We start from the raw sequence: 109,127 nt of genomic DNA, 5'->3' as shown, positions 1-109,127 counted from the left end.
AGTGGGGTATCAAACCTTGCTCTCCAGATTAGAGTCCTGTCATTTTTAACCACTACACCAAACTGGCTAGTGTGTGTACAAATTAGAAAGCCATTGCAGGGGGCCCAAAGCAAAGTATTGCAGAAACCATGTAATACTTCTTATTAGGACCAGCCAAAATAATCCAAAAGTGCAATAGATACGAAATTAGAAATGCTATTGATGTCAAGTTGCTCCCTTGGCCTTCTGGGGAAAAGAAGCAAAACAGACAAAAACAGGGTATGTACCAGATGAAATTGGCTAGAAAGTAGATGATAAAGATGATGTGAGACTATGGAGCTTTCAGATGACTTGTCCAAAATGAGGACAAAGAGAACGAAGTCTAACTTTCAACCAGTTTTCTGTCTGTTGCCACCAGCCATGTGGCAAGCCCATTGTTCCCACACCATTTCCGAACATTTTTGTGTCCTATGCTTATTGAATCAATTATTCTCTTTGTGTTTGCTGCTGGCACAAGATTCACTTAAGGGCCTTTTTTTCATTCCTAGTCAATTGTGTCCATCCTGAGTTGGTTCCTGTGATTAAAAGCACTAGCTGTGTAATGCATTAGGATGTAGACTTGGGCTTGGATTCTATGAACAAGTTCTGCGGATGCTAGTCAGCCTCTGCTGAAAAGCTCCGTTCCTCTTGTGCTAGCACTTCTCTTTGCACAAGATCAATAGTTTTCAATGAGCCCTTGCATAAATCTTACTACTGCAACAGGAAGCATACTTAGCAGCACAGGATTTCTAGCATGCATAGAACTTGTTCAGATAATCCAAAGCAGTGTAATGAGGGTAAATGCAAAACACCGATAGGTTAATTGTCGTAGTTTCATATTCTTACTGTATGCTTGGGAAGCCATGACAAGATCAGACATGAACAGACTTCTGCAATTTTAAAATTTCAGTCTTTAAGCTGCAGCAAGACTCCTGTTAATTAATTAAAGGACCCTTACCCAGAATTTTAATGGAGCTTCTGCTACTCTATTCTGAGTCCCAGAATCCCCAAGACCTGCTGCCCTAGTTCACGTGCTTTTGAGTGTGTATGAGTTGGTCGTGTAGGGATGCCATTTTCCAGGGGCCCTGGAGATCTGGGATTTCAGGTGATCTCCAGACTACAAACATCAGCTCAAAAGGAGTGGAATCTATCGAATCATCCTCCCTCCTTCCCAAGCTTCACCCTCCAAATCTCCAGGAATTTCCCAAGCCGGAGTTGATAAACCTAGAGGAGCCATCTGATATTTGAGTATAGAGTTCCTCCTCCTACTAACATGTAAGTTAACAAAACAAAACATGAAGCTCGTTGACGACAGCCGCGGGGTGTGTGTGTCTGCGCCTTTAAAAAGCGACTCGCTTCATTTAAAGCCCTTCCACGCTTGAGTTCCCCGCTGTTGTGGCGTCACGGCATAAAGACGACACTTTCCGAGCTCGGCTCTGATTGGGCGCTGCAGTTTCAGACCGGAAGTGGGGTGACAGGAAAGCGGCAAGCTTTTTTCGGTCGCTTCCGAAAGAAGGTTGCGGTCGGTATCATTCAGCTTGCTGGGAGGGAGATATTCTAGCCACTGAGCGGGTAGTGGGACGGCTTACTGCGGCTTCATTAAAATCTCTGTCCACGAAACTTCGGGGTGGGGACGGAAGTGTGAGGTCAAATCTACTGTCCTCCTGTATACACTCAGTGTTGCTTTCGGTATCAGCAGCCTTATTGTTTGTCTGTTTGAGGCAGCATTTTTCTCCCATCCTTTCTCCAAGGAGTTCGGGACAGGGAATGTGGTTCCCTCTTCCTCATTTTATCTTCACAACAAGAAGGCTAGGCAAAACGAGAGAGTGACTGGCCCAAGGTCCACCCAGCAGGCCGTGGCAAGTGAGGGTTTAAACCTGGCTTTCTCCATGCTGGCTCTCTTTGCTAAAACCAATGTGTTGTCTTGGTGACAAACTATCAGCAGCTGGGATCTGAATAAGTCCATGTGCACATAGGCGATTCTCCCCCTCTTTTTAAAAGTTAGGATTTTTCTGAGTAAATGGCAATAAACCAGACAAGAGGCTCTGTCTTTGGAGTTATGCCTGAGGCTTGACTCATGGCTGAAAACCCTCCCCCCCCCCACACACACACTTTTTGTGCTGTGCTGCTGACCGGCTGTGGACATGACAAACAACAGGAAGAAGACTATTTTGCAGAAGAGAGGACAGAAAAAAAGTCACCTTCCTTGTTGTGGGTGAGGAAGATGGAGTCCATTTGCTGAGGTCCTTCTTTGTGTATGTACATACGTATGTGCCATCAAGTCCCAGACAACTTATGGTGACCCCAGCAATGGGCTTTCAGGGCAAGTGAGAAGCAGACATGATTTGCCTTTGCCTTCCTTTGCAGCCTTCCTTGGTGGTCCCCCACCTAAGTGCTGACCCTGCTTAGCTTCCAAGATTTGATGAGATCCAGCTATAAGGTGGCACCTTCCCTTCTTGGTGTGGCCATGCAAAATTAGTTCTCACAAAGTCTGTCCTTTAATAACCATGCAGAATGTGTAACTTACATCTTTTATGGTATACACTTAGCAATTGTAAGGATTTGACTGCAAGTACAAAGAAGGGGGGGCATTTATTCCTAACTACTTAAGAGAAAGCGGCTCATTTAGAGAGGGAATGCACAGGAATACAGTTCCAGCAGTTCTCCAAAGAGGTCACATGTCAGGTGGCCCCGCCCACCTGACTCAGCCATTTTGGGCCCATTTCAGCCTGGATTGGGGCTGAAACAGCCCAGATTGGCCCTCTGACAGGTGGTGGATCACTCTCCCACTCAGCAGCGGCCCAATCCTGACCATTCTGGGCCCCTTTTTGGCCATTTTCAGTCCCTTTTTGCCATTTTGGGCCCAATTTCGGCCCTGAATGGCCAGGATTGGGTCCAAAACGGCCAGGATAGGTGATGTCAGGGGTGTGGTATATGCAAATCAGTTATGCTAATGACACACTTCTGGTGATGTCAAGGGGCATGGTATATGCTAATGAGTTCCTCAAGCTCTTTTTCTACAAAATGACCCCTGTGAGAAAGTAAAAGGATATCATGGGAGAAGGAAATAAATCTTGAGATAGGGTAACTAAACAACATTGAGTTTTTCTGGGCCGTTTAATCACTAAAAAAGGATGTTATTCCTCTTTGTTGAGGTCTTCGGCGAGGTGCAACTGATGTAGTCCAGCATTCAAACTCCTAATTCTCACTATACAGAGGGGCCTCCATTTGGTAGTTGTGTTAAATAATATTAGGTTCCTGCAGAATAAATGTGTCTCTCTGGGAGACTGAGGGTATACAACTAGGCAGAGGCAGACTGGCCATTTAACTTACAGGGAAATTTCCTGGTGGGCCACTACCCTAGAGAACCACTGGAGGCCAGGAGAAAGCAGAGCCAAGCTCCCAAGGAAGTATCATTGCCCATGCTTTAGGGGCCACTTAGCTATGACCCTTCATCAGCAATTACAATTGGTGTCAGCACCACCTACACTACTGCCAGTTAGGGTGAGAATGCAATAGGTGAGCTAATGCCTACTGTTAACCCCACTAAGTGGCTCTGCAATGCCGGCTTATAGTGTCACATGGGGCCACTCAAATAACCTTGCTTAAAGGCCATTGTCACTTCCAAGTCTACTCCGGCAACAAGGGATTGAATTTATTATTTATTTATGTAATTTATAGTCTGCCTTTCTCATTGAGACTCAAGGTGGATTGCATAGAGTGTGATTAGTACAGTCAATATCAAGGACATTTCAATAAAAAAACGCCATAGGGTATATAAATGCAATTTTAGAGAGATATAACATCAAAAAAATCCAATACAGAGTTGAAGAAATGCTGAATCAGAGCACTAGCAATTCTAAGACTGACATTAAACAACACAAAACTACCCAGTAGGATCATACTTAAAGCAGCAGATAGTACATAGTAGCACATACTGGAAGCATCTGATAAGACATAAGGCAACAGATAGTACATAATGGTGAAGTCTACGGTACATATCTCTTTAGTAAAGCATCTCTTTGAGACCACCTCCCTACAGTGTAACCCTCCTATCTGAGTAAAAAAGCAGCTGAAGTGGAGGAGGATAAAGATCTTGGATGTGTGAGTCTGCACTTAAGGAAGCTCTACATTCTTATGGTGGTTGGTCTTCTAAAGAACAGCAGCAAATTCTAAGGTTTAGTGAAATTGGTTTTCTTCATAGACTACTCACACTTAGCTTCTTGTGCAGATCTATTCTACTCCCAACCATCTTCTATTCATTGATTTTTTTGAAACTTAGCACTCAAGAGGTAAGGGGTTGGTTCTGTGTCCAAAGCTTTGCAAAGGAACAATGGGATTAAGGTCTTTTTCTCAACTGTGAATGTTTATTTTATAACCTTTTTGCTGTGAAGAAGAGATGTGATCTCTGCAGACACAAGTTCACAGTTTTGAGAACTGTAAAACCAAGCATCTGTGATAATATCTTTTAGATAGAAAAACTGCCCAATAATCTTACAGAAACCTCTGGAAGAGCATGACATTGTGAATGGATTAATGGAATTCCTTCACCAAAAAATTTAAACATTGCATGAACATACAGCCTTATGCTACATAATTAAAAACTAATCCTTATTTCATGATGATAACCTTTGGACTATAATCCAGAGGAGTTAGCCGTGTTAGTCTGTAGTAGCAAAATCAAAAAGAGTCCAGTAGCACCTTTAAGACTAACCAATTTTATTGTAGCATAAGCTTTCGAGAATCAAGTTCTCTTGAACTTGGTTAGTCTTAAAGGTGCTACTGGACTCTTTTTGACTTTGGACTATAATGTATCTTAAATAGAAAACTATCTTTAGATAGATTTTTTCCTCAAAAAACATTTTATTTAAAAAATCTGATTTTTTTAAAAAAAACATTTTTATCCACCCTGATCCTCAGTGAATTCCATATTTTAATTACTCATGTCCATTCTGAATCTATTGCCCATTAACTTAATTGAGTGCCTCTGAGCTTTACTATTATGGGAGAAGGAGAAAAAGTTCTCTCTGTTCCATTTTTCCACCACATGCATAATTTTATAAACTTTTGTCATGTGCCCTTAAGTTGTCTTTTTTCTAAAACAAAAAGTTCGAACAGTGATTATCGAATTTTAGACTGAGTTTAATGGGATCCTGCTGAGCTTGTTATGGGCCCCCCCCAGAACCCCTCCCTCCATAGGTGTTCACTTATCAGAGAGTAAAAATCAAAGCTGCCATCCTGTACACTTCAGTAAGCCCTGCTCTCTGTGCCCCTGCCTTCAGAGGTAGGAAGGGGGTGACTAGATACAGGACATTTTCTGTGGTGGCACCTAGCCCCTGGAATGCCCTTTCCCGTGACGCTCACCTGGTGCCTTCTTTACTTTTAAGTCAATTTGGATTAGGTTCATGCCTCCCAACCACGGCTTATGATGAGGAAGGGAAAAGCAATACGTGGCAGAGTTATATATTGGAATTGGTAGCTAAACTCAGATTCTCAGAAGATTATTTTAGAGGGCTTAATATTTTTTTTGTGGCAAAGCAGTTAATAAAACAAAGGCTGCTAGATATAAGAGCTCAAATAGACGCTGCATTGTACTCTGAGAATAGCTCCCCTTTACAAGCAGTTTGCATCTCCTCCTTTGACTCTTCCATCTTATCTTACTGATCTATTTAATCCTGAGTATAGGAAAGCATTTACCAAAGTATTGTTGGATAACTTACTACTGCCGATGGGAAGAAGCTGTTATAATGTGATCCCATATAAAGAATGTATCTGTATTTGTGATCAGAATGCTATCAAAGACTGAGGCCATGTGGTCTTCTGTTGCCCAAGATTTGCATTGGTACATGAAAGATACCTTGGGATATTTTAATTACAATATCCTGGGAGAACGATAATGATCGATTAACTATACTACTTGCTGACAAAAGTTAATGGATAGCAATGCAAACGGCAAAGTAAATTGCAAGGGTCATAAAGGCCTTATCAAAATCATCTACTGCTGTTGTGGCAGATGAATAAACGTATGTATTTTGCTGACTGTCTGACTGAATTGCTCGAATTGATGCTGGTTTTAGTTTAAACTTGTGATTTAAATGATTTTTATAAAATTGTAAGGTATATTAGAGTTTTTACTGTTGCTCTGATTGTTGTATTATAAGCCTGATGTTGATGTCAGTTGCTAAGGCTGCTGCAATAAAACTTATGATGATGACTTTCTTTTAGGCACTAGGTCAAAAAGACATCTTTTTAAAATTAACAGTTTTATCTTAACAGCTTTTTAATGGTCTGGTTGTTTTATGGATAGTTTTTCATGCTGCTTATGTTCAATGGCTTATTTAATTGCTTTTTAAAATAATTGTGTTTTTTTATTGTAAACCAACTTGAGCAGGACCCTGAAGCAGCAGCATAGAAATATCTTAAATAAATAAATAACCTTCTGAATACAAGTGGAAGGGAGGCAGCATCAGAGGAAGGCCTTAGCTGCTATGCCCACTCTGTTGGTTCTCCAGAGCAACTGGTTGGCTGGCCACTGTGTGAAACAAAATGCTAGGACCGCTGGTGTGATCCAGCAGAGCACCAATTTAACACATGAAGCAGCCTTGTGCTGATTTAGACCACTGATCATTCAAAGTCAGTATTGTCTACTAAAGATGACATGGATTGAAGCTGGGACCTTATGCTCAGATGTTCTATCCCTAAAGCCATTACTTCTCTTATTTTTAAAATTTCATTTATACCCTGCCTTTCCTGAAGTGGCTTACCTCATTTTCCTCTCCTTCATTTTACCCTCACAAGAACCCTGTGAGGTAGACTAGGCTGAGAGTGCACAACTCTCTGCTGTTATGACTTTGGATAAGGATTGCGGCTGCAGCATTGTAACTGTGTATGACGGGGTGGGGGTGAAGCTGTTGCAGCTGCTGAAACCACAGGATGCAGAAACAAAAACTTTCACAAGAATGTTTTTCTTCCCCACACCACCCCAGCCCAACCTGATGAAGAATTCTGGAGGTCTGGGAAGCTGACACATTGTGTTGTAGGATTTGAGTCCACCAGCATTTTAAAGACCAACAAGATTTTTAGCATAAACGCTTTCGAGAGTTAAGCGCTCTCCTTCACATACAATGTGTTGTCTAATTCTGGCTGGCCTTCCTAAAAGGTATTTTACACAAAAAAGAAAACCACCCTGAATATAAAACAGCCCCCCCTCCGCAATTATACACAAAATATGTTTTATTATAGCTTGACATCACTGTAACTTGTATATAAATATAGTTTCAGGTGGGTAGCTGGGTTGGCCTATAGTAGAAGAGCAAGATTCGGGTCCAGGAGCACCTTAAAAACCAACTAGATTGCCAGCGTATGAGCTTTCGAGAGCTCTCTCCCTCCTTCTCATGCCCTGGAAATCTAGTTGGTTTTCAAGGTGCTCCTGGACCCGAATCTTGCTCTTGTGTACGAATGTAAGGCGACACTCCTCCCCCCGCCCCTTTATGGCATACCTGGGAGGGCAGTCCGGCATTTGCTTATATACTGTATTTAGGCATGTTGTGAATCTGCAGCCTGGTCGCCCAAAGGAGAGCCGATGCGGCTAGCTCCACTTAGCAACCGCTTACCCCCGTCCAGACACCTGAGGTGCGCGCGCATCCCTCTCGCCTCTCCGAGGGGCGCGTGCGCCGCTCCTGTTCTCTCCCCCTCCCCCTCCGGTCTGCTACTGGCTCGTCCAATGAGCGGCGCTGTTGCTGGCAGGTGCCGAGTGTTTTTGTTTTGGGTTGAAGAAGAAGAAGTAGTTGTAGTTGAGGCAGGCCGGCCTCTCGGTGGCTGCTGAAGGCTTATTACCGCTTTCCGTCTTTTTCTCTCGCCCCCTTCCCTTCCTGAGGCGATAGGCCTACCTCAGGTGTCCCTTCGCCTCGGCAGTGCCTGGGGAAGCAGAGAAGGGAGGCGACGGACGAGCTCTTTCCTCGTCTGTTTTCTCATCTCCTCCTAGCCTCCACCTTTCTTCCTTCCCCGCAAAGCCAAGGAAACCGTGAGGCCGGGCCCGGAGCAGGCCACCCTCTACCTCTTCAACCGCTGCTGACGCCGCCAAGGAGGAGGGGGGGCCAGGCCTGGCCCGGCTTGGCCTGGCCCGGCCTCACCCGAGCCGACCCCCGCAGGGCATCCATCATGAGGAGGGAAATGAACGGCGTGACCAAGAGCCGGTTTGAGGTGAGCCGGGGTTTTTTTCTGAGGTTACCAACCTCCAGGTGGGTCCTGGAGTTCTCCCGATCACAGACAATTTCCCTGGAAGAAATGGCAGCTTTGGGAAGGGGGGGGGGGCTGGATCTTCATCATATCCGCGCTGAGCTCCTTCCCCTCCCCAAGCAACTACCCAAATTTCCAATAATTTTCCAAGATAGAATTGGCAACACTATTGAGAACTTTCGGGGGGTGGGGGGAGATTCCGCTTCTCTTGTAAAATAGAGGTAGTGACTGGGTGTGTCAGGAATTGTTGTGGGGGCAGATTAGGTTACGTTCGAGGGGGGGTGAGACGTTTCGTTCGTTATCTCCTTTTAAAAACTGGAAGGGAGGGAGCACATAATGTAGGGGTTGGGATTTTCCTAGGGGTTCTTTGAGTGGCTCACAGATTCGGGTTGGTGGTGGAATAATGGCTCGTCTTTTGTTTGGTTTTGTTTATAGGCCTCCTTTCGCACAGACAGACTCTCCTTCCCCTCCCCTATGTACAAAAGGAAACAAGTGATCAGGGAGGGGTGCTGATAGCAGAAGGGGAGGGGAAACAGTTTCCCTGAGTGTTTGTGTGGGGGCAGGGAGGCGAAAGGGCTGAGCCCTGTGTGTGTGTGTGAGAGAGAGAGAGAGAGAGAGAGAGAGAGAGAGAGAGAGAGAGTTTGTATGTGGAGGGAGGGGTCAAATTAGAAAGTCTGAGAAGAGGAAAAACATTTTCCTCTGTGTGTTCCTGGATCTTTGGGGGGGGCGTATGGGCAACAGGAGGTGTTGAGAATTATAATGGTGCAATCCTGTGCTTACTGCAGTCTGAGCCTGTTGAAATCAATTTGCTTAGACTGGAGTAACTCTGCTGCACAGATGTTACGAATGGATTACATTGCAATGGGGAATTTTTTTTACCACCCCACTATTAAAGTGAAATACTGTGGGCCATGAACTAAGAGAGGTTGGATGTTTTGTGGTGTATGGGCTGATGTGTTTATGTGTATGTGGAGGGGATGTGATTTTGAGTTTTGTATAGATGAATTTTAAGAGAGAGGGAACATTAAGAAGGGTACTCCAAAAGGAAGTATTCAGTGCATACTTTGGACAAGAAGGGGCAAATTGCATTGCGCTGAGGGAACATAATGAATTATTGGAGAAAGGTAGAGTTACATTTGATGGGAGGAACAGATTGCATAGAGGAGAGGTACCTGTTGTTCATGAAGTGTTAGTTGTTTATGACATGTTAGGATGGTGGGAGATTAAATATATGCCTGTGTATGATGTTAGAATTATGACAAATTTGAGGGGTAGAAATGATGAAAGATGGTGATTGCTATGGAAGTATGCTGGGATTTCACATGAAAGAATATAAATTGAAGGAATGTACTTCTATGTGAAGAGCTGTGGGGGGTATGTTTTTCTCATTGGCAGGACTTTATGTGGGAGTATTGGGAGAGAGGGAGAGGCCTAGCAGATTGCAGAGTGGGATTGGATGCGAAGTGATACATTGGATATGTGAGGGTGGGATGGAGGGAGTCCTGGTCTTGAAAAACAGAATGGGAAGGGGGCACAGTGATGACTAATATTAATGATGTTGGGGGGCAGATCATGCCTTCTGCTATCTATGGAAGTATTGGTCCTTCCTGCCTGGGGAGATGAGGTAGGTGGCAAGGACACAAATACACAGAGCAGTGTTCTATGTAGCATGTTTAGATTGGTGAAGAACAGTGTTGTTGCATTGAGCGGGGGTGGGGCGGGTTGTTCCAGGAAAAAGACAAACACTGAGGACTATAAAATCATCACATGAAGATACGTGAAAGTGTATGGTTATCTCTGTGTATAAGGATAGAAATTCATGGATATTTGGTTGTGAATTGTTTCCTTTTTAAAAAGAGTACCAATAGGCACACGCGAACTAATTGAAACTTATGTCTGTTCAGTGGTGTGTATGTGTGTGTGCTCATTGATAAGAGTTTACAAAGTACATCTGGCTCTCCTGTGTATTGATTCCAGAGTAAGGAAGGTTTTACTGCTTTGCCAAGGCTTGTGTAGCATCGTTTATCTGAAAGTAACAAATATGAGTGTGGTTTAAGAGCTCTGTAGGATAGGCTGGACATCTGTTTTTAGTAAATGGTGCTGTGTGTGCTTGTAGGCATTATACAGAATGGATACTAAAGATCTTTTAGAAAGAAAGGGAAATCTGACAGTGTATGTGTTTAACTTCAGAAAGCCTGAAAGATACAGTCCAGTACATTTGCTTTATTCTAATATGGGGAAGGGAATTTGAATGCTGAGGAGCCCAAGGGATGCTGGAAGGAGTGCAAGCAAAGGGTAAACAATGAGAGCTATTCAGGAAAACATGGTACGTAACCAGCATGATCTGGGACCACACAAAAGCACCCTATCAAGCAACAGTGCCGTCCAATTCTTTGTTGTAACAGCTGTCTTTTTTTCTTTACTAAGTTAAAGGGAAAGGGGGAGGCAAAATGGGTGACACAAATAAGAGCAATAGGATGTTTCTTCCCTCTTCATTTTGTGCAGATTTAACAAAGGAGGAAAATAAACTGCCCGAGGGTAGTCTCTCAGCTGTGTGACTTGAAAATAGTTTAAATAAGGGGTACAGATCTGGACACCATTGTTTTGCTATCCTCTGATCCGGAAAGGGAAGGAAAACGTGGCTGAGTGGAAACTTGCTTTGACTTGGATACAGTCTGGCAGATGGTAATATTTCTGCAGAATGAAGAAGAGCAATGTCTTCATCCAGAAATTGGCCGGAGGATTGAGACAGGTTGAAACTATATTTTGCCTTTACTCTTCAATTTCTTATCAGTAGTACCAATAGCTATTTAGAGCAAGAATCAAACTAATGAGACTGCGAGAGGGGGGGTATGTGTATGGATTAAACAGCTATGGATTAAATAGCACAGTAACATGTAAATTTGATGTGGAGACTGTAGTTCAGAAAAAGTGACAGTTGGCCCACTAGCTGGCAGCATAGTAGATGGGGAGGCACACTAAAATATTATGTTGCAATTCAAAGGAAAGGTGGTGAAAATTGAATGATTTAAAGTGAGGAGTCTTCAGGTATTGGAAAGGGTACTTGTCATTATTCTCCACTTACTTGTTTGTTTTTAACCTGTGAATGAATTTTACAGCTGTATATTGGCAGACCTTTTTTCTCTTTGTGGAACGTGTGTGCTGGCACTGAATTAGCACTTTTTGGGAGGCAGCGATAAGCTTTTTTCCCGAAACAGCAGCAGCTGTGGGATGTACAGTTTTGAAGGTATCATAGTAAAAAAAAAAAAATCATGTGTTTTTTGTTTGTTGAGAATAATTATGGGTAAATACATGGTATCTTAGTGAGGATGAAGAGAATATATACCAGTTGGGGAAATGAGCCTATGATATACATTTATTTTTATTTAAAATATATAAAAAAGATAAATAAAAGGATAGAAGCTGAAAATTGACTGTAAAATGACTATTGTAGTCTGAGTTACACAAACCTCATCTCACACAATCAAAAGTTAGTTAATTTCCAGCATATACAGGGAGAGGCTATTTAAATGCAAATAGCTGCAGTTAACGTATGTAGTGGTCTAGTCACAAAATGCTCAGCTCTTCAGCCACATGCACACAGTCCATATTGAGTAGAAAGTTGCGGTGAGCCCAGATTTCTACTTTAGTAAAAGATGCTCAGTTTGGCATACTGCTTTCTGAACACTAAGCATAATTGGCTGTCATTAATGTGTACTCTTACTCACTGTTAGCAATAGTCAGATGATGCCAAACCATGGCTTAGGGATATGTGAGGGTCTGAGTTTGAGAGGGAGTGTTTCATTTTGTCTCGACTGATACAACATGGTTAGCATTTGGAATATGATACATCTATGACAAAGAGAAGAATGTTGCAGAGTAATATCTTTTTTATTTTAGCAGCTAACTTTCAAAATACATGAGGTAAGCTTTTTAGTCAAACAGTAGATAGGTTTAACTGATGAAAGAAAATAGTGGGGCAGGGGCAACAGTATTATATAGACTGGATAATGATACTGAAGCAGTGCGGCATTGGCCTTTGAACAGTAACTGTAGCTAACTTGCCTTGATTGAAGGTGTGGGTTGGTTATGCTTACTAGCATACACACAAGAGATATAGAGAAAACTAGACTGCAAATTATCTTACCATCTCATGTATCTATTTTGCTTTTCTGTGGTTCACAAAATACAGGAAATATATTATACACAATTATTAATTTGAAGACTCGGGATTATTTTTGTAGGCAAAATGAGCAGTTTGAGAGGAATAGTGTTTAATTTCTGAACCAAGAAATGCTGCTGTTAAGATTTTTCTTCTTATCAGTTTAACTTTAAAGCAGTGCAGAGTGAATGTTTGGGAATGTAATACAGAATGGGTTGAACAACGATTTAAGAACATTAGTGTCTATAAACGAACACATTAAAGATCTCCTTCATAGTGATTGCAAAATTCCTTTTGACTTTAGTAGAAGTTCTGTGTCTCAGGAGTGTTGAATAGATCTCTTTGCGGGCATGACTGTTTTCCTGATCAATGGAGTGTTACAAAACTGTGAATAAAGCTGCTTAATGTTATAAATCCTTTCACTCTTTAAAAAAATAATAACAGGAGCTCTAGAGGGCTTGTCTGCCTGATTAATAGACATTCTCTATTCTTCCATACTTAAAAAAAGACAGTAAAAAACTTTTTTTGTGCCTGAAGTATTTGTTGGGGGCAAACCAGTGGGAAGCTTCAGTTGCTAAATATTGGTAGATGCCACTAAATTCACAGTTGGAATGAAATTAACAGAGTTTTAAGAATATTCTAATACTGTCTGTGTGAGGTCAGGGCTTCTCCAGCTTGTCCTATTGAACTTTCCAAAATCAAGAAAATTGAAATAATACAAGCCTCCCCCTGATGTGAAGTTAAAACAGTCAAAGGTTGGTAATTGTCAGAGGCAAGTAGCAGACTTCTTGAACCTGACTGCACATATGTTCAATGCCAACACTTCTCCACCTCACCCAAGAGAGTAGCTTGCTGTAGGTTTACCTTGCTTCAAGCAGCGTATGGCTTTGCTTTGCAGAAGCAATGTTTGCTTGCCCTACCCCTACTGAAAGCAAGGTGCACTCTTCAAGCCCATGACTCATTAGGGTGCATTGTCTAGTTGTGCACTGACCATATTTAAACTCCATGTTTGAACCTTGTCTCCTGTGTCATGTTCCTGCATGGAGGCTTGTGACTTGATTTATGTTTTGAATGCTGAGAAGCTAGATACACAAATCCCTTTCTCATCTAATGAGATTTATATTCCTAAACAATTGTTAATGCAATAAATAATCTTTTAAAATGTGGATGGTTTTTCAAAATGCTTTTTGTGTATGCTGGGCAATTGCTTGCTTTTGTTTGACAACACACGTGATAACATATGGACTGTGCATTAAACATCACTTTCATTCTGTTACTTAACATGTCACAATCAGCTCATTTCACTGAAAATGGAAGCCCTTTTCTGTGGCAGTGTGAGCTGACTGATTTCTGTACCACAGTGAGAGCATATGTTAAGAATGTCTGTCCTGAAGGTGTGGCTCCTATGGAGAAAATAGTCACTTTGGCTGCAGCGAAGCAAACAAGACAGAGGGAATTTCTCACTATGACTGCCTCTTTACCCTTTTTGACTGATTGGCAACTGAAGTTTATAACTAGTAGAAACCTAATGTTTTGCACATTATTTCTGTTCCCTTGTAATAATGGAAAAGGCCATGCTTACATTGTTAGCCTACCTGAACAAATATATGTTAAACGTCCTTAATGTTTTAGCTTCTGTACAGGCTGTGTTGAGAGAGAGTTTATAGTATTGAAGAATAAAATTACAGATTTCTATAAAACAGTGGGTGGCCTTGGTCATTGCAGTTAGGCTGTCTGGCTAAACTAGATATAAATGATGCAGCAGTGTGAAACCAGTGGGGACCACAGCAGCTTACATCATTTGCCTCTCTTCCATTTTATTCTCACAATAATCATATGAGGTAGGTTAGGCTGAATGTGTGTGACTAGGCTCAGGTCACCCAGCAAGCTTCCAAGGCAGAGTGAAGGTTTGAATCTGGGTCTCCCAGATCCTAGGCTGACACTCTAACCACTACACAGCACACATTATTGTTTGTGAAATAAGTGATTACGTTAGGTGGTGTGGTGAATTAGAAGGTGGGGGCGGGGAAAGGAATAGTGCAATGAGAGCCTTGGGAGCCACATGTGTCTCTTTGGAGCCCTCTTCCCCAATGTGAAACCTGCCCCATATTCCAGGAAACCAAGCAAGGTCATTTCCAAGTAGGGCTTGTGGTTGGCGGGTGGTTCTCAACATGAAAGATGTGAACTGTAGGACAAGTAAGCTGTGATCCTCCATGAGCTGTGGGCCTCATACTTGTGGTAACAGTCAGGGACTCATACTCTCACACATGCACCCTACTTCACTGCAGCCTCTGTGCTCTCATGCCAGCATATGGTTGTCTGTTGCAAAGAGACCAAGCAGGCTGCAAGGAAGAGAGAATAAAATCACCATCCTGGCAGACACCCAGAAAAAGAGTGAGCTAGCCCTGGTAGGGTGGTGCTGATTTTACTCCCCTTTCTTCACAGTCAACTTGCACTTCTCCAGGCACCTTGGCAATCTCACATTACCTCAGCTGCTGTGCCTCAGGCTAGGGAGAGAGTGAGAAGGCAGACCTTCCCCTCACTCCAGGTTCATAAGTGCTGGCTGAAGTTCAGGAGTCATGAGGAGACACAACATTGTATGCTCAAGGTTATTTAGTAATTGGTGGCGCTATAAAGCTCAATTCATAGCTTTATAGCAAACCCTGGTGTGATTTGCATGGCAAGAGAGGTGGTTTGCTATTGCCTGCCTCTGCACCCCTGGTCTTCATTGGAGGTCTCCCATCCAATTACTAACTAAGGCTGACCCTGCTTAGCTTCTGACAAGATCAGGCTCACCTGAGCTATCCAGGTTAGGGCATTTAGTAATTAGTTATATGTTTATGAATAGTTATATCTCATATTATGGTATATGTTTGAGTTTAATAGTATTTTCAAATGTGGGTCTCCATGAACCACTGCTGAGTACCATTAGGATAGAGCAATATCCAGTGAGTTTGGCCAGTGCAGCATGTTTCTATGGAGGAAGAGTTTTTCTGTATGTATTTACACAACTTGGAGACCTTGTCAATGGAGGCCCAGGTCGCAACAATTGCCAAGCCTGCATTTTTCTATTTCTGTCAGATCAGGCAGCTTGTCCTTTACCTTTCAGCCCCTAACCTAGCTGACCTAGGTGATCTGTGCAACGGTCATCTCCAGATTGGACTACTGCAACTCACTGTATGCTGGACTGCCTTTGGGCCTGCTCCAGAAGCTGCAACTGGTCCAGTAGGCAGTGGTGCATGTCTTGACTGGGACTCCATTCCGGTCACACATAACATCAATATTGTACCAGCTGCACTGGTTCACAGTGGAATTCCAGATTAGATTCAGGGTTTTGTTTTTGACCTTTAAAGCCCTTAGCGGACTGGGACCAGCATATCTGTGGGACTGCCTCTCACCATATGTTCCCTGAAGGCCCATTGTTCAGCAGACCAACATCTGCTGGTGGTTTCCAACCTCAGGGAGGTTCGCCTCGCCGCAGCCAGGGCCTTTTCAGCCCTGGGACCAACCTTGTGGAAATCTCTATGTGGTAACATGGGCCCGGCACGATCTGCTGTTCTTTTGTTGGGCCTGTAAGACAGAGATGTTCCACCAGGCATATGGTGGTTGAGGTGAGCAGCCCCCCCCCCCCCGCCCCTGATCGGCTTCCTGCCAGGTCTACATAGGTCTACATTGTCTCCCTGGTCTACATAGCATTTAACAGCTTGCCATCTACCCCATGGGTTTTGGATGTTGAGGGATTGTGCAATGTGAATACCGCTGGGTTTTATTAGCTGGAATTGCTTTTTTTATTATGCTGCCTATTTTATACTTTTGATGTGATTGGCTCTGAACCTGTTTTACAGGGAGAGCAGAATATAAGTGCAATAAAATAAAAATAAACAAATGTACTGGGCTTTAGTACTGAATGTGTTGCACATGTACTGATTGTTGCTTAGCCTCCAAGTGTTGTAACCTTGCAAATACCAGCTGAGACATTTACACTACTGTGCCTTTCTCCTCCAAATGTCAGTAGTATTTATTCAAGTTTTTTGAAGAATACTGATGTGATAAAATAAATTATTTAGTTTTTAAGAATCCATGCTCTTGGTTTAAAACATCATCTAGCATTCACTTTTGGTTCTGGGTTATACAACTTTTCAGAACTGTAGATTGTAGTTTAAAGCCTTTCATTCTAGTTCTTTTTGGTCCTGTTGGGCCTTCATTTAGACCAGTAGCTTGGGAGCCGGATTTGGCTCTTCTGAGCACCTTTCTCCAGTGTAGTAGCTGCCCAATGTGGCAGGAGAAGGAGTAAGGCCCTTACCTGGTGGGGCTTGTGCTTGGTAGTTGGTTCCCACCTTGAATCAGCCTCCACTAGAGGAGTTCATAAACTGCAAGCCTCCTTGAGGTGCAGGCCTCCTGTCAGGGATGGAATTAAAAGTGGCTCTTTTTACTGAGGTAAATTGTGAATGTGGCTGTCCTTGTGCCATGGAGTGAGTCCTACTGACTTCATTTTTTAATCAAACTTGAGTGCTATGGGGTTTCCCTTTGCTGTACCTTGTTACTAAAGCCTTTTTTCTGCTTCTGGATGACAGAGCAGAGTACTGCTGCTTCAGATATTAAAAATTAATTCCATTTAATTGCCTGACATTTTTTGCCTCTTCTTAAAGGCTGTAAATCTCCCCAATGCAAACTCTTATGACAAAAAAGAGCCTTCTACTCCTAGGAGGTGTGGAGCTAATGAGATACAAATCATTCTCCCAAACATCATATAAAAATATCTCTGCAGCATAAAGACTAACCCATTGTGTCATGTTTCTGAAATGGTTTATGTTGATTTGAACTTACTTGTTTAAGTACTATTATCCTGTCCTTGCCCTAGAACTAAATAAATAATATATTAATTACAACATAATATTAAGCTGTAGTATTTTTATGGATTGCACTGCACTACCCCAAATTTTGGAAGTCTTACAGCTTCTCTGGGGAAATGTCAGTTCAACCTAGCCTGAGATTCTGTACCTGAAAAGGCCAGCTATTTTCTAGAAGCCCTTCTTTTTAACACCTGAAGTTATGGGCAATGATTAGCGAGAATGACAATGTGGCAGATGGAAGAAGCAAGTCTGAGCCAGCACGACAGAGCCCACTTAATGGTCTGCTCCTTCGCAATGCTGGTAGTGAAGAGATCTTTTTTTCTCTGGCTTGATTGCAGCTGGACAGTTTCAAGTAGTAAAAGAGCTTTTGCAGTCCTTCTCTGGGAGGTTTAAAATCATCAGTGCCCCATTGTGAAACTTCTGCAGAATTCTTTGTTAGAGTACTTGCATTTTCTGACTTGATTCTGCTGTTATTCCAGGGACAGTAGTGGAGATCTTCCTCTGTTCAGGTTATATTGTATGAGTTTCAGGGTAGGCTTACATACATTTGTTTCTTACTTTATTAAAATATTTATACTCTGCTTTCCCAACCATCAACACTGGTTTGTAACATGGCTAACCAAGCAAAACAATCTCAGGCAGGTAGCCTTGTTGGTTTTGCAATTGAAGAGCAAGATCCGGGTCCAATAGCTCCTTAAAGACCAAGTAGATTTCCAAAGTATGAGCTTGCAAGGAGAGTCAAAGTTCCCTTTGTCAGATACTCTCTAAAGCTCATATCTTGGAAATCTAGTTGATCTTTAAAGTGTTATTGGACCTGGATCTTACTCTTCAAGCAAAACAATTAAGACATAGTCATAAACATTCAAATGCAAACAAACCTACCCATCCTTAAAATGCTGCAAACAGCAGGAGGGAAAATCAGCCTGCATTAAATGCCCAGTTAAAGGATTTACAATGGCTCCAAAACCAGGCCAGTGTAGAAGCCGTCCTAACTGTCTTGGGGAGTCTGTTCTAGGAGGGCTGGCGCTGTAGCCAAAAAAGACTACTTTTGAGGCACAGCAGTCTAATACTGTAGATTGAAAGGAGGATACAATAAGAAGAGACCTCTGCAGGATCTGACATGACACAAAGGTGTATATTCCTGCTATGTGTAAAATTAAATCTAGAACATGACCTTTTCAATGTGTTAGGCCCAGAGATGTGAACCAGGAAATTTTTTCCAGTGCTTTATTTTTCCATGGAAAGTTTCCCATTTCTGAAAAGACATTGCTTCATAAAATTAACAACACTGATACCATTGCCAGTGCAGTATTAGGCAAGCCTGGCAATTTCAGTGTTGTTCCCCCCTGCCCAGGTGATTATCCCTAGGAATTCTGTGAGAGAGTACCTAGTTGGTTTGATTTGTAAATGTGGGTATAATGTTTTACCACGTCAATAGTTTTTTGTTTCTGCTAATTAATGTTGGGTTTTGGAATGTATGATGCTATGGTTTAAAATGCAGGCCTCTAAGAAGAGAAGGGGGTGGATGAATGGAGTATGCTCTGATTGGACAGTAGCTGTACCCTAATGGGTGGAGTGAACTGCAGTTTCTAGTCAGAGTGCAGAGGGACAGTAGTCAGTCAAAAAGTCAGTGTAGAAATCTGTGTGAGTGAGTAGAGATATTCTGTGAGGGAAGTGCTGACAGAAGAAGTCTGTGTGTTTTCTTTTGTGGATGAAATCAGCCTGTGTGGCAAAACTCAGAGAATTCCATGTTTTTCTCTTTTGGGGATATTTTTAGCATAAGTGTCAGCAGTGTGGAATATTTGTCTTTGTGACTGGATCTGTGGAGAAACATTTAAAGATCAGTGCCTGTTTTGAAATCACTACACTTATGATTTATTCTGAAACCAGTACACTTACAAATTACTCTGAAACCATGATACATATGTACTTATAAATGCAATTTTTGGTTAAGCAAAACAGCTGTTTCATCTAGAATAAAGGATCCCTTTTTTTTGTTCCACAGTCACCTCCATGTGCTGACCATTCTGTCATACTACATTCTATATTTAAGACTTCCTATACAATAAGTCAACTGAGACAGAACTAAAACAAGAGTCTTTGGTGGCAGCCAAAATCTTAGGCAACGCACAAACAGACAAATATTTGCTCTGAAAAGAAACATTTTCCCAAGAGAATCACAGCAGCCCCACCTCATCCCCTCAATTCAGAATCAATGAAGAACTGTATACCTTGCTGCAGTTTGTAACAGAATTATATGATAAGCTTCATCCAGCCTGGATTTCATCTATCAAGCCAGATCTATCTCTTCCTGTCCACTGTAATGTCCTAGTAATTTCTAACTGACCTGGCATTGTACAATATCGAGTTGAAAGTGGGGAAGCATGAGAGCCCTTTACCTAAATTTCTTAGACTGGGACAGAGATTGGACAATTGGTGAGTCCCATCTCATCTCCCCAGTTGTATCTTGTCTAGTGCATTTTTATCCTACCCTTCCTTCAAGGAGTTCAGGGCAGTGTACTGAGTTCTTCTTCCCCCATTGTCATCCAGTACTTACACCATCATACCTCTCAAACCTGTGTACCGCTTTGAGGACCAACCCAGATGTGGTCCAAGGGCACATAACAACCAGACCCACACATTTCCGTAACAAGAGACCACATAACAAAAGAATGGCACAAGCAGGCAAGGATGAAGCTGCATTCAGGAGAGAGGCAAACCATGCTTAAAGGATATCCCCCTCTGGTATAAAAAGGTAGCCTGAACCAGGAAGGATGATTCTTGGACTAGTCTTAGCTGCCAGATGGAACTACAGCTGGATTTGGGGGCAGGACAGACCTTCTCTTTCTGCCTATTAATTGTAAACAACTGAGTCAAATCAAACCTCACCATGGCATATCAAGTCCTGGTGAGTGATGAAGAACCAGAAGAAGCTGATGGCTTTTGTCCTAGAGTATGGTTGGAAGGCACATGATACAGCCACTTTGCTGAAGCTAAGCTGGTTTGGGTCTGGATGGGAAACTGTGTGGAACACCTGCGTACACTGCCTTTTCTTCCATAATAGAGAAAGGCAAGATAGGAACAAAAGAAATTACTTGGTTTGATGATTCTTAGTTTGTTATAGTTTAACCTAAAGCTGTACTTACAAGATCATTACTAATGAAGCCCTCCTTGTACCTCCTATAGATACCAGTTCATAAATGTCAGTCCTGGCTAGGGGATTCTCTCAGACTCTCCACTTCATCCAACACGGTTGTATGAGTTAAAGGTCTTTATTTAGAGAAAATTCCCTAGAAGCGCACTGATACGTAGTAATTGCCTGGAATGCTGAAGCAAAGTCTTCCCCGAGAGGTTATACCCCCTGTTACCTCCCCCCAGTTTAAACAAGTCAGTTGAAGCCAGTGAAAGTCCTGAAAAAAATGCAAAGCTGAATTTCCCCAAGGTTGGTTACCAGCTGATAACACCTCTCAGCAAAACGTAGCCAAGATACAGTGAAGAAAGCTACACTACAGGAAGAAAGCCCATCTCCCCCCCTCCCCCCCGTAAATATGCATTCACAGTTATCGCAGGCAGGCTGGCTTGCCTACCTACCCAACAATAAGAGTCAGTCTGTCCTTTCCCTGCTAAGGTGGTAAAAGTTGGATGTAGCAAAGCAACTCCAAGTACTCTTGAATATGACATGACTTTTTAGTCTTATTTCTGTTGATGTTCCCAGCTACATTTGTGGACTAAGACTCCTCCTTTGGTTAATCCCAGTTGGCCATCTGATGCCATCTCTTCCCCGCCCCCCCCCCCTTACTTACTATTTGTTGCTGCTAATTGATGGATTATTCTATGTTTGTTCTGTTTTGAGGGTTTATTTAAACATCAATTTAATACTAAGTTTAAAAAATGCTCTAGCTTTTACTCCACAGATACAGAACTATAACCAGGGCTTTGTGTAATGAACTTTACAAACCTTGCTCTGCCTCCATTTCATCTAAATTTTGTTTTGAAGCAAGTTGAATTCTGCTACCTATATATTATGTGAGCTGAACAAATGTACCACATTTCTTATGCAGAATTCTATATTTAGTCCTAGTTTGCACATATTTTTGCTCCTCAGATTGAGTGGCATAGACAGGATGCTAAAGCCTGCTCCAGCCACTAAGGACCATGTTCATCTGATGGCTGAGAGTTCAGCAGGCAACGTTCTTTGAAGTATATCTTCATAAATGCGAAAGTTAGAAGCTTTTTTTAAAAAAGAATCCTGAGATTGTTGGGAATCTGAATTCCGTGTTTCCTCATACCCCCAGAGGTATCGTATATACACAACCTTAATCATTAAAAGAAGTGTGTTTAAATATAAAGTTTCTTTGACATTTTTAAAAACACATAATAGAACAAGGGTTTGAAACTGCAGTTTAAGCTTGTATGTTCTTATTCTCCATATTAGCTTAACCCTAGTCACAAAACAGTAGCTTGTAAAGGAAAGTCCTCAAATACTTCTGGAAGATGTTCAAGGTCTGATTTTGGCACTCCTCCAAGAAGAGTTACGGAGCAGTCATCAACTTCTCTATGCCCTTTTAACACTGCCTTGGGTCAGTGGTACAGCTGAGAGAACTCCCTCAAAATGTGTATTATGAAGATTTTTATTTGAATCTATAGTATTAGATGCTTTCCCCTGTGTATTAGACATATGCAACATATTTTCAAGAATGTTTATTGTTTAAATATGACTGTTTTTGTCTACAAGTAATTTGCTGTAATATGTATGACGATACAGTGTTGAATAATACAACATTTTCAGCGTTGTCGCCAAATCCACTGCTGATACTGTTGTCTAGCCAAATAATGCACTTCCATTTGTTTACTACTACATTTGCGTTTTCTATTTTCAGGGTTTTTTTCTACTACTCAGATGACAAAAACGAATACACACACACACTACACACACACACACACACACACACACACATATACACATATATATACATACATATATATATAGAGAGAGATATAGGATATAGATATATAGAGAGATACATATACACACACATGTATATGTATAATATGTGTGTGTGTGTGTGTGTATGCTAAAATAGCATAGTGTGTAGCAGTTTGTAGGTTTCTCTCTGCAGGGGCGGCACCAGGGTTTCTGGCACCCACGGCTGCCCCTACGTGCATGCACACAGTGTGCGCAGATGCCCCTCGGACTGCGTGATGACATCACTGCACAATGACATCATCACGCAGCAAGCCTGCTCCATTGGCCAGCGGGTGGCTGGGACGGCGTGCAGAGGCTGCCTGCACTCCCAGTCGGGCACGGTGGGTGGCTGGGGAGGTTCCGCACACCGCCCCGGACGCCTGCCGTGCCTGGCCCGGGCTGCTGCACCCGGCCGGGAGTGTTTTGGTGGCAGCAGCGCAGGGCTGGCTGGCTGCAGCAGGTGCGGGCCAGGCACGCCAGCTCTGTGGCATGTGCCTCCGCCCCCAGCACCCTCTCCAGCACCTCAGCACCCACGGCGCCCGCCTCACCGCATCAATGATGGTGCCGGCCCTGTCTCTCTGTATAATACTAGGTATATTTATAGTTTTGCTTGTAGAAAAGGAAGGTAATTATGCTTTTAAATAAAATATGCTTTTTTAAATAAAGTATCAAATAGTACAATTTTATATGCTTAGTTATAACTTTTACATCATTTATGTTGTTAAAGCAGGAGAGCTTAAACTTGATATTGCATATTTTCTCCCCACTTCATTTGTTTTTTTCTGGGGGGTGGGGGGACAGTTCAAAGCATCTGTATGGGATGCTTTAAATTCAAGCAGGTTTCACTGGGTGATCAGTGGGCTCCTTCCCTTTCAGCAGTTCTATTTAATGAGGGGAGAGGGAACTAAACTTTGTACAAAGAAAACTTTTTGAAGACTTCACTGAAGAAACTGTCATGTCTCTACAGAAGCTGCACTCACAACCTCACTGCAAGTTGCCTCTCCCAGTGCTGTAAACTTTGAGCAAAATATAAGAGGAACAACTCCAGACCCACCCTCCCTTCTGTTTCCATACACTTGAAAGAATAGAAATGCTGTGGTTGTTTTAATTCTGTATACAATCAGACTAAGATGTACCTATTATCCTGAACTTTGGAATATACATATTTTCAATAAAATTTAATGTATATAGATAACAGTTCAGTAGTGAATGGGAATAGAGTAGTCCCCATAATGTAGCCTTGCTTAGTAAGTAACACTAACTTCCTACAGTCTTAATACAGGTTTCAGTAGGTAGACTAAATCTTCCTAATATGCAAAATGTAGCGGTTAACCTTTCTATTTGTCCATGCCTGGATTCTTTTCCTATCAAGGTGCAAATCTAAAAACTTCAACTAGCAGCTGGAATGCAGACACTAGCAGTTCTTTTTTAAAAATCTCACAGAGGTTGTAACGTTCAATAGGTGAGCAAGAGTGTAGAAATTGCTGCTTCATCTCCCAAAGTTCAGTAGAGCACAAAATCTTTAAAAATTACCTTATGCTTATGAGTAAAAAGCTTTTGAGTCTAGTTTGTCTTTTAAAAAAAAAAGACAGAGGGGAGCAGACAATACTTGCATGTTGGATATTTAAGATCAGCTGAAGCTCTCTGACTTCATAATGTCAGCTCATTTAGGTAAGCATGGTAAAGTAAGTTTTCTGATCTTGTATTTGACCAATATTACTGTGTTTGAAACCAAGTACTTTGCCTGTGAAAGAAAGCAATATAATGATCAGTTAGTAAAAAATGAAGCACTAAAAAGTTTCCACAGAATACAAGCCAGTTATTCTGCTCTTGTCTAATCAACACTGCAGTTGTGTCTGTCTCAGTTACATACACAGACATGCACAAACACACTAACTATTCCTGTCTTTGTGAAGTACAGATTGAATACCTTCTGGGTAGAGACTGCTTTCCTTAAGCTTTGTATAGCAACTTCAGCATGCTTGGTACTTAAATAGTAGCAGTCTTCACACCACTGTTGCGGCATTCACTGGAAGTAGGAAAACTCTGCAGTTTGCATTTTCCTGGTGATGATAGTTTCTGAATTAGTAACTATTAGAGGAATCATTTGGTACTTGTCGACATCCTAGGAAGCAGCATTTGTTTGGACAAAAAATAGGTAACCACATTCTGTAAACAAAATCCCAAACAAACACTATGTAGTACCATTTTCTTATGACTGACCAAAATAACACAACACATGGTATTTCAAGCATTTGAGTTCTCCAGAACTCTGTGTCAGACTGGATGTTAAAAAGCAAGATGTGGGGGATCTTTATGCTGTTGCGAGGCCTTCTCCCCCCCCCCCCTCAGCACCTTGTGTAGAATGCTTTGTTGGTTTTGACAGGCACTGGGTATAGCTAACTTATGAAACTGTGTCCTTGGTGTGATGGGAAGAAGAAGCAAAAATAGATGCCAGCCAGTTGAAAATACAAAAACAGCCATTTTGTATGTGAGACAAAACTCACAAGTCCCTTAAAATGCTGAGATCACAGGCAAATCACATTAACAATGCAGAAGTCAGTTTAAGTCAGTACACTAAATAAAGAGTTAATATAGTCCAAAATGTGGTAGTAATGCTGAGTGCTGCTTCACAGTTCTCTAGTGAAAGACTTCTACTTTTGTAGACAATTCTGGAGCTTGTAATGTTTAGTCTTACAGAACAGTAGGACAGTGAGTTGAACAGTGCATCATACACTGGAATCACGGTTGGTGTGGGGACACAGATCCAGTCCTCACCTTGCCCCCCTTCATCCTTTGTGTGGGGAGTGACCTCTTGGAGCCTTAGGAAGGGGAGATGGTTTTCCTTCCATACTGATACCCCTCTTCAGGTTGCTTCTGTGCACATATGTGCTCCCTCCCCTTCTTGGACATAAGAGAGCTTGGTGCATCATACTTGGCTCTTGGCTACTAAGTTTAAATCACTATTGGCAGTCTTCAGAGCCATTGTATACCATCTCAAATTCTAGCAAGACTTCCCTGTGTGGTCTTCCCCTTATTTCCTTGCCAACTAAATCTGATGCATGGTGCCACACCTAGCTTTCTATAAAACTTCGGTTGGTTATGAGCCCTGATGCCTGCCAGGTGTTCACAGAGACTATATCTGGTTGTCTTCTTGGCCTTTTCTTGCAGCTTGGCATCTGGGACTGTCACCCTGTTGTGTGGTGGTAGCATGTCTGGGGCCAGAGGCTATATGCAGGGCTGGATTTGGATGTTTGGGTGATGTTCAAAGGGGTCTGTGTTCAAATCCCTGCTCTGCCCTGATAATAACTGAGCAGCTTTGGGCAAGTCCCTGTTAATTTCCCTACAGATGGGTCTCCATGGCTGTTTAGTTTTCCAAAATCACTTTTACAGTGCTTAGTCTTTCCTGTCTCCTGACAATCCATTCCATATCATTTTTCTTGCTGCTAAACTCCTGTGCATTGCATATTGTTTTGGGGCATAATCTAGAACGTTGTGGGGTGACAAGGACTGCAATCCAAAGAACACTTTCCTTAACAGTTGAATAAGATGGAACTTCTAGATAGATCTGCTTAGGATCGCTGCCAAAATTTCAATACTGTTTTGAAAATATCATGATGTATTTTGAACCCTGATCATGCTGTAGGATTCTTTTCCATGGTACAGTAGTTGATTATGTTCAGGTCTTCGTTCTGCTTTGTTAACGAAGATAAAGCAGTAAATGTGTTTTTTATTACTCCTGCCTCCTTTTCAATTTTACATTCTCTTACGTAGTTAAGCGAATGCCAGCAACACTCAGTAAAATGGTATTGGAGACATTCAAAGACTTTGCTGTTAATAGAGCATCTAGCAAGCCTTACCAAAATGATCTCTCGTAACTTGGTTGTATTACTGGCTTTACCAACATGACAATTCAGGTAGCAGTGCAAAGATCTTCTTGAAGTGGGGGAAGAAGTTTGAAAGGTGTCATGTCTGTCATGTTGTGTTTCTGTGTGTTCCATTTCATCCAACACAGGGAAATTGGAAGTTTTGCTGCTAATCATTCTCTGAAAACAAATAACTTCTCAGAAAACAAAGTTTCTGGTGAGTAGCTATTTGGATCTGCAGGAGGGGAACAAGATTAGAATCTATTAACACCTTAAAACCAACAAGATATTCCAGGGTATAAGCTTTCAGGAGTCAACCTCCTTTTGTCATATCCAAGTAAATAAAGAAACATTTAGACCTGTGCTTCAAAACTCTATGAATAGCAGTTTATATTCTGGTTCGCAGCAGGGGTCAGGCTTAATTAAAGCCACAGCAACAAATGATATTTGAAAGGACAATAAGATTTCCTAATTGTTCTTTTGTGCTCTGTGGCACACATATTTTATCATTCTTAACACTAGTAAAGAAAGTTTAGTGCTTAAAAGAGCTTCCCACTCCCATATGTTACTCTTCTCCTTGCCTCTCAGATTTTGCATACCAAACTTGTAATGGGTGGATAAATTGAATTTACCCGACCCTTATGTTGTTTCTAAAATCTGTAGTTTACTGTGAACGTTTTTCAACCCTCGAAACATATATTAATAGAAATTGAGAGCTGGCATGAAACAAGAGGCTACTGCTGTTAATTTAATTCCAAGCTATATTCCTCTCTGCCTATTAAGATCTGAGAGGGAGCATCCATCATTATTATTCTTGTCTTTATTAAAGAAGCCAGATTAGGGTATGAGCTATCCCAACAACAGCACTTGCTGCTATGAATAACACACAGTTACTGTAATATTATCAAAAATCTTTTAAAGTGCTCAGTGCCAAAGTGTACTTTACACAATAATTTACAAGAATTCCAAAACCAAATAAGCATAAATAACAAGGACGACAACATCCCTTAAAGGTAGTCCCTGGCAGCTTACAGAGTCCTTCAATTAGCGTGTATTCTTGCTTGAAGAGCTCAAGGCTCCCTGGAGGTTCATAAACAGTTAATCCCAAATGTAGGTACAATTGAAGAAGGTACAATAGAACAAGGGAGCCCAACGTGCATCGAGAGGGTTCCCAAGCCGCAAACTTCAGGTAAGTATGGCATAGTAGCCAAGAAGAAATTGACTAATGATGTTTTATTCTTTTCGTCTCCAAATGCAGGTGGAAGTCAAGAAGGAGAAGAGAGGGGAAGACCCCAAAGGGGGTTCCCCTGGCCCTACAAGCTGCCGGCTTGTTCTTTCAGCTTGTTTCACGACATATCCACTTCATCAGGGGCCACACTTGTACCACCAAAACAGTCATTAAGTTCCAAAATAGGATAAAAAATATTCATGTGCAAGAATTCAACGCACTACGTGACCGTCCCCGTAGTGCGTTGAATTCTTGCACATGAATATTTTTTATCCTATTTTGGAACTTAATGACTGTTTTGGTGGTACAAGTGTGGCCCCTGATGAAGTGGATATGTCGTGAAACAAGCTGAAAGAACAAGCCGGCAGCTTGTAGGGCCAGGGGGAACCCCCTTTGGGGTCTTCCCCTCTCTTCTCCTTCTTGACTTCCACCTGCATTTGGAGACGAAAAGAATAAAACATCATTAGTCAATTTCTTCTTGGCTACTACGCCATACTTACCTGAAGTTTGCGGCTTGGGAACCCTCTCAATGCACGTCGGGCTCCCTTGTTCTATTGTACCTTCTTCAATTGTACCTACATTTGGGATTAACTGTTTATGAACCTCCAGGGAGCCTTGAGCTCTTCAAGCAAGAATACACGCTAATTGAAGGACTCTGTAAGCTGCCAGGGACTACCTTTAAGGGACGTTGTCGTCCTTGTTATTTATGCTTATTTGGTTTCGGAATTCTTGTAAATTATTGTGTAAAGTACACTTTGGCACTGAGCACTTTAAAGATTTTTGATAATATTACAGTAACTGTGTGTTATTCATAGCAGCAAGTGCTGTTGTTGGGATAGCTGATCTATTGCACTTGGCGTTTGCCTTTGGTTTGTCACAGATTAGGGTATGAAGCAACCTCCTTCAGCAGTGGCCTTCACATACTGTAATCAAAAGTACTTAAGGTTGGTAGGGTCTATGAAAGAATTATCTGACTGCTGCCTGAGCCTGCTCCTTTCTGCATGTTGTGATTTGGCAGGATAAGAGGCAGAGTACTAGAATACGTTCCAGTGTTCTGTTTTTAAGAATTATAGTGTTTATTAATCCTGTCTTTTTCAGGAGTTCTGGGTGGTTTACAAAGCTACCCCTTTATCATTACAACAACCTTGTGAGGCAGGAGATTGTGACTTACCCACAGTCACCCACCCAGTGAGTGTTGCGGCAGATCTTCCCAGCCAAATTAGTTCTATATCCACTGCACTACGTTGATGTGAAGTTGGTTGCACAGAATGAACAACATGGAGCAAGCAAGGCAGTCGTTCAGGAGCACCAAGTTGCTCCTTTGACTCCCTCCTCTGCCAGTATTTTCCAACCTCATTGAGATTGCTGTGGATGTTATGCCATGATTCCAAGGAGCCGATGGATGTATGTGTAATCAACCTTCTGTTTTCTATTCCTTGAGCCCTGCTGATGCTGGTGCTTGGAGCAAACAACAAAGGAGGGAAGTTTCTAATGAAAGATCTCATCTGAGACTACTGCATAGGCTGCAAACAGCTGTTTCCTAGAGCGATTTAATACAGATTATAAAGCTGCAAGAAAGAAGATGGGAGGAAGTCCCTGGATAGCCAGGAACTTCCAAGGGAAGTTCACCTGGTCTGAACTGTATTTATTATTTATAAATTAGCAGTGAACAACATCCTATATACAGCTTATCCCAGAGGAATGGTGGGTTTTTAAATACAACTAATGGAAGCAGAATTTAGAAGTATATTGGAAGTCTTATTGCTGTGCTTTTTGACCTCCTAGCTGGTAAATTGTTGAAAGCTTATAGAAAGCACTTACCAAAATATGCCCCTCATTTATCTTACCATGTACTCAGGATCCACTTTGGGTTTTCTAGTATAACGTGCTTATTTGAAACTGAAATCTCTTTGCTGCTGGTTTGTTTGGGTTTTTTCCCCCTATTCATCCCTTTTGCTCCAATAGATATAGTTCATTTTTTAAAGACAAACTGGGTTATGGTGATAAGTGAACAAGTTTTCAAGCTTGTACATTCCTTCCTCTTTTCACATGCTCCAGTTCTCCCTCTGAAGTGGAGGACATCTTGGGTGTTTCCCTTCGTCCAATCAAGGAGGCAGGAAGTTCATTTTTCTTCCTCTTTCCTGTTGGCAGTTGGAACACCCCTTCTTCCAGTTCTTTCCTGCCTCCAGGGAGAGCAGTTGTATTAGCAGAGTACTCTGCCACTCTTCAGGAATTCTAGCTTCTTTTTGCATTCTGATTCCTCACTTTCCCTCTTTCCTTTCTCTTTCTCTCTCTCTTACTCCTTCTTTACTTGACCTATTCTGCCCCTCATTGCCTTCGGACCTGTTCTCTTCTTCAAAGAGTCTGACGGCGCCATGGAATCCACAGACTCCAATGGGAACTTTATGAATGAAGAGGAGGAAACCCTACAATAGCCGCAGCCGTCCTGCCTCTAAGGCTGGAACAGGCTCCTGACAACTTTCTCGCTACTGAGCCATGTATAGCAGCCAAAAAACACAACAGCAGCAGCAAGAGCTCAAATCAGCAGCGCACCTCTTCCTGGAGGCTGAGAGCAGCATTTTGCAGCAGGCTGTGAAAAAGGCAGGAAATGGCAGTGGCTCTCATGCCAGACCCTGCGCAGCCCAAAAAGACGTGCTTACCAATCCCCTGCCAGGAGATAGCACCGCAGGCCCTTCCTGTTCAGATCAAAACCTGCAAGCTCCGATGAGCGACCTCCCAAGGGCACGTAATGTACCTGGCAACCCAGATGACAGATCACCCAGGACTCCAATATTGGTCCCCTTTCAGCTCATCATATCCATTAGGTTCCGAGTTTTTGAACCAGGCATTACCGCTCCAGGCAGAGCAACTGACTCCCTCACGGCTCAATGACCAAGAGGGTCTGCTGTATGCATTCCCCCCCCCCGCCATTCCAGATATTCCCACAAATAATCAACACATTTCTAGCCTCCAAAAATAAGCCCGCTATTACAATGGGCAACACCACCTGGAACACCTTGTCAGATGGTCAAAGAGAAAGAAGGTGGACTCCCTACACCCCATCTTGGGTGCAGTCCTAGGCTTCCCTCCAGAAGGATTGGATACGAGCTTTAAGCCAGCCACACCAAAGAAACAAGTAGCAACACTAACCTCTATGCTACCACTTTCAGATAGCCTAGAGTGATCCAAGGCACCTCTACATTCAACAGTTCTTGAGGGGAACAACCCTGCTAAGTCACCTACAGTCCATCATTCTCCCCACATGGAGATTGCATGTTGTCCTATTGGCCTTGACCAAGCCTCCTTTCGAGCTTCCAAGGGACACACCCTTAAGAATGGCTAAAGCTGACTATCACTTTCCTAATAGCCATCACATCAGCATGGAGGACCTCGGAATTAGGCGATCTGCCAATTAAGCCTCATCTATGCATACTTCAGGAGGACAAAGTGGTCTTCTGTATGGATCCCACTTTCCTATCCAAGGTAGGTTCAGGGTTCACAGCTCACAGGAATTCAGTCTACCATCCTCTTGTCCCAATCCCATGCAGATCAGGGAACGGGAATGATACAGCTTCAGTGTGCGGAGGGCCCTCAGGGCGTGTCTGTCTGGGACAGAGTCAATCAAAAATCAGATTCCTTCTTTATTAATGTGATGCCTCCGAGTGCCGGAAGAAAAATGTCAGCAACAATTGATAACGACTTCAGAACCTGCACTGTAGAGACGTGCAAGGCAAGCAACAAGATATCCCAAAGGGTGTTACTGTCCATGTCATCAGAAGGCAGCCACCAATATGGCCCTTCAAATATGCAATGGTCAAAGAAATCCACAAGGCAACCACATGGTCATGTTTTTCTTCCCTCATTAAACACTATAAGCTAAACCCATATGACAGCGAACACTACCTTCTGAAGGAGAGTACTGCAGCACATAATCCAGGATGAGGATCACTACTCACCCGAACAGGAGTAACTGCTTTGGGAGTGCCCAAAATGTCATCAGTATGGCTGTCAGTCTGCGGTACGCTGAGAGAGAATGTGTTTGAATTTTCATTATTTGGAATTTTTATTTACTTTGGTGGACCGATCTATCTGGCCCTTGATGAAGCACTTATTGTGAAACAAGCTTAATAGTATAGCTGGTCACTTGTTGGGCAGTGGGGATCTTTCGGGGTCCTTCACTCATCCTCGCGGCTCCACTTAAAAGTATAGAGTGAAAAGAAATTAATAATAATGACTCATCCAATCATCCTTTTTCGGCTACACCTTCTAAAAGAAAAAGAACAGATCATATCTTGAAACTGCTACATTTGTACAGTTTGTGTCTTCAGACAGCTTACACCATTTGTATTTATAATTGGTGTGTTATTTATTGTTCTCCATTTATGAAATTCTGATTTGTATATGTATAACATTCTTAGATATTTATAACTATTTATTGAGAACGCTAGGCACTTTTGCACAGTTGGTAATACTTACTAAATATAAATTATATACTGTCTCTGCCCCCGATTGTGGTTATTCCATTTAGTTGTTTACTTGAAATAGGAGGGGAGCAGTACTGCACAGTGGAGATCTGGGAGAAAGGGGTGTGTGAACGTGATCCTCATTCACCTACCACCAGTCTTAGTTTGGCATTGTCAGATCCTGAATTACTGGCTTTCACACAGAAGAATAATTCATACACCTTTTCAGTTTAGTAGATATTGTCCTTCATTTGATTTGTTTCTAAGAATTAGATAATCTTGCAGAATTGTTGCAAGTAGATTGAATTTGGTGAAGTTCAGCCATATTTTTTCTCAATTAAAAAAGCAGATTTTTTAAAGGTAATAACTGTAGATCTGAATGTTTCAGTGCAAAGCTGAAAGAAGTATGTGGTTTCAGCTCCAAGCCAAGGAAACCTATCTAATCAGATCTCCTTTGCAGTCTTGTGCTTTAGAAGAATGGCCTTATGAGGTCAAGGTCCTCTTTCCAAGCTGGCAGTTCTTGCTGCTTGCGGATTTTGGCACTGATGTGTTTAATCATAAGGGCCTGCATGAGTTTTTAAAAAGAGAAAAGCCCTACTGCTTTCTCAGCTGAGGCTCAGCTGAGTTTGCCAACAAATCAGTATCTGTTCAGACCTTGCTCAAGCAGAGCTGTGAATATTTCATTCTTCTATGCACTACAAAGCTGAACCTGGTATGAAACTGAACATAACAAAATCTGGGCGTTCTTTACACAGGGATTCCACATTTCATTTGCTTGTTTCCTTGTGTTTGTCTGTTTCATGTATACTCCCCAATGTGAAATGTGTTCCGATAAATAAAAAAATGTTCACTATTACTAAGTACTTTAGAATTCTACCTACTTATTATTTTCTATTATTATAATCTACTTCATCTCTCCCTTGCCTTGCTCCCCAATGTGGACACAATGGCTTGCATTGTTCTCTTCTCCATTTTATCTCACAATAATCCTGTGAGGTAGGTTAGGCTGAGTGGATGTGACTGGCCCAAGGCTACCCAGGATGTTTCCATGACAGAGTAAGGATTCATACATGTGAGTCTTCCAGATCCTAGCCTGAAACTTTAACCACTATACTGCACTGGCTGTGCAGAGGACTGATACCTAACAATTTTCTTTCATTAATTCTCGTCCCAAAATGTGGATGACACCTGTGATTTTTTTTCCAGAATTTTGACTGCAGTAGTCTTAGGTTCCCTGCTCTTTTTTTTAATAAACTAGATTTTTAGCCACATATGGTTTCCAACAAGGATGAAAGTGTTATGGCAGGTATAAACTTATGGTAGTCCTAAGAATCAAGGATTAGAGTGTGTTACTTCTATAAGCTTATTTGGCCTTCTTTGGGGCATCTAGTACTTAGTCTCCTCTGCTTATATATTTCCTCTTACACACAATTTTGTACTCTGTATTTATGCCACTGATGCTTTCGTATATATTGTATATTTGCATAATTGCTCTTCTTGTGCATAATTTGTTTTGTTTCTGCCAGTTATACACTAGCTTTGTTTAATGTGATTCCCTCTTTGGCAGCTTGTTTCTTGCCTGAGCAACTAGTGCAGTGACTCTTGACGAGCTCTGCATAACAGCACTTGTAGGCAGCATTTTGCCTCAGTTTTACTTTGGTTCTGCTGTTTTTACTGACTTTATTTTCTCTCACATTTTCAGTCCCCTGTTGTTTTTTCCCAAAAATCTTCTATCTCAGACTGTGCTGTTTGCAGCTTAGTTAAGGTGAAGGTTGAAAGAAACTCAGTAAAACTTACCTCAATAAAGGAGCTTCAAGAAATTTTTTCTGGGCCTCAGATGCAGGATGGTCCCAATGCCCAATGGAGTCAGTTGAGTTTTATAACATATATTTTCCTGATGTGCTGGAGCAAATCAAATACCTTTATTAGCATAACAGCATAAATGTGCACAATCAGCAAGGAGGCAAAAGAACATCCGTTACCCCAACGCTTGTAACATTCCTCTCCTCTTAGACGCACAACACAGGAATTTAACCACAGACTCAATGATGAGCAATACAGAAGAACACATCCAATGGTTTCTGTATCCCTCAAATCACAGGCACAAAACCTGGTGGAGTATGGAATTTTCTTAAACCTCCCATAAAGTACAGCAGCAGGAAGAACATTAAAATGAGCTAACATAAATGCTCTCTGAAGGTGAGGGGATGTCAGACAAGATAAATACTCTGCCACAGAACCACTAGAGGAGATTCCCCACCTCAAAGGAGAACATCTGCCAGAGGCAAGGCTTCTAAGTTGTTGCATCTCGATATCTACAAGTCTTTGTTTAATCAAGGCAAAAACCGCCTTCTCAGGCAGGTAAACTAATTCATCAAAACTAAGCCTAATTACAGAGATTTTTTTCCTATATATAAAAAGGGAGCCCACCACTCTGGACGTGCCTTAATGGCTTCAGGAGGGATTGCATTGGGCCCAAGGGCTTTCCCCGGCTAGATTAACACGATAAAGGATTCAACTTCCACATTCTGTACTGGAGGCCAATCTAAACAGTCACTCAAGCTTAAATCCAGGTCTTCTACGATATTAACTCTATTGTCTTGAAAAACCTTCAAAAATATTCATACCAGGAATTTACTGTAATTGAACTATTTACATAACCATTCTTATCCATAGAATCTGACATCAAAGCCCCATATTTTCTCATATTATTTATTATGGCTTGGAGGAGGAATTCCCAACATTTCTGCAAGAAGGCTTTTTGCTTATTTTTATATAGTTGATATAATATAGATTTAAGCTCAAAGTATTCCTTCAGTGGATACGCCAGATACCTATACTGACGGTAAACAGATTGCACTTGTGTCTTCATGTTAAGACATTCACTATCAAGTCATGATTCAACTTTCTGAAGTGTTGAGGTCTCAGCCTCAGCAGCAGCAGCAGCAAGTAATGGAGGTGTCCACAAGGGGCTGGTTTGATAGTGTGCTGGAGCAAGTAAAACATATTGATATGCAGTGCAGTAATTCATGCCCAGGAACATCTAGATTAGGTTACTCTTAACACATATGGCTGCCTTGCAGCTACCAAATAATTAACTATAGTGGTCAACAGAGAATATATAATGTCAGTTTTGCTTATAAATATGCTGCTAGACCTTTTATAAGTATATGAGACTGTTTCTGTACTAATATCACTCTTTTCCTTACCGCAAAGTTTTTATTCTGTTTATTTTATTTTACTTCATTTATACCCTGCCTTTTCCCCTACAGGTTTAAATTTATTTATTTATTTATTTGATTTATACCCCGTCCTCCCCACGAATGGGCTCAAGGCGGCTCACAACATTAATAAAATACAATTAGTTCATTAATTAATTGATCATAAAACTATAAAATCAGTAATAATCTTAAAACAGTCATTAAAATATCCAGGCGCCATATCCATGGGCTACTTAAATAAGCAGTTGCTAGAATGTATAAGGATGCTTCAAATGTATGTTGGAAATGTGCTAAACAAGAAGGGACATTTTATCATATGTGGTGGACATGTAAGAAAGCAAAGAGTTTCTGGTTGCAGATACAATCATCGATTCAGAAGATTTTGAAGATTAAAATCCAGTTGAAACCAGAGACTTTTTTGTTAGGAATAATGGACAGCCAGTTGGAAAGAAGCTTTGGAACTTTGTTTTTATAATTGATTATGGCAGTAAGAGTACTCTGTGCACAAAAGTGGAAAACTCCAACATTGCCTACAGTGGAGGAATGGTGGATAAAAGTGTTGGAGTTTGTGTCAATGGCAAAACTTACTTCACTGATTAGGGAAAAGACATTAGTTACATTTTTGACTGAATGGAAATCGTTTATAGACTTTTTAAATGAAATGAATAATAAGGACTTGATGACATCTGGATTTAAGGATTAAGAACCATGAACAATAGAAAAAGAGGGTTCTTATGTTAGAATAAGTGAGACTCTGAAAATGATCTATATTAGAGATGGGCACGAACAGCAATACGAACAAAAAAAAGCCACGAACAGCCCAATCCGCTGTTCATGAACAAGCTGCTCATGAGGCCCCATTCTAAACGAACAGGTGGTCGTGCAAGCCTTGTTCATTGCTGTTCATCTTGTTGTTTGTCAAGTCAGACAGTCTGGCACCTGCAATCAATTCCCTTGGCAACTTAGGCGGGGATTGTCTGAACTCTGTCTGAACTCCTGCTGTTGCCCTGGAAACCTCAATCTAAGCCCAATTTATCTTGATAGGCAGGTCTTCCTTTCAAGTGTGGAGCTCCAAATTTGTTACAACAAGGGAGCAAAGACCAGGGGGGAGGGGGGCTCCCAGCTCTGACTTCTCAGACAGTGGAGAGGGAGAGAGACAATTGCTGTTGGCATTTTGATAAATAGAGTGCATTGGAGCTTGAATTTTCTTTGTGTGTGGTGGGATAGGGATCTACCCCTGCAAGTTCCAGGGCTGCTACCAGGCTATGGGGCCAAGCTATTATTTATTATTGGTACCTCTCGTGGTGCCTGCTCAGGTCAGGTTTCTGGGAGTGGTGCAGTAGGGATCTTGACTTGGAAGATGGCTGGAGGAGAGCCTGCTGGCCCTCATGAACAGCCAACCATGAACATATTCATGAACAGGGCTATGTTCGTGGTTGTTCATGAGTTCGTGAATGGCAACGAACAACGAACATCATGTTCGGGGGGTTTTTCTGTTCGTGCCCATCTCTAATCTATATTTATGGTGGAGAAAATCGGAACTGTAGTTTAGTTTAAGGGTTTCTTTTTCTTTTCTTTTTTCACTTGTTTTGTTAGTGTGTCTTCTTTTTAGAATGTTTTTTATCCTCTTATGTTTGTTGTCTATAGCTTTTGTTATTGTTTATAGTTTAAATAAAGAAAAATTCCACGGGAGTCCGTATATAGGCATACATATGGGCATAGCACATAGCCGAGGGCAGTCCCAGAAAAAGCGGTGGTCTTAGGTGGAAGAGGGGGGAAACCTGCTGGTCCTCAGCCAAAGGCCTGGCAGAACATCTCCATTTTACATGCCCTGCGGAACTGTAACAGGTCCCCCAGGGCCTGGATCTCCAGCGAGAGAGCATTCCACCAGGCCAGGGCCAGGGCAGAAAAAGCCCTGGCCCTGGTCAAGGCCAGACAGATGTCCTTTGGGCCGGGGACCACCAGGATTTGCATGTCTGTAGAGTGCAACATCCTGCAGGGGACGTAATGGGAGAGGTGGTCCTGCAGGTATGCATGTCTCAGTCCGCGAAGGGCTTTAAACATCAAGGTTAACGCCTTGAACTGGATCCGGAACTCCACTGGGCGCCAGTGCAGCTGGCACAGCACAGGATGAATGTGTGCTCAAATTGGCATTCCAGTAAGGACCTGTTCAGCTGTGTTCTGGACCAGCGGTAACTTCCGGGTCAGGTCCAAGGGCAGCCCAGCATTGAGTTGCAGTAGTCTAGCGTGGAGATGACCATTGCATGGATTACTGTAGCCAGGTCCTGGGGCGAGAGATAGGGCGTCAGTTGCCTGACCTGTCGAAGATGAAAAAAGGTAGACCTGGCAACGGTTGTTACCTGGGCCTCCATTGAAAGCTTGGCATCCAAGGTCACACCTAGTCTCCTCACCATCAACAAAGGTTTCAGTTGTACCCCATCGAGGGTTGGGAGCCAGACCCCCAGCACAATTGCCCCACGACCTAGACACAGAACCTCCATCTTCAGGGGATTCATTTTCAGGTGATTCTGACATAACCATGCCGTCACTACCTCAAGATGCTTGGCCAGGGAATCCGGAGCAAGATCAGACTGGCTGTCCATCAGCAGATAGAGATAGGTATCCTCTGCATACTGATGACAACCCAACCCAAAGCTGCAAAGTTCCTGGGCGAGGGGGGTGCATCCTTAGGAGCAGCAACCGATGCCTGTTTAAATGTAGTTTGAATGGGAGTTTCTGAATATTTAAAATAACATCAGTGAGATAACCATCTTTGAAAAAGACCCTGAAACAGGACCCCCCAAATGAACCTGTGCCCATTAGATGGTATAAATTCCAACCTGCATGTACTTGGACCTATACTTGAATTTGGATCCTTTGAGTGAACCTAAGGAATACTAATGGACTTTAAAAGTATCAACTGTTTATAGGTAGTATCATCATTGCTTTGCACTAGCACTTTATGTATAGGTCTGTATATGAAGATTGTGTGTATTGATATATATTGAATGGCAAATTGAACTATGCAATAACAATAAGAATATTGATGTATTGTTGAAGGCTTTCACAGCCGGAGAACGATGGTTGTTGTGGGTTTTCCGGGCTGTATTGCCGTATTGCTACACCTCTGAAGATGCCAGCCACAGCTGCTGGCGAAACGTCAGGAACTACAATGCCAAGACCACGGCAATACAGCCCGGAATACAGCCCGGAAAATCCACAACCATCAATAAGAATATTTTTGCAATTTTTATAAGTATTTATTTTGTCAGGTTGTCAGGGCTGTCCCATAATGTCAGTTGCTCGTGATTCTGTTTCATATCCTCCCCAATGTAAATTGTGAATGTAGTGTAGAAATCCTATCTTGGTGAATTGTACAAGTATAATATGTTTGGACACATCTCTAATGAAGCATAAGTGTTAATAGGGTGGGTAGATGAAGCATGCAGAAATTGAGAGACTGTTGATACACACCCAGTAAACTTTCATGGGTTCTGCCAATTGTCTGTCTTTGGAGTACAATCTGGAAAAAATGTCTGGAAATGACCAACCCCATCAAATTATTTAATAGCCAACTTTGTTTCTGACTGATTACAGTGGCTTTGTACAAGCCACACCTTAGGCTAGTTCTCCCTGAGGTGTCAAACGTATGTCTGTCCTATACTACTTCAGACTGCCCTGGGTCATGACAGAATGCTTCTCCAAATGTCATAGTTCCATGCACACAGAAAGTTCTAGCCTAGCCATCTCCATAAAATATTAGTTCCCTATATGTAAGGAATTTGTTTTTGTATGAAGGAGCATTCTGTGAACTTCCCACCCCCCTCTGTAATTTCCAAGATTTTGCTGGCTACTGCACAACATTTTCAAACACAGGAGAAAGAGCTAGAATTTTGCTTTTTAAAGAAAGAAATAAAATCTGAGACTCTTGGTTTATTGAATTGTAAAGCTGACACTAATTTCTTCACTTGGCATATGTAGTTGTAGTGTATGAAGCAATGTTGATCATGGAAGCCCAAATTAAAAAAACAACTATCATTCTGTCTGTTAGATATTTGGTACTTCTTGATCAGGGGTTTCTAGGAAAGATGTGCTTGAAATACAAAAGAACTGAGTTTGAGGTTAACATTACAGAGCTAAATAAACCTGAAATGCATCTTGAGTATAAATGAGCCCTTGTACATCTGCAACCATCAATACAGCTCTTGGACCCAAGCCATGTTTCATCTTCCCATAAGCCAGAGGGCAGGTACTAATAAAAACTGAGCACCACGCTAAAGTAAGAATAAGATTTTCAAGATGACCATGAACCAAATTATTCATTTCCCAGGAAGGCAAAAATGCTTCATGGAGTCCTAGTGAGTTTTCTCTCATGGTATACTTGTACCCCAGAGGGGAAAAGAATCTGTTTGGCTAATCTAATAGGAAACACTATTAAGGCCAAAGTCCACTCTCCATATCCTTAGTCTAGCTGGGGCAGACCCATTTGCTTCAATAAGAGTGAAAACACCAAGTTCTTCCCAATGCCAGTAGCCCACTATTAAGCCACCAAAATAAACAAATATCTTACAATTCATGCTTATTAATTTAGATAGACTTCTCTAGAATCCAAACAGTACAGTGTGGTTTGTAATATGCTCTGAAACCAAGTTTCAAAATAAAGATGTAATCAACAAAACTGTCTTTAAATGCCACCTATTCAGGTTCTCATAAATCTCTCTCCCCCTGTGAAGTGCCATCAATCAGATTTGTTTCTGTTAAACCCTCCCTTGTGTCACATTCACCTGACTTTTGAAAGAAATAATGATACATAATGAAAATGCAAAAGGCTAAATGTGTTTTATTGCTTTTTTTCTTACAGATGTTCTCAAATAATGATGAGGCTGTGATCAATAAAAAGCTCCCCAAAGAGCTGTTGCTTCGGTAAGCTGCCTTCTGGTTCGTTTAATGCTGGAGTGCAAGTTTAGGCAATATCAGCATGAATAGGAAGCCTTGGTTGACTGCCATTTTTTTTAAAAAATCCCAAATTCTGCAGCTTGGCAAGCAGAGTTTTACAAATTCTGGCTGTCTTGATGTATCAGTAAAGTCAGTTCTGTTGGATTTGATAACTGTTTTTCAGTGCCAAAAGGAAAAAGTTAGACATCAGGCTAAGCACAACATATTGGGCTCTTCCAAAAATAGTATTGTCATGCACCTTTCACTTCCCCAAGTGGTGAGAACTCCATGAGTGCAGTGTTATGGTGTTTTGTTTTATTTGAATTAGGGAAAGCCATGGAGATTTCTGTAATCTGTTTGCAAAGAAACCAAGCAGAGCCTGTTGGAAGCAAGCAGATCTGTTAAAACAGGCAGCACAAAAGCTTACAGCAAATTTGTACCCAAGAGGCTTCACCTTCAGCCAATTACAGCTCAAATTTTTCAGCTCTTCCTTTCTGTGTGGCCATATTAAAACAGTACAATAGTTTGCTACAAACTATTTTTATGCCCCTTTTACCAGCTGAAGGGTGTTGCCTTCCAAAGGAGGGTGGGGTGGGATAGAGAGATTTCTGTGAATGAATATTAACATTCTTTTTTGTTGTGTCCTTGAATAATCTTTCATGATAATCAGATTGCCAGATTTGAAAGTGTAATAGCGGAGTCAACCACTCTCCCATGATTACTCTGATAGATTACTATGTGAAGAGTAGAATGAGGGAATGTATCCATGCTGAGCGCTTTGGACTTTTCAGAGGCTTTCAGAACCATCAGCAGTAGTATTGGGGGATGCATAACTGACATGGGCCTGGGGAGCACAGTTTTTAATCACTTCATTTGTTTCTGGAGACTAGGTCTCAGAAGTGTTACTGTGAAACTGCTATTGTACCCTTTGACCTGTGAGGTTCTGTAGACTTAATTTTATTTTCCATGCTATTTATTTAATATTTATGTGAAATTGCCCAGGTTGATGTCTGAAGATCTAGGGTGCAGGTCATATATAGCTGTCTTCTTTCCCATTGGATCCAAGGAAATCAGTGGAGGTCCTGCACCTGTGTCTGAGATGAGTGAATGATTGCATGCTTAAAACAGAAGCTTAATTTAGACAAGATGACAATTAATGTGGGTTGTCAGAAAAACTGATTCATCATTATGGTTAAAAAGTTTTCTGCATGCCTCCTTAAAAATTAGGTTTATAACCTGGGTAGGTTTAATCTAGTATCTAATTCTGAGCATGGCCAAGAAATGTGGGTGAACAAATCACCATTATGTACAGAGAAAGGGGGACATATTTTTTACAGATCTGGGGGAACCCCAGGTTTGCAGAAAAATAAAAGTGAGTTGTTGACATTTCCTCAAATCACAGAAATCTCAGGAGACCACGGTAACCACTGTGGATTGAGTTGCCTAACAAGCAAGGCACTAGACTTGAGATTTAGCTTAAGCAATTTCAGCAGCAGCAGCTTGAGATAGGAGCATGAAGCGGTGAGTGAGGCAAAGTGGAGAAAAGGCTAGGAAGAAAGACAGAAGGTAGAAAATTGGGAGAGGGGAGTACAGCCTGAAAAAAGGAAGATGGAGGGGAGAAGTGGTGGAGAAAAGCCTGCAAAGAAATGCTGGGAGAAGAAAAGCTTGGGGAAAGAGTAGGGGAACTGGTGGCTTTGGAGATGAGCCTGCAAACAGAGAGTAGGAAGTGTGAGAGGGAAGGGAAGAAAGGCATGGGGAGGGAAAAGGAAAAAGCCTGAAAAGAGAACAAAGATGGAGGCTTTTGTGGAGGCCTGGGATTTCCCTCATTGTGACTTTCACAGGTCCTCAGCATATTCACCACTTACCACAGAAATTCAGGTGGTGGCGGCGGCGGCTAACAGGAGTGTCTCTTTCCAATTTAAGTTGTACTTTCTTGAAAAGATACAAGATCTGATTTATGAATACATGTTTCTTCATAGCATCCAGATCAGAGTATGTAATATGTATGTATGACTGCTGTTAAGGCTGTTTGGAAACCATAGTTGATACAAAATTCAATTGCAAGAGAGAGACTACTACTTTGCCATCTTCACTGACTTCCTTTTTATTTTCTGCCCCAAGTCAAAGTGATGATGTTGATTTTTAAGGCCCTAAATAATCTTTGCCCAGAATACCTAAAGAACCACTTCTTCCAATATGGACATGCCTCATTCACTGTAGTCTTCCTCCAAGACCCTGCTCCATTTTCCACTGTCTTCTGTGGTAGAGTGCTGTCAGACTCCGTGTTTGGGGCGCCGGAGCCTGGCCAGGGGGGAGGGGGGCATCTTTGTTGGGCCTGAGGAGAGTCAGGGTGATGGGCTGAGCCTGGGGAACAGAACTCACAGCTCCAGCATTCCCAGAGGCCTACGAGGACCCCAGGCCTAGCAGAGGTCCTTTATGAGGGAGGTCTGGGATTCTTGCTTCTGGGCAACCATGTCCTTCAACAGCTTCTCTTGCCTCTTGATTAACCATTGCCCGAACTGGGTGAAGTCCATGGTCACAAAAGTGCTGGGCAGTTCCCACTGGCTGTGGGACTGAGGGTGGACCACAATCCCCATACAGACTACCACTTTTTCAGACTCTGCGTATGGGTCGTTGGAGCCTGGCTGGGGTGGGGGGCTTGCCTTCCCAGTTGACCTGCGCATTGGGGTCAGTCTTGAGACACGCCTCCGACGTGGGCAAGAGAGTGGTTTACAGCACCCTCTCTCCCCTGCTGGGGCTGACTCTCTGGTCCCTTTCTCATTTGCTTGCCTCTCCTCATTTTCTCTTGTCCTCCTGTCTCTCTCCTCTTCCTCCACATACACCATCCTGTCTACCTTGCCAGGCTTAGCTTTATAGGGCTGTCCTAGGGGGATTCCCCGCCCCTCTCCTGGGAGTTCCCCTGTCTCTGGATAACCCTCCCCCCGAGGGGGGGAATTGACCAGTCGGAGGCCAACCACCAACTACGCATCCCAATTCATGTCCTGTCCAACAATTCCAGCCCACATTTGTTTTACCATACTAAGATTACTTCCAGAAGCTTGAGGACTAGAAATATAGGAAAAGCTAATAGCTTGACACTGGTAGATTTTCTGTAAGTGAAATTTAGTGATTTACAACACTGCTGTAAATTAGCATCCCTAAGTATGCCAACAGAAGTAGCAAATATACTGCCTAAGAACTAGGTTATTGGTTCCATTTAGTCAAAATTAGAAGCTAAGTCTGGTAGCTGATACTGTCTATTAAACAAATAGTGTAATTGATTTTAATAGGATGAGACTGGAGTGTGTGTATGTGTTACGTGCTCAGATCTTGCAAACTGGAGGACATGACTTCCTTTATTGAGTCAAGCCATCTCATCTCTTCTTTTTTCCAACTGCCTTCAGATTTTCCGAGCATTATTGACTTTTCCAGAGAATCTTGTCTACTCATGACGTGACCAAAGTACAATAGCCTTAGTTTTGCCATTTTAGCTTCTAGGAAGAATTCAGGCTACATTTGACCTAGAACCCACTTATTTGTCTTTTTTACTATCCTCAAAACTCCTCCAGCACTACATATCAAATGTATCGAATTTCTTCCTGTCACCATTCTTCACTGTCCAACTTTCACATCTATATATGGTAAAGGGAAATACCATAGTTTGAACTATTGTTTGGACTGTTTTTATCTTGGTTCTCAAAGAGACATCCTTATCCTTAAGGATCTTTTCTAGGTCCCTCATGGCTGCTTCTCTAAGTCTCAAGTCTTCTTCTGTTTTCTTGATTGCTATCTCCCTTTTGGTTGATGATTGAGAGAAGGAATAGAAAATCTTTAACAATTTCTTCATTGTCAACCTTTAAATTGTGTAATTTCTCAGTAGTCATTACTTTTGTCTTATTGATGTTCAGCTGTAATTCTACTTTGGCACTTTGGCACATGCAAGATAGATATGTGAGCCGCACTTTCTCAATGAGGAAATTAATCATCTAAACCACGCACTTCAGGCAAATGGCTACTCCAGAAATGAAATCCGAAGAGCAATCAAACCCAGGATGAATCAAACAACCAAGGAAAAAGTCTCCTACAGGAAAAGTGTTTTTGCCATATATCAAAGGAATTACTGATCAGATGGGAAAGCTTATGAAAAAGCATAACCTTCAAGCAGTATTCAGACCCACCCGAAAAATACAACAGATGCTACGATCAGCAAAAGACAATAGAGACCCCTCACCTCTGCAGGAGTATACCGTATACCCTGCAGCTGTGGACAAGTTTACATCGGGACCACAAAGCATAGCATCCAGACAAGAATAAAAGAACATGAAAGACACTGCAGACTTGGACAACCTGAAAAATCATCAGTGGCTGAACATAGCCTAACTCAAACAGGGCACAGTATCTTATTCCAGGACACCAAAATACTGGACAACACTTCCAACTACTTTGTCAGACTGCACAGGGAAGCCATTGAAATTCACAAGCATAAGCAAAACTTCAACAGGAAAGAAGAAACCTTAAGAATGAACAGAGCATGGTTTCCAGTTCTGAAAAACACCAGGCTAACAAAACACTCTATACCCAACAATATCCCTGCAGAGAAGATTAGCACATCAAGCACCAACCCATATGCAAAAGAACCTCCTCAGGATACAGTGAAGCCTCCCGCCATTAGCGTTCCACACCCTGGCAAACTCTTACAGGATGACTCAGCTCAACCCTACCCCTCCTGAGCCAGATATAAATGACCTGCCAACATCTTTTCCACACTGTGACACTGAGAGATCTCTGTCTTTTGGTGCTACACCTCTGAAGATGCCAGCCACAGCTGCTGGCGAAACGTCAGGAACTACAATCCCAAGACCACGGCAGTACAGCCCAGAAAACCCACAACAACCATCAGTACAGTTTATTCAAGCTTAACAGCTCATAGCGCATACACCATAAACAAAACTAAGAATTAAAACGTGATTCTTTGAGGGAATCTGGCCTCCTTCCATCTGGAGTGGTGGGATCTGAAGCTAAGAAGGCTCGTTCTTCCCCCTCGCTGAGTTTCAGAATTTGGTCGGCGGTCCCCCCCCCCCTAAAATGGCAGCGAAAAAGCAGAGTCCCGCTTTGGGCAAGTCAATCTCGGCTGCCCTGCAGGGGAAAGGAGAGTCGCTCGAGGACTTGGTGAAGAGGTCGGTGATCGAAGCCATAAAGCCCTTTGTTGACAAGCTGAATGAAACAGATCAAAGGGTGGGCTTAATTGAGAGCGAAGTGAAAACCATTAAGGGAGCAGCGGGGGGGCAGAGAAGTCTGCTCGGGAAAATGCGTCACTTGTGAGGGCAACGAATAAAGAGTTAAAGCTGGTGGAGAACCAGCTGATCGGGCTACAAGTGGAACGAACACAGACAATTTTGCGCCTCCAGAATGTGAAAGAGGAGGAAAATGAGGATTTATGGGGTCTGGCCTCGGAACTATTGGCGACACCCGCGAGGGCAACTAAAGGAGAGGTAAAAAGCGCCATTTTGGAAGTCTGTCGGGCTTCTTCAAAATATGCAACGAAGCGTCAGCTGCCTAGCGAGATCATCATCGATTTTTCATCTAAGAGGATCCGAGACACTATCCTATACAACTCATACAATGCGGATCTGGACTTTCTGGGTAATAAAGTTAAGATACTGAAGGACGTCCCATTTTTAGTTCGGAAAAGAAGATTTAAGTATAAAAAGTTCGCAGCTCTTCTGAGAGAACGTGGAATAAAGTATAAATGGCTATTTCCGGAAGGTATCTGGTTTAGTTACAAAGATCAAGCTTACAAGATAATATCAGAAGATCAACTAAGGGATTTTGAGGACAAAAATCAAGAATTTCAGCAAGACACCAAGCAAGAAGAAAAGGATTTGAAGTCTGAAGGGGGGGGGGAGGGAACGAGCACTGCGGTTGCAGTTGCTCAGAGAGAACTGCGTCCAAAGCCCGGGGGGGGGGGGGAGACTTAATTTGGATTGTAATCTGTATTTTGCAAGGTCAACCACTCCATCTATATCTTACAAAGTTTTAATTTTTTAATAATGGCAGTATGAAGGGAAAGCATTATTTGTAGTGTAGTGTTGTTATATGTTGCTGTTTTTTTTTCTTTCCTTCCCCTGCCCCCCTTCTTTCCCTCTGTATTGTTAGTTAATGTAGGTAATAAAAAATAAAAAAAAATTCAAAAAAAAATAAATACATTTAAAAACCAGAAAACACCACAAACACACACAAAACAGCATTTCAGATAGAGGCCCCCCTCCAATTTCCCCAATCATGGTATAAAACAAAGCAGAACAGAAGGGGTGAGGTGGGGCCACAATTTATAATAATCTGGTGACTGCATTTATAGGGAGGCAGATAATTACGTTGCCCCCCTGGCAGGAGACCAGTACGGAGGCTCCTAAAATGATCTAAGACTGGCCTCAACCGTACACCTGGTGGAACAGCTCTGTCTTACAGGCCCGCCAAAAAGATACAAGTTCTTGGCAGGCTCAGGAGTCCTCCAACAGAGAGTTCCACCAGGTTAGGGCCAGGACTGAAAAAGCCCTGGCCCTGGTCAAGGCGAGCTGGGCCTCCCGGGGGCCAGGGACCACCAGTAGGTTCTTATTTGCTGATCTTAATGCTCTCCGGAGTACATACAGGGAGAGACTGTCTCACAGGTATGCTTGTCCCAGTCCATTTAGGGCTTTAAAGGTTAAAAACAAAACCTTGAACCTAATTATACTAGATTTTCATTGTCTCTGTGTGCATGTTGCTGAAAAGCTGCATTTAGAGTTCTGATAACTTTTCTGTCACCTTTTGCTTTTGCTTCTTGTCTGTCTTTAGCAATTTTAAGAGTTTCATTTTAGAGTTTCATCTAGGTTTCTCCTTTCTTTTGGCTACAGGAATAGTCTTTACATATTCTTCCTTGATACCATCTGGTTTCAGCCCACAGTTTTTCTAGTTCACAATCAATTATACTTAGTAATGCAAATCTGTTCTTTACATGGTCTTTAAATTCTTCAGGAATGTTATTTATCCATCTTTGGTTTTAATTTGAGTATATTGTTGTTTAGTTTGATGATAGCTGTTAATGTTATTAAAATTATTTTAAAAATTAAAAAAGGAATGTTATTTAGATTATATTTTGGAACTGTGATTCTTTTAGAATTTCTCTTCAGCTTTATTCTAATTTTTGATACTAACAACTCATTATCTGTACCACAGTCAGCTCCTGGTCTTGTTTTAGCAGAGAGAATAGAGCTTCTCCATTTTCTGCTTCCCATTATGTAATCTGTTTGGTTCCTGTATTGGCCACCTGATGATTTCCACATATAGTATCGTCTATTTGATTGCCTGAAGCATGTGTTAGCAAGGAACAAGTTGGCTTCACAAAATTCTATGAGTTCTCCGGTTTCATTTTGTGATCCTAGTCCAAATTTACCAGCGACATTTGATTCTGCTTTGTCTCCTATTTTGCATTCCAGTTACCTATGATTATCAGCATATCTTGTTTCATGTATAATCAATCTCTTCTTGGACACTTGTGTAAAAGTTTTCCATTTCTTCCTCTACAGCATCTGTAGTTGGGGCATAAACTTAAATGATAGTTATGGAAGTCTGGTTGATATTAATCAGTCAGACTTGATATTATAACTCTTGACTGTTTGTGCTATGTCTCGTTTCGCTATTAGAGCAACATCATTTCTTTGACTTTATTTCCACAGTAAAACACTTGTCATTTTTTGACTGAAAGTATCCCAGTACAGTCCACACTAGTTCACTCACACTCAGGATTGCAATAATTAAAAGTTCCATTTCTCATTTTACAATTTCTAGTTTACCTAGCTTCATACTTCTCACATTCCATGTTCCTGTTATGTGTGTTACACAGCTTTGGATGTTCCCTTTTCATCTTTTCACGTCAGCATCAGGATGTCCTTTCTGCTTTAATCTAGTCGCATCATTAAGATCAGTGCTATTCGTACTTGTCCTCTGCTCTCCCTCAGTAGCCAGTTGAGTGCCATCCAACTTGGGGGTCCTGTCTTCCAGCATTATATCTTCTTTCAATTTGGATTGTCTCATCATAGTTTTTGAGGTAAGAGATTATCAGAAGTGGTTTACGATTGTCTTCTTCTGCGCAGTACTAACCAAAGTTAGCTGAGGTGTCACTGTCATTGTCTGTGAGAGATCCTCCGCCAGTGTCGCCTTCCACTACTGCTGCTGCCCAGTAGCTCACCAAGAATTCCTCAGCTCCCATTACCATTGGAATGGTCAGTTCTGTTCTGCTGATGTGACCATTAATGCTTGAAAGGGATGCATCTAAATCTGATATCTCAACTCTGACCATTCCTCCTGGAGTGACCCTTTGAGTTTAAACTCTACGCTCCTAATGATGTTGCTCTCAGTCAAACACAATCAAACTCCCTCACCATGTTAAGGTGTGTATCTAAGAGGGAGGAGATTGCAGTAACTCTGCATAAAATTACATGGTGAGAGTCAGCCTCAAACCTGGTCAAAATTACATCTCGAGTAAGATCTTACAGGATGTCCTGGGGCAAGTCATGTGCTAATAAAGCTGCATTCAAGATAGAATTTGACCACTAGTTCACTATTGGAGCCCCTGTTAAAGGTGACCCCAAGCATTATAGGGGTATTGCACAAATGAGATAATGTTAAGCTGTCTTTGGTGTCATCCGAGTGGATGTAGCTTAAAGTGCAAAGAAGTTCTTGCTTCCAGTAGTGTAAATAAAGGAAGGAAAGCTACCATTAATGTAACACTGAAAATCACTGGTAAACCAGAAGGTGATAGCTAATTTGCAAATTCTACTGAATTCTTTTCAACTACTCTTTTAATGAATATGGCAGTGATGAATATGTGGTTCCTTTATCAGATAGCCTCCATAGTGCCTACCAGTGTGTTTCCTGGCATCCTCTAACTTGAGTATTAAAGACAAATCTAAAGGGTCTTGAATGGAACAGAAAGCAAAAACAGGGTTTCAAGTTGCTCCCTACCATTTGACCGTCTAGCAAAGCACCACGCTAATACACAATAGAAGAATCTAAGTCAATTTCAAAATCTTGATATAGAGACTCTGAGAACTGTAATTGATCTGCTTGTTTTTAATATGAGATGAGGGCGTTAAAAAATCCAGGCTCAGGGTTTACCTCTACAATCTAAAGTTTGAAACTTAGAAATGTACAATATTTTTCTGACATTAACTGATTCTTGTGAGCCTACCCCAAATACCATTTCCCATTACATTCAATTTATCATTTTTCTTGCCGACCTATTTATCTGTCTGCAGGCTTGCCAGTTCTACTAGTTTTTTACCTTCATTTCTGACTAAATGTCAGCTGTTCTTCTAGAGTGGCGTTCATCTGTATACTAGTGAGCAGCAGCAATCACCTGCTTAAGTGCAAATGGTGGATTCTCATGTTAGGAAAGAGATTTGGGGAGCTGGTAAGACAGGTCTGCCAATCCAGTTAGTTTAGGTTAGACAAAGTTAAACAATCCTTGTAGATTGACAAAGGCTGCTTCACGAGATGGAGACAGACATTTGATTTAAACATTGTGCTACATTATGTTGGCTGTTGGGTACAGCATCAGTTTGGTTGTAAAATGAACCAATGGTCGCTCACTGAAACTTGCTTGTTTAATTTACAAGATTTTTGTTTCTGTCTTCTAAAATACTGATACTGGTTCCTAAGAATTTCATTTTTGTTAGCCTTCCCCAGAACCATAATAAACAAATATTAAATTTTGGCTTCGTGAACTTCACCCTACATTGCTAATGTAGGGTGGTAGGTAGAAGAATGTGCTGGTTTGGGGTGTGGGAAACCCATTTGGCTGTGAATCAAGCTGCACAAGTGCTGGGCCATCACACTATCAGCTGAATATCAGAGGGGATTCCTTTGAGGATTAGATATGTGTATATTGTCACCACCACCCAAAGCCCTTGAGGAAAAAAATAATAATAAAGGCTTGTTTTCAAGAGTCTCCATTGCTGGAAGTTTATTAATCCAGTAGCTGAACAGGAAATGGGAAGTAATTTTGAAGGCCCCTCAAGAACATTTCTGTCTGCCTATGGATCTTGGATTGTATGTTGCTCATGTTTGTGCTAGAAGTTCATTTTTTAAAATTAGAGACAACCTACGTTTGTGGGGGTGTCTCTGAAAAACAAACGTAAAGATTTGTGGCATTTGGTGAACCAGTTTGCAGGTTTTATTCCTTACTTAAGACATCTTTTCCTCCAAGTCATTCAAGACATTGTACGTAGGGTTATTGTACAAACCATTATTTTGCCCTTCTCCCTGCCTCCCCCCACCCCAATTCTTCCATTTGTCTTGTCTTACCAAGGGTGCAGGAAAGGATTTAGGGATGGTGCATGACATTAAAGTATTTCCAACTGTATGTACATTGTGCTAAGTGTCTGTATTAAGGTATAAGCTAACTGAATGCTGTAATATAGCAAGAAGGCAGTGGTGGGGTAGGATATTTTTCTTAGCTCAGCACTGTTAAGAGAACTCAGTTGACAAAAAAAATTCATTTTAAAAACACCTGGTTTAAAATGAAATCAAAACTTAATGCAAATGCAGAATCTCTTAAAACAGTTTATGACCATATTGCAACCTTCTGAAAAACTGCTTTTCTTTGTCAAGAAAGAACTGTGGAGAAAATATCTTCATGAGTCATTGCGCATCACAATAGAGTCAGTGTGCTCTAGTGATTACAGTGCTGGACTAGAATCTGAGGAACCTGAGTTCAGATTTCCATTCTGACATGAAGCTTGCCAGGTATCTTAGGCCAGTCACACTTTCTTGGCCTAACCTACCTTACAGGTTTATAAAGAAGATAAAGTAAGCTGAGGAGAACCATGTATTCCACTCTGATCTCCTTGCAGGAAAACAGGATGAAAAGGTACTAGATACATGGCTTGATATTATAATATGATTAGGCTTGAAAGTGGGAGCCAAAGACCCAGCACTACACGTTTCACTCACTGATTCTTATGGGTGACCCTTCTTATCTTCCTACTACTTACCACCAATTCTTGCTTCTAGTTGAGATTATTTACATTTGTGGGGTACAGCAGGGTAGTTATATGGCAAAAGAGAGTCAGTGTGATATAGAAGATCCAGGCTTGATTCCCCACTCTGCCATGGAAGCTTCTTGGGTGACCTAGTGACAGTCACATATTCACAGCCTACTCCTACCTTACAGAATTGTTGTGAGAAAAAATGGAGATGAGAATGATGTAAGCCACTCTGGTCCCCATAGGGGGGAAAGGTATAAATAAAGTAAAATAAATAAAGGGTATAAATAAAGTAAAATAAAAAATAAAAAAGAACGTTCAGATGAAAGCAGAAAGGACGCTGGAAAAAAGGAACATATTCTAGTGATGATTCCAGCCCAGTGCCTGTCTACAAAAATACATTTGCTTATCATGTCCATGGATTGTAAAAGAGACTTTGTTTGCGATCATAGCCACTAAGTTATCTAAAAATAAGCAATGTATTGTATATCATTTTCTGAAATAGTAGCATTGTTTTTGATGTTTAAAACAGTGGTTTAAATTACCTTTTTTTGGTGATTGATTGAATTTAAATCTGCACTTACATTTAAATCTGTCCACCATGCTTTGAACCAAATTCTGCTGCTCCAGAACTGAATGTGCAGGTCTGTTCTTGACATGGTCAAGTTTCTGCCTGGGTTGCAATTCCAACAAACTAGTGGCCTGCTGTTGGGGTGGGGTATGTGTGAGAAACAGCTTTGGCTATATCTTACATAGTCCATTCCATTGCTAACCTAAAAGTAGCTGTCCTCAAACAGAGAAACTTCAAGGGGAGATTACAACGTGAGATTGCTGAAATTGAGTTCAGTCGCTTTTTTAGAACAATGGACACCCCCACCCCGTGTAGAGACATAGGGTTCTTATCTCACTACAGATATGAATTTCTGCTCTAATCAAGCTGCATTGTACCTTTGCACTCTGATGCCCTTCCTTTTAACACCCCACCTGCCTTTGGACTGGGATATAAAGGCTCAGGGGTTTCCATTCCTACTCGTATCTGAAGAACGGAACTCTGACTTTTGAAAACTTACAGCCTGAAAATCTTACTGGTCTCTAAGGTGCCACTGGACTCAAATCCTGCCATTTTATACCACAACACTACGAGATAACATGTACTAAGGATTTGGCCTCACAGGCCTCCATTGTTTACATCCAGTACTCTCCCCCCCTCCCCCCCATTTACTCTTGTAGAAATTCTTCATGATAGCGCCAGGATTTTGTTTGACTGGCTGGGTATCAGAGAGTTGCCTTGGAAAGGGGCTTCCTATTAAGGTAACATACATACTGTCCCCAAGGACTTTTTCTACTTAAAGAAGTCATCTTGAAGTATGATACTGGTTTCAAAATCTTGTGCAACAGTACATTGGTTAGTCTTGAAGGCTTGGGTCTTTTCCCCCCTCTCATTGCAGCAGCAGACCGACTCAAGCATTGCCAAACTCTGCTTTTGAAAACAAATAAAACAGAGTTTATAAAAAGTTAAAAGTTTATAAGGAATAATTTGGAGAAATGGAAACTTTATGGTGTGCATACTGTGAAAATTAATTAATGCAGATTGGCAGGACAGCCTTTGAAAGGGAGCCTTATCAAGAGGACTCTCTTGTAAATGGGCATCAGTTTCTGCAAGACAAAGGCTGGTGTGTTTTCACACAGTGCTGCTGTGTTATGTTCTTGTTCCCTCATTCTGAGGAAGGTCTTGACGTCTCATGTATGCGGGTGTTGAGTGAAAAGCATTATTTTTCTCCTATTCAATTCTGGTAGCATGGACAACGGGTGACTTCTAATCAAGATGACTTTGCAGTGGGATTCCTATGTTGTGCCTGATACTGAAGGTTTGTTTGTCCCTCCTGTGGCCATTTCATCATGTACTGGAAACCCCATAAGAGGACAAAGGGGGAGAATTAGAAGGACAGGAATACCATGTCAGCACTGTTCTGTGCAGGGATGTACACACAGTTTTTAAAAATTCAGGTCATTTTCAGCTTGGTTAAGCATTTATCACATTTGCTGGTCTATAAGCTAGTTACAGTGGAGGGGTGTGTGTGGTTCCCACTCCCCCAGACCAGTTCATAACCTCAGAAGAAATTTTTGCCTGCATTTACATCTCTGAGTACTAAGGAAGCTTGAGTGGTAGGACTGGCAAGCTTTTGGTAGGACTGGCAATCTTTTTGGAAGAATAATTGCTCTTCCCAAGCAAATAGCTAATTTCATTCTGTGATAGTCACAGAATCCACAGATAAGGCTGTGACTAAATATTTTATTTAGTACCAGGAAATGTTAGGTAAGTAGCAATTACAGCACTGGACAATTACTTGTCCAGCTTCTACAGGATAGGCTACCTGCAAAACTGTATTGGAAACATCCATCCCTTAGCAATTGCACAGCTATTTTTACAGGTGGTTTTGAGTCTTGGAACAGTGCGAGAGCAGCATTTGTCCAAAAGCATCATGCAGAAGCTCCCAAATGAATCATTGATGTTTTCTGCAGAACTTTCTATGATCTTGTTGGCCTTGAATTACATTGAGTTCCTGGAGGCTTAGCAAATCTGTCATGCAAACAGACTTCTGTGGCGTGATTATGAGTTTTGGTGGGTTCTTGGGCATTTGGAAGTCTATAAGTGGCGAACTGGATGTCAGGATGGCAACCCAGCTTTCAATTCAATATCTGAAGCTCTCATACGTTGATCTTACCTCCATCTTCATGTCCAAGTAGACAGACAGACTAGGGCTGCCAGACCCCCGGTGGGGGCAGGGGATCCCCTGCCCACACTTACCTGGCCAGCGGGGGGGCGTGCACCTTCCATGCGTGCCCCCCTGCAGTGCTGCGCATCCCCATGCATAGCAGCCCCAGGATCAGGCCTGTTTTGGCCTGGATCGGGGCCCCTGCAGAGCACAGGAACGCTCCCACGCTTCACAGGGGTCCAAAATGAGCCCAATCCCTGTCAAAACGGACCCGATCCGTGCCAAAACGGGCACGGATTGGGCCCGTTGTGGGCCCCTGTGGGACGTGGGAGCATTCCTGCGCGCCGCAGGAGCCCACAACGGGCCCGATCAGCGCCCAAACGGGGGCTGCATGATGATGTCACTCCCAGAAGTGACGTCATCATGCTTGCAGGAGTGCACGCGTGCGTGCACTTTGCACATGCACACACGAGCTCCTCCAAGGTAAGAGCCAGGCCCCAGTCTCCCGCTGGGAGATTGAGGGGGCCTGGCAACCCTAAGACAGACAGATAATTTATTATATATAGCCATAGGCCTTCACAATCCAAAACCTTTCATTAAAAAGACAAAAAAATACATGAATACAAATATAATTACATGCATATAATTAAAATTATAATAAAATGCATTTCACCTAAAATGTAAAAATTAAACAACATTAAAACCAAATGATTTCTAGACAGCTTATAAGACAACAATCTGTATCAGGTGCTTACTCTCCTAGTTGCCACACTTCCCCTTATTTTCCTAGCAGCCGGGGCATAGAGTGCCATCCTATTCAAAATAAAAGGGTCTGTGTCTGAAAGTATAAAATTTAGTTTATCAAAGTCAGATAGAAGATGGAGACCAGATAAAATATTCGCCAGAAATTTTCCCCTTGGTCCCTGGTATAAGGAACAGTTTAAAGCATAGTGTGTTAAGTCCTCAATTGAGGTTCAACAGATACATATACACTAATCGATGGAGGGTTTTTTTGGAATCGCCTGAGTAGCATCTCAGTTGGCATAGACTGGAAGCATAATGATGTAAATGCTACCTTGAGCGTATAGACTGTGATATCAGTCAGGTAACACGCTCTAGTATGGTCTTTTTTGATGGTTTTATACCATGGAGCAAATTTTGTTTTATTGATTAAAAATGTATCAATTAGGGCATCCTCTTTGTAAACCTCCTTAAGTCAACATTGCTTCCCGAAGGTTGAAATAATTCATCTGGGATGGTATATCGCAATGCAGTGCCATTAAGGAAGGCCAAACGGGTTTTATCCTTATTTTGCAGCAGGTGATAGCTCAAATAACTCAAATTACTGAAGGAACCAGGGTCCATTAGTTGGTATTTTTTCTGAAATTTGCGAATCGCTAAATGGACATGTGCTCTGATTGAAGGGAGACCGAGTTCTGCCCACAGCAAGGCCGCTGGTGTCCCTTTTGGTAGGGCTAGAACATGCCTCATGAAAAAAGTTTGAATTATTCCCAAATTGCTAAATGTTGGTTCCTTCCATCCCCAGATCTCAATTCCATACAATAAATGAGTAATGACTTTGGAAACAAAAAGCTTTATGGCCAGGGCTATCAAGAAACCACCCTTAGAGTAGTAAAATCTCATTATTGCTCCTATTGTCTTGAGCGCTGAACCTTTAATAAGCTTTACGTGGGCATCCCATTTCAGGGTCTCACTAAAAGTTAGATCGTATAAGTAGAAGATACAGTGGCAAGACCAATCGGAAAGCCAGCACAATAGAAAACACCTTGAAGACAAAGCAGTGCTACATTTATGGTCAAATTAATTCTGTAGGAATCACAGAGAAGAAGCTGTCCTGTCTTAGTTGAGAGTTGGATTTGGCTCCATACCTGTCAGCACCTCCAGAAGAAGGAGGCTATGCTATTGTCTGCATCTTACAGAATTCCTATGACTATTAAGCTCATGTTGCCTGAATGTCCACTTGATTGAATTGATTGCTGGGTCTTCAGCCATCTGATATGCACCATACAGTTTTTTTCTCCCCTGGGAGAGAATATTAATCTGCATGCTCTCTGTTTCTTGTTTGGCTAAATTATTTTTAAATGTCTTGAGGGTTACTGTGATTCAGTGGTTTCTGAAAGACTAGTTTTTAATGTTACGATATGGCTTCAGTGCCTTTTTGCCACCCTCCCCCCCCTCCAAAACCTACCTATCTACCGTGTTTTCTGGTTCTTTCCCTGGTGAATCACTATTTTGTTCCTATTTTTGCCTTTTGAGATTATTTTAGGGATGTCTTCTAAAAACGTTGGTGTGCATGCATATACTTTAGTGCCCTTTGGGTTTTAGCCCCATCCCTGCATCTCTGGAAGGCAGATCTCCGGGAGGGACATGCACCTTGATGTCCGTAATGCAGGCACATGGACAGAAAGCTTCAATGCTTGGTGAGAGAATAATGATGTTTCCAGTACACAAGGCTCTAACTTTTTTCCTCTCTATAGTGTTGGAGGCATATGTGATTTATAACACTTTTTAAAAAGCTAGGATTCTGGAGAAAGTGGAAAGATGCGATTAGTGTTTGGTGGAAGGTTACATACCAGAGAGGTATGTAACCTTTCACCACAGGACTCCCTATAGTCAAAGGTCAGATTAATCACACAGCTGAGCTCCTCATCTTCCTATCCCCCCATTGTGAGCTGTATTCCTTCTTGTGCCATCAAGTCACCTCCAACCTATGGCAACCCTATGGATTAAAGACCTCCAAAACATCCTATCGTTAACAGACTTGCTCAGATCTTACAAACTGGAGGCTGTGGCTTCCTTTATTGAGTCAAGCCATCTCATTTTGGGTCTTCCTCTTTACCTATTGCCTTCCACTTTTCCTTTCTAGAGAATCTTGTCTTCTCATAATGTGACCAAACTTACCCTCCTGCGTTAGGACCATCCATACAATAAACTATGGAAATCCACTCTAGGACACCAAATTATGTTTAGGAATGCTGTCCATCTAAACCATCCTCCACCAGTCCTGCAGGAGCAGGCACCGTCCCTAAGCCCTGTAGCACCACATCTGTCAGCACTCCAGCTGCAGGCACCTCCACAGAGCCTGAAGTCACCTTCCCTATTGAAACAAAAGCTGCTGACACCCATGCACAACCTTGAGCAACAGTCCTCAGCCGGTCTACAAGAGGTTGTTGGCAGCATGAGCAGGGCAATCACAGGCCCAAGTTTCAAAAGCATCAGGGGCAAGCCAGGCAGAGAACAGAGAGAGCACCCCTCCCTGTGCTCAGTGGAGTGGGAGGAGCTAGGAGACTGCAGAATCTCTTCAGCCCTGCCACTCAGAGAGGCTGGGTGAGGATTGGGAGGAAACCCATGGAAGTGGGAATAGGGGAATCCTTTAGAAGCAAGTTCCTGTGAAGGTCAAGGAGGAATCACAGGCAGAGGCAGCTGGAGTGTGCTGTTACTTCTGGGCGAGAGAAGAAACAAGGTGGTGCAACCCCTTTCTCTGCCTAGGGTTTCCAGGCTCCAGGTAGTGGCTGGAGATCTCCCGGAGTTACAACAGGTCTCCAGGCCACAGAGATCAGTTCACTTGGAGAAAATGGCTACTTTTGGGGTTGGAGTCTATGGAATTAAGCTATGCCAAGGTCCTTTCCTTCCCCAAACCCCACTTTCTCCAGGTTTCACCCCCAGATCGCCAGGAATTTCCCAACTTGGAGCTGGCAACCCTATCTCTGCACCTCTGAGACCTGAGGATGCCTGCTTAGGGAAGCGGGCAGGATGGCAGATGGTCAGGTGGGGTGAGGGAAGTGCATCACAGATGCCTTTTAAAATGTTCTTAGTGTTCACACATGTATCACAGTGTTCTTCAGGTTGCAGCTCCCTCCCTGGGTCTTTCTAGAAGTCAAACGGTGAGGGAGATCTGATTCTGAGAGCCAGTTTGGTGTAGTGGTTAAGAGTGCGGGACTCATATGGAGAACCAGGTTTGATTCCCCACTTCTCCACTTGAAGCCAACTGGGTGACCTTGGGTCAGTCACAGCTTCTAGGAGCTCTCTCAGCCCCACCCACGTCATATGGTGATTATTGTTGTGTGGATAATAATAACATACTTTGTAAGCCGCTCTGAGTGGGAATTTTGTCTTGAAGGGCAGTATATAAATTGAATGTTATGATTATTATTATTCTAGTGCACGTGTACAGCCTCTGCAGCAATTCTCCTTAAAAAGAGAGGGCAAACAGCAGTTGTGATGAGTTAAATGAGGGCTGAACAGGTGTACCTTTTTGAAGTTGCATTGTTTCTGAAATGATGATGCTAGTTCTCCAAACACTTAGTCTGAAATGAACAGTTACTCAATGGGCTTCCATAGTTTTTGTGTGTATGATGTTTAGCTGAAACAGATTTGGATTAATGTCTTTATCCTTGGAAGTTAAAATGTTAATGGCCATCCAGGCTTTCTGCAATATGGTTGTTGGGGGTTTTCCGGGCTGTCTTGCCGTGGTCTTGGCATTGTAGTTCCTGACGTTTCGCCAGCAGCTGTGGCTGGCATCTTCAGAGGTGTAGCACCAAAAGACAGAGATCTCTCAGTGTAGCACCAAAAGACACTGAGAGATCTCTGTCTTTTGGTGCTACACCTCTGAAGATGCCAGACACAGCTGCTGGCGAAACGTCAGGAACTACAATGCCAAGACCACGGCAAGACAGCCCGGAAAACCCCCAACAACCATCGTTCTCCGGCCGTGAAAGCCTTCGACAATACATTTCTGCAATATGTTGGTGTTTTTTCTTGGAAAGTACCCACCTGCCCAAAAAGAGCCCAGATGATTGATTATATGCAGATTGGCAGGTCTGTGTCTTGGTCAGGTAGTAGGAGCCATTTTAGATCGCTGAATTATGCACATTCAGGGGGTGCAAGAGGCCAGCAGGTGTGAGACAGACTGCATTCAGATGTGACAGAAAACTATTTCTTTTTGATGGTCACAAATTTAGGGGGTTTTTTTCATGGTCACAAAATTTCTTGAGAGAAACAATGATGCTGTGAGTGAACTGGAAACAATAGATTAGAAATCAGACTATTTCCCCAGCTCATACCAGCAGTTTGCAGAGGACATTATTAGAGATGGGCACGAACCTGAATACAAACCAAAAAAACCCACGAACCAGCTCGGTTTGTGGTTCATGAACCAATGGTTCATGGAAGCCCATTTCCACAAACTTCCATGAACTGGTGTACTGGTTCGTTTGGTTCATTTTAGAGGGTAATACCCCTTTCCGTGCCGCTGCAAAGCAGTAGGAAAGGGCCCTTTAAACTATCAGCTGGCAGGTGGTGGGGGGATCCCTGCAAGTGGCAGGGCCCTTTAAATGGCCCAAAGCCCACATACCCCAGCCCCCCCACTTACCTTGGCTCTGCTGCTGGGGTGATGGAGGCTGCGGCCTAGCAGCAGCAGCTCCGGCCTTCTCTGCTGCCCTGCGGGCCCTCAGCCTCCTCCCACGAGGGGCGGGAAGGGCATTTTTTGCCTTCGCCGCTGCGCTGGCCCGCCACCACTGCGGCAGCCATTTGAGGGGCAGGAAGGGTGTTTTTGGCCTCCTCCACTGCCCTTCGGGCCCGTGCAGCAGCAGAGGGGGCTGAAAACGCCCTTCCTGCCCCTTGTGGGAGGAGGCCGCGGGCCCTCAGGGCAGCGGAGAAGTCTGGAGCCGCTGCTGTTGGGCCGCGGCCTCCACCACCCCAGCAACAGAGCCAAGGTGGGTGAGGGGCTGGGGCTGGGGTTTGTGGGCTTCGGGCTGTTTAAAGAGCCCTGCCGTATGTAAGCGGCAGGTCCCTTTAAACTATTAGCTGGCAGGCAGGGGGATTCCCCCCAATGCCTGCCAGCTGATCTGGGGGTTTAAATGCCTCTTTCCCTGCAGCTTCTAAGCTGCCAGAAAGGGCCATTTAAACCCATGGACTGGTTCGTGAACTTGCTCCAGTTCATGGTTCCTGGTTCGTGAAAACACCACAAACCACATGGTTCTGTTTTTTCATGGTTCGTGCCCATGTCTAGACATTATTGAAGGAGTTTATTGAGCTCCATTGAACAACAATGAAGGGTAAACTGCAGCAAGTGATGAGAATCTTGCTTAATTGCTATAAGGTGTCAAAAGACCCAGAAGCCCAGCTGCAGAGCACCTGTTCAGAAGTGGCTGAGGATCTCCATGAAGTAGATGAGCAGCTGATGGGTTGGGAGTGGAAATTGTCTCATGTAGTCACTGAAAATCAAGAGATGGCCTGCCAGCAGAGGGAAGGGTTAAAAGTTAGAACAGCATCCCCAGGGATAGGGAAAAAAATGATGGGGATGGCGGCAGGAGTTGAAACAGGAGGAAGTGCAATCCACACTCTGAAAGAGACCAGCTCGGAGAGAGGCATTCGCTGAAAGATGCAACTGGGGTAAGGAACAGTTTATTAGACTGCTTCACCTCATGTAAGAGAAACTGGAAAAAGTAAAGCTGCAGATGTGTGAGCAGGCGGACTGGAGCCATGGATGGAAAAAATTCAGCATTTCCTCATCATAGGGGTACCATGTATAGGCTTTAGTTGGTAGGCTCATGCCCCTAAAGCTGGTATATCCAAGAGTTAGGGTCCAGCTGTAGGCAAAATCCAGAAGCCTGCAAATTATGGAAGCAGAAGAGAAATGGAAACTCTGTTTGGCATTCTGCCATATAGAAGTGACTTGGATAAGGGCTAGGAAAGGAAATTAATGGAGCTTACTTGAATGGATCAGTCCTGATGAGCCAGTAGAATGTGCTCCTGGATAAAGAGACAGGCCCTAGATCTGTATCTGGACTAAAGAATGAATTGAATTGGCCCAGAAACCAGTTCAGGAGCAGCAAGGGGAAGAAAGGGACTCTTCAACAACTTGCTGTTCAGAGATGTTTTGCTTGGAATTTATATTTGAGCTTCATACAAATATGCCTTGTGCCCTGTCCCAAGCGTACAGTAACCCTAGAATAAAAACAGATACTGTGTGTGGAGAGGTGGTTGGAAGATATATGCTTTGGTTGTTTCTAGAATTAATTATTTTGATTACTTTATAGGTGGGAAGATACTTGGGAATATTTAAAATAACTGAAAATAAGTTACTTCTTGAAACTGCTACGGTGTGTGCGTGTGTGTTTAGAGGTAGGAAGAAAGCTTGCTTGCTGAATAAGCATAGGCAATTAAAGAGAGTTTAATTGTGGAAAAAATTAATTGTTTTTTTCTTCATTTATGCCCCACCTTTCTCCCCAGAAGAGACTCAAAGCAGCTTACATCATTCTCTCCTCCATTTTGTCCCCACGACAACCCTATTGGGTAGGTTAGATTGAGAGTATGTTTCTGGCCAAGGTCACTCAGCATGCTTCCATGGCAGAGTGGGGAATCAAACCTCAGTCACCCAGATCCTAGTCTGTCACTCTAGCCACTACACCACGCTAAGGGGTAAATGCAAGCAAATGTAAATGAGGAGAAACATCTATGGTGAATTCATTTCTATCTTTCTGGAATGTATTTCTCATGGTATAAAGCAGAATTATCATTCTTTTCAGCAAAACTCAAGGGAAACTTCTTGCATTTGAGAAATTTTAATATTTTGTGAGCTTGGGAGAGAGAGAAGAACTGAGAACCTGAGAAGAACTGAGAAATTTTTGCTGTCATGTGAACAAGTATGTACTTGTGAACAAGGGTCAACGAGTAATCAGTGGGATGAATCCTTTCATTCTGCTCAGCTAAATGTAGAATGCTTCTCTGGCACAAAAGTCCTTCCTTTAGCAGCTTAGGTTTAGCTGAAGAGTTTCTTCCACTGCACAAAAGCTACTTGCTCTTCCTTTGTTTTGTCTTGCTGAGATGGATGGGCTGAATGGAAATTGCCAAAGGGGATAGTGTAGAGAGTGGGAAAGCCATTACTGGCAACATGATTTAGGAGTTCTTCTTTTGGAGGTGGGTTAAGGCTGCTGGTTGTCTATTTGTTTTAGGCTAATTGTCCAGAATGGTTGGCTCATGTTCTCTAACCTGTGGTTAGCAGGTGGCTTCTAAATAAGAAGCAATCGCCGTGCTTGAATGATTTTTGTATTGTAGCTTGGAGGAGCTGGTGACCCCACAGCTGAAGGAAGTGGGCAAAGGATAAACTATATGAGAGAGACAAAAAGCTGTGAGTTGGCAGATGGAATGAAGTGCACGTTAGGGTATATAATTGCTCTGGTGATCTGATAGGGTTGCCAGCCTCCAGGTGGTGGCTGGAGATCCCCCGGAATTACAACTAATCTCCAGGTAACAATGATCAGTTCCCCTGGAGAAAATGGAAGGCGCACTCTATGGCATTATACCCCACTAAGGTCCCTCCCCAAACCCCACCCTTTCCAGTTTTCACCCCCCCCCCCAAGTCTCCAGGAATTTCCCAACCTGGACCTGGCAACCCTATTGTCTGATGTTAAATAGCAGGTCTGCTTTATAAGTCGTTACTTACTTCAGATGAAAACCACAGCATAAATCAGTTGGGAAGCTGGGAAGACTCAGTTTAATCACTCCCCCCTCCCCCCAAAAAGTTTGTTCATACTGTTGTGCATGTTTAACATGCATTCTTCATTCAGAGACAATTGGAGGTTTAATTTTAGAAGCTACATAGTACACATTTTAAAGTAGTGATTTATTTTGGATTTTTTCAGACAAATTTTGCAACAACATCAGAAAACTGAATGGGCATTTGGTTATTTTATTTATTTAAGCTAGTTAGAGCATATATTTGTGTAGTCATTGGGAAGTGAACTACCTCCAATTCAACAAATTAATTATGAAAAATATTTGGTGACTATTTTTGCTGTAGTGGACAACAACCATCACCCAACAGGCATTTAACTTGTTTTATTTAACAAATGCAACAAACACAAATTAAATAAACTATTTCAGTCAGGTCAACATGAGAAGTTTAAAGTACTGGATTATGCAGCTAACTCACTCAAACTTCTCTTTTGTCTTCCAGTTTATTCATAATCTAGAAAATAGATATAAGCATTCCTGGTTTTTCAGTTCCCAAACAGTTTCTCAGTTTGAAATGAATTAGTCCAAATGAATAAAATATTAATTCCGTGTCTGCAGAAGAAACCACTGATGCTAAAACTTGGATTATTCAAACAGAAAAGAGTCCAGTAGCATCTTTTAAGACTAACCAACTTTACTGTACTCACCAAATGAGGTGAGGAAACAAATCGACAGGGCCAGACTAGTACCCCAAAACAGCCTGCTCCAGGACAAACACAAAGGAACTAACAACAGAACACCACTGGTTGTCACCTATAGTTCCCTGCTCAAACCCATCCCGGAAAATAGTGCCTCTCTCTCACGAGCCCTGGGTGGAAGACCTCTCCTTGCCTACAGACAGCCCCCCAACCTTAAATGACTTCACACTAACAACCACAAATCGGCTAGCAGAGTCATCATCAACACAGGTACCAGACCCATTTGCCAACTCTGCCCTCATATCTACCCAGGAAATAAAATTACAGGACCCAATGTCGTCAACTACACTATCTCTGGCTCTTACAGCTGCTCATCCTCCAATGTGATATGCCCTCATGTGCCAGCAATGTCCATCTGCTCAGTGCTGTGTTGGACAAAACAGTCAACCTCTGCGCAAAAGAATAAATGGACACAAATCTGACATTAAAATGGCAACGTCTAGAAACCAGTGGGAGAACACTTCAATCTACCAGGACATTCCATCAAGGACTTAAAGGTCACCATAGTTCAGCAGAAACCTTTCAAAAACAAAATCCAGTAGGAAGCTGCTGAATTGGAATTCATATGTAAATTTGACTCAGTCAGACTTGGATTGAATAGAGACTATGAAGGGTTATCTCATTATCAGAAGTAACTGATTTCATTATCAGAAGCAAACTGATCCCATTATCAGAAGCTATGGATTGCATCTACTTCTCCCTCCCCTCACCACCTATATATATCTGACCAGTTTCTTCATACCCTCCGTACATCTGACGAAGAGAACTGTGGTTCTCGAAAGCTTATGCTGCAGTAAAGTTGGTTAGTCTTAAAGGTGCTACTGGACTCTTTTCTATTTTGCTACTACAGACTAACATGGCTAACTCCTCTAGATCTTGGATTATTCAGTAGCCTCTGAGGAAACCAAGTAGTTAAGTGATCAGGTCCTCAAGTTCACCTGGCATAACTTTCTTTACAGCCTCATTAGCAAACTCATATTTCTTGAATGGTTCCCCCTTTAGTTCTGCAATTTATTGTGGAGGGAAGATTGCTAGATGTTCATAGTTGGGTCCTTTCCTTGAACAGTTTAATACTGTAGTACAGTACTCTAGTACCATATATTAACAAGAAAATAGTTTTGTCATATATAATTATAAATTATAATACTGACTCCATGTTATCTTTCAGCATACCTTGTCAATTTACACAAAATTTTAAATTTTTAAAATCTGTTTTTATTTTTTTTAAATTTATATATTTGTGCTTCTTTGCCTCCGTTTATGCTTCACTTGTATATTTATAAATAAATATTACAAAAATACTGTAAAATCTCCAGTCTGCTCTCATTAAAGTTCATTAAAATTTATAGTGGTCCCTTAGAATGTGTCACTCACTACTCAGGGAAGTGGAAACACAAATTTATATATTTTCTGCATAGAATGGTCTCAGAGGGTTGTTGATGGTGACCAGCTCAGTTAACTAGAGTTGTTAAGCCCCAGAGGTCAGAAGGTTAATTAAACATGCAAGGGATTGAAATTGTATTAGTTTTAAAAGCAGAGCTAGACAAATAGCTAACAAGTTGGTGGCCTTTGTGTAACTGATTGAAATCATGCATGCATACACACATACATCCCCAACATAAAACGGGCTTTCTCTTAGATTTTCCATGTCTGGCAGTAAGGCATAGGTCCAGTGAATCACTTGTTCTTTTCACAGGTAGCTCTCAGATGTACTTTTGTAGATGAACAGTGCTTTAATGGCAGTTGCCACTGAAATGAGAGGCTGAATTTTGTATTTATGGCTTTCAGGGGTGATGGATTGCATTCTTGGACTTTTAATCCTGTCTTCTCTCTCCTCAGGGCTAAGATTATTCAAGGTTATTTTAATGGTTTATTCAGGCTGTATATAGTCAACTCTTGGTTACAATATAATGTTAATTTTTTTAAACCAAGCATAATGATATTATAACATCATGATGTCGTAATGTTACAACATCATTATTCTTGTTTTTTTAAAAAATCCCTAATACAGGACAGCCATACTCTAAGAAGTCATTTTTGTGTAGGATTTACAACACCAACACCACCCCCACCGTCCAAACTGGAGAGCCTGTGCAGGCTGACCCAGAGTTGGGAGGCAGAGGTCGGTACTGGGGTGGGGGGAACCAACACAATGAAATAATGAGGTGACAATGTTATAATGTCATAAAGTTTTCTTTACAAAAAAAGAGAAGCATCTTGGGAAAGGAGGGGGATAAAGGGAAGGGGGGAGGATGCAGAGACCAATTAACAGGAAGTGGCCTGTGGGAAGGGGGGACAGGAGCAGAACAGGGGGGGGGAATAAAAAATTCTGCATGATTGAAAAAGCCGACTCAAAACTACAGAAAGAAAAACATTGCGGAATAAGCACAGGCAGAAAATCCAAAGAGAAATCTTGAAAACACAGCATTGAAATCTGAAGGGGGTGTTAAGCTTCTTGAATTTGGAAGAAAATCTGAAGAGGTATGGGGCCAAAAGCAGCAAAAATCACCTGTACAAAAAAAGGCCTGTGTCAGTACTTGACTCAAGAGGATACTCTCTGCTCTCCTTAGAATGTCATGATGGGGCAGACAGACATTGGCATAACTTTATTGGCATAACCGTAACAGTGTTGAAAACAGGCAACAAAAAAACAGGGAGTCTGAGCGGGGAAACAGTTAATTATTAAACATTCTACACACACTTCTCCTCTTGTATAATGATGGGGCATAAGGGAGGATCTGCTATCTTGTATGTAATTCCAAGTGTGCAATATTCATCTGACCCACAGTATGACTCATCTGACCCACATCTCATTGCTTCCAGACAGTGTCCATGCCTAGCCTTTTGAGAGTTTTGTATAAATTTAACTTTATATACATTTTGCATAAATTTTAGCTTGAGTAGCTGGTCCAGTCGAAAGTAGTATTGTTTCCCTTATTTCATTATCTTCCCCCTTACTCAGTACTACACTCCCATTGACTAACTTTTTGATGATGGAAGGAATTCAGAATGTTGGAAAGGGGATGAGTGGAAAATATTCAAATGCTTGAATGGAAAGAGAGTAAATGTATGGTGGGTTTGCAGGTATCGTGGTGGGAGTGGAGATTGTCTTCTAGATCAGACTTAGAGCTGCTAGCTATTTCCAACATCTGGTTCAGGCAGACGACAAACAGCTGTGTCATGAGCTCCCTACTCCTCTGGGCCATGTAGCTGGTTTGTCTAGTCTAGCTACAAACTATGACTGTAGAGTCTGTAAGCTGCTCTGACACGGCTAAGAGAGCATTCTCACTGAGCTTTTAGTAAGCTTTGAGTGCTGTTTTTAGTTGTGGAAATGTCCTATTCTTGGAAGGTTTGCAGTGTTCCTTAACCAAAAGACTTCTTGGAAGAGGCAGTGCTAGTTAATCCTGTCATGCCCATCCACAATTAAGAACGTGTATTCAAATTTATGCCTGGATTACTCATGTTGTCAATTTATTTTACTTGCTTGTCACTATTTTCTTTAAGTAGGATATAGCATGGCTTCGCAGCATTTGAGTCTATTTGGAGAGAAAATAAGAGAAAATTCCAGGAATCGTTACATCAAAAAAGAATTTTGGATTGCACAAGTAATCAACAAACTAGTTATATTCTGTAGTGGAAAGAGAGCAAGCCACTTCATGGAATATTAAGATACTAAGGACAGGAATGTGCATTCTCCATTTCTGTCGAAATAAGAAAAACTACAGAATTGTGATAATAGATGCAGAGTTCAGCTTCCTGAATTCATCTGCTTTCATTTAAAGTCAAATATAGAGGGGCTGAATAATATTTCTGGTGGGTGAGGGAAGGGTTTCAGTGCTTTGCATAATTCCTTGCTGTTCTTCAAGAATAGCAAAACCAGAATAAATTATGCAGAATAATTTAAAAAATCCTGTAAAATAAATTATTTTTAAAGAAGCAAATTTGTATAGCTATCCTGGTTATATACTTTAGGGTTGGTACAAAACTTAAATTATCTTGACACAGAATTTATTTTTAGCATTAAGTGCATATAATTTTGATTTGCTGTATATTTTAACACAAGTGTTCATAAGCAACTACCTCATCAGATAAATGGATTGAGAAGATATTGATTACCATGCACATGAAGGGCAGGCTTATCTTCTCTTGTGCCTCTCCTTATATGTATGTAATATTGCTGCATTTCCTCAGACCACTTTGTATCATCTGAGTCTTGATGCCTCTGGTTTTCAAATATCAGGAATCTTTAGGACATACCTTGGGTCATGCATCCACCTTCGATTCCAGTAGCAATCTCTGCTTATACCAACAGCCCTGGTACAAATTAAGCACTGGAGTTGGGACAGAGAGGGGTCCCTGTGTTTGTCGACCTGAAAAGGACCTGGCTGCATAAACCTAGATGAATGATATATCACATTCTATTGAGTTGAATTGTGTAGGATGTGTAGATTCTATCTTTGAATGTTCTCTACAGAATAGAAATAACAGCGTTTCCAGAAATAATGTTGCAACAGTTGGAAGATGGTTCTGCAATAATTCATCGTATGTTAATATGACTAATATTTGAAGATACGTGGTTTGTTGCTCCAGCAATAAATCTTTATAACACTTCTTCTAAATCAGGGGTGGCCAAACTGTGGCTCGGGAGCCACATGTAGCTCTTCTAGACATATTGTGCGTCTCTCGGGGGTCGCTGAGTATCGCCGTGGCCATACATTTTATTTTAGTTTAGTTTATTTCCCTCCCTTTCCTCCTTCCTTTCCATGTCTTTCCCATTTCTTTTCCTTCCTTCTTTCATTCCCCATGTCTTCCATATTTTCAATAAAAATGTTGGGATTGCCAGGTCTGACTCAGAAAATATCTGGGACCTTTGGGGTGAAGTCTAGCAAGGATGTGATGTCACTTTTGTGATGTCACTTCCACGTCAAAGGTCACGTGATGGCTTTTCCCAAGCTCCACCCCTTCCAGTGATGTCTCTTCCAGCATACTGCACCAAACCCCACCCCTTTCTGTGATGTCACTTTCAGGACACTCCCCCAAACCCACCTCCTCCTGAAATCACTTCAATGCATCATGTCTTGCAGCTCTCAAAATATCTGACGTTTATTCTGTGTGGCTCTTACATTAAGCAAGTTTGGCCACCCCTGTTCTAAATAAACACTTGGCTCATCAGTTGATTGTGTTTTGTTTTTTACTAGTCAAATGGCCAGTGCTATTCCACTCTGAGTGTTTCAAGACTGAGTCCTAACACAGGGAAAAGATTGCCAGACTAAACTCCTTTGAGCTGCAGTTTAAATAAAGCCCTGATGCTAACATCTTTGGAAGGAAATGGTGTGGAAGTTCCAACACTTAGTTATTTGTATCTGTTTGTTTGTTAACAGAATATTCTCCTTCCTGGATGTGGTCACCCTATGCCGTTGTGCTCAGGTCTCCAGGGTAAGAATGCTTTTGCATATGAGTACTAGTGAATTTTTAACTCCTTGTCTCTTGGACACCTCCAGTTAGCCAGCTTGTTTCAAAATCAATATGACATGAATTTTGTACGCAATAGAATTTTCATGCACTCTTGTTTCATATATATACACACACGCATGTGGCATATCTCTTGGTTTGCACAAAATGTTGGGCTTACCATGAGTGTTCCTGTCTCACTTGATGGACTGTGAACACATGTTCAATGAGAAAAGTATCTTGGAGGGGTTATGAGCTCTCTCTGTACAGAGAATGCACAGAGGTACTTTGGCTTACTGCAAGGCTCCCTTGTAGTCTGCCAGTGGGACTCAGTAGTTTCCATTGACATCTATGATAATCATTATGGAGCTGTAATTCAAAATACTGTTGAGATAGGAGCAAAACCTGCTCATACTTTCTTGTACTGGGTTAGCTGCAGGTCACCCCTCATGGAAATCAGTGGGAGCCATTCACATTTGCAGAAGATCCGTGCAGCCTATCACACTGTCAGCCATGTGGCTAAAATCTTCCATATCCTTAAAGATTCAAAGTACATTATAATCTTTATAAGAGGACTGCTGTTGTTCTTCTGAATTAATTACAGAATTACACTGTTAAAAATACTGGTCTGTCTATCTATTGATGTTCATACTTTGATCCAGCCATTAAGTACTTGCCCAAAGCAAAACAATATGCATTGTTTCTCAAAGATGCCTGAGCTGTGGCGGAACTCACGAGACAGGGAAGTGTAGCAGTGGAGATCAGAATGCCCTTATGGTTCAAACTTTGCATAGGGATGAGGCATTTAAGTGGGTGTTCTTGCACGTTCGTAGAGATCACAGCTTGTGTATGTATCTGTCACAAAATATGTCATGCCTCAATATGAGGGTGGAGGGGGAGGAGGAAGAAGCATGATTGTCACAATTTGTGATGTGTGTGGTGGATGTTGATGAAGAAGAATGTTATGCTTATTATTATATGTCTCTTATACATCATTGCCAGATACCTATAGGAATGCTGATTTATTAAGTATTTATTTGATTTCTACCCCATTTCTTATCCAATAGAATTGCTAAGGCAGCATAAAAAGAATGATGAAATGCATCTAATTTGGGGGTGCTTCCATCTCCTCCAACATACCAGTGCTCTGGGATGGCATCCCACCCAAGTCTTAGTTCTCATGAAGCCTTTCTGGTTTTTCCCATCCTTTTTCATCCAGTCTTACTCCCCTGACTGATAACAAGTAGATGGTCAGTTTGCCAGGCTGTGTGCTCTTTACTCCCTTCTCTTCCCCTCACCCACCCACACTGCTGTCTTTTTTACAGTTCTCTGGCAAAGAGAGAGGGATCAGGTGAAGGAGCCGTACCTCAGTTGAGGTTCTGAGTGTTGTCTGTTCAGTTATCTGGCTGTGTGTCCTTCGTGTTAGGGCTGACCTCATCTGGTCTGTCTGTGACTGTCCAAGAAAAAGATCTTGGTATTATGGTAAATCCATGTCAGTGAGCTAGGCAATGATTATTAGGGAAACTATTTAAAATAAAAAAGACAAGTAGCATAATGAATGAATTTAAAGTACTTTCCCTTTGAAGAAAGCCTAAAGTGTTTGGACCTTTTTTATACTAGAAAAAGGCTACCCAAATGGAGTGTTCTATAAGAATTCTATAAAATCAAGAGAAGGGGATAGATATTTTTGCTGTTAGAACTTGGGGTCATCCGATGAAATTGATTGACAGCAAATTCAAGACAGGGAAAAGAAACGATGTCATAGGATGTGGTCATGGCCATTAGTTTAGATGAATGATGGGGCTTAACAAATGAAACCTCTGCACTGAAAGAAAATAAGCCTTTTGGTTATCAGGTGCAGAGGATACATAGAAAGGGTCTACTTGTAGGTTTATGCGGTAATTGTTGAAAACAGGATTCTTTACTAGATGGGCTGTGCTCTGATACAGCACCACTGCTCTTACATTCCCACCCCCCTTCCCCACTTCTCCTTGACTTCCAAAAATAAGCTTGCCTCCCAGTTTAGTTTTCTGGGCTTCAGAGAGCACTGCTGCCTGAACTAAAGCAAATATGTAGACAACCCTTTTGGTCCATGTAAAGAATGGCATCTGTGTATAATCGTAGCTTTGCATATTTGGAGAGTACAGAAGTTCTACCGATGCATACACATGTCTGTGTGTAAGTTGTCTGTGGTTTCTTTTCTTTAGCTGAAGTCTAAAATAGCCAGCAGAACAACCAGTAATTGATTTAAGTAGTGGTCTGGTTGTCACCCCAAATCATTGATGTGTGGCCCCTTTCTTGCAGGAGTCTGCTGGCTCTTCTGGCAAGCATCTCATCAAGCAGCAGCAGCGTGGATTTGAATCCAACCAAAGATTCCATTTGCCTTCAGTTCTCCCCTGTATTTAACTTCTGATTTGACTTTCCTTTTCTCCACCCTTTTTCTACAGGCATGGAACGTCCTGGCCCTGGATGGTAGCAACTGGCAACGCATTGACCTGTTTGATTTCCAGAGGGACATAGAGGTATAATTAAGTGATATGCAAAAACTATTTCTCTTGTTAAACTGTAATTACAGCACTGTGTAAGATTAATAATAACTCGCGCAATCTTTTTCAGCTGCCCCAGAGACAGGAATCATTAATTTTTAGTTCCTAGCTCCTAGGAGCCTCTAAAGCTATGGCAGCCATTTAGATGCAGAAACTACATTAAATCATTCTCTGTGGATGTGCACATGTAAAGGCATGGGCCCTTAACATGGAAATGATTGTTTGTATTAGGATGAGAATCTTTGTGTATGTTGCATGGTGTGTGGTGGGGCGGGAATCCCCATTTAGTAGATTCAGGTAATTAGTTTTTTTAGCATAACTTGCAAGAAAATTACCCCATTAAGACACACTATGCAGTTAGGCAGGGTGAAGCAAGCAAAAAAGTTCAGGATACCCTTAAAGGCCTGAAAATGATCAGTTATTTAGTTTATGATTATATTTTTCCCATTGCTGGGGTGGGAGCAGGAGTGCCCTTTAGGCAATCTGCTTTAGGCATCAAAATGTCTTGCACAGTTTCTGTTCACACTAACCATCCACCCAGTGTGACAGCCATTGCCGTGAAGCTGTCTGGCAATAAACTGTGATATATGCCAATTAGACATGTATATATTTGCTTTGTCATCCTGGCCAAAATCAGTTTTTTCCAAGCCTTGGCAATGCATTCACATCCACACTATCAAACATGACTTTACAACTTTTCATTTGTGCACTTGCTATGGGAACACTCAACTGACTGTTCCAGCAGAGGTAAATCTTGGCAGCAGAGGGATTAGGTTAAGTGGTCTTAGATCTAATTATTTCTTGTGTGTCAGTTGCATGCTATATAGTCTAGAGAGTACAAATGATATGCAAGTTTAGATGGACAGGTCAAAGGTTCAAGAAGGCCAACTGTGTTTTGTGAAAAGGGGAAGGAATAGGTTGGGAAAGGAAAGATAGCACTTGACATTTTTACCAGAGAAGTGAGATTTGAGGAAAAAACAGTTTGCTCTTTGGAGAGTTAAGCAAGTTATTGTGGGTTCTGCTAATTATTAGAGGATACCACATCAATGGCTTTCTCTTTCTGATCTGATTACAGGGGCGTGTAGTAGAGAATATTTCTAAAAGATGTGGGGGTTTCTTGCGAAAGCTGAGCTTGCGCGGATGCCAAGGTGTAGGAGACAACGCATTAAGGTAAAGGAGTCTAGTTCCTTTGTGTTGTTTTTCCATAACGAGGATTTTATTTTCCTAGCCAATAGAGATCTGAAGCATGTTTGTTTAGGGGTTGGTGGCTTGTCAGCTTCAGTTGATTGTGATCCAGTGACTATGGAATAAGCCTAGATTGAGGAAACCTAAGTTTATATCCCAGTTTAGCCATACTTCACACAGTACTGTGTGAAGCAATATTTCACACAGTATGTTACAAATGCTAATACTGCAAGGCTGTTCCTTAGCCTCTCCTACACTCTCCATTCATATTGTTATAGTACAGGGATGGCCAAACTATGGCTCGGGAGTCACATGAGGCTTTTCTATACATATCATGCGGCTCCCAGAGGTCTCTGAGCATCACCGTGGTCATAAAGTTTATTTTAGTTTAGTTTATTTCCCTTCCTTCCACCTGCCCTTCCTTCTTTCTTTCCCACCCTCCCTTCCCATCTTTCCTTCTTTTTTCCATGTCTTTTCCTCCCTCCGTTTCCCTTTTTTTCTTCCTTCTTTCTTTCCATGTCTTTCATATTTTCAGTAAAAACATTGGGGTTGCTAGTTGTGTCTCGGAAAATACCTGGGGACTTTGGGGTGGTGCCTAGCAAGGATGTGACATCACTTCTGTGATGTCACTTCCAGGTCAAAGGTCAGGTGATGGCTCTTCCCAAGCTCTACCCCCTTCCGATGATGTCACTTCCTGCATACTGTACCCAAACTCCACCCCCTTCCTGTGATGTCACTTTCAGGATACTCCCCCAAACCTGCCTCTTCCTCTGAAGTTATTTCAGTGCATTATGTCTTGTGGCTCTCAGACATCTGACATTTATTCTATGTGGCTCTTACATTAAGCAAGTTTGGCCACACCTGTTATAGTAAATGGCATACCTTGTAGTGGTGGCTTTCCCAGTTAGCATAGTACATAACTGATTAGATCCATCCACCATTTTTGTTCCGTCTTGCCCAGTCTCCCCTCTGTACTGCAGCCGCCTTCTCACATAGCTTTTGCCTATGAAGGACCAATGATCTTACACACAACATTTTTGATGGTCAACAGGGACCCCTTCCTCCCTTTGTTACCAAGAGAAAAGCTAGTTGGATCCAATGCAATCACTGGACTTAAGCAATCACACCACTGCAAGTATTCATATAAACAGGCCCTTAGCCATGAATGCATTGAGAACTTGCTCAGGCTAAATTGCTTTATTTGTGCTATGGTGCACCTCTTTATTTTGGGGTAGTAAACAGGCCTGTGTAAGTTTTCAGTTGAACCACAAACCCCATTATGCAGAGATGAGCAAAGCATGTGTAAGCATCCCATATGGGGCGTAGAGATCAGCAAATAGATGTCACACCTGGCCTTTGTCTCAATGACCTGACAGCTGTCAGCCCATGGTGGTCAGTAGAGAATTTCCTCCCACTTGATAACTTGTTCATTCTTCCCTATATCCTACCTCCTTCAATTGCATTCTATGTGCAAAGAATCATGTGGTCCTGGAGAAATAGTTCATTGGCCAGATCCTCCTTTTGCAGAGCATTTGAATGAGCACCCCACTTTCTACAGGTCCTCTTGTAATATGGGGTAGCATGGAGGGATAGCCTTTGTCACTCTTTTGCCAAGACTCTTCCAGATTTCTTCTGTGAGAAAAGTAGTCTGACTCCCGCAGGTGGGGAAGCGGCATCTGAAATTTTGTAAGTTTTAGGCAGCAAGAAACTCTGTTTTTCACTTCATTATTTGAATCTGAGAGACACTGGATAATTTTCCTTAATGAACCAGCTGCTCAAGCACTGTCTACCAACTAAGGGAGACATGGGAGAGGTGGGACTCTTTTTCTCCCTCTCCAGTGTGTACACACAGACAGCATTCAGGAGGAGAATTACTGCATGGTGTAGAACAGCCAATTAATATACTTTAGGTCTCTGAGTGGTGGCAGAATCTACTACATAGGTATTTGGGTCCAAAGGATTGCTCTACCTGTGTAACATATAATCCATAACAATCTGTACCATGGGAGGTAATAGTGACTTGCCCTGAAGGGTATCATCTCACTAAAGGGCCCTGGCAAGCCATTGGCTAGGAACACTTGGGTGTTCATGGCAAAATTCTAATGTCTCATTTCGTATCCAAAGTCCTGTAGAAACATAATATGGTACAGTGAAGGTTCCTTCTGGGGATAAGGATGAGGGTGCCACCCTAGCCACTTCTGGACTCTTCGAGAAAGATGTAGGTATGCAAAAGATCTTTTACCTGGGCAGGGTTTTGTCTTTCCTTTTGACTACCTCAGATCACTTTACTAGCAGGTAACTTTTTCTAGAAGGCTGAGAGGCAAAATATCTCAGAACACAATTCTAATCTGAACATTTGGGGAATGCATCCGTGCCGCATGAGTGATTCTTTCCTTTCTGACCTGTGTCCTGCTGGCTTCTAGGCCCAAGGATATTTACATTTTCTCTGTTCTGTTGGGCCAGATTTTCAGTCCAGTTCTTTAAGAGCATGACTGGGTATCTCCCTAGTAGTTGGTTTTCCCATTTGTAAGCATTGAGGTTGCCATGACTCTATGCCCACTGTATTGTGCGAAGGTACTTCCTTGCCTGCATCTGTTCTTTTCTCCAAATCTTTGCTCATATTACTTACAAAGTTGGAAATAATTGTCCTGTGGTGCCCCCACAACAGGGAAAGGAACTTCCTAATCATTGCCCTGTGTTTGCAGCACTAGGATCTCTAATGATGAGTTCATAGACAGGGCTTCAGTAATTTGCAGAAGTAGACATCCATCTTCAGTCTTTCCATAATCAGTTTAGAGAGGATTGTATCTGTCACAAATGAGATGTAAGAAAAGATACACAGAGGACCAATTCAGACAGCATGGCCAAACCAGACTTCAACCTACCTCACCTGTCTCTAGGATGCACTGATCACTCCTCCACTTCCTGGAGGGCCATAGCAGCGGTCTCTCTCTGAACCTCCTGAGGCTTTTGTTTGAAGGCAAACGACAGTTAGCGAAAAGCAGGATCCAATTTGGATGTCATAGCAAACTGTGATTGCTATGAACCCAGAAGGAAGCAATCAGTACTTTCCTGATCGCCACACCATGCCTAAACTACAGACTGTCCTCCAGGTTCACTTAACCAGTCTGTAAACAGTGATTGAAAAAGAGTGACTTTGCAGCATTATTGTGAGGATGATGAAGAAAAGATTGCGTAATGTCAATATAAAACCTGTCCCTTTTGTGACTACAAGTAACAGGATATATGTGGAAAAGCGATGATAATACGTTATTATGATAATTGGTGGTGTGAATTTGTTTGGTTTTGACAGTACATTATTTGAAGACAGAAAAGACTCCCCCGTCCCACCGCCTCATAAGATTTCCCATTATGATTTTTTTCACATACTAGTCTGAAGAAGTGAGCAATGACTCTTTAAAGCTTATATCGAAATAAATGTTTGTCTTTAAGGTGCCACTGGACTTTTTTAGTATAGTGATAAAACAGCCTTGAGGTTTTCTAAGCTATTTTTATCATACCCTTTCTCCAGGGATGTCAAGCAAGCATGCATGTTTCCCCCCCTCTCTCATTTTATCCTCACGATAACCCTGTGAAGTATGTTAGGCTGAGAGACAGTGACAGGTCACCCACTGAGCTTCATTGCTGATCTGCTGTACTTAGCAATTGGAGCTCTATGTGTGCATACTGGTCTGAGTCATAGCCTGTAGGTTTGAAGTATTTTCAAAAGTTCACGGTTTATGGTTTATTTTTTAAAAACTGGATATTCATTTTTGGTCTTCTGTGCAGGCACACATGGTACTGTTTATGCGCAGGCCTGCCGATTGGTAGGTTCTATAGCTAAAATTCTTCTGGGGGTGTCTGCCCCTTCCCAGACTGGATGCGCAGCTTGTTTCCCGTCAAAACAGCTCACTCTCTGGGAGGAGCGATGCCCCCAAACTTCAATTCCTCTTTGCGGCCGATTGGAAAGGTTCTTCTTAGCTATCTTCCACCAATTTCATTCTTCACCTGGACAAAAGGAGAGAGATGATCAGAATGGCTGAAAAAGCTTTATTTAAAAAATGCACTCAATGCAATACAAAAATGACAAAAACAGACGGGCACTCTCTTTTTCTCGTCTGCTTGGGAAAGGGACATAATGTTAGCTTGTGTAAACACTGCCAGAGGTTCACCCCCAAGGCCAGAGCAGAAAGAGCTACCAGGTTCAAGGCCGCTTTATGGGAACGGGCATTATCAGTCATGACTAGCCCATCAATTGGATCTGACACCTCCAGCTGCCATGCTTTCAGAGGCTCTAAGCCCAGTGGATCCTATTGCACCACCTCAGATCTGGAGACATCACTTGAGCTTGAGTGCACTGAGCTCATTGGATCCAGCTTCATCTCAGATCCATCAGTCGGTTTCCAGCAGTCTGACCCCATCAGATCCGGCAGTGTCACAGATCCAACAGCACCACCAAGCTTCAAGTACTCCAAGCCCATCAGCTTTGACAGCCCCTCAGATCTGGCTATGCTCTGATTCTAGAGAGCCATTGAATTGGACAGTACAAACCTCATCTATGACACCCGCCTTTGTGGATCCAAATTAGGCTTTGAGCCAAGTTGGGCATAGACCCAAGGAAAGTGAAGCGTTGACTGCAGAGTCCCTGGAACCACCTAGAAAGAAAATCAAAGCACTCCTAACATGAGAGAAGTTCTCACAGGATGCAGGTTATAGATCTGGAGACAGGAGATCTGGAGGTAGCGAAGGCCCCACATGCCCCTCTTCCTCACTCAGGTTCCTGCTCAGTTTACTACTCAGAAGAGTAAAGGGAATTACCCTGAGAACCCTCTTACATGATCTTGAAGGGGCATGAACAAATTTCTCACCAGAGCTGCTGTGTGCACAAATGTCTAGCTTGGTATCAAGGAGTGTCCACCTCCGGGACGCATCTGGGGTGAAACTTACAGAGCTGAATCTGTAGGATGCGCATCTGATTTTACACAGCCTCGCATGCACCATCAACAGTATTCTATCCCGAAATCACGCATGGTGTTCTATCTGCCTGAAACAGACTTGGAGGTCTACCTGGGAGAGCGGAGTCCAAGTCTACAATCAGAACCATCACCAGTAGGGGTGTGTGCTTCAGGTTCCCAGTTCGGAAAAAAACCCGAACCGGGCCCGATTTGTAAAGATTCGGTATTTCCAAATCAGGCCAGTATGATGGCCCTAATTCGGAAATACCGAATCAAAGCTTCCCAAAGCAATTCGGATTGCTTCGGGAAGCTTTAGGGCCTTAAAGGGTGCCTGGCCTTCTGCCGTCCCACCACCACCCTGCTTACCTGGGGCAGTCTTCTGGCAGCGGTGCGGGTGGCGGCGGCATTTGCTGCCGCCCTGCCGGCTGCTGCTTTGGCCTCTGCGCCGGCGCAGGCGGCCGCCGCTTCAGCCTGAGTGCCAGCAGCGGCAGCCGTGGCATTCGCTGCCGCCCTGCCAGCCACCACTTCGGCCTCTGCGGCGGCACGGGCACGGGCAGTCGCTGCCACCCTGCCAGCCACCACTGAGGCTGAAGCGGCGGTGCAGGCAGTGGCAGCGCCGCCACTGGCATTTGCTGCCACAGAGGACAAAGCGGAGGTGCGGGTAGTGCAGATGCTGGCTGCAGCCTCTCCCGCAGCCCTGCGGGCCATGGGGACAATGGCAGAAAGCCTGTTCCGGCCTTCAAGGTAAGGAGTTGGGGGAAGGGGGGGCTCAGGGAGGAGGTGGGAATCTCTCTTCGGTATGCTCCAAATAATTTTGAAGCATACCGAAGCGATTTCCAAAACCCAAACCCGCTTCAGGTTTGGGGTTATTTCGGATCGTTTTCCCGCTTCAGGTAAATCCAAAGCAGGAAAACCAAATCTTTTCCCCACTGTACACCCCTAATCACAAGATATGGCTGTGGTAGTCAGGGAACCTCTTTCTTCCACAGATGACTTTCCAGCTCTTTGCCAAACAGATGCTCTGAATGACTAAATCCTTGGACATAGACCTGGTCTTTTCTGAGCCAAGACCCAAGGATAAGATACTGCAACACCTCTATTCTGGGAACCCAGCCAGTATCCCATTCGCCATGATCAAGGGGTTTATAGATTTAATGTCTACACTATGCCAGAAGCCAGCTTCTATTCCTCCTACATCCAAGAAAGCTGAAGGGCTTTACAAGACCAAAGAAGACACTATTCACTCATCCTCCTCCATCATTGTTAGTTACAGTGGAGATGCAATCAAGACACAAGCAAAGTCACCACTCTACGCCTGCTGACAGAGACAGAAAGAAAATGGATAGCCTGGGATGAAAGATCTATACGTCTGCAGCCCTCAATATAAAAATTGCTAATAATGCTGCAATTATGGGGGGTTTACCAGATATTTCTTTGGAATAAGATGATGGTGTATAATAACCATCTGCCAGAGGACCAGAAGATCCTAGTCAGAGTGATTCAAGAGGAGGTAGTCAGGCTTTCAAAGTAGTAGATAAATGGCACGTAGCTGATTCTTCCACCAGAGATTTAGCATCAGCAGTAGTTCTTTGGAGGTATGCATGGCTCCAGTCCACATCTTTACCTATCAAGATGAGAGGCAGGGTGGAAGATTTACCTTTCGAGGAAGAGACATTATTCTGTTAGAAAACTGATGAATATTTATCCCAAAAGTGAAAGGATTGGCAAACCGCATGATCCTATGGAGTGTTACCATCTTCTCAGCAATTAAGTTTTTGGCCTTTCTATAGGCTGAAGCAACAACAGCAGTACAGAAGTCACTATTCCAGATTCCAACCATACCAGCACCAGTATCCTCATAATCATCCAACATCTGCAGTTCAAGGGCAGTATCAGAGGCGTAAGCCCACTCATAAGTCGAGACAAGGTGTCTCATCAGTGGAGAGCAAGGATATAAGCTAAAGTCAGAAGCAATTCTAACTAGCACAAGGGGAACCTACTGTTTTCGGTGACAGACTAACCCACTTTTACGCAGCCTGGGCATCCATCACCACAGAGGTTTGGTTATTAGAAGTTATCAGTAACAGTTATAAAATTGAGCGTAACAGTTTCCCGTGTCTGAGTCTTCCACGTAAATCTACTCAAGGTATGTTACCTGAGCAGGCTGAAGAATTGTTAACTCTCCTAGAAAAGAGAGCTGTAAAACAGGTACCTATGTCCAAACCCAGACTGGGGTTTTATTCAAGGTGGTTCTTAGTCCAGAAGAAGGATGGAGGTTGTAGACTCGTTTTAGATCTGAGGAACTTGAATAAGATGGTCAGACTACATACATTTAGAATGATAACACTCAGTATGGTTTTTTGCAATTTCTACCCCACGATTCTTAGTTTGCAGTCTTGGATCTTAAAGATGCCTATTTTCATATTTCTATCCATTCAACCCATAGAAAATTTCTAAGATTTCAGTTTGGGGAAACCACTTATCAATATCAGGTCCTACCATTTGGACTTGCTACGGCCCGAAGAGTATTTACTAAGTGCATGGCTGTAGTAGTTGCACACCTGAAAACTAGACATTGTTTGGTTTACCCATATTTGGTGACTGGTTGATTTCTGCCCATTCTAAAGAGGCCTTACAGGATCACATAAACCTGGCTTTAGAGACATGTCAGTGTTTGGTGTTAATGGTTAACTTTAAGAAATCCAACCTCAAGCCCTTTAGAAAAGTGCTATTTATTGGTGCATTACTAGATCCTTCTTTAAACAAGGCCTTTCTCTCACTGGAGAGAGCACGAAAACCAAAGGCCATAGTCAAATCTGAGATAAACTGTAAATTCCAATCGGCTCTAAAAATTCAAATGCTTCTTGGACTGCTGCAACGACTGTGATTCCCCATGAAAGACTGCATATGAGGGGCCTACAACTATGCTTTCTGTCTGTCCACAATCCCTCAACATACACACACCATAAAAAGTATTTGATTCCCAGAATGGTTGTGAAATTGTTACACTGGTGGTTGTCAGATCCCCATCTATTCAGAGGGGTTCAGTTTGGTTCTCCAAAAATCAAAACCACAGTTACTACAGATACATCAATAGAAGGTTGGCGTGCACTCTGTGACCATCTCAAAGCCTACGGTACTTGGTTGAAGGATGAGAGACATTTACATATCAATGTGATAGCTGCAAAGTTCGTTACCTTCTTTGCAGATATCATGCAAAACAAACATGTAAAAATTCTGTACAACCATATTCTACATAAACACACAAGGAGGCACTACTTCCAGTACTCTCTGGGATTGGGTAGTATGACACAATGTCTTCCTGCAGGCCATTCACATTCTGGGAACATCCAAAATCATTGAAGACAAGCTAAGGAGGCTGGGTATTTCCATTCACGTGTGGTCACTGAAGGAGTCATCTGTACGGCTGATTTTCCTGCTATGAGGATTCCCAGACATAGACATGTTTGTGACAGAGGAGAACAGAAAGGCTCCATTGTTCTGTTCCAGAGGGGAAATGGACTCAGGGTCCCTGGGAGACACTTCAGTTAACATAGTTGGGATACCTATTTTATGCCTTTCCATCTGTACCCCTCATAGCTTGCACCATCAGCAAAATTCCGATGGAAAAGACAAATTGCATAGTAGTAGCCCTCTTCTGGCCACATCAAGCATGGTTTCATAGTTTGTTTCTGATGGCTAAGGGCAGATTTCGATGTTTACCATTGGTAATGGCTCTTCTGTACTAAGGAGTGTGCTATCACAACATACCTAGACTCAAAGTGATGGCATGGTTGATTCTGCAGTAGCTGGCTTCCCTCAGGAAGTAGCAGAGGTTATATTAAATGCTAGAAAGCCTAATACTAGGAGATGTTATGCCTATAAATGGAATACATTTATAGGTTGGTCCAGGAGTAGAGGCTTTGACTCATACACATGCCCTTTATCCTCTGTTTTGGAATATCTTTTGAGTCTTATTCAGGGCTTTCTTCCTCTTCCATCAAGGTGTATCTGGCGATAATTTCAGCATTTCGCTCCCCATAGATAAAAAGACAGTTTTGTCATATTATACATCTAATCTGTTTCTGAAAAGCCTTCAGAACATGTTTCCTCCAGCAGCTCGAATAGTACCTCAGTGGTCATTGCAGCTGGTATTGCAAGACTGATGACTAAGCCTTTTGAGCCCCTAGTCACTTGTCCTTTAAGACACTTTTCTACTGAAGTAGCATTCCTGGTGGCCATCGCATCCTCCAGGAGAGTAAGTGAATTAATGGCACTGTGCATGGATTTTCCTTTCCTAAAGATCCATGCTGGAAAACGTTGTTCTAAGACCTAGCTTGGAGTTCTTACCGAAGGTAGTTTCCAAATTTCACTAGTCACAGGAGTTAATATGCCTTCTCCAATGTCTGAGGCAGAAAGGACACTCCATACTCTGGACATGGGGAGGGCTATACTCTTTTTATTTAAAACAATTAGGACAGGTCCAACTTTTTGTTTGTTATTTAGGCTCCAATAAGCGTAAAAAGGCTGCTTCTCAAACTATTGCCAGATTGGTAGTTCAGGCTATTAAGATGTGTTACAATCTAACTAACTTACCTTGTCCGCTGGGAGTCCATGGTCATTCCACCAGGTCAAGGTATCTTGAGTAGCCCTGCTCAAAGGTGTTCCTCTACAAGACATTGGTAGAGCTGCAACATGGACTTCACCTGATACCTTCCCTCCTGTGCATAACAGGAAGGAAGCAGCCATGGGTCAAGCAGTCCTGAAAAGGCTATTCTCATGAAGAGTGCACCCCTCCTCCACAGGTAAGTGGCTTGTTAATCTTCCATATGGAACTGCACAGAAGACCATAAATGAAAACAGGGTTGCTCTTACCTGTAACTGTTGTTTATTGAGGTCTTCTGGGCAGGTACACGTACCCACCCTCCTTCCCCGCTGTGTGCTCTTCTCTACTTATCTGGAGGGCCCAGCGGCTGGGGCATTGCTCTTCCCAGAGAGTGGGCTGTTTCAACAGGAAACAAGCCACACACGTGCTCCAGGAAGGGACAGATGCCCCCTAGAAGAATTTTAGCTATAGAACCTACCAGTCGGCAGGACTGCGAATGCACAGTTCCATGTGTACCTGCACAGAAGACCTCAATGAATAACAGTGACAGGTAAGTACAACTCTGTTTTCTTTTAAAGTAGTCTCAAAATATCATCCTCTTTGTTACATACCGCATTATTTGTTTTGATTGTTCCCAGTGAATGTAAGACTTTTGAGAATCAGGTGCCATTGATATAAAATATGTGTTATTTTAACAAGCATGAAAAGCATTATATTCTCTCTCTGTCCTAAAGGACATTTGCACAGAACTGCAGAAATATTGAAGTGTTGAACCTAAATGGCTGCACCAAGATCACTGATGCGTAAGTGTCCCTAGAATTGACAAAAACTTTTAAAATAACTTTAATATAACAGGATAGAATATTTCAGTAAGGCAGGACTGGTGAGTATAAGAGCAGAAGCAGTGGTTCCTGCCTGTGGAGAGAGGTAGGGTAAAAAGTCAAGAGTCTGCTTGGGCGTGGATCATACATATGGACAGTGTTCTCTTTATTCCTTGGCAGAAAGTATTTATCAATGGGTTGTGTTCCTGCCCAAGGCTAATTACTTGGAGCTCTCAGTCAGTGGGAGGGATACAAACTTTCTATAATCTCAAAGGCAGGTGAACAGATGAGAGATAACAGGTGGGGTTTCTTCTAGTACACCTGAAGCTTTCCAGCCATAGAAACACATTTCCCCTCATCCTCTTTTTCAGTATGTGATGAGGAGGTTGGGGAAGAAAATAGTCCTTTAACTTTGGAGAATAGTCAGTGGGCTACTATCTCTTCAGTCTGTACTTGACAATCCGTTTCCCACTTTCACATGGTGAGCTACAAAGTCTACTCCACAGTGGTCCTATATGCAGGGAGGAGTGAAGAGGCTTCGGTGCTGCTTAGCTTGTACAGACCAACTGTACTGTATCACATCTCCCCTCCCACTTGGGATTCCAAATATAGCATCTATCAGTGTTTTAAAAATTAATGCTGATTTTTAAAATATAATGCTACATCAGGTTATGTTAAGGATCATATAAATAAAAAAAGAAAAGTGTAGGTTTCTACTCCCCTTAGAATGGGTTTGGATGTTCAGGAATACAGCAGGAGCAGGAAGCACAAATGTTTTGTCTTTCCTGTTCTCTTTTCCATACCATCCAAAATTGAACTTTCTCAGATGCATAGGCTTTCTCTAGGAGTCTGCACATCTCACCATGCAGGGAGATATGGAAGTTTTATTTTAAACATATTGATGTATGCACACACAGGAGCTGATAAAAAGCAATTGGGTAGTCAAGTTCTCTCTATTCAGTCATTTTTTCCCTTGCTGCTGTTGCTTCTCCCTCCCAAACATGTCTCCCAGCTTGTGTACAAATGAGAAAATTATATATGTCACAGTCTCCAAGTGTTTAAAATAGCCAGTACATTTGGTCTTTACTTTGACTGTTGTGAGAAAGGCTGTCCCATGTAGTCGCACATTCATAACGCTGCATCTCTTGTTTGTTTGTGTTCTGTTCTCATTCAGTACATGTACAAGCCTTAGCAAGTTTTGCTCCAAACTCCGGCATCTAGATCTTGCTTCCTGCACTTCAATAACCAACCTGTCCCTTAAAGCACTGAGGTGAGTGATTTGCAACTCTTGAATAACATGTTTTAACCTTTGATTGATAACATATAGTCCCAGTGAGCCTCCTGGATATTAAAAAATGTTCCTTGCCTTTGTGATAAATGTGGACACTTCCCTTCATTTAATCCTATTTTGTTTCTGCTCTGGTGCCCACTGGCAGAAAGGCCACTTAGAACTGGAATTTAGGAGAAGAGGCACCTTGCTGTTTCCTAGTGGGTCTTCCTTAGCGTATTCAAGGAAGCTGAAAATAACCCTTCGTATTCACTTGGCCTCTCCCTCAGTCTGAAAGGTTGCCCTCAGGAGAAGAGGGAGGGCTTCTTGCTTAAGCTGGAGTACAGCGATGTCAACATAATCTGGGAAATTACTGGGCCTCATGGAGGATGCTCATCACCTACCATTAATCCAAATGGGAATTCTGTTCACTGCCCATTGTTTTCTATGTATTTCTTCTCCCGTTCCCTACCTCCAGGATCGATAGAAGATGTGGCCAGTGTGTGGGATGCACAAACATACATGTGCCTTTCTGCTAGAAGGGTTTTCATGTGTGTTCTGTCCCCTTCACAACCACACCTGCCCATCATTTTAGCAACTTCATTTGGTAGTAGTCCTGGAGGATGTGCTGAGCTGGGGCATCACTTATTCACAAGCTTGAGTAGTGACATACAAGCAGGAGGTTAAAACGCCCTTGTCCTTGAAGCCAGATTTTTGTCTCTGACTTCTTTGCCTTTTTTCCCTCTTCTCTCCCCCCCTTCCCCTTTCACCTCACAAGTGAGGGGTGCCCTCTACTGGAGCAACTCAACATTTCCTGGTGTGACCAAGTGACAAAAGATGGCATCCAGGCTTTGGTGAGAGGCTGCGGTGGACTCAAAGCCCTGTTTCTTAAAGGCTGCACACAGGTACATCTCTCCAGGCCAGGAAAGGGTGACTGAATTTCGATTAGTTTAACTTGGAGGAAAGGCTGAGTGAGCATGGACTGGAATATGTCACATTGGAAACAAATAATTGGAGAACCGTATACACTTAAGATGGCAGAAAAAGGAATGTTGATCCTGTGAGGCAGGTCAGGCTGAGAGAGTATGACTGGCCCAAGGTCACCCAGGGAGCTTCCTTGGCAGAGCAGGGATTCAAACCGAGGTCTCCCAGATCCTAGTCTGGCACCAAAAACAGCCATGCAGGCTCCTTGGGCTGCCATCTGAAAAGAAAAACCTCAAGTTCCGTAGCCATACACACAACCCACAAATCAATGAGGAAATTGGTTTTCTTCTTGATGGATTTTCCCAAATGGTTTTAGTGCAGTTTTCAAGAGACTAAAACTGCTTCAGTAGGGTTGGGTCAGCACCATAGGTTAGCATCATTTAGAGAACATAAATCCAGATTGTGTCTGAATTGTCTCCTCATATGCAGAAGGTTGCTCGCATGTGTATCTTCCCTTGGTGGATTGCCATGTGTTAATCTTTAACGGGAAGGGGGCATCGAAGGGAAAGCAGGCTCACAGTTGCCCAGAGAGCATCAACACAACCTTCAAAGAAAGAAGCCCTAGTTAAGAGGTTTAGCAAATGGGAACTTAATTTTAGAATCCAGAATACTTTTAAAAATAGCTTAAGCCTTTGTCTTAGTTATGGAATTCTGGGGGGGGGGGGGGGAAATATTGATGGAAATATGGTCCTTGTTATCAGTGATTTGCCATATGTTCTCCAGGATTCAAGGACCTGTAGCATTTTTAGTAGCAGAAACAACTCAAGAGTACCATTTTTTGCTTTTTCAAAAATGTAATGCTTAAAACAAAACACAGAACTCACTCACTTGAAACAGAGAAATAGTTATGCTAAAAATAAGTCAACAAAACTCACACATAACCAGTTCCAGAAGGCTCAGAAATATCACTCATTAGTACTGAAACGTTGATATTTTCAACTATCTCTGTGATGAGGCCAAGTATTTTGAAGGCTCAGCCAAGTAAATTCTGGGACTGCCACACCACAAAGGGTGCCTCTGCTGCTGCTGCTTTCAGGGTTGAGGAAGGGCATAGTACAATGGGGAAGCCTAGCAATTGCATGACATCTTCTATCTTAACCTTCTCCAGGTTTTTAGCCTTGCATAGCTTTAATAATAATAGTAACAACAACAACATTCGATATATATACCACCCTTCAGGATAACTTAACACCCACTCAGAGCAGTTTACGAAGTATGTTATTACTATCCCTACAACAATAACCCTGTGAGATAGGTGGGGCTGAGAGAGCTCTAAGAGAGCTGTGACAGACCCAAGGTCATCCAGCTGGCTTCAAGCGGATGAGTGGGGAATCAAACCCGGTTCTCCTGATTAGAATCCTCCCGCTCTTAACCACTACACCAAACTGGCCGCCTTTGAAGGTGTGGTAGTGGTGGCAGAAGCCATTAGAGAAGCCATTAGAAGCCATTGCTCACATTTGGGTCTTTTGGCATGGCCCTAACTTAGATGGTTAGGACTATGAGAACAAGGAACCTGCCTCTTCATTTTTAAATGAAAACTGAGCTCTTGGGAATACAAAATATTAGGAACTCAGAGACAGCCCAGAAAATTTATTTCAGAAACCATGCTGAGATAAATGTTTTTCTGACTACTAACAAGTTGCTTCTTGCTGTTTGTTTCCCTCACCCCACCCCTCATGAACTTGTATTCCAGCTGGAAGATGAAGCCCTCAAATACATTGGAGCACATTGTCCTGAACTGGTGACTTTGAACCTACAGACCTGCTTGGTGAGTAGTTAATCCATGTGAATCTCCATGTGGTGTTTTTGCTTTTTCTTACTTGCAGAGGCTGTGTTGATTGAATCATGCAGCACAACACCCACACTCCCAAGAACTGCTTCAGAATTTTGCAATGTCCCTGTTAGCCTGTAGGATTTGCGCTTCCAGTGGCTTGCTGTTTACCTTATTTTATAGAAGCAAAATGTCCCCTTCATGCTAAATCAAGGATAGGTCTATCAGTGGCCACTAGCCACAGTGACTAAAGGGAACTTCCACATTCAGAGGCTTGGAGGTAACACCAAGTGCCCGGAGGTAACTTCAGGGGAAGGCCTTGGCCTCTTTGCCCTGTTGTTGGCCCTCTATAGTAACTGGTTGGCCACTGTGAGAGACAGGATGCTGGATTAGATGGACCACTGGTCTGATCCAAGCAGGCCTCTTCTTATGTCCTTAGACGGGAATATGTATGAAAATGTACCCATAAAGATGCACTGCAACTGAGGGGGTAGGCAGATGCTGGGTTTTGCTCTTCTCTCTGTTCCTGGCATTCATGGTTGACTCTTTGTCTCCAGCTCTGCTAGCATGACAGTCTTTGTTCCTTGGTTGCTAGGCAGGCAGATAGATGTGAAGTGAGGATGGAGATAGGTGTGATGGCTACTGATATTTTGGTGGTACTGATGATGCCCTAAGAGGCGAAGAGATGGGCAAGCTCACCAAGATGTGAGTTATTATTATAAAGTTGGCACTGAGGATGTACAAAGATTAGCAGCATGGCAGGGAGGGGATGTTAAAGGGATTGTATGTTATGAGGACCCCTGTGGGGGCCGCAGTCGTTCTTGCATAGTAATCTTCTGTTGGGAGTGGGGGAGAGGGAGGCTTTGCTGTCATTGCAGTGTTGTTCCCAGGTACAATTCTCTTGGTGGTGGAAAGTGCCATCAAGGCATAGATGATTTATGGCAACCCCTGCTGAGGTTTTCAAGGCAAGAGATTAACAGAGGTGGTTTGCCTGCTTGTGCAACCCTGGTCTTCCAATTACTAACCAAGGCCTTTGGAATGAATGAAAATGACTGATGTGAGAGAAGGGAAATGGGTACACTCAAGAACACCATTGAAGTGCAGGCTAAACCTTGGTCTGTGCCTGTGGTATCTCTAACCACTGAGAATTAATCCTGCTTCTGTGTACATAGCTTCATCACATGAAGCTCCCTTAAACCGAGTCAGACCATTGGTCTGTTTATGTCAGTATTGTCTACTCAGACTGGCAGCTGTTCTCCAGCATCTGTAACAGAGGTCTTTCAGATCACCTGCTTACCTGATCCTTTTAACTGGAGATGCCAGGGATTGGATCTAGGACCTCCTGTTTGCAAAGCAGATGCACTTCCATTGGGTCACACCCCTCCAAGCTACATCCCTTCCTAAATTCTGTTTCCTGGCTTTGCTAAAGGATGCTTAAAATCTGTAAGCTGCGTACTTATTCCTAAGTTTTGGGGACAGACACACTGTCAGAAATGCAAGATTTGTCATAAAAACATCACAAACTGGAGTGGCAATTTAAGATGAGGATTGTTTTGTAGATTTATCTTGGAGATTGTGGCAGGTGTTATTCTTATCAAAGTTAGATCTGAAGTACTGTATTTTCTCTGCAGTATTTTTTTTATTTTACATTATTCCTTTCAAATCAAGATCAGTGAGGTGAAGCAAATGAATCCATTCTGGAGAGAAAAGAAATTGAGGAAGGTATCAGTGAATTAATCAAATAGCCTCACAACTAGAAAGGCAGCTGTTGAGGCTTAAATTGTGGATCTTCTTCCTGGGGGGCTTAAAATACAAATAATGTGAGCAGAAATTGGATTTAGATGGCCCACAAGGTCAGTCTTAACCAGTGCTGTAGGAAGAAGAAAACTCCAAATGCTTGTCTAGATCTTGTAGTCTCTTAACCTCCTCATTTAGCAAGACCTCCCCTTACCCACACACCATGTTTCGGATCTGCCCCTTTTTAAAAAGAAGGGCTAGGAAGTGAATAATATTGTGCATGTCAAAAGGCCTTTCCCTCATTACGGAGCAACTGTCTATCATCCCCTTCTTAAGAAGTCAGGCTTCCATAAAGCTTGATCCCTGGCACTTTCTTTTTATAAATTAAACACCATTCAGAGCTCCGATAGAACACAGTCCCTGAAGACTCAATGAGACTTAAAGATGTAAGCAGATACCCTGCTATACTTTCTGCCAGCAGCTCCATGTTTGACCTTATCTGTTTTTTAATGTAATGATTGTTCTTAGTAAATTAGAACCACAGAAAGTTATCTAGCTAAGCCCCCATTTATATGCTTACCAACTGCTGAGTATTTTATATACCCATTTCACATTTTTACTGCAAGTTTGATGCTGAATATCTTGTTGAATAAGCCAGATATTTTGAGTCATTTTTAAGTATTGGCCTCCACATCCATATCCATTAGGCTATGACCCCTGAACTGCCAAAAAGCCTACCAGACTCCATCCTCCACCCTACCAATAACTTGCCAGACCACGCCCATGGAGCACGTATTTTTAAAATCAGACCAGACTATAATGCAGGTGTTATTTGGATGTCCTGTGAAAGCCTTCAGAATAGCCCTAGTGCTAACATTTATTGAGGCAGAGCCATATGGTCTGGATTTGTCCTTGTTCAGAAGGCCTTTCCAAGTTTATTTGTAGGGCAGGCTGGGAAAAACCAGTCCTTTGTCAGGTTGGAATGTTTTGTTTCGTCTTCTGTCCAAATTTAATTTTTCTGTGTCTTAAAAATATAGTTGCTTTTTAAAAAGAAGTTGGATCAGGAAGCACATTTTTATCCTGTAAGAAAATATCCTGTGTACCAATTTGTGGTCCCTGCCAAAAATGAAATGTTAGCCCAAAAAAGGAACTGGTTTTGAGAAGCTGTATGTTGGCATCCTTCTTTTCACATGGCAGTTGCCAACAAGCTGTTACTTCACTGCCAAAAGGGATTCAAAAGGGTTAGCTATAGATATAGATATTTGGTATACAGATCTTGTTTGGGACCCAACTCCTCTGCAAAAACAAAAAAAGTTCCCTATTACTGGTGACTTTGACTTCTCTCCCTCCTCCACTAGCAAATTACAGATGATGGCCTCATTACAATATGCAGGGGGTGCCACAAGCTGCAATCTCTGTGTGCTTCTGGGTGCTCCAACATCACCGACGCCATCTTGAATGCTTTAGGGCAAAACTGTCCAAGGCTTAGGTAAGTAGTGTTTGATCTAGAGGGCGACCTGAGAGCTACAATGGCATGTTTTGGATGAATGCGGTGGTTAGAATGTCAGACTAGGGTGTGAGGGGACTAGAGTTAACAGGCACAGCTGTGTAATCAGCAGGAGAGCAAGACGAGGCAGGGACACAGGCAGGTTGTGCTGTCAGTGACAGCCTGACGTTACTTCCAGAGAAGATCCAGTCGTAATGTCATGCCTCTCTAATAATCACCAGAAAACCCTAGAGTTTCCAGCAATTTCTAGAGAGGACTGACATCACTTCTGAGTTTCCCCCCAGAAGTGGCATCATGTCATCAGCCCAATGGCCATTTTTTGATATTACCATCTTCTGCCATCCTGTTCAGAGCAGTGTGTGTGTATGGGGGAGGGGAGGAATTCCCCACCTCCAGTGGGGGCTTGATAGCCCAGGAAGGGGGGCCCAGGTTTGAATCCCTGGTTTATCTTGAGCCATTACTCTCTTTCAGACCAACCCACCTCACAGGGCAGTTGTTATAAGGAAAAAATGGAATAGGGAATAGTATGTTGTAAGCTGTGCCAGGTATAAATATGAAAGGTGCAGATGCTATGAATGAGTTCCTTGCATGCTAGATGACCTGTGATGTGGGGCTTGTTTCTTCAGTAGTTCATCATCGTGGCTTCTGTGCAGTCACACATTGGGTGCAGGCCAACCCGCACAGTACTCTCATGTGTGACTGCAGAGATCCGTTGACGAACAACAGTTATTGGGAAGGGTAAGCCTGTTTTTTTCAGTGAGTTCTTACGCAAAGAGAACGGAAGTGCTAGTGCAAGAGGAAGCATGTTTCACAGCAGAGGCTATCTAGCATGCACAGAACTTGTTCACAGGATCCGAGACCAAATGCTCAGCCAGATGAGAGTCTCTCAAGGAAGTGGGTCAGCGTTCTAAGTGAAAAGGAGCTGGACTGTAGAATAGAATAGAATAGAATAGAATAGAATAGAATAGAATAGAATAGAATAGAATAGAATAGAATAGAATAGAATAGAATAGCCCACCCTGTCCTAAAGGCTCATGGTAGGTAATTGTTTTTAAAAGCAAAACAGTTTGTTATATTTAATTCCAGAATAGCAGCCATACTAGTTCTTTTGCAGCCAAACAACTTATTTTTCTCCCAGCCTTTCCACTTCTGTTTGCACTTGTGTGGGGCTGTGTTTATATACTTAGTGACCAAGACTAACACTTTATGCATCTGGCAAAGTGGAATCTGGCTCATGAAAGCTTAAGCCACAATAAATATGTTAGTTTTTAAGGTGACACAGTATTCCTTGTTGTTTTGATTGCATAGAATAAAATTTCTTCACATTAAAAGGTCTTTGATCATCCCCCATCCTTTGTCTGTTTAACCCTGACCGTTATACAAACACACACACACATCAGTACTGCTGAAAGAAGGTGTAAGGGTTGAACTTCAGCAGATTTTATGGAGAAGGTATCCTGCTTTTTCACAGGACATAATGGGTATGGGATGGCCACTAAAAGAACTACTCCATGTTCTTACTGTTTAGTAACATTAAGAGGGCTCATCAGTTACTGGGACGTAGTGGAAAAGATGATCTCTAGGATATATTGGGCCTAAACCCCAAATGGGTTTCTCAGATAAAAACAGCAGCATGAATCTTTCTCCAGAGGCCAATGGGGTGGGCTTGGGGGGCAATGTTAGGGGAACTGGTGAATGCTAGGCTGTTGTAGGGATGGTTAGGGGTGCACTGAGCTAGAAGGGGTCTTTTCACCTGAGAAGCAAGCAAATAGAAGTGGAGAATATGGGGGGGGGGTTCTCCCTTACCTCTTTACAGGTGTTCAAGAGTTGAACTAGGAAGCAGAGGTTTTTTAAAAAAAACTTTAAAATAAATAAATAAACATCTGACTTCTGGTTGGGTTGCTGGACATGATTTATCCCTTCTATATGTGTTTATGGGGGCTTTTGTTAGCCAAAGTGAGCTCATGAGACAAAGCATGGTTGGTGGGATTTTGGAAAGGGACTCTGCAAAGCATCTATAGTTGGCAGTCATATTTACTGTATGTTATTTTCTGTGCAGAATATTGGAAGTGGCTCGATGTTCTCAACTTACAGATGTGGGCTTTACCACTTTGGCTCGGGTAAGCACCTGATTCCAACATTTGCTACCTGGGTACTGGCCAGCGTGGACTCTGGCCACTCCTCCATGCATTCACTTTCTGATATGGCAAACAGCAGGGCCAGAGTTACCATGAAGTGGTACAGTTGAGGCTGCCTGTCTCAGACGGTCTTGCAAGGAGGGAAGCTTCTGATAGAGCAGTAGGAAGCTTTCCTTTGTAAATGCTGCTTTAAGACACATGCTGCTGTTCAGGAGCAGCAGAGGGGGATGAAAATGAAGCAGGCATGAAATCCCACACAATCTGATGGGGGTTGGCATGGTGCCCAGTGTGTCATGAACCCTGTGAGCATTGAGTGAGTGACAGCAGCAGCCTTTCATGGTTGGGAAAGGAGTGAGGCAAGAAAATGGGGGAAGAGAGTAAACTTCATCGAGGGAGGCTGAGAGAAGGGCTCTGGAGAGGCTATTTTTTAATTTATTAGATTTTTTAAGTTTCTGCTTGACCCTATGGTCTCAAGATGACTTACAACATTAACAATATAACAAGTTAAAAACCAACATAAGAACAATAAAATTAAGTCAAAATATTAAAATGCATTTAAATACGTGGCTCCACACTATATCACTGTCAGGACTAAACCAAAAACTTCTGCTTAACTTCCAAAGACCAACTTAAACCATTCAGCATTGCCTGCCCTGTGGAATCTCCACAAATCTGGCAGGGCCCAAGTGTCATCAGAGAGTGCATTCCACAGGGTAGGAGACACAACTGAGAAAGCCCTTCCCTAGTGACAACTAACTGAGCCATCCAGGGGCCGGGCACCTGCAAAAGGCCCTGAGAAGATGACTGAAGAGGGCATGGGGGGTTATAATGGGAGAGACAGTCCTGTAGGTATGAGGGTCCGGACCATTGAGGTCTTTAAAAGTTAGCACCAACACCTTGAAATGGATCCAGAGATTAATTGATAGACAGTGCAGCTACTGCAAAATTGAAGCAATAGGAGCTGGCCATGGTGTTCCAGTCAGTAACCTGGCAGCTGCGTTCTGGACCACCTGCAGTCTGCGAAGCATTTTCAAGAGTAGCCCTTTGCAGAGTGAATTACATTAATTCAATCTGGAGTAACAGTTGCATGGGTCAATGTGGCAAGGTCCGATCCAGACAAATTAAGAGTCAGCTGGTGGGCCTGGTGTAGGTGAAAAAATGCTGACCACACTACCATGGACACTTATTTATCCAATGATAGCGCAGAATCCAGCCATACCAAAGGCTCTTTACAGAGTCTACATCCATCAGCTAAACACTATCGAGTCTTGGGAGTGACGTTCCAGCTAACTTCTTAGTCTCCCAGCCATGTGACCTCCATCCTAATGGCATTCAACTTCAGCTAGTTCCCCCTTAACCAAGCAACCACTACATCTGGCACTTGAGATAGTACCCAGAGTCCTGCTGCTGGCTGCTTTTCCAGCAGAAGGAAGAGCTGAGTGTCATCAGCATATTGATGGCACCCAACTCCAAACCTGACAATCCTAGCAAGAGGATGCATATATGTTAATATCAGAGGAAGGATCAAACCTTGCAGGATCCCACAATTCCCCCCCTGGGAACAGATAGTCTGGTTTGACTAGCCATGGGTACAGAAAGGGAATGAGGCTACATCAGTTTCATCAAGTGTCCGGGCAAGCAGATGGCTAAGGAGTTGTTCCCAAACACCTTTTCAGATCCCCTCGTCTGCTATATCTGAGAAGCTTGGTTGGTGGGAGAGGTGGTCACTGGAAGTCCAGACAGGTTCATCTTTTCTGGTGATTAAGAGATTGGGGCTTTAGATTCTCCGTGTGCCTTTTCCTGCAGCACTGGCCCACTTCCCATACCCTCCATGAAGACAAAAAGATTGCACCACCACCCTCAAAACTGAACTCATGGGAGCAAAATAAACTATTCAAATCAATACATTTTTATGACCAAACATAATCTATTCTAATTGCAGAGTTGGGGTTACTCAAGATCCAAATTGGGCAGAAGGGTATATTCTGTAGCACAGTTAGCTCTACTCACACTTGTCAGAATGGATTTGTCTCCAGGGTGTGCTATTCATCATGGGCATCTGATATTTTGCATTCCTTTTTTCAGATCCTGAAAAGAAAGTTTTTTATTCTTCTGTCAGCTTCATTAGTCAAGCCATTTACAATAGAATAATCACATTGGGAGGGAAGGCGACTAAACCATGGGCTAAGAAAAGAAGAACCTGAATAGTCTATGTTTTTAAAATCATAATGAATCCTTAGTTCTCTGTGTGTGCATTTTTTATCATCTCCAGAATTGTCATGAGCTCGAAAAAATGGATCTGGAAGAATGCGTTCAGGTAATTCTAAGGGTTTTATGTATTGTCGAAGGCTTTCACGGCCGGAGAACGATGGTTGTTGTGGATTTTCCGGGCTTGGTCAATGCCAAGACCACGGCTGTACAGCCCGGAAAATCCACAACAACCATCTAAGGGTGTTTTTTTTTTTAAATGAAGAATGTCAATGTGTGGTAGACACAAGGGCCAGGCCTTGAACCAAGAGTATCCCATCTTTATATCTGATGAAGGAAGCTTGACTCTTGAAAGCATATACTCTGGAAATCTTGTTGTTCTTTGAAGTGCTGCTGGTCTCAAAACTGGCTGTCCTACTGCAGACCCAACACCATCACCCACCGGAACCTATCTGTATTGTGTAGTAAAATGTGTCATCTGGCATCATTTAGTTGAGGGGTTTCTTGCCCACTCTGTGGTTTGCTGCTTGTGGGGTGGAAGGAACTTTTGGTGAGACGATATCAGTGCATGTATGCTTTTGTATTCCGCGTTGCTAGGAGAGGAAGTAATGTGGGGCTATTGCATTTGGTGCCAGCAATATGACTTTCATCATTTCTAGTTCTGGCCTAAGAAAGGCCTTCCAAGCACTTATCAAGAGGTGGGAAAGTCTCAGTTAATGATTCTCAAGCAAGCTTATGCGGAATCATCTCAAGAAGAGGAAACTATACAATTAAGACAAGAGGAGCCCTCAGCAGTGCCAGTTTTGTTCTCAGCCTGAGGGCAAGCCAAAGAAAGTGAAACGGAGGGAACAGGCCTTCCTGAGGATCCTTGCCATGATTTAAAGCCTCTTTTCATAAGAATCTCTGTTTGTAAAGCAAGAGCATATAGTCATCAGGACCTTTTAACAATTAAGACATTACTAATCTAAGTGACCCTATGTACTCTTGCTTCTGAAAAGACTACACAAAGTGCTCAATTTTGGGATCTTCCTTAAGCACAGTGCACCCATCCTCAAATGTGTTTTTTGTTGATGTTATTGTTGCTGTATTTTCCAGATAACAGACAGCACATTAATCCAACTCTCTATACACTGTCCACGGCTCCAGGTTTTGGTGAGTCTTGGAGGGGTTAACTTGCACATCTCATTTGTATTTTAGCAGTTTTGTCAATTGGATTTTTAAGGAACTTGCAAAGTTGAATAAAAATGAGGTGGTTCCTATGCTATAAATCAGCATATCTAAATAATGCACACATTGCACTTCTGATGTGTGAAGAGTCTCTCAGCCTCAATCCTGGCTTACCCTCCTTCATAACAGTTACGTGAGGTAAGTCTTCCTGTCAGGTAGGAGCCAAGTAGGTATATAAAAGTTAAAACAGCCATGTTATTAAGGGAGCCCAGCCAAGACTGTTAGATCAGGTGCACCGTGATTATGGTTCATTCTCTTCACTGGGGACCCCCAGTGCAAATCTTTCCCCAGCCATGACGTTACAAGGTATACTTGCACAATCCACCATTCCTTGGCTTCAGTCCCCACCCCCAGTCTGCAGTGTGGATAGAAATTGATCTCTCCTTCAGGTTGGTTTTAAGGATTTTTCATTTAACATTGCTTGTGAAATGCATTGTATGCTTGTAAAGCTCTGTAGAAACATGTGGTGGTGCTAGAACAACCCAAATAATGTAGATGAGATGGAAGCAGAGAAATAGAGCAGCAATGCCAGAGGAAAGAGTAGCAAGAGTGTATGTGTTAGAAGAGGATTGGCCATTAATAAAATGGGCAAGCCGGTGCTGACTTTGGAGAGGGTGAGGGAGGAGGAAGAAGAGGTTCTACCCTGGTTGGCTGGAATAGCCCCAGTCACCTTCCCAGGCTTTGGTGTATGGACTTTAGAAATCCTCTGAGTTAAATCCCCCTTCTGGTTTTGTTGTTGGTTTTTCTTTGTGGTGGCAGAGTTTATCACACTGTGAGCTGATCACTGATGATGGCATTCGCCACCTTGGCAATGGCGCTTGTGCTCATGACCGCCTGGAAGTGATAGAGCTGGACAACTGCCCTCTGATCACAGATGCCTCCTTGGAACATCTCAAGAGTTGCCACAGCCTGGAGAGGATAGAATTGTATGACTGTCAACAGATCTCACGGGCAGGAATCAAGAGACTCAGGGTAAAATTATGTATATAAAATCTATATGCATGTTGTTGTAGCTCCTTGCACTTTCAGTTGAACACTTATAAAATAACTGACTAGGTCTTCAGTCCATGGGTAGGAACCCTCAGATGGGCCCTGGAATCCCACCAGAATTGGGAATGCCTGAAGAGCTTCCATTTTGGCTGCTTTTTGGAAGCAGTTAATGTTTCTGTCCATGCGTAGAGATCAGGGAGGCCATGTCTTCTGATCCATTCAAAGATCTACTCAGATGCAAAATTCAGGGAGAATCATAGCGCCTCTTCACCTTTGAAGGCCATGTGAATGGGAAAGTATGTATTTTTGCAGGTCCCACCCACATCAGCTCCATTATGCTTACATCGCCTCTTGTAGCTGATATTCCCTCTCCACTGCAGAGCTTTTTTAGTCTTTCTTTTTTCAATTGGGAATTGGTGTGGAACAACTGGATAATGATCAATTGCCTCAGTTTGTTACATTTTAGCCCTTCTCATTGTGTAGTTATAAGGGAAAGATGCAGGCTGAACATTTGACCTAACTCCACAAAAAGAACTAGATACATGCCATTTTAAAAATATGAAAACTGGAAACAAGTAGATTGTGACAATAAATGATTATAATCTGATGAAATAGTAGCAATCTAGCAAGTCCCATTTTTTTAAAGCCCTCCAGTGGAGGGGTGGGGGAATGATAGCCTCATAGCCTGAGTCAAGGAAAGGGACTGTGTGTTTGCTCTGTTGCTACTGTGCATGCTTGTGCATTTGCAGCAGCAACAGGAGTGACATAGAAAATCATCTCTGTGTGGAAGCAACCAGGCACTGAGGCTTGTGAAAAAAGTGTGTGGGGCCAATCATTTTCTGTCTCCCAGCTCTTGTCCACACTCATTCAGCTTTTGGATGCTTGTTATTGTAAGTTTTCTGGTGTTTTTCCAAACACAAATAAAATTATATGTTTGTGTTTTTTCAGACTCACTTACCCAATATTAAAGTCCACGCCTACTTCGCGCCTGTGACCCCACCGCCATCTGTGGGGGGCAGCAGACAACGCTTCTGCAGATGTTGCATCATCCTATGACATGGGAGCCAATTTACTCTGCGCAAACAGATTAACTGAGTATTTAAATTGCCCTTCTAGAAGTAACAGTGGACACCAGTCTCTCCATGAGAAAATGATGTCGGTGGTCCTTTGCCAGGGCTGCCAGAAAAGAAAGCAAAGCAGGGGGGCAGGGGGACTGGTTGCAGAACTAGGTCCTCCCTTTTGCCCTATAGTTTCACACTCAAGTACACACACCATAGTGTGTGTATACACACATGCAATCTCTCTCTTTTTCTCTCTCTCTCTCTCACATACACAAATACTTATACAAACTCACATGCGCACATATACACACCTACCTACGTATGCCAGCCAATGGAAGGACCCTGGAGCTGAGGAGCTGGATTAGTGGGATCCTTCTTTTTTTCATTTAGGTGGATTGATATGAACCATTCCTACTGGGTACGCTCAGAAAAATCATGGGGAGGTGGGGGGGAGAGAAGATGGGGAGGGAAGGGATTGTCATGCAGATTTGAAGAACAATGCTGCTGCTGCTGCTTGGCGGGGTGGGGCGTATGGGGGAAGATTCTTTTGATACTGGAAACAGCAAGATGTGCAAACTTCACCCACAAGTGTGAGGATGGGAGTGGTAATTGAGGGAAGGGAACAATAACAATAAACTATGAATCTTGCATCCACTGTCCAGAGGAGTAGAAGAAACAGTAAACAAAAACAAGGTAACCCCATGATTATATTTTTTAATTTTTTGAAAAAAAATCATCCTTGTGTAAGGGAATGTTTGAAACAGCAGCCATCGTGAGACGTCGATTACTGCGCTTCTGTACTTCCTTGTTTTCTGTGCTGGCACAAACACTGAGCATGCTCATGTCGAAGGTTCAGCGGTTTCTCTTCCGTGTTTTGTAGCATTTGGCTCAGAGGCTTCCTAGATCGTTGTGATGATAAAGCTAGAAATCTGTAATGTCAGGTCTGACTTTTTTTTTGGTTTGTTTCCTCTCTCTTCCTCAAAGCCTCCAGGGTTTTTTAATGTCCAATTCTGAAATTGTATGAAGTTACTGAACGTAAAGTACATGTCAAGTTCATTTTTCTAAAACAAAAAAGGGGGGTGATGTGGCATCTTTTACCACTTAGAAAGCCAGGCTTTGAAAATGCAGTTGTGAAATGGGTTGAAGTTATAAAAGCAAAAGCCTTTTATTAAAATAAATTAAATAAAATGCCTTGGTGGGGGGGAAGTGGTTCACAGATATTCCAGCTGCAGGACATGTAGCCCATAAATTTAAAATGGCACATAAGCTATACATGAGTCTATTTTTAATAAAATTTCCCCTACATCAGTGTAGTTTCTGTTGGGAGGGGGCCCTTGTGAGTTATAGCACTTACTGATTTTGCCAATGCATTGCAGAAAGCACAATGGAGATTCTAGAACACTCAGTTTGCCTCCGCTGATGCCCAACTACTTGTTCTTGCTATTCCACATATCAGGGATTTCCTATCAGCATTCCAGGCTCTTCTTATCCACACCTTTATTGTTTTTTGTATGTTTTTTTGCTTGAGGAAGTGAGAATGCCAGCACTTAATGCCCTAAGACACAACTTATTAAAACAGTTGCTTCCTCTCCAGATCCCTTAGGTTCGAAGGCACAGTCCTGCATCTGGGCTATCAAGGTGGAAATGATGGTCTTTAAAAAAAAAGATGTGACAGAATTGTCCATGAGAATCACAGCTTTCCATGGCACCGTCAAACTGTGTTGTGGAACTTGTGCTTCCCCACAGAAATTTTAGCATCTCAGGATTTATACCAGGCTCCAAAGACTGTACAGGTTAGGGGAGGGCGAGTGGAGCCATAGGAGCTTGGCATGAGAAATTAGACTTGTTCAGCTTGCCTTAGCTTTACAGATCTGAAAGTGACAGGATCCACATCCAGAACTCAAGGTAGCAGTCCCAGCACTAGAAACCCCCAAAAAGAACTGTAGCAACAGTTCAGACAGGTCCTAAGACCCTTACAAGGAAAAACCTCTCCTATATAGACACCAGACTTATATTTTGCACACCCATTTATGCATGGTGTTTTTCCCCAGGGCGTTGCAGCTCTTCATTCTGCTCCCACAGATCTGGAAAAATAGTGGGAGCTGGTTGTGAAGGGAATGGTGTAGTCTTTTCTCCTGAATTCTCTTGCAGGTTTTTCAAGGAATATTTTGCAGCCTCCACTAACAGAAATCTAACCCACTGCCTTCCCCTGCCATCAATGCTTCCTTCATCCTTCCCCCAAAACTTAGCAGCCTAATTGCCTCCTCTGATTTCCCAAGATCATTGTGGTGCTGGATCTTGTTGCAGTTGCTGCTCACTGTTGTGATGTTATTCTCTGGAACAAATCAGAAGTGTACAATGTGTTTTGGACCAGTGCTTTCAGTGTTCAGTATAGTAATAATTGGCTGTTTTTGTTTGTTTCCTTGCAGAAATTTATGGGTGGGTAGGGATTCAACCACAATTCCTGCACTAACCCGTTTGAGAGCCAGTGTGGTGTAATGGCTAAGAGCAGCAGGACTCTAATCTGGAGAACCAGGTTTGATTCTCCACTCCTCCACCTGAAGCCAGCTGGGTGACCTTGGGTCAGTCACAGCTTTCCCTGAGTGCTCTCAGCCCTACCCATCTCACAGGGTGATTGTCGTGAGGATAATAATAACACACTTTGTAAACTGCTCTGTGTGTGTGACATTAAGTTGTCCTGAAGGGCGGTATATAAATCGAATGTTGTTGTTGTTAAATGAATGGGGCTCACTGGATTGCGTGCATTGAGCTAAGTCCTTATCTAGTTTCACTAACAACTCCTGGAAGGATCCCTTCATTCATATAACCCTGTATGGGAAAGTGTCCTTGTAGATCAACCGTATCTTGTTTGGAGCATGCCTAAGAACTTTGACCCCATGCATGAGTGGGTCAGTATTCACACATTTCATAGAAACTTGGGATTGTACTGTGGGGAATCTGTTCCTGCGTGCGTGAGAGAGAGATGTGGACTTAATTTGCTTGTCATTACAACAAGAAAGAGAATTCGAGACCCAAGGTGATTTGGTGCACTGTGTGGAAAGAATCATATGATTTGACTGGGTCCTTTTAAATTCAAGGATCTATTCCCCCCCCCCACCCCATTGTCACTGTATTTATTAACACTAATAGACTCATTTTCAGTTTGTCTTGTTAGAAGGGTGAGTTTGTGTGGGATACCATCCTGTATTTTTTCCTTCTAATATTCAGTCCAACGTTTCAGTTTTTAAATTAGTTTTTCCAGTGTCCTGTAGGAGAAAAGGTTAATACGCATCGCAACCTTCTAGAAAGGCAAAGCTTCCTTATATTCCAGCCACCCATCTGGAGTGGTTTGGAGATCTGAATTCAAGCCCCTATTATGGATCTGGGGTTTATTTGGGGTTTTTTTGTACACCTCATCAACTGTGAAGAACATGGACAAGTTGAATAAGCGCAGAAAGCTCAGAAATGGTGGTGGCCCTTTTAAAAAATGACACCCCCCCCCCAGAGGTGTTGGGTAGATTGTAAAATAAAGCCGTTCCCTCTACACATGCCAAAGAAGTCCTCCAAGTCATGATACCTTTGAATCCCTGAAACAAGAATACCTTTGGTGGACAAATGCTGAAGTCAAGAGACTTCCCAGAAGACTGACCATTTTTAGAGTCAGCCTTGCTGCTCCAATCTAGCAAAATCATTCTCGTGTTCATATGATACTTTTGTAATACTAATCCTTTTTGCCTCTTGATGGTTGTAATGTATATTACTCCCCGCCCCATCACACACCTTTAGTTCTAACTAAGAACATAACCCATTCCGTGAGGGTCATTTAAGAAAAGGATTGTTGGCCTTCAGTTTCCCTGATTGGTGGTGTGGGTTGGCATTTGAACGGAATTGAGATATGGTAAATACAGCCGCTGAGATCAATAGGAGGGCCGAGTAGGGTAGGGGAACTGAAAATTTAATATCCTGTGATCAATATCTCTTCTCACAAGACGTGCCAAATCTGTTATCTAAAAAAAAACTGTGTTTTCCCTGCACCCTCCAGTTCCAGCAGCTCAACTTGATTACTTTAACAACTTGACAGTGCAGTCCTAAACTGTTACACCATCCTAAACCAGGGCCGTTTCCAGATGGCTTACCTGCCTCCGGAATGTTGCGCCATCTTGCGGGGGAAACGCGAAATATCGCGTTTTCTCGCGCGAGTTTTGCGCGACGTCAACGCGATATTTCGCGTTTTCCCCGCAAGATGGTGCAACGTTCCGGAGGCAGGTAAGCCATCTGGAAACGGCCCAGCTGACTTCAGTAGCTTTAGAAGGGTGTAACTCAATTTAAGATTGCACTGCATTGTATTCAGCAGACCATTTGTCACTAATTACTAGTTAGCTCACTAGTTACTAATCAGCCTACTACCTTTTTGTTCCTTATTTGTTAGAAGTCATAAAAATACCCCAGATTGTAGCATCAATTGATCCTGTACCTGAACAATAGTAAGCTATGCATTAGAGGAAGTTCCCTTTCTCTGTGTGTGTCTGTCTTCAACCATATCCTGTCACATTGTGGATGATGTTTAGCTCTTATCTATCATTCTGCATGCTCATAGAGACCAGGTGAAGGGAAAGGGAGAGAAGACGCATCTGCCAGTGGAATGGTTTGAAGAACCTCAGGCTTCTGGAGAAGAGCAAGCCAACAGAACATGGTGTATTGTTAAGGTATAACACAGCCACAAATCAGAATATTAAAACCATTCCCAAAGAGGATGTGTGGGTCAACCTTGCCCCATATTAAAAAAAAAAACTTTTATAAACTTTTTAAAAAATCTGAATATAACAGACATGGCTGGCCCATGATTATTGTGTGGAAGGGGTGGGTGATTATAAAGGGGGAAGGTTGTATGACAATTCCTTAACTAGAGTGTCCTGTTTTTAAGGGGAAGGATTCTGGGACAAATCTTAAACTCGTCTTAGTTTGTGGTCTATTCACTCACTCAGCTGAGTTTTGGGGTTGGAATTCGGAAATGGTATGTTCAATGGTCACTTTGCTAAGGGGTGTTGGGGGGCTCTCCACTGCCACAATCCAAACCACTCCTGTGAAACTGAAAATCCTACAATAGTTAGGGAGGTGGTTAAATTCCACCAAGAATGCCGCGACAATACTCTAAAAACACCTTTTATTTAAAAAACACACTTTGTTCTTGGTGTGCTGAAGAGCAGTATTGGTGGTTTTTAAAATATATATTTAGGGTTGCTCTTATGTGTGACTCTTACTGGCTTCTTGTTCCAAGCTAAAAATACAGCTTTGGATATGCTTTAACACAATTCTTTTCACAAGTTGCATGGTCTTGGATAGTTTTGGACAGTGTATTTTTTTTTTATTCTCTATAGACAAATATATTGGACACACAGGTTGGAAACTTGCCATTCAGCCCCTTAACAATTTATTTCACAGAGAAATTTGTAAAATACTATTTTAATGATCCTGTACTCTGTGCTTTCCCCTCTCCTTGACACTTGAGTGTGGATATAATGATGCCAATTAACTAAAAGTAAAACTATATATATATAAATATGTATGTATATATTTAGCTCAATCTTTAATTTTTTTTCCTGTCCATGTTACAATATTGTTGTAATCTTGGCTAAATTTGTATTGTGGGAAAACTGTTGCAAAAAAAAAAAGGAAAAAAAATTCCAAATCCTTGGCATTTTGTGACTGCAGGATAATACGGTAACTTCATGTGGAGGAGGAGAAAGTATATGTTGTGATTAACTTTGCACTTCATGAGGGATTTTTTTTTTAACACAACCCTTGGAGAGGTTCAGAATTGAGATCTGGATCAGGTTTGGGCAATCTGTTCTGTGACCGAGTTCAAGGAACAAAAAGGAAAAGTCTGTTGCAGCAAAATCAACAGCATTATATAGGAAACACATTTTTAAGGAGCTTTAGAAGTAGAATTCAGAGAAATAACCATGTTAGTTTGTAGCAAAAAAGGGGGAATCTAGTGGCACCATAAAGACTAACAAGAATTCGTTCCAGCAGAAGCTTTCAGAGACCACAAGCAGTAAGGAGTGACATACCCAAGTCCCCACAAAAATGGGGTCCATCCGTCGCTATCAAATGCAAACATAAAATTGTGCAAGTTTTTGAGTTATCCAGAACACTTCATCAGGCTCAATATTGAAAAACACAAAGGGACACGGAAAGAAAAACATCTCTCAGTCCATGATCCTTAAGGTCTGTCAACATTCTGAGTTGACTACTTTGTGGACAGAGAGCATGGCAACTACCAGATGTGGCATCCCTTGGCATAACAGAAACAAGAAGCAAAATTGAAAGCATAAATACCAATAGTTGATCAAATGTGTCTCTGACACAAAATGAAACATAGCATTTTGTATTCTGTTCTCCCTCTGAGGCGGAGGACATCGTGGGTGATTCCCACCGTCCAATCGGGGAGGCAGGAAATAGTATTTTTTCTTCCTCTTCCTCTGCGGTGGGACCACCCTCTCTCTTCAGTTCTTTTCCTGCCTCAGGGGAGAGCAGTACTCTTCAGGATAGCTCTGCTACCTTCTACCTGCTTTTTGTCTCTTTTTTCTCTTTCTATTTCCTTTCCCTCTTCTTACTCCTTTACCCTAATCCTTAAACGACCGATGGCTTCAAGGGAGTCATCGGACTCTGAAGAATCCTTTATGGATCGGGCTGCGAGCTGCCTCCAGGGAGCCGTCCTTCCGGAGGCGGAGGCATGCTCTACCGGCTCCGACTCGCCTCTAAGGCTTGATCGGACCCCCGGTGAGGAAGTGCAAGACGACGCGATGCAGCCCACAAAGAAACGGCCCCGTCTTCAAAAGAAGGTGCCGGAGACAGCCGCGGATCGAAAAAAGAAGTCTGTGAGCGACGCGGCTGCGCGAGGCCCGATTTCGGCGTTAACTGCTGCGGCAAGCGGTTTCCCGCCAAAACGAAAAGACGTGCTTGCCAACCTCCCGGCGGGAGAAACGCAGCACGAACAAGAGAGCTTGACGAAGGGCCTCGACAGATGCACTCCTGAAGATCGTGTAAGTGCCTCCTCCACTTCTATTTCCCCAGAGATGTTGGCAGCCATTAGGAGTTCCCTCAGACAGGAACTGTGGGCCCTTAGTCAGCAGGGAAATAATAGTCCTGCCCCTCCTCCATGCCCTAGTCTGCCTGGAACATCGCAGATGGGACTCAGACAAGGAAGTTCTTGGCCCACCAAGGCAGCAAAAAAGCAAGTTAAGACGGCCTGTAGAGCCTCAGAATGGATGCAGGAGGATCCCTCACCTAGTGAGGATTCTGAGGAGGGGGAATTTCTGTCTGAAGACGATCAGGACATAGAACCAAATCTGGAACAATCCCATAGACTTTTTCAGTCAGAGGACTATCAATACTTGCTGACCAAAACTCTTTCAGCCTTAGACTTGAAAGAGACAGAAATGGGGGAGGAGGAGGAAAACAAATCTGAAGGGCAGAAAACAAGACCTAAGGGAAACAGGGAGTTTTTCCCCAGGGCAGAGAACAGGACTAGGGTGTTCCCGTTCCCTGAGTACTTTGAACGACAACTGAAAGCTGAATGGACCCTGCCTGCAGCAGGCAAACAAGTCCCTAATGCTATTAAAAAATTGTATGTCTTACCAAATTTTGCCAACGAGCTTTTGCAGGTTCCCATCATTGATGCTCCTGTGGCAGCCCTCCAGTCCCAGGGCCTCCTTTCTGAGGACGGACAAGGCATGATCAAGGATGGTCTGGATAAAAAGGGTGAAGCGGTTCTCAAGAGAGCACATGAAGCCACAGCCATAGCTATTAAGGCGTCAGCAATTGCATCCTTGGTATCCAGGGCATCAGTAGTTTGGATTAGAAGACTTATACAGTTACTTCCAGAAAACAACAAGCGACTGTTGGAGGGAGCCAACAGAGTTCTGAAAGCCTGCACATTTACTGCTGATGCGACACTGGATTCATTGTCCTTCTCCTCCAGGGCGATGGCGGCGACAGTGACTGCGAGACGTCTCCTATGGCTCAGAACCTGGCCGGCTGACCTACAAGCAAAGATCATATTGATGTCTTACCCTTTTCAGGGAGGCAAGCTCTTTGGGGACCAACTGGAAAAGATTTTGATAGAAACCAAGGATAAGAAGAAGGCACTTCCCAAATCGGTGAAGAGACCTGATAGACGATCTTTTGGCTATCAACCATTTAGATCTCATCACACTTTGCAAAGGGGTCGTCAGGAACCCAAACGTGGATGGTCCAATTCCAGGACTCAACCAAGGAAGAGTAACTTCCATTCCAAGTTTAGCAGACAACAAGGTCACAGAGGAACCAGGCAAGACCCGGAGGACAAAGGTCAGAAACCCTGACTCACGGGTCATTCCGGTGGGGGGAAGACTACTTCACTTTCGTCAGACATGGATGGAATCCAAGGCAGATGCCTGGGCATCAGAAGTAGTCTACAATGGTTACTCTATAGAATTCGAAACCTTTCCACCGGACCGTTTCGTAGCTTCCCCACTCAAGAAAGATCCACACAGACAGGCTATCACCTTTCAAGCGATCCAACACCTCATAGATATTGGAGCTGTCGAACCCGTTCCCCTATTCGAGAGAGGACAAGGGGTCTATTCAATCTTCTTCACAGTTCCCAAGAAGAACGGGGACTGGAGATCCATCCTAGACTTAAAGTATGTCAACCAGTTCATTCGAGTGAGACGATTCAGGATGGAATCCCTTCGTTCCATCACAGAGGCCCTACAACAAGGGGAATATCTTACCTCGATAGACCTGACGGAAGCGTATTTACACGTCCCCATTGCATCTGTGCATCGCAAGTTTCTGAGATTTTGTGTAAAGGACATTCATCTTCAATTCCGGGCAATGCCCTTCGGTTTGGCAACAGCACCACGAGTTTTTACCAAACTTCTGGTAGTACCAATCATCAGACTCAGGGAAAGGGGTCTCCATCTACACCCCTACTTAGACGACATCCTAATAAGGTCCGCCTCCAGGGATGCCTCCATCGAAGACACCAAGACAGTGATCCAGTTCCTGGAGAAGCACGGGTTTCTGATAAACCTGTCCAAATGCTCACTACAGCCATCGCAGAGATTGGAGCATTTGGGCATGATCTTAGACACTCGAATAGGCTGTGTCTTTCTTCCCGAGGACAAGAGGATCAAGACAAAAAGATTGATCTCTACAGTGATTGGTCAGCAGTCGTCTCCACTGATGGAATTAGCAAAGCTCTTGGGACTCTTAGTAGCAAACTCAGAGGCCATTTACTGGGGGCGTTTCCACACCAGACCACTACAGACCCTGTTGCGACCATTCCAGCTTCTGATTGCCCAGAAAGCAAAGACCAACCTACAGATCCCGAGAACTGTCAAGGAAAGCCTGAAGTGGTGGCTGGACGATGTCAACCTAGGACAGGGCAAGAGTTTTCTTCCTCCACGTCTCATCCAGATATTTACAGACGCCAGTCTGGTTGGCTGGGGAGCCACGCTAGAGCACAACCCAGCCCAGGGCGAATGGTCAGACAAGGAGCGAGAACTTCCCATCAACGTACTAGAGTTGAGAGCTATTTACCTAGCCATCTCACACTTCAGAAACCAGATACAGTCCAGTCACGTCCTGATACGCACAGACAATGTAGCGGCGAAGACGTACATAAACAAACAGGGGGGCACCAGATCCTCACGTCTTCAACGAGAAGCTCACAGGATTATTCTCTGGGCGGAAGTCAACCTCAGTTCTATCCAGGCAGAACATATCAGAGGAATTCACAATGTCCACGCGGACTGGCTGAGCAGGGAACTTCTTCATCCGGGAGAATGGACTCTCAAGAGGGAAGTGTTTCAGATAGTGACATCGCATTTCGGAACACCGATGGTGGACCTCTTTGCCTCTCATCGCAACAATCAGGTTCCGAGGTTCTTCTCTCGTTTCTTTCATCCACGTGCGGAAGGCACAGACGCACTGACGTCGACGTGGCCGAAGGGTCTCCTATATGCCTTTCCTCCTCTTCCGACAATCCCCAGGGTATTGCGCAAGATAAGGGAGCAGAAGGCGGACGTCATTCTGATCGCTCCATGGTGGCCGAGAAGACCGTGGTTCTCGACACTCCATCTGATGTCGTCGACGCCACCACTCAGACTGCCGGATCATCCGGACTTATTACAACAGGGCCCTATCTGGCACCCACGGCCGGAGTGGTGGTCCTTGACAGGATGGAGATTGAGCGGGACCGTTTCCAACATCAGGGACTCTCGCCAGAAATCATAAATACCCTCATGGCTTCCAGAAAAGGGTCCACTGTCAGGATCTACAACTCGTCCTGGAAGGCCTTTATCAGGTGGTGCAAGCGGAAGAAGGCGGAACCATTTGATCCATCCCTTCAAACGATTCTGGGATTTCTACAAGAGGGCCTGGACAGGCATCTGAGGCCTGCGACTCTGAGGAAGCAGATTGCGGCTATTAGTTCAATCATCACAGAGATCGACGGCGTACCTCTGGCTTCTCATCCTCACGTTAAGCGATTCTTGCGAGGAGCCACCTTGCTGAACCCGCCGGTGATACATCGGTTTCCAACCTGGCGCCTGAATGTGGTTCTTTCGGCCTTGACAAAGCCCCCGTTTGAACCGATTAAGGACATTCACCTGAGATGGTTGCGACTCAAAACCATTTTTCTGGTGGCAATTACTTCTGCAAGACGCATTTCGGAAATGGGCGCCCTTTCCATAAGACAGGACTTGTGCATATTTCATAAGGACAAAGTAGTGTTGAGGACCGACCCTGCTTTCTTGCCCAAAGCGTATTCCACTTTTCACATGTCACAGGAGATAGATTTACCATCATTTTGCCCGAGACCGGTACATTCCAAAGAACGCGAATGGCATACCCTGGACGTAAGGAGGGCCCTGAAAACGTACATAATCAGGACAGAAACTATTCGACAAACTGATTCTCTCTTTATCAACATATCACAGCCTAGAGCGGGACATCGCATGTCTCCATCGGCCATTGCTTATAGCATTAAGACGTGCATTAAGGAAGCCTACAAGGCACAAAAAATGGACATTCCAGCAGGTATTACTGCTCACTCGACCAGAAGTGCGGCTACTAACGCGGCTCTGAGAAGGAACGCAACCATTGTAGATATTTGCAAGGCAGCTACTTGGTCGTCTGCTACCACATTCATCAAGCACTACCGTTTACACACGTATGCTTCAGCTGATGCAGCTTTTGGACGTAGAGTGCTTCAACATGTAGTGGAAGACGAAGACTCCGTCCCACCCAGAGGATAGACAACTGCTTTGGGAGCACCCACGATGTCCTCCGCCTCAGAGGGAGAACGGGCCCTTGGACACTTACCGTGAAGGGTCCTTCTCCTCTGAGGACAGGAGGACATCGTGCCCTCCCAGAGTCTTCATCTTCTCCGATTCGGAGGACAAGAGTCAATGATCTACCATTTCTTCTGCTGCATCTTTATTACGATCTTATGCCTTGCCTTATTCGTTCCTCTCTGTATGTTTTTACCTGTTGATGTTGTTTGTTCTTGTTACCTTTTGTCTCTTGTTAAGGTTACAGTGAATTTAGTTTAGAATATTTTAAGGCGTTGAAACTGCTGAGGGGAATCACCCGAACTGAAGAGAGAGGGTGGTCCCACCGCAGAGGAAGAGGAAGAAAAAATACTATTTCCTGCCTCCCCGATTGGACGGTGGGAATCACCCACGATGTCCTCCTG

General features: G+C 42.8%; 1 protein-coding gene across 1 annotated transcript; it reads left to right on the top strand.

The window, feature by feature from the left end:
- Positions 1-7,782: 7,782 nt before the first annotated feature.
- On the top strand, positions 7,783-98,321 carry FBXL20 (F-box and leucine rich repeat protein 20). Its single transcript, XM_054993543.1, has 15 exons — positions 7,783-8,220; positions 39,877-39,938; positions 68,309-68,363; positions 70,826-70,900; positions 72,000-72,094; positions 82,405-82,473; positions 83,666-83,761; positions 84,537-84,663; positions 86,436-86,510; positions 89,609-89,739; positions 91,817-91,877; positions 94,168-94,212; positions 95,199-95,255; positions 96,090-96,302; positions 97,269-98,321. The coding sequence occupies exons 1-15, from the start codon at positions 8,179-8,181 to the stop codon at positions 97,374-97,376; spliced, it is 1,311 nt and encodes a 436-aa protein (XP_054849518.1). The 5' UTR covers positions 7,783-8,178; the 3' UTR covers positions 97,377-98,321.
- The last annotated feature ends 10,806 nt before the right edge of the window (positions 98,322-109,127 follow it).

This window comes from Eublepharis macularius, chromosome 12, assembly GCF_028583425.1.
Source record: "Eublepharis macularius isolate TG4126 chromosome 12, MPM_Emac_v1.0, whole genome shotgun sequence".
NCBI classification, from domain to species: Eukaryota; Metazoa; Chordata; class Lepidosauria; order Squamata; family Eublepharidae; genus Eublepharis; species Eublepharis macularius.
The sequence above is the reverse complement of the archived record's forward strand: the minus strand, read 5'-3'. Positions and strand labels throughout refer to the sequence as shown.

Bases quoted from the DNA above. Each gene is read 5' to 3' on its own strand.
- FBXL20 (XM_054993543.1), top strand. From the start codon at position 8,179: ATGAGGAGGGAAATGAACGGCGTGACCAAGAGCCGGTTTGAG. The intron at 72,095-82,404 runs GTAAAGGAGTCT...TCTGTCCTAAAG, and splicing joins GTAGGAGACAACGCATTAAG to GACATTTGCACAGAACTGCA. The intron at 83,762-84,536 runs GTGAGTGATTTG...TCACCTCACAAG, and splicing joins CTGTCCCTTAAAGCACTGAG to TGAGGGGTGCCCTCTACTGG.